The 123,943-nt window shown below is 45.0% G+C and overlaps 3 protein-coding genes across 10 annotated transcripts; 1 reads left to right on the plus strand and 2 right to left on the minus strand.

The window, feature by feature from the left end:
* Positions 1-938: 938 nt before the first annotated feature.
* Positions 939-63,202, minus strand: CORO2A (coronin 2A). 3 transcript variants are annotated; one of them, XM_086868387.1, is made up of 12 exons: positions 62,864-63,202; positions 22,688-22,888; positions 17,347-17,463; positions 12,551-12,700; positions 11,857-12,036; positions 10,907-11,023; positions 8,562-8,666; positions 8,109-8,205; positions 6,197-6,309; positions 5,005-5,095; positions 4,436-4,701; positions 939-2,933 (listed from the first exon to the last, which is right to left on the minus strand). In XM_086868387.1, exons 2-12 carry the CDS (start codon positions 22,886-22,888, stop codon positions 2,805-2,807), a joined length of 1,566 nt encoding a protein of 521 aa, XP_086724513.1. In that variant the 5' UTR covers positions 62,864-63,202; the 3' UTR covers positions 939-2,804. The 3 variants fall into 3 exon arrangements, with proteins under 3 accessions (XP_086724513.1, XP_086724514.1, XP_086724512.1); XM_086868388.1 differs by lacking the exon at positions 62,864-63,202 and adding an exon at positions 58,519-58,562; XM_086868386.1 differs by lacking the exon at positions 62,864-63,202 and adding an exon at positions 31,696-32,437.
* Positions 63,203-64,631: 1,429 nt separating this feature from the next.
* TBC1D2 (TBC1 domain family member 2) lies at positions 64,632-86,221 on the minus strand. Of its 4 annotated transcripts, XR_015280678.1 has the most exons (16): positions 86,132-86,203; positions 85,578-85,747; positions 83,426-83,835; positions 82,670-82,802; positions 81,655-81,796; positions 79,248-79,384; positions 78,462-78,646; positions 77,020-77,406; positions 76,194-76,304; positions 73,333-73,520; positions 71,910-72,380; positions 70,644-70,764; positions 68,491-68,676; positions 67,740-67,861; positions 66,747-67,063; positions 64,632-66,638 (listed from the first exon to the last, which is right to left on the minus strand). XR_015280678.1 is itself a non-coding variant. In XM_086868383.1 (15 exons), the coding sequence occupies exons 3-15, from the start codon at positions 83,831-83,833 to the stop codon at positions 66,862-66,864; spliced, it is 2,793 nt and encodes a 930-aa protein (XP_086724509.1). In that variant the 5' UTR covers positions 83,834-83,835; positions 85,578-85,747; positions 86,132-86,221; the 3' UTR covers positions 64,632-66,861. The 4 variants fall into 4 exon arrangements, 3 of the variants coding, with proteins under 3 accessions (XP_086724509.1, XP_086724508.1, XP_086724510.1); XM_086868383.1 differs by having other exon boundaries at positions 64,632-67,063; positions 86,132-86,221; XM_086868382.1 differs by having other exon boundaries at positions 64,632-67,063; positions 73,333-73,598.
* ELP1 (elongator acetyltransferase complex subunit 1) lies at positions 86,204-120,849 on the plus strand. 3 transcript variants are annotated; one of them, XM_023944435.2, is made up of 37 exons: positions 86,204-86,613; positions 88,403-88,799; positions 89,888-90,040; positions 91,646-91,727; positions 93,670-93,750; positions 94,106-94,191; positions 94,759-94,858; positions 95,762-95,852; positions 96,681-96,804; positions 97,417-97,507; positions 98,568-98,798; positions 99,060-99,230; positions 99,839-99,938; positions 100,544-100,726; positions 101,544-101,650; positions 102,128-102,231; positions 103,032-103,085; positions 103,184-103,289; positions 103,972-104,087; positions 104,816-104,889; positions 105,486-105,564; positions 105,827-105,906; positions 106,752-106,892; positions 107,933-108,018; positions 109,065-109,213; positions 110,058-110,181; positions 110,602-110,699; positions 111,862-112,063; positions 113,017-113,078; positions 113,603-113,665; positions 113,783-113,843; positions 114,442-114,555; positions 115,202-115,313; positions 116,450-116,577; positions 116,966-117,120; positions 118,134-118,212; positions 119,476-120,849. In XM_023944435.2, the coding sequence occupies exons 2-37, from the start codon at positions 88,650-88,652 to the stop codon at positions 119,541-119,543; spliced, it is 4,005 nt and encodes a 1,334-aa protein (XP_023800203.2). In that variant the 5' UTR covers positions 86,204-86,613; positions 88,403-88,649; the 3' UTR covers positions 119,544-120,849. The 3 variants fall into 3 exon arrangements, with proteins under 3 accessions (XP_023800203.2, XP_086724506.1, XP_086724507.1); XM_086868380.1 differs by lacking the exon at positions 86,204-86,613 and adding an exon at positions 87,658-87,786; XM_086868381.1 differs by lacking the exon at positions 86,204-86,613 and adding an exon at positions 87,929-88,064.
* Positions 120,850-123,943: the final 3,094 nt, after the last annotated feature.

Genomic DNA, 123,943 nt, shown 5'->3' on the forward strand with positions numbered 1-123,943 from the left:
TGCCCAGACACCCTGACCAGCAGCTCAAGGATCCTTACAAGACCAGGAGGTCATAGTGTCCTGATGACATGGCAGGTGCATGAAGTTTCCAGCACAGTCTTCCTCCAGCAATTTCCACCATTTTTTCTCCTTACAGAGGCCTAAAATATGCTACAAACAACATTTCAAATTACATCTTGAATGCAGCCATGAACATTTCCATGGCCAAAGCTGTAATGGATCAACAAACCAGTGTCAGTGAAAGACAGCTCCAAAGACATGAGCACAGGCAATGGTTCTTCAGATTTTCACCATGGCTACCATGCCTGTGGGAATCAGAGCAAAACAGAGTAAAACAAAAACAACAAAATAAGCCTTAAAGAGAGTTACAGACTTGAGCTGGCTTCAGCCCACACATTTTTTTCCAGTGATTGGAGATATCCAGCATCATGACAGTAAGTATAATGGGAATTTTGTCTGCATTGTGATCTAGCTGAAGGTTGAAGCTGTTATATTGTGCTTGTATTGTCCATGCTGCTTCAGTCTGCAAAATTAAAATCCAGTCTTCAAATAAGTAAATTTGGTAATAACACATTAAACCCTCCTCATGTGAAACATCTAAAACAGCCTGGTCAGAATGTACTGCATAAGAGAAGAGCCAGGACTGCAAGACAGCAGCAAACACCTCACCACACAGAATGCATCTCCAGCAGGACTGAGTTTACTCAAGGCAACACACACAGTACCTCAGAACAGTGTGGAACAGCCACCTCTTCGTGGCATCAAGGGCAACTGGGAAAGATGTAAAAAGACAGGGCCATCTGCATAACACTGTGTACAACCCACCTACTAATGTAAGGCCACAGCCTGACGCAAGCGACAGAGACAGTAGGTGACGCTCCTTTCTGACCTCGATTCAGCTTCAGTCAGTTGAACAACACAATAATAAAACAACAATCTTGCATGTATCAAAAAGTAAAACTCTAAATATATTTATTATTCAGTTATATTTGTTTTTCATTGCACAGATTTGGTTTTTATCCCCATGTTCAACAGTTTTTTACAAAGCTTTTTGGAGTTTTAGAAACTGTTAGAATGATCACTCAAGACTATTTAGGCACAGATCATGAAAACGTAACTCCATTTTCTCAAGGTTTTTTCCACGTGAAAGATTAGCGGTTGCAGCTAAGCTCCAAATTTAAATACATTTCACAGTCCTCGCTTTTACAGGCATACTGTCTAAAAAAGAAGTTTTCATTAAATAGTCTCACCAAAGCCAAAATGAAAGCACCTTCTTTTCCATAAATGCAGAAATCAACTCTAGGATAAGAATCATAGTGGCCAATCATTCTTTATGCTAGTCAGTCATAGAATAACAAAGAACCAGTCCTCAAGAGGATGTAAAAATCCCCTGGAAAAATTACTTTGCTTTAGAAATAATTTAAATAATTTATTTTGTATGAAAAAACATAAGCAAAAAGAAAGGCCAATAAAACACATCTGGTTACAAGGATTTGTCCTAGACATATCCCTGGACCTAGTTGATTCCGTGATTTCTATGTGCCACAACGGAGGTGCACAGTTACAGGCTAAACAGTGTTTGCTTGCTCTGCCTGGGTTTAAGACATCACTATAACATCCAGTATCAAATCAGAGAGCTGGTGCTGAAGGGCACAGATCAGTGTGGCCACAGGGTTGAGGAAGGCTGAGCAGTCTGGGAGGATGCAGGAGGCTGGACAACACAGAGGAAACCTGCAGCTGTAGATGGTTGTAGGAATGGGTCAAAGGTGCTGGCACCTGTGAGCTAAGGAAGCAGCAGTTGCAGGCATTAAGGACAAGTGATATTCCAGCAACCCTGGAGAGCTATTTATGAATGGCCACTGTCCTGTGAGCTTACTGTGGTTGACACACTTCTAGCACCATTGCTGAAATGTCTGCAGTGGGCTGGGGGGTCCAACTCCCCACTAATCCTCTTAAACCCTCTTGGCAAATTTCCCCATTGTTAACACTGCGCAGCTTTAAATGTTGCCCTCATATCTCTGATGACCCTCAGCTGACTGCAGCTGGTCTTTGGCAGAAGCAGGGAAAGAAGGCCACTGACTCACAGGACACAGAGACACTTCAGCTTCTCTGGTGAGAGCTAGCCCACACCATCACCTTTTTAAAGTAGGACCTCCAACACCAACTCTCCTTTTCCTATCACAGAAGTGCTGGCCCTTCGCACCCCCAGTGCAGCCTCCCACTCAAGAGCGGGACTATCCCCAGCACCAGGTCAGGGCAGCCACAGCTTTCCCGAACCACCTGGGGGCAGGGCCAAGCTGTCAGGTGAGAGAGGTGCATAAGGATCACTTTGGAGCTAGAGGTGCCTCTGAAGCTCAGCAGAGTGGAGTCCCTGGGCAAGGGGACAGCAGCCACAGGAGCTACACTGCTGGGTCCTAAGGTAAGAAAAGAAGCTGGTAGCTGCCTTCAGTCTCCCATTCTCCTGTCATGTGGAGGGGCAGAGCAAAACAGGTCATTCCTAGAGCTTAACATGTAGCTTCTCCAGGGCCAGAAGAGCAAGATTTTCCAAAGTCTCTCACTAGCATTAACACACAAGCTTCTGACATTGGTGAGCAGACAAGCAAGGGGAACCTGAAAAAGCGCAGAAATCCATCAAAAACTGTCTGGTGATGATTAGGGAAATGTGACCACCACAAGCCAGGGAAGTCCATGCTGCCTGAAATACCAATTTTACCCCCAGTAAAAAACCTAGGAGGAGTTATCTGCAGGAACTGGAGTCTCCCCCTGTGTCTAGGGGCACAAAGAGCTGCAGGCCAGCAACCTCATTAATTGTCTGTGTTCATTAAGACATTTCTGAGCTCCAGCTCCATCTGTTTCATTTGGACATCTTTCTGGATTAATAACTCACGTAGTCGACGGATTTCTTCCTGTTGCCGGTAATACATCTGTAAAAGCTGTAAGAAAACACATTTTATTTACTTTCACTGAGAAAACATAGGCTTAACATGACAATCCCACCAGAGCTGTCACATCACTTCTGAGAGACATCTAAGGAGGAGGCCTTCCACTGACTGACAGTATCAGCAGTGCTCCTGTTGTCCACTAGATTGGGCTGTGACTGCATGTGTTTCACATAAAGTGTTTGTGTAGGAGAACACAGGGAATGGGGCTGGGGCTGAGCCTCATCCCTAGTGGAGTGCAGCTGTGTAAGACAGGTGAACATCATTACAGGAAAAGGAGCACAGAATGCTGATTTGTATTGAACTATCACAGAAGTGTAAAAGGGCATGCAGGTGTTGTGCATGTGAGAAACAGGCTGTAAAAGGTTGTACTGGGGAATAATAAAGTGCTAATACTTGAAATCATTCTTGGTGTTAATCGTGTGTCAATTGGTACCCTGTGTGAGGAGCCACCAACAATGTATTTGGAGTCTAAATTCCTGGTTCTGCCATATATCCTTCTCTGACTTTGGAAAAGTCCTTTTTCCTCTTGCAGTTGGGACTAGTGTAGTCTGTCACTACATGCATGCAGTAAAGCACCCAACTCTGCAAGCACTGCCTCTGTAACCTTGGGGTGCCAGCTCAGAACCATATGGAAAAATATCCTTTTTCACACCACAGGGAAATTCAGATGTGGAAATGCCTGCCCTATCAAGGTGCACATGCTAAATTTTTGCAGAGATGAAAGAGGTCCCCTGTACTGGGAAGAAAATTATTCCAGGGTTTCTAAAAGCAAACACTACATGTAGCTGAAAATGTCCCTGAGCTGCCAGCAGTGGGAGGCTGACAAATCACCACAGAAATGTACCACTGTGCCAGCTTTGATTACTATACAGAAAGTATAGTATGTTTTCCATGACTAAAGACAGATCATGGAGCTGCCAGGACCTTTTTTAGAGCCTTTCCCAGGTGCATGCTGCAGCCAGCCTCATCAGCACTGCACCAACAAGTTGTCCCTCAGCAACGAGCTGCAGAGGCAGACTCTTTCTCATGTCAGGGTCCACAACAGAGTCAGGCAGTTAAGGCTACACGGAAGCACCAGGGGTACACCCACCCCTTTCACAGAAATCCCTGCTGTCTCACCAGGCTTGCTGACTGCAAGCCTTTGGCTCATCAAAGGGTTATCCTGCATAAACCCCTCTTCTCAAGAACCTGGAAGTCACAAGGACCTCCTTGTCCCCAGCCTGCCACCAGGCAGGTCTATCCCATAAGAATGCCTAGAAAGTTAAAATGCTGACTGCCCCATCCTTTCCAGATCCCCTCAGCTGGGTTGTTGTTGGGCCATATTTCTGCTTTCCACATGGGAAAGCTTTTGGCACCATGAAGAAGAAAGAGTTTGCACTGACAATAGGCCTGCAAAATAAACCCTCCCTGAACTGCCACCATGTGAATGGTATCCTTTTGTCATCTGCCTTTGGGCTTCCCCTCTGGCCACACTTCACCCCAGACACCCATACCTCATTTTCAGTTTTTGGTGGTGGACACTCAAATATGTCAAATCCATTGGATAAGCACATTTGCTCATTTTTTGGTAGTTTCTCCTCCACATCCATCTGACTTATGTCATCTTGAGCCTCTCTTCGATTTTGCTGGTCCTCCACCGACATACTTTCCTCTTCTTCCTGGTTCATGTAAGTAGCTTTTGTGGGTGGCTCTAGCTCAAGAAACTGTGGTGGGGAGTTCACAGCTTTAGAGCCCGGTCTTAAGGATACCAAGAGAGGCCCTAGGGAGGGAGGAGACAAGTGAGCACTCACAAACCACACCCAGAAATCAAGCTGTGAGCAATCAGAGATAAGCATGGAGACACCTGACCCGAGCAGCTTCCAAACTTTACAACAGGAAGTTATTAACCACCTGTAAGTGGTAAGTAAGTAACCGCCAAGTTATTTTAGCTTCTAGCCATTTTTACTATGTGTCTCCTTTTCCATCTTTCCTCTTTCTCTGGCAGGTAAGAGGCCAGAGAGCTGGCAGCATCTTACCCAAGCCCTGGGGAGCTGAAGGGCTGGGGAGCTCTCCATGTGCTGACCTTTGTTAGTCCCGTTGAGCCATTCTTGTGCTGTCAGTGCCGGCTGGGCTGCTGCAGTCAAGGGGTAGATATCTGCCTGGTATGATTCCGACTGGAAACAAACAGAAGTCCAGAGTAACTATGTCAGTGAGATTTTGGCTTAAAGAGGTCATACTGGATTGTGGTGGAGAAATTAATTTATTCCCCTTCAGCACAGAGAGTGTCATGAGCACTCACTGGCACAGCAATGAAGTGTTTTCACCTGCTCTGCACCTCTCTGCTCCTCACCTCAACTCGGAAGAATTGCATCTGAAGGCCTAATTTAATTCATGCCAGTAAGGTCTTCAGACTAGGGGAGGTTAACATAGGCCAGCTCAACTCCCATAAAATCATGTTCCTAAGGATGAATACATGGATACAAAAGACGGACAAGTCACAAAGCATCAGTTGATCATGAGCTGACAGAAGCTAGCCAGGGAGATAAAGCTGGAGGAACACGCCTGGTTGGAAGTTCCCTGTGTCTCTGAATTCAAGGAACTCATACCTTCTTTTCACATTCTACTTTCTGGAAGTAGAGAGCACAGTACTGACATTTCCCATGTACCACGTACCATGTACCTATGCTCTCAGTCACACGAGAGCTACTTTGGCTAGCTACAGATAGCCAAACTGTATAACTGATAATTGTATACAATTTCTATAATGATACCAGCTCGGAAACTTACACCTACATCACCCTCAGTGCAAAGGGTTGTACCTTACATGCTGCAGAGCAATTATCTGTAACATAATTCTACCCAAGGAGTGGAGACGCATGAATTCATAATTCATGTTTTACCAGGGTGATTCTTCCTCCTTCCACAGAGATTTTTATGTCACCCAACATCAGCTCCAACCCCTCTCCCTCTTTTGTCATTATGTCAAACAGATTCTATTGGAGAAGTTTACAGACAGCTAGCAGGCCTGGCAGCATGTCTTGGAAAGTTAGACATTAAATAGAGACATAACTCCTGAATAACTCTTGAGTTACCCAGATAGGGTTTGTTGGCATGGCTGCCCCAGAAACTGGCCAGCTATGTCCCTCATGCCAGGAGAGAGAAAATCTCTTGTTCTACCTATTCTCCTGCCCTCAAGAGTCACAGAGTGGAGGCAGTGCTCTTATTTTTCCACTGATATTTGCCTCAGATATGAACATGACCTAAGGCTGACTTACCCGTCGAGGCACAATCATGGAGATGGGCTCAATCAGGTTTTTAGTTGGAATCAGTTTGTAGAAACGGAAAATTTCACAAGCTGCCACATCAAGACCTCTCTTTGGCATCACTCCTGGGGGAAGAGCATGAAATGAATGGAGTATAAATCTCCTCAGGAAAGTAATGTCATCAGCCATGTGAAAAGGGTCATCAAACAATGAAAGGAGTCATAGCATCAGCACCACATCAGCATGGTTTGAGGTCCATATCCAAAACTGGCTCAATGGCACAAATGACAAGACTAAACAATTATTTGTTTTTTCTGTCAGATGATGTTGTTACATACAGGGTGTGTGGTTTTCATGCTAAGCCTCCTGTTCCTTATTCATTCTAATGGCTCCAAATAGAGTGACAAGAACAGAACAGAACTGGCAGGTGATGCCACAGGATGTGAGTAGCAGGATCACTAGGAAGGGATTTCAAGACACCTAAACAGCACCAGAATAGCTATATATGGCTGAAATACCTACCAGGCAAGTATCCTCCCCCAGCACTGTCCCAAAACAGAAATGAGAATGAGAAGGGAGTGAACATCTGTTCTGCCCATTTGTATTTTAGGGACTGACTAAGCCACACAGATCTCTAAGTTAGGGGTAAACTTTAGGCATAAACTGATAACCTCAGTGGGTTTCTCTCCCATTAGCTTGTACAGTCCAAAGTTATATCCATGTCAATTCTCTTAAAAAGAGAGATTCCCTATGGTAGTAGGCCTTGCTTCATGCCACCCAAGCTTAGTTTTCTACTAATACCCAGTGACTTCATGAAGCAGCAGATTCTACATGAAGAACTGTTGCTCCTTACATTATGCATTCTTCTAAAAGTGAATCTAAACTCCACTCCTCCACACAGTATTTTGTTTCAGTAACATGGAAAAGGAAGTTTTGTACAATAACCTTAGCAGTATGCTTGATCAGCTGAACAAAGCAGGATAGGGAAGCAGACATGATTCGCTTAGGCATTTTAGAAACACTTCTACACTTCCTTTCCATGAAATTATTTTTCAAGAGATTATGACAATGAGAAATAAGGATGTTGTACTGGAAGGATTATAAAAACTGGATAATGAGGAGATCCGTACAGTTAAATTTTAAATAATATATTCCTTTTAATTTTTTTAAGGCAACCTTCAGGCAAAAAATTCAGTGCTGCCAAATACCTGTACCAATGTCCTCTAAGAGCAGGACAGTCCACAGGTAGTGTGGAGGGGTGTTAATGATCCTAGAAACATGTAGAGGAATATGACTCATAAAGTAAATTAGAGAAGGTTCAATAAAGGGTTAACAATAAGGTCTGAGGGCTGAAAGCTAAATTCTGTGACTTGAATTAGTTAAACAGTGGGTAATACATAGACAGGTTAATAAGCAAGGGTCTCCAAAGGAGGAGAGGTGACCTATTATATTTTTCTAAATAGGAAATGTCAGTAAAAAAGAAGGTAGACAAGCAATAAAGACTGAAACCATTAAGCAGTGAAGCATCTGTTACCAGAGAAGTCACAGAGTGGGAATGATGGAAATAGAGTTCAACAACAAAAATCTTGAAGCAGATTGACAAATGGCAAGGAGCATTCTCCACCTTTAAATCCAGACTATCCTCCTTTCCACCGTGACCAGGTATGTGAGAGGAGATGGAGCAGTGACGGGTAAAACTTCCCAGCCCATGCTCTGCTGGTCAGAAGGGCCCTTTCCAGGCTCTGACACTGTCATATTTAGGTGGGCTGGGCCAAGATGACTGTAAGGGCCTGTAAACCTGGGTGGAGGAACCTGACCCATTCTCTTTTCTAAATGTATTTTGAATAGTCCTACTCTGGCAACCTTTAAAATAAAGTCACAATCCTCTTGTAACGTTACACTTATGTAATGTCATGCCACTCACCAATTCCTTTCTGTGGTACGTGAGAACGATATTCCATCAGGTAGGTCAGATATGGTTTCTCAGGGCTTATCTCATAGTACCGTATGTTTCCATCACCCTAAAGGCAAAGAAAATCAGCATCAGCCGGACTCTGCTGTTCAGCATGATAGTCTGAGAAGAATTTCTGGCCCCAAGAAGCCAGAAAGATGTAGGATAAACAATGAACCAAATGTTTACCCTTAAATTCCTATACAGGAAGGTTAGGACCCAGCTATGTACCTCTCCACAATAAACATGGCACATCTGTAAACATCGTAAACGTAGCCTGATGATGAAGCACCCTCTGGCCCCACCCCATCTGCTCATATCCTTAGGTTAACATGCTTCAGGAGCATCTTTGACCTCAGTCTGTCACAACACAGGCTGACATCAGAATCAAACAGGCCTGCACTTGCTGATGTGGAAAGCACTTACCTTTCCCACCACATAAAGCATGTGTGTGTCAGGGTCATAGATGGGAAACAGTAGTCCTGAGGAGCCATCCAGATCCTCCTCCAGTAAAGGCACAGAAAGGTCATCCTGGGCAGGACACAGCAAGAAGAGTCAGCTACAATCACCTGTCAGTCACCTCAAGTCCAGGGCACCTCACCTGAACCCCACCTGGCAGTGGCATGGGAGCACAGCTCTGTAATGATCCACAGCCCTGAGCAGGGGACTATGCACAGGCCTCTGCAAAGCTCTCTGGGTGAGAAATGGGTGCTCTGTCCCAGGCCTTGACTGAAGGGACAACATCAGTTCCCACCACTCCTCAGGCATCTGATGGCATTTCAGGGTAGATATGATAAGAAACATTGCCTGCCTCTACGTGGGCCAGACCCCAGGAAATGAAGCAGCCTTCAGGGTACACCTGCATTGCTGGTGTAAAATTCACACTGAATTTTACTCATGTTTTCTCAAAATCTCTAGTCAAGGTAATACTTTCACAATAATGCACCACCCACAAAAGCAGTCTGTATCAGCCAAGCAGCCTCAGCATTGCACTGTGTGGAGGTGCCTTCTGCAAGGACAGAACCTCCTGCTGGCCTTCTGCAGGTAAGCCATGTAGGAGGACACAGCACACCACTCTATATGCAAAGCTAGCATGTCTTGTACAAAGCTATCCTTGCACTGCTGAAGGGAGTGATTCTAGGAGGACCAACAGGGCACATTCTGGTGTCCTATGTTCATGTGGTGATTCTCACATAAACATGTATTTAGCACAGGGTTAACGCACATTTTCTCCTGCAGAACTGACCAGCTGCAGGCTGCAGTAAGCCAGAGCTTCCATTTAGATGCAAAGATGGGTGTGGACCTGAGGAAGAGGCCTGCCAGGCAGATCCTGTGCCAATCCCTGTTCCTAAGGAGGCTTTACATACCTTGCCTCACAGATCTTCCCACTGTGTTCTTAAACCAAGCATGTAAAACCCTGAAATGGCACCCATGAAGTGTCACAGCACTGCTAAGCACTGTGGAAAGCCTTCAGACAGCAGCATAGAGCTTTGCCTCTCACATGTGCAAAGCCATGTCCAAACACAGCCAAAACATATCAAATCATAGGCCTAGTCTACCAGCTTTGTCTGGTAACGAAGTGTGACAGCACTACAAAGAGACAAAAGATTGTGCTGCATGGTGGTTGATGCAATGAGGGACACATTTAGATGCTGACCAAGTAAAAGCATCTCACTGCATATGAAAGGGTAGATGAGAGCAGGGTTTAATAAGGCTATCAGCCATCCTGACAGGATGGACCATGTCTTGGAAAGGATCAGATAAGCACTACCTCAGTACTCTACCCTCAGGAATCAGAAATCAAAAGCACCCAGCACACTTTTCTTCACTGAGGGCTTCATCTGAATAGACTGTGTCTAGAGCTCATTTCTCTTTCCAGCACCAGGACCCGTTTGCCAGTGAGACCAGTAAGAGTCATGTTAAGTCAGAGGTACAGTAACTATACAGAGGTCCTTTGAACAATCTCTTCCTGTAGTGGGCTGTTGTGGTTTAACCTCAGTCAGCTACTAAATACCACACAGCCATTTGCTCACTTCCCCTTAGTGGGATGGGGAAGAGAATCAGAAAAAGGTAAATCCATGGTTGAGAAAAGAACAACTCAGTAACTGGGGAAAAAAAAAAAAACCCAAACAAAATATAGAACAATAACAATTATAATGAAAAGAAAAGGGAGGGAGAAGAATAAAACTCAAGAAAAGTAAGTGATGGACAACACACACTCACCACACACTGACCAAAGCCCAACCAGTCCCTGAGTAGCACTCCACGGCTCCTGGCCAACTCCCCCAAGTTGAGCATGACATTCTATGGGGTAGAATATCTCTTTGGCCAGTTCAGCTCAGCTGTCCTGGATATCCTCCCTCCCAGTTTCTCGTGCCCCTGCACACTGGCAGAGCATGAGACATTGAAAAGTCTTTGACTTGGGGTAAGCACTACTTAGCAGCACCCCAAAGGTCAGTGTGCTTTCAATACAAAATCCAAAACACAGCCGTGTGCCAGCTACTAAGAAGAAAATTAATTCTATCCCAGCCAAAACCAGAACACGGGCACAGCATTCACATTGTTCTCTTAGGCTTTTATGTTGAAAACTTCTCCAGAAACTCAGTTAGACCTCACAGCAGTAAGAATTATCACCCTTCAGGAATCTGACAGATCACTTCTGAATTGCTGTTATACATCAATTCTTGTGTATGTGGCAGGTGGAAAGTTAAAGTGACAGCAAAAGAGAGAAAACTGAAGCTGGTATGGTTAAGATTTTTGGTCCAACTCACTTGATTCCATAATGCAATTTGCCTATTATTCCACCAAGACGTTCCAGTAGAAAACAGCTTTTTCATGTTCCCAAGGAATAAGACTTTATTGGCTCTGTGAGACTTGTAGCTTCCTTCCTGTAGAAGAGAAAGGACATTGCATGAGTAAGACATCTGTTGCATAGCTACATTTCATGTTGCATGACAACTCACATTCACCTACATCTGGAAAATCTGTTCAGCCCAGAAAGTTCTGAAAGTTCAGCCCAGATGAACTACAGTGAGCAGGATTTCACAGGCATCTGAAAAAAATGGCCTAAACTCTTCAGAATCACTCCCAAAAGCTCAACCATCGATCATAGAATATTCCGAGTCGAAAGGGATACACAAAGACCATCAAGTCCAGCTCTTAAGCAAATGGCCCATACAGGGATTAAACCCACAGTCCTGGTGTTATCATCACCCTGCTCTGACCAGCTGAGCCAATCTCACCTCCCTAACTATTGATTCACATATTTGCAGTACAGTAGTTTCTGGTAGTTGCAGGCAGGACTACCTGTGTACACAAACCTGTCCAAATGGCTACAAAATGCAGACAGCTTCACCTAGCCAACAAAATCCAGGCAACAAGAACAACCTTGATTATTTGGACAAATGTACACTTGCATCCATCTGTCCACCTGATCTCTACCTTCCCTCCCATGATGTCCCTCAGAGGGCTGCACCTATGAAAACAATATAATCCAAATAAGGTTTCAAAGAGCAAAAAACATGGTATCAAGATACAAAATCCCTATTTTCAACAATGACAGCAAGCATTGTGTGGAAAGTAGAAGGGAACAGCACAATATAGTGCCTTGGGCAATGCAGGGCACAGATGCATCACCTTTTATGGCAATGAAGCTACCCAGGAGAAGAAACACTCCAAGAGGTGAGATCAGATGAACCATAAACCTCTGAACCCAACCTACCTGTAGGACTGTTCCAGCACGAGGGTCTATCACACGTATCTTTTTGTCCCTGCAAGCAGTGGCAAGGAGACTGCCATCTCTGTTGAATGACATGGAGAGGACCACATCTCTGTGAGCATCAAGAATCTTCACTGGCTTTCGAAGAATAGCATCCTTGACTTCAAGGTTCCAGATCATTATCTGGAGCAAAAATAATAAAAAAAAATCAGCTCTTTGCTGCCTCACACACCAGGGACTTTGTATACTCTATTCACTTCTTTGTCTTTTCTCTACATGTACAGGTTTTACCATCGTAAGTGATTGCTCTCCAGCGCTTAAAATAATTCCTGATACTAAGAGCAATGTATCAGTGTCAGCTAAGAACGTACAGTATTTTAATTTCCTTTGCAACCACATTTTATATATTAAAATAGACAACATCAGTGGAGATATATGCATTAGCACGAAGAAAAGTGGATGGCACTGCATGCTGTATCCAATTCAGTAAATGAGAAGTGCAGAGTAGACTGAAGTTCATCAGAAGACTGAAAAATAAGACTCCTTTTGAACTTGTAGCAATATCCTTTTGCCTTTCAGTCACCATGGAATTTTCCCCTGAAGAAAGCTTCCAAACTCTTTAGTACCACCTTACAGCTTATTAAAACAAATTTTAAAACACCCAGCCAAACAGGGTGTCCTAGGAGCACAGACCCACCTTGTAGTCATAGCCAGAGCTGAAGAGGATGTTATCAGCTGTGGGATGCCATTCAATCAGACCGACTCTTCGAGTATGCGCAAGAAGTTCTTTCTTCGGAGTGGTAATGTTTCTTTTTAGCAACTGATTTGGGATGTCCCAGATTTTAACCTGAATGGCATAGGATGGGTCTTTGTCAGATTCCTGAGGAGGAGGTAGTTTGGAATTTACCAATAGCTATCAACTGCCTTGGAATTACTATGCCCTTTGCAGTGAATAGGAATGCACCTGGTTTTTTGAATGCTCATCATTTGCGTCTTTACTTTTCTGTGGACCTGAAGATTCCTCTTTATGTTCTATCTTTAGACAGCAATCCTGCCAGGGTTTCTTTAAATTTGGCAAATCCAACCCTTAGACCTGTCAGCACAATTATGAAAAGATATTCCCAAGAGGAAGAAGTAAACCACTGATCTTGCAGACCTTGCCTCTTAACAAATTTTGAGCAGGAGCCAGCAAATCTGAATCCCAAAAGATATTATTTATTCTGTGATTCTATTATATTAGAACAGTGATTGATCCAAGCTCAATCGTCTCTGACTCTACTGGCCCTCTTCATCCTGGTCCTGAGGATCCATTCAATGTCACCTGGCAGAAGAACTGAGAACTCCTCTGGTCAGGTGACAGCTATACTAACGGGTCTCACAGAAAGCTGTGCCAGTGCTGAATGCTTTGCAAATGACACAGCCATTTGTCAAAGTTCACAGAACACCACGCAGGTGGCCTCAAAACAGACACCCTTAGCAGAGACACTAGGCTGCACCTCACTGAAGCCACTCAGCACTGGGAGCATGCCTTCTTGTAACAGGCCCACCTACAGCTCTGGATCCTTCTAGAAGGTTGCTACATGAAGACAAAAATGCTCTGTTCTCCCGGGGTGGAAGAAAACAATAGAGGAAACCAGCAAGAGCAGCTGAACCTCTGGGGGTATAAAAGGAGCCTTTCTCACACTAACCCTAGAAACACAAGTATTTAGAATGCTAGCAGATGATTAATCCTTTGGCTCAATGAAAATTACTATGCTTGTGTCATAATTTTTCTAGTTCTTAGCCTAAAGCAAAAGCAAAATGCTCTTTGGAACATAATTTGTGGAAATCAGCCACAGCTGCCTAAGTCTCCTACTGTTTGGTTAATTTGGATCACTCCTTTTCAAGACAAATAAGAAGGCAACCCAAATTCTGGGACCTCCTGGAAAATATCATAAGCACTCTCCTCAGCAGTGTTTATCCCAATAAGGAAACAAAGTCACCAGAAACATAATGACTGTAGAGTCCAGCTGTACCCACATGAACATCTACAGCAGTTAGAGAAAACATCACACTTTACAATCAGACTGACTGTTTCTTTACAGTTTCAACAGCTGTCACTAAAGGAATGGGGCTGAGAAACTAGAAAAGGGAAAAAGAGGTTGTGTTCATGCTGACAAGACCTGCCTAGAATGAACCATCCACTCATGCTGTGAAATGGTTTGTGATAAAAGCAGAGAAAGAGCACCTGGCTGGGGAATCTCAAGCTGCATTAAATGACAGAAATTGCCAGTTCTTTAGTGTGCAGAATAAGCAGATCTTGGATTCAGGCCTGCAGGGCAAGGGTGGACAATCCAAGCATGAACAATCTGTCTACCCTGCTACATCTTGAAGAAAGCCTGGTAAAATGAAGTAAAAGGCATAGAGTTGCCTGTCTAAGCAGAGGGGAGCAGATCTTCAACAAGTTGAACTCTTCATGCCTGATGGTTTGCCAAGAAGAACAGAAGGTGTAAGAGGACAAACTCTCAGCCCCTAGGCATTTGCATTGGCCTCTGTCCTAAGCCTGCCTGAAACAGCAGTGGGAACTGGAACTCGGTGTTCACAGAGAACATACAATCCTTCCCATGCCCAAAAGTGCCATTCTACATAGCTCCAGCTATGCGCCACAAAAGACAGCCATAGTGCTGCCAGATGAAAAATTGTCTGCACCTGGTGGGCTAACACAATGCCTATTCTTCAAAAACCAGTGGCCTGTGGAACTGCACAATGCCCATTCTGTAAGAAGAACTGCAACCAGCCCAGTTGTGCCAACTTTTACCACTTGATCAGGCAGTCAACTATGACTTTGGGAACCACCAACCGCCAGGGATGACCAAAGAGATCCCCAGGAGAGAAGAATGCATGTGTAAAAGGGAGAGAAAATATATTACTGATTTGAGGGAAATTATTATTATCAGGGAAAAATCACTGACTATGTACATAAAATATAGTACCTAAACAGGAGGTTTTTTTGTAGTCAGCATGCATGATATTTCAGAGGAGACATCCCCTCATGCATCTGGCTGAATAAAGAATGTCTGCTTCTTAATGCTACGTTAGCGTTAAGGAGTTTTTATTTTTACCAGTCTTTGGTAACAGCGCTACCACCAAGGCAAGCTCCAGCAAGACTGGTCAAGAAACCTCTGAGGAATGTGGGAGAAGTGAAACTTCCATTGTCTACTCAGAAGCTTGTAGCCTTCCTCAAAGGGAGGCCCAGCCCAGTAAGCAATTAGATGCATCTTTGCACACAAGTCTTACTTGCACAGTGGCTTACTAATGCTCAGAGATGGAAGAAAGCACCAGGCTTTTAAGAACAGACTGGAAGGAAGGTTTTTCCTCTCGTGTCCAGCCCAGTGGAAGTGGTGGACACTTCTGTGACCCTCAAAAAACCCTTCTCAAGCTTCTCTTAAAACAGAGAAGTATTGCTGTGAAGATGTCTCAAGAGTATGTCCAATCTGAGCTTTCCAGAACAGGCCAGGTTGAGTAAGATGCTGACCCCACACAATGAGTCCAACAGCAGACATGAGACAAGAAGGAGACAGCAGCACAGCAAATCAGGAGAGCTGTAAAGAAGACAATTTGTCCAGTCTCTGGCTGCCCTTCAACTACGTAGTATGAGAAGAGGCAGCTAAACTCTTTGAAGGTACACAAGGAGAGCATCAAATGCAATGGATGTATATGGCAATACGGCAATGCCTGGAGGTCAGAGGTATCCCATTTTCCCTTGAAGGATACTCAACACCTGGAAGAAGGACCTAGTGAGGCCACAGGATCTGTAGCTTTAGAGATCTTCCCACCTCATCGGAACAAGACTTGGAGCAACCCAATTCTTTGAGTAGGAGTAGAGTTGGAGTCGGGAAGTGACCTCCAAGGTCTAGCTACAAGGTATCAGGAAAGACACACCAAGAAACAGTCTGCTGTCCTTGCTACTTAACAGGCAGGGAGGTGATGTCTCTATGTCACAGTGCGGAGGACCCCTAAGATACCATTTCCTGGTGCTAGAATGAGGATGGGAGAGTAGTAAAAACAGAGTACAGTCACAAACAGACTTCTTGGAACAACTTTTGATACTGACACCAGTGACATGCTTTGTGTTTCTTTAGTCTGAAGAATGATCCAGTGTGAAGCTTCTGGAGAAAACTGGAAAGGAAAGCTGGGGATAGTGCGTCCAGTTTTGTACCCTCCAGTGTAAGAAAGGTGCTGATAAATCTGTGAGTCCAGACGAGGCCACCAGGGTGCTCAGGAGTCTACAGCACTTTACCCTGTGAGTAGAAGCTCGGGGAGATAGGCTTGGTCAGCCTGGAGAAGAGACAGCTTCCAGGTAAATTGATAAAAGCCCTCAATACTTACAAGACTACTGAGAAAATAGAGCCAGGCTCTATCTTGTAATGCAGGGTAGGAGAAAAGGATACAGCAGTTATTAACTACACTGGAAGGAAAAGAACATGGGAAGAGTGAAGAACAGGAACAGGTTGCCCAGAGAGGTGGTGAAAGAAATCCCTTCAACTCAAACACTTCTGTGATTCTGTAACTGCAGTGGGATGTTTTGAAGATTGTGTTCATTTCTCATATGAGGCTCAAAAGAGTGACCAAGGCAGTGCCCTCTGCCACAAGTAAGCCATGTCATGCCATACTTCCCAAGTCACTGAACAGGAAAGACAATCCAAAAAGCTTATAATCAAGAGTGACTTCTTGGCAGAACTAAAATGGCAGAGCATGTGAACCAAGCCAGGGCTGGAGAAAATGACAGAAGAAATCTCCCACATGCTGTACAACAGAGTGAGAATAAACCCAGTGGGATCTCATATGGGATCTCTGGAAAAAAGCATGTCCTCACTATCGAAGACATCAACATCACACTTTTTACAAGACCTTTTCAAAGTGACCTTCCAGTAGGTAGACATGAGCTAAATTGTCCCTTACAAACATTACTTGAATCTTTCAATTGCCATGATGTCTGCATCTTAACCATACTAACTCCAGCCAGAGCATCCACTGCATGATGCAGAACTGTATGATACAAATTCCTCACCACAACTGATCCAGCATGACTTTATAGAGCACCTGAGTGCTGGAACAAGCTCAGGGAATTCTCTTCTCTGCAGGGAATTAATCTGAAAGAGCTGGTCCAGATTATGCTGTGTTGAAGCTCTTATTCTAAAGTACAGACAGAGTTTCAAAGAGATTAAACTTGAATAGCCATTCAAGTTTGTTTACCAAACAAACACACCAAAAAAAGGCATAAGTGCCCACAAAACAGATCTTCCTCATTATAATGAATTGGTGTATCATCTGGAAAGCATCACACAGGTCTGAACTCAGGGGAAAGAAAGGAATCTTACTCTTACCTGACTTTTCAAATAAGTATATGCATGCTTTCACATCTCATCCATGTGCTTTTGGTTTCTTTTAACTTCATTCTCCAAAAAGCACATTAGCCAGGTACTAACACAGAATACAAGGTGGTAAACTTACTGTGGTATCTTCTGAACACGAAGCTATTACAAAGTCATTGAATGGGTTCCACTTGATGTCCAGAACATATCCTTTGTGCCCACACACTTTGGGATAATGTGGATCAAGCTTGCCTGTCTGGAAAAAAAAAATATAATCAAACCTAAGGTGAGCCATGGAATTACAGGAGATTTTCAAGGCAGCTTCAGAAAGAAACTTCTTTCTGCTTGTTGTCCTCGAAGCCCTGGGTGCTCTCTGTCTGTTAAGAATGGGGTTTTGCTAGTTATGTCTTGATGATATCACCATAAAGAAAGACTGCCCAGGCCTTCCTAAGTACATGCTGCTGTGAAAAAAATTCTGTCCATGCCTAAACATGTATTAGAAAACAGTATTAGGTAGGTTCAGACACCAAAATGTAACTTGGAGGAGAAACATATATGAATGACATGAATCTTCGACATTTTTTAAGGATCTTTTAATGGGGGGACAAACAACAGCAAACTTTCCTTCAGAAGACATTTCCAACAAGCAGCAAAAAAAAATGGTTTAGGTTTTGGATTTAGCAAAAAGATATTTGTGACACAAATTACAAATTATGAAGTTTTTCTTTCAGCAAGCTATCTATTTCTCTCTGATGGTGTTCAAATCCAGCCATTTACCGAATTCAATCAGCGCTCTGGACTCTCAAAGAAAAAAAAAAAAAATACCATGTTTAGGTTGCATCTGCATTGGTACAGCTCCCGCACAAAGTTCGGTGAGGTGTATGGAGAGCCTTGTGCCACATGGGGGCTGTATTACATTGAATAAACCCACACTGCCGGCATGGTCTCTGCTGTAAAGTCTGAATATTTCAATGGTAGAAATATTGGTGATTTTATTAACACTGAAGCAATGCTTGCTTCCCTCTGTAAGAAGCAGAAGTATAGGGAGCACCCACCCCAGGCATCAGCTCAAGAGCAGAAGTCAGTCACCTAAGAAGGGGGACATGATGGCAAGCTGGTGGTGCTTACCAGCCTACTGCTTCCTACCTGGAAGAACTGTAGACCAAAATGGTTGCAAAGGTGTGCTCTCCTAGAAAGCAGACACTTCCGTAGATGTACTACTCCTTACACCTCTCCAGAGGTGGGCCTTAGGACAGCAGAGCCCAGGGGAATCCCTGCTGCCCCTAATCAGCCTGTGGATAGGATATCATTTTCCCAACTTTTAAATTCTGGAGTTTTTTAGCTATTCTGAACACGAAAAAGGACATCAGTGTGTAACTATTCTGGCTTCACTGGAAAGTTTGTTGCATAAACTGGGACTAACCTGCTTTAAACTGAACATCCAAAGGGCTTTGAAATGTAAAAGACTGTTTTTTAAAACTACAGTCTAAAACAATTCCCTTTTATAACAGCGACAATGCAAAGAGATTTGGGAAGGCAGAAGAGAGATAAAAGGCCTTTAATAAGAAGCACTCCTCCACCCACAGTGTCCTTTTGTAGGCTTCAGAGCTTGGTTTCAAGATGACAACTAAAAGGACTGGACAGCTGGATCCACAGTGATCCCTTGATCCCTAAAGGAACTCTCTCCCCTCCTGAAGTTAGGTGCCTGACTGCACTCCCCACTCCATTTTGGGAGACTCCCAGGCTGTCCTAAGCCCATTTTGCCTGACCCATCCTTCAAAGCTCTCCCACCTCCCCAACAAGCTTTGGAAAAGGAGCCCTTTCTCCCAGCCACCAGTCTCACTTGCCCCGTTGCAATCCCTGGGACAGAGCAGGACTCACCACACATGAACCCCCCAAGAGCCAACAAACATACATGACACAAAGCTAGAGCTGCTGTTCTCAGGTGCACATCTGCATGTGGAAGTGAAGATGTTCATTGCTGGAGGAAATTTCATTCTACAGATTAAAAACTATTTCAGTAACTACATGTGTTGTCATTCCATGAAGTGGTACCTGACTTCCTCAGTTGCCTGCAGAGCTTGAAAATGAGTAGTTTTTCAACCACACCCCTTCTAAAATTCTAGTGTTTCTGAAAAGCTTGGAACTCTCTGACAAAAATCACTTATAGTAGAACATCTGTTAAAACTCTCCCAGCAGATTGGTAGAGGGTAGATTACTGGGAGGTAGAGGTCAGCCCCACCTCTGCCCCTAAAGGGCACCAGCACAGCGCTCACATATGTGTCAGTTACATAGGGCTGGAGGGGTCATCAACAGTTTCATTTTACAATCCATGTTCCCAGAGAGAAGGGAGGAGAGTTTGTGTCTAGGAGGTTTGCACAGCCACAGATGTCCTCCCTTTCACACCTGGTGCTGCCACATTGAAAGACTGGAGATTGCAGACCAGGGCACAAATAATCTCCAGTCTCTTGGGACTTTGTTCTCACTTTCCTTTTGCTGCAGAGGAAGAGACAGATGCAGTCTCAATCAAGTCTGGCCATCAGAGAAGGAAAAAGGCAGGACTTCATCTCTCAAAGGAAGGCTACAAAATTTCCTTCCCGTCAAGATCTTTCCTAGGCATGTTATGCATGTACTTCCTCAGCACATCTACACTCAGGCCACATTGTGGGAAAGCAGTTGATCCCTCAGTTACAGTCACTGAGCTCATCTTGAACTTGCAAGATCTACAGTCAGTCAGCCTCTTCTGGGCACCAGGCAGCCTCTGTGGCCACAGCCCCTTCCCTCTCTGTTGAGATGTGCTGCCCTTCCACCCAGCTGGTTTCAGTGGCACATACTCACCAGGACATCACTGACACACCCTGCAACAGCCCACTTCCAAAGTGATGGCAAATATTCAACTAATTTCTTATAAGGTTGAATGCAAAAGCCTACTGAAAGGATGGTATCTAGGGCAAAGAACTCATTCTCTACAGAACCTCCACTGTCCCCAGCCCTACCTCACCCCCAGGCTCTCGCAGAAGAAGACTAGTGCAGAAGGAAAGAAGTGGTATTTATTCAAGGACAGATGAGAGAGCTGGGTGTCTATGACTCAGCGGGGGAGGAGTACAACAAACAAGCAAGGAGGTGCAGTCAAACAGAGCAAAGCTGAGGCTTCATTCAAGGACATCCTTAGGCAGGCAGTCTCTCTAGCAGCAACACACGCAGAATGAACTAAAGAAAGCACTGGAGGGAGGGAGAAGAACAGCTCCCTCCCTGAAGAGGTTGTTTATCCTCTTCAGCAAGTGCAGCCCTCCCTGTCCTGGCTACTATCTCTTGCTTTGATCAAATGTGTGACATCCTGGCTCTTGGGCTATTGGGCTCTTCCTCCACACTTTGTCACACTTGGAATGTGTCTGCTTCCCGTGAATCCAGTCAAAAGTAACCACAGTCGGCTGTCTATTGTATGAGGGCAATACTGTCCCAGACACATCTCCAGAACAGGCTGTCTTTGTTGCCTTTCATCTGAGGACACAAGCCAAGTGTCCAGTAGACTGTCTGCCATGGCTCACCATCACAGGGGGAGATGGCAGTCATAAAAAAACACATCATCAGAAGTACAAGTCAAAAGTTTCTGCTTTGCACCTGATGGTACCACTTTGGAAGTGCATCAAACAAAAAAAAGTGGCCAGTATCGAAGGTCCCAGTTCGGGAAATCCCTTTCTTTGGATGTCTGAGGCTGCTTTAACCCCCAGCATGGGTCAGGAACTGGCATTCAGAGAACAGCTGTTTGAAGTACCTAATTTATTTGATTCACAACCAAAGGTTAACCCTCAAGGGACCAACTCCTCTCCATAGCCCCGTTTTGAATCAGTTAATTCATGCAGACTCATCAGCATCCAGAACAGTGAGCCCCACATATGAACTGCAGCAGCATTTACATTTGCTGCTAACACTCTGCTCCCTGGTCTCCAGAATCTCCTTCACCAAACAAATCAAGAAGAGTTGCTCCTTAAACTTCTTCTTCTCATAGCTTTATACATCTTGCTCATACGCCTTTTTTCCCAGACAGATTGAGGCCTGACCTCCAAAATCTTTCCTCACATGAAAGTACTTTCAAATTTTCATTGACATACTTTAATTATCCTTTTCTGTATCTTTTTAGTTCTACCATGCCTTTCATTTCTGCACGCAATATTTCAGAACTGGGTGGAGTATTTAAGCAGGTGTAAGAAGGAAAAATTACTACAAAGACAAGCCAAGCTAAGAAGAAGTGAAAAGACTGAAAAATTAATAGTAAGCAGTGCAAGCACTTTCAACTACTTTTGCCAGCACTTTGAGAGCTTGGTCCCACACCACATCCCACAGTCAACAGCTGCCTGCTTACAGATGCAGCTCTGTGATAAAGACAAGTTGTTGAGTCTCAATAGACCATCACTGCGGGGGCAGAAGAGACTCAGTCAAGAAAAACAAGGTAGTGGTTAATTTTAGAAGGACAGTCTCTAAACAGCACCAGCAGTGAAGGAATGAATTAACAAAGTCCAGAAGGGCCGGAAACTGTGCTAGGTTCTTCAAGCACAACCAGTTCACTTTCATCCTTAGCAAATATATATTGAAAAAGTGGCATTGCAATAACACCATCAATTAACTTTTAATTAAAGGCTGAACTTTTGCCTTTCATCTGTTCTGTCCTGATTCCAGAGAGATCATAATCTCATATTGAAGTTAATCCACATCAGTGCATGCCTAATTTTACTGAAGCAATAAACATCAGATGGCCAGCTTCTCCCTCTCATCATATCCTAAGTCATCAAAACTCATATACATGGGATTTGTTTCTGAAAGAGAAGTCTTCACAGCATCAATGCTTGAAGTTTAAGAGCTTCATTGCCTGTTAACTATGTCTCCATTCTTTCACAAAGGAGACAGTAGAACAAAACATATCATATTCTTCTTTGGTTACAGCTGAATCCATGTTGCTAAAGCATTTTTCTGGTTTTGCCCTCTGTATCCACTAAACAGTTTTTAATTTGCAGTTTCTCCCAGGAGACAAACATCTGAACAGAACATTATGCTGATTATATAAGAAAGGCAAATGAGTTGTAAAATGAAGCAAGGTGTTAAAAATCTGCAAGCAGCAATGCAAGACATATAAATATAAGATATATAGATAAATATAAGATATAAATATAAGATATATAAGATATATAAGATAATATTTTATATATATATATATATACACACATATATATATATACACACACACACACATATATATATATATATATATAAAAATAATATATCATATATAAGATATATAAATAAATATATACACATGCCAGGATCACCAGCTAAGGCAACTCAGGCCTCTTTCATCATTTTGCAATTTGGGCCACATTCACATATTAACTGAATATCCCCTGTGATCTAGCTCCCTAGAAAGCCTGTCCCTCCTCCAGCCTCTTGACGTTCTCTCGAAAGCCAGCTCGCCTTGGGGAGCTCACCTGCTTGATGGGAATGACGAGGAAGGCGCCGCCGCCCGCGCACTCGGTCACCACCGCAATGAAGTTGGGGTTTACAGCACAGAAGTTGTTGTCGTGGACGTTGAGGGTGATGGGCATGCAGTCGTAGCACTTATCCTTGCTGGCGGCTTTGCCATACACGTGGCGGAACTTGGAGCTGCGGTACCGTGGATGCCACGACATCTGCAAGGAGAGAAACACCATGCCCCAAGGCATAAGGACAGGCCATCCTGGCAAGGCTTGCAGAGCCCCACTCCCCTCTCCCCACCACAGGCTCACCCTCCCCACTTGGGTTGCTCACACCAAGCCTCAGCCATCAAGATGTAGAGAGTTTTCTCTGGTGTTCACCCCTTTGCCGTAACCTTGTTGCACATCTCTGATGGAGAGAGGAGAGTGCAGGGAAGAATGACAGCTCTCACCATCACCAGCTAGCTGGTGCATGTGCCAGCAGTCCCTATCGTTGGGGCAGGGCCACATGGCAGCAAGTTTAAGAGGAGATGAATTCTGGTGCGATAGAGCTCAGAAAAGCATGAAAAATACAACATCTTGGGTAAGGAAAGCAGGAAAGATGGTAAGTGAACAAGCCAGTCTGGATGCATGCTTTGTGTGGCCCTCAGGTGGTTTAGGACCAAAACTTATTCTAAATTTTGCTCACATGAATGGAAAAAAAAGAAGTTTGACAGATCACAAGGACAGTCACCTGTTGATGTTTCTTCCACAGACAATTATATTCTGTGTGTCTGCACTATAACTGCACTACAGCCATCTGTCAGACAGCATTTTAAATGGTGTTTAAATGACACATAAAACGTGCTAAACACAAAAATCCCTTCTCATAGAGAGCAGTGAAGCTTAATGGAACTGATGTAACTGATTTCATATAAATGTAGAGTCACAGAGTCATGGAATGGTTTTGTTCTGAAGAGATCTTGTTCCCTTCCAACACCCCTGACATGGGCAGGGACACTTCCCACTAGACCAGGTTTCTCAAGGCCTTATCCAAACCAGCCACAAACAGTGTCAGGGATGGGTCATTCACAGCTTTTCTGGGCAACTTGTTCCAGTATCTCACCACCCTCACAGTAAAGAAATTATTCCTAATACCTAATCTAAGTTTCCCCTCTTTCAGTTTGTATGCATTAGTCCTTGTCCTACTGCTACACTTCCTGATGAAAAGTCATTCTCCACCTTCCCTGTAAACCCTTCAGATCTTGGAAGGTTGCAATGAGGTTTCCCAGCAGCCTTCTCTTCTCATGAACAGCCCCAGTTTTCTCAGCCTGTCTTCATAGAGGAGGTGCTCCAGTCCTCTTATCAATTTTGAGGCCCTCCTCTGTACTTGCTCCAGCAGTTCCATGACATTATTATGTTGGGGGCACCAAAACTGTACACACTGTTCCAGGTGGGGTCTCACAAGAGTAGAGGGATAGAATCCTGTCCTTCAACTGGCCATTTTCAAACAAGAAACTATCAGTGTTGGTCAGAAAATGTTACTAAGACTATTAAATCCAGATCCCACAAGATTTAGAGAGCAAAAGGCATCTGGTGAGTGTAGTGAGAAGATTCTACTGGCCAAATGAAAAGAAATGCAAATCAGGCAGGAAGACTATGTGTGAAAGAGTACCTCACAACAGCTGAGAATATAGGCAGATACTGACAGAGGGCATGGTTTTGCCCCATACTGTGCACACACTTTAATGTTCATTTTGTGAACAGTATTATCAGTGATGCTGGATCAATAATACTCCAATTTAACAAGGCAACCCAACTAAGTAGCTTTTGAGCTACAGCAAGGCTGAGACAGCTCGCTCACATGGTTGAAGGGAAGCATGCAGGTACTCAGTGGCAGGAAGCCAACTGCACCATCACCTGACAAGCAGAGGTCTAAGCAATCCTAAACCAAAATGTCCATGTTGCTGGCATGGCATTGCATCCTTTTGGGATGACTGTCAAAGGCTAAGAAACCGTATGGCTTGGTACTGGGCAGCCAAACTGGAGCTTTACAAGCTCTCATCAATACGAAGATATACAAAGCTCATATCCTGTGTTACACTGTGTTGGCTGTCTGGGCTGTGAACAGTACTAGGACACAAGTTCTATCCTATTTTCTGCATCCTCACAATTCTACTGACACAGCTCAGAGCCAGCCCCACCTAAGACAAATACACATGCCTGTAAAAGTCCAGCAGATCACTCATTGCTCTAACAGTCATCTTTGTTGCTCTTTTACCGCAGCATGTCTTAGCTATGCTAACCCTGACTTGTCTTATTTTTAGCTGAATAAATCTCTTCCACAGAAAACATTAGGTGCAAAGGCCTAAATATTTTATACAGTGAGAGCCACCTGTGCCAAACAAAAACAAAATGCAAGTTATTTGAAAAAGAAAGCAGCAATCCTGAAAGCTGATCTTGGAAGAAGGGATATTCACAGGCAGAAAGTAAGCTGAGGTTATGTGCAACTGGCTAGCTCACCAGACAGCCCCAGAGGTGCAGAGCTCTCAAACAATTTCATGCTCATTACAGCTTTAGTGGTTAGGTTTACTCACACCAGGAGCAGGGGAGTGGGGGAATCACTGTGTTGTCTAGATGCAGCAGTATGCAGCTGTTGTTTCCTACAAGCAGGACTATTATCTTCCCGAAAGGAACTAAATTGCCTGGCTGCAAGGAAATTCTAGCTACACTGCTCTTGAGCTGGGCGAGTGTAGTCTGAAGATTCAAGCCTCTTCTGCAGAAAGGAGTCACCAGGCACAAAGAAGCAATTATAGAGAAAGCCATACTCTTCACCTAGAGAAGCTCAGAAGGATCTTATCAATGCATGCCAACACTTCAGAGAAGTGTTGGTAGTAGAGAAGACAGAGTCAGATTCTCCTCAGCAGCACCCAACAACAGTACAAGAAGTAGTATGCATGAAGCAAAACTCAGAAAACTACATTTATATGCAATGAAACACTTTCTCTGTGTCGGTTGTCCAACACTGGCACCGGTTACCCAAAACATTGTGGAATCTCCATTCTTGGAGCTTGGTCCTGGGCAACTTTTCTAGTTGACCTTGCTTTGAGAAGGATTGGACTAGATGATCTCAAGGGATCACTTCCAACCTTTAACTCTTCTGTGATCCTGTGATTTTAGGGCCTCTGGATCTCAGCCATCTTGTACAGCCCTAAAAATGCCACTGCCAACAGACCAAGATGTACACCCATACAGGCAGACTTTCAAGCCCATAAACATGAAGTGTGCCTTGCAGGTTCCTCTGACAGGAAGTGATGACAACACATTTCTCCCTCATTCATAAAAACTGCTATTTGGACAGATAACCATTTTCAAAACAGTGCAAAGAGCAACCAATACAAGGAATGGGGCAGGGGAGAGAAGGTGATGGAAAATATACCAATTTTTTGTCAGTCAGACAAAATTGGATTGCTTTTATATTGCAAGAACTGGCACTATCATCTCTAAATAATTAAAAAGCATATTTGTGCATTTTATAATGTCTGAAAACTAAATGTTTTGAATGGTCCCTTAGCAATATGTTTTCCCTAGTTTTTTGGACTAACAGCACTAGCTTTCTCCCTGAACTGGAGAGTTGCCCCCTGTTGTAGAGGGTCTCTCCTTGCACAGCCATGTTTGAGCTGTATGAGCCCATACGGGCAGAGTACAAGGACCTGAAAATCCTGTTTGTGCAGCACTGGGTGAGGCTTGAAGCCACAGCTGAGGCATCCCCAGCTCACCTCACTGCTTGTGGGACAGCAAAATGCCAGGGTGCCCACAGCAGGGCATGCAGATCACCCGTGCACACAGGGCAGCACACATGGAGAGCATATTTTGGGAGGCTGCTGGAACTCAGGTCTGGATCCTCCCTCTGGAAAAAGAGGCAGAAGACCTCCCTCATTTGCTGCTCAGGCCTCTGGTGCCAGCACACAGACTGATCCTGAACTGACAAAAGGATATAAGTGACTGATGAAGGGATCACTGATCCTCTGCCAGGGTAGCACAGAGCACTTTGCATCCGGGAAAAAGAAGGAAGGCAGCATAGCCTTACAATCCAAGAATCAGCCTCCTGCCTTTCCTCCTCATCATCATGACCTAATTCCCAGTATTGCCAGCCTCCTTGTGGGCAAGGGGAGAACTGGGATGGAGGAAGACAGTGCAGATTATACTACTGTTCATGTATTTTTAACCATACAGCTGATGTAAAGACTGACTAGCAAAGTCCTCTCACTCAGCTCTCAGGGACCAAATCCTGGGACCCTGTGGTTTTCATTACCACCTCTCCCAGCAAAAAGCACTATGTAGATCTTTTCCTTACACTGCCAAGAGTTCCTTGAGAAGGATACAAAGATCCCTACAAGCACTTGTCAGATCTCTGCTTACCAGGCTGGATACCAGCTTTTTCAGGCTGGACAGTGTTTCCAGACAGCTTCTGCCTATTAAGATGAGAAACCCTAGCACTGGAAACACTATCTCATGAAAGAATGTGTAGTGCTTCACACAAAATAGAGCAAAATACATCCATTTTTTGAATTCCTCACTGCTGGCATAAAGAGAGGAAGTCACTCCTCTGCCTCTGTAAGCAGGACAAAGCAACTCTAAGAGACATGGCAAGGACACACAGTTTAAAATTATTTCTGTAGCTTCTCACTGTAGGCACTCCTTGGTCTTGACTCCAAAAGAGTGATGTAACATGGACTACTCTGAGAGGCAGATCTGATTGTGAGGAGAGTCTCAACTACAGAGCAAGGAAAACTTCATGAAAGCTTGATGCAGCAAGTGCAATCAGCAAAAGGTCATTGAAGGAAGAGCAGAAGGGAAGGGAATCAACCAAGAATCTGTTACTTAGTTATCTTTTAAGTCAGAGCTCAGCAGTTGGGTCTGAAATTATGAGATAAAAAAGCAAAGCCATAGCAAATCTCAGCCCAGTGCTCAGAAGAGGTGAGAATTTTCTTTCTGGCATCTCAAAGGGTGACTAGAAAACACTGAGGTATTTTAATACCCTCAAGCACAGCCTCCTCAGCTTAGGACTCATATTTGGTCTTACCAAATATGACCATCAAAATGGTTGTGTGACCTCTAGAGAACAGGCAGTTAAAGACTGAGACTCCAGTTCTACCAGAGGTCTTCCAAAATACAGTGCAGTAGCACTGAAGGGACTTTGCTCTGCTTTAGCTCTCACTCTTTTACATGGCTGTTTATGAAAAGTTAGCTTTTCATGACTGGCCTGCAAAGCATGATTGCAGATGTCTTAGCTCTTGCCACAGGAGTGAGCTCCTAGAAGGGTTGTGAAGCCTAGGGATGTCTGCAGCACTTCAATGCATCCTTAGGAGAGCCATGCTATGGCACATTTACTACTCCTGAGGAATGTCAGACCAAACCAACAGGCATATGTCTGTACAACAGACAGAACACATTCTTCACCATAGGCCAGCATGTCTCCAGTTTTCCTATTGTATCCCACTTACCCTAAGATTACAGATTTTCCTGCACCATTGTATTGGTTTTGCATTGCCTGGTTTTGGTAGCAAGGGTCTAGGGGTGGCTTCTGTGAAAAGCTGCTGGAATCTTCTTCCATTCCCAGCAGAGCCAATCCCTGGTGACTCCAAAGATGGACATGCCACTGGCCAAGGCTGGGCCAGTTAGAACTGATGGTAATGCCTCTGTGATGACAGATTTAAGAAGATTTCAAAACAAAAAGGGGTTGTGCAGTTGTAATAGCAATGAGAGCAGAGTGAAAACATGTGAGAAGAATAGCTCTGCAGATACGAAGGTCAGTGGAGAAGGAGGGGCAGGAGGTGCTGGAGCTGAGGTTCCCCTGCAGCCCCTGGTGCGGCCCATGGTGAAGCAGCTGTGCCCTGCAGCCCCTGGGATCCACGGGGGATGCAGAGATCCACCCACAGCCCGTGGAGGAGCTCATGCTGGAGCAGGTGGATGCCTGGAAGAGACTGTGACCCCATGGGAGACCCATGGAGAGAGGGGCCCTGCTCCCAGGCTGGAGCAGCCTGTCCTTGGAGGATTGCACCTGTGGAAGAGTGACCTTCACCGCAGCAGTTTGAGGGGGCTGGTGCCCATGGGATGAAGCCAAGTCAGAGAAGCTCACGAAGAACTGTCTCCTGTGGGAGGGACGCCAGGGTGCAGCAGGAGAACAACTCCTCTCCCTGAGCAGTGGGAGCAGCCGTGGGTGATAAACTGACCACAGTCCCCACTCCCTGTCTCCTTGCACTGCTGGGGTAGGAGGCAGAGCTGGAAGGAGGGAGGGGTGGGGGAGGGTGTTTTTAAGGGTTTATTTTATTTCTCATTACCCTGCTCTGATTTTGTTAGGAATAAATTCACTTTGTATCTCTAAATTGAGCCTGTTTTTCCTGTGATGCTATTTGATGAATGACCACTCCCCATTCCTTAATCTCAGCCCAGGAACCCTTCATTAAATTATCTTTCCTCTGTCCAGCTGCAGAGAGGAGTGAGTGAGCAACTTTGGTGGGTGCCTGGCATCTGGCCTGGGTCAACCCGCTACAACCATGCATGACATTTGTGAATTCTGGATGAATTTATCCTGGTCCTGGACAAAATAATCACATGGAAAAAGTGAAATATGTTTGAGGAAATCCAGACATATGGTAGCTTAATCCAGATCAAACTGAGAGTACTCTCCACTCTGGCACCACAGCATTTGTGAAAGACTGACAGCAGTAGAGTCAGCCCCAATAGTGTAAAAACTCAAAATTCCGCCAACATGTTATTCTCTATATTCACTATATTTATTGTTTCTCATTTTTGATATCCTTAGTGGTTTTGATATCCCTGGCAGTGCCAGGAGCAGACCAGGAAATTATTTGCCTTACATCCTGGGAAAGGCCTGGAGAAGATTGATGGGCACCTTATCTTCTACAAATACCAGCTCCTGGGTGTGGCTTCACACACTGCTAGGAGGTAACCTCTCCAGCACACAATCCTGGACTGCTTGTGGTCTGGCACCTTCAGCCCCATCCACAAGCTGCTTTCTCTTACTCTGAGCAGAAAATTAATGTGGGGGGAGGATGGGAATTATGAAAACACAAGCAAACAAACAAGCAAAAGACCACAACAACAAGCAGTCACAAAACTCATCCAAAAACCAGAACAAGGCACGTGAGCAGAATCAGATCATTAAAAGTATCTGATGTGAGTTAATAAGAGCACAAATGATAGGGCTCCCATCACATCTGGAAGGAGGGGAATTTGGAGTGTTTTGGCAGCAATGAGATCTCTCACTTTTCCCACCCAGGAAACCACAGCCAGGCAGTTGTGACCATGTCACCCCAGGAAAGAAGTAGCTATGAAGCAGAGCGTGCCTCATTCCCCTGTGAACAGACATGCACATCTCCAGCTATGATGGCACCGGAAGACTTGGGAGCCAGGACTTCCATGCATCCCACTGCTGATTGCCAGGAAGGTGACTCATTTTCTACTTCCTAGTGCACAGCACAGGACTATCAGGTACTGGGCCCCCACCTGCCAAACAAACCCCAAGAGCTCAGCATCATGAGTCCTTCAGAGTCAAGAGTGTCTGCTGCCACCCATCCCTATTCCACAATGAGCTTAGTGTTGATGACAATTTTTCACTGACTTTATACAAGGGAAAAGGCTGAACGACCCCACCATTCAACAGCCTGGATGTTCTCCATGTATTTTCTTTCCTTCCAGGTATATTCCCTATTTTGAAAATACAAGCAAGAAATGAAGTAGACTGGCTTTGTGCTGAATTACCAAGCCATGGCATGAGTTGTCTGTATTTTCAGGAGTGAAACGACATGTAACAAGTGTGCAGACAAGAGGATGCTGAATACTGCACGCTTGTGCTCCACTCCACCGGCCTGCACTGGGATTTCTGTTCAGCGTGTGCTTCTATCACCAGCAACATGAACACTAGACAATAGACCTCAACTCAGGGCACTGCTCTTGAGGACATGCCAGAGAGTTAGAGGAGAATTCAGGGCAGAGCTGTACGGACCAGTGATCAGAGGTGTGATATCTGCTAAGAAATCCTAAAAAATTTGGGGTGCAGATGAAGGAGGGAAGCCATGACAGCAAGCTTCAAACACAGAACAAGCTGGTACAAGGAGGACATAAATCATCTGCTTTCTAAGTCTAAGGAAGACAACAAAGTCGAAAGGCATGTGTTTTAACTGCATCAAAGAAGTTTCCAATTAGGCAGCAGCAAAACTTTTATCAGTCATAGGAGTGGGAGAGAGAAGGGCATTAATCTCTCCTGGCATTTCCCAGGCAGATTCAATAAAAACCTAGCAATGACAACAGAGCTACAGCTGCTGCTGATTTGGACAGAAAACAGACTCACAGAGATGGAAGAGAAATCAGATAATAATTTTAATTTCATGTGCAATAAGTCTGCTATATCCGGATTGTGGCAGGGCTATACACCCACTCATCCTGGCTGCACTAACCCACTCAGAGGTGCACCCAGTGTCTCCATTTTAAGCATTATTCAGCTGCAGTACTTAATACCAAAATCTGAATTTTTAACATCCAGGGACAAAGCAGCTGAATCAGATAATAGCTACTTGAGAACAATCTGCTTCATTATGGTACCAAGAGCTGAGTTGCAATTGAAGCTGTTTAGCAATGGCCATTATTCCAACTATTAACTAGCCAGAGTAGTTTGTTCCAAATATATTGCTCTTTAGGATCATTTTTAAGAGTGGTATAATGGTATATGAAAGCCAGAAGTTTAATTTCAGTTTGTCTGTTTGATGTAGAGCTTGAGCTGAAAGCTTTTTCGCTGCTTTGTAAAAACAAGTAGGCCCTATTTCCTTGAGGTTAATCTCAGCAACTCTGTGAGACTGCAGAAAGGACTTGTAGAGGAACAAGACCACCCCATCCAGATACAGACCTGAAGATAAGGGTGAGCAAAAGGGGTGGCACTTTCAAAAGCAGAGGTCACACGACATCACAGTAAAGGAAGGAAATGGATACGTAAAAGCATTCAAAGTGGTACAAAACCGCACCTGGAGAACTCACAGGAACTGAGTAAGTCCAGGGGACACAAGAAATTTCTGCTCTTGGCAAGGCCACGTGGAGCTCCTTCAGGAAGACGTCTGAGGTCTCCGGCACCAGAAAGTTTTTCAAGCTAACCAGGCTGGAAATCACCTTCCTGTTTGCAGAGAGCTGCTCTTGGTGTCCAGAGCTGCCCATGCCAACACCCATCTCCTGTGGGACTCAGGCTCCAGACGTGAACTACACCCTCTCCACACCCCTCGCACAGCAGGCTCCTGGCAGCACCCAGCACGCATCCACCCAGCACGCACCCAGCAAAGCACAAGTCCTTGACCCCTTCTGCCCCCCACACCAACACTTGTCACTGGTTCAGTGATTCAAGGCTGTGAAAGGAGGAGGCTCACAGCTGACTCCAGTGACACCAATAGGCATTCTATTCCATCACCTGTAAAATATTCAAAGCCTTTTTTCCAAGTTTCATACCTACTAAGCCTGTGCAAGCACAAGATCCCTGCCTGTAGAGCATCACATTAGATGAGTCTTGTGAGTTGTTCACAAGGCTGTATTACGGTCTTGGCATGGAAGCAGGGCACCTAGAGGCTGTGTGGATTGCAGAAGCAGCACTCAGTTAAACCAATGCAGTATTTTTAATCCGAGTAACAGTTTGTAAATTCTAACAGAAAGCTCTCCAGCTCTGTCTGTCTTCAGGTAAGCAATAGACAGAAAGACTGGAGATCTCTGCTCTTGATCTCTGGGTCTCATGGGCCATTCACTGAAGAGTTGGATTTGATGACTTTGTAGGTGCCTTGCAACTCGGAACATTCTGTGAAATCTATGAAACACTATTGCAGCGATCAAAGAACAGACAGAGCTCTTCAAGAGACCAGAATCTGGCACAGGATTTCCTGAAGAGACAAACTTGTGCCCTTTCCCTGTCCAAACCCACAATGCTCACACTCCTCAGAACACCTGGGCTCAGAGGCTTCCAGTTCATAGTGCACAATGGTTCCATTGCACAGATCCATCATGTGCATGGTACATACCCCATGCTGAACAATTGTTTTCTGTTCTCTTGTGCTGCACACCTCTGAGCAGAGTAAAAACATGTGCCAATGAATTAATAATGGTTATGTTTGCTTCACGCTCCCCCAGCTTCCTGCAAGAAGTCTCCCTTCTCCTCAAGACCTGTTCTCCACATGGTCTCTGTTGTATTCCTGCATGAAAACTGTCCTGGCATCAGGAGAGGCAGGCTGAAATCCAGCCAAACCTCTGGAGACATAGTCCCAATGCACCCCTGGGGAAAGCAAATAACATGACAGTCTAAAAAACTGTTTAAGTACTGTTTTCTACTGTTCATAGGCAGGCTTCCAAACTCTGCTAATATCTCTTACTTGCCACTCTGATAAGCAGTTCAGGTGTTCAGGTGATCTAGCCTGACAAGCCTCTTTCTCCTGTGTCTTTACTTCCAGGGAACCAAGGGAACTTAAAGTTCTGAATGACTTTTCAGAGGTCTCAATCCCTTGAAAGTTAGAGGTAATTTGAAAAGCAGAGAGATGAACAGAGAAAAAATATACACTCCGTCCTCATTCCTTCTCTTGTATGCAGGGCCAAAAGAATTAAAAAGGCGATAAAAGAAGGAATGCAAATGCTAGTAAGGGGGATTTTGGAAGTTACAATGAACATTTCAATCTCAAATGCCATTAAAACTTCATCTCCCTTTTTACCTTCTCCTTTGGAATGCTAAACCTGCATTGCATTGGTAATGCCCTTCCTTTTCAGCTTAATAATTTTTAAGGAATGTTTCTACGGCCGAAAAACCCTTAGGGGCAGCCTTGCAAGTCTTTTGAGAGAACTGTTTGCAAGCATCCAAGGAGAAGCCACAAGAGATTCAAACTTCCAGCCTCATGCCAAAAAAAAGCAGATGGAAAGTGGCACAAGGATAAACAGCTAGAAAACATCCAAGAAGACACACATCCTCTTCTCAGTCCTGTATCACCAGTCCATGAAATAAAATCTTTACCTGCACTCAGCTCCAAGTAATAAAGTCAAACAGAAGTAAGAATCACTGTCATTCCTGGAATCTGCCTAGATCCATTATTTTCTCTGGTCCTTTCCCTCCTTTTTTGAAATCATCCATCTGTTTCATCCATCTTATCCTTCTCCTCCTCTGTTAAAATCTCTCTCATCCCCTACAATTTTCTTCCACACAACATATTCTCTCAAAATTCATTCCTCCCCATCCAAAAATGAATAAGGTAACTTGATGCCAAAAAGTAAGAAGGGTCACTCTGGGAGACTCAAAAAGCCCTTTCAGCTATCTTGTCTCTGCCAATGACAATTAGACAATGTTTACATCCAGATGACAAGAAAAATATGTACATGAAGTCAGTTTCAGTACTGCCTCACACTGAACACCAAGCTATGCATTGGAAATAGGGGATACATTCCCATTCCCAGTACCCCAAGGCTTGTAGAAAGGAAGCAGTTAAACGCCTCATTTTAAATAAGGCAATTAATATATCATGAAATACTGCTGGTTTTCTGCCTGAGAGCCAGCTACACGCACTGTAAATTTCATGACATGGCTCTAAATGGAGCAAACTGTACAAGAGAGCTTCATAAAAAGTACGTCCCCTCTCCTCACTCTGCTGTCCCCACGGTAGATTTATGTTGATGCAGGAAGACATGTGCTACTTGCTCCCAAAGCAGGCGTCTGCATTCTTTACACAGGCACAGGGTCCTGGTTTCAGCGTCTCTCTGCTTTAAGCAGACTACTTTCCCCTCTCCTGATCAGAGAGGTGTGATTCTTGCTGCATCATGCTTTTCCTGATGAATCTCAGCAGAGGAACATCTGCTAAGCAGGCTGCTCCAAACCTTTCTGCTCTCACCTACCAGCATCAGGGCACCGGGCACAGCTCTGATCAGGGAAGCAGTGCAGTGCTGTACATACCTCATGCCAGCAAGGTGAATGTGCCTTACATATCCTGCAGAAGACACCTGTCACCTGCATGGGCCACAGCAGCAAAACTGACATACAAGCACCCTTTCTGGGATAAGGCTGCTTTTAGCAGCTAACTAATCAACTAAGACAACTAAGTCCCAGGTCCACACAGCTGGACTGGGACAGTTTTGGCAAACACAAACACATCACATAATTATATTCACTCTGAAAAATGCTATTAATGCTTCTTTCACAGGGCAAAGTTCTCTCTCCACAGCACCTGGTACTGCAACCCTGCCTCGTGGTTAAGCAAGGGCATTCAAAGAGACAGGCATTGTAAAACAGTGTCCAGAGGTAATTCTCACTTCCAGATGCTTCAAAACCCTTCAACCTCACACTGCTCTAAATGCCTTCCTCACCCTGTCTTTTTGCCTTATACAGAGAAAGGGCTGCTGGCTGCAACCCTGTTAGGATCCCAGTGATCACAAAGCAAGGAAGCAATGAGAAAGGTGTCTGTTTGTTGTGCTAGTCTGCAGGTGTCACTTTTTAGAACAAGCAATCGGTGCAACTTCCCGTCCCGTGTATGCTCCTTTGCCACCAGCTATCATGGAAATGAAAAGGGCTCATTAGAAACAGCAAAGTGGGAAACACATCGCTCTTGCTAAATCAAGCATTGTAGTAAGGTGTAGTTTCCTCCAAGTAGTATGTACCCATCCCAGAAAGGTTTTGGTATACAGGACAAACTCCCGTGAACATGGACCAGGCTTAGGCACGAGCAGTCAGCCCACTGGAGAACAGTCAGTGTTCATCGTTTGTTCATCCCCACACCAATATTAGTCCCAGGTGATTTAACCAGACCTCATCCTGATCCCACTCTCCTCTTTTCCCTTCCATCTAAAGCAGCAGTAAGGGACAACTTTATCATACATGCAAGTTAATTTTCTGGCTAAGAGAAAGGCCATCCTCAGAGACATACCAGTACGGCTGCAGCTTTCTCCAGCTGCACCTTGCAAACTCCCAGGAGGGAGACTCCCTCACTCTCCTGGTGCCCTGCACCACCTTCCTTGAGTTAACCTACCCTCACAGACTTCTGCGCACGCTCTCCATGCATGACCTGGAGAACCAGCAGAGCAGGGAGTACTTTCAGGAGCACCTGCTTCTTGCTTCCAGAGAGGACTCGCCAGCAGCCAGAGGGAAGCCAGTGGGGTTGGGCTTGCAACTCTTTTAATCACAGTTACTAACTGCATGGCTGTATTCCAAAATACCAAGTCCTGTGCACCACCAGACAGGTGGGGAGGCAGTCCTTGGTTTGCAGCCTGCGAAGAAACTAGAAGAGACCCCTCAAAACACCAAGGGAATTACTGCACTGCCAGGCTGGCAGAAGAGTGGGTGGAAGCTTTGACAAGACATCCTTTTGCTTCACTGCTCTGAGACAACCCTCAGCTCAACTTACTAGCAGCTCTTGTTTCCCCATGAGGAAGGTCTTTATCATAAAGGCAAATGCTCCTCTCTCCTGTCCTCTTCTGCTCTGTGATGACTTTTAAGATCTTCCCGTGAGAATGTACATAACAGATCAAGGCCAAGCCCTCAATACAGCCGACCAAACCTTGTGTTGAAAGGGTCACCCTGTCCCTTCTCATTTTAAGCATTCCTTTTCTTGTGAAAGCTTTTGGATAAGGCTGTGTCCCTATGAAGAAAATACTGCTAAGAACTGATCTTGGAGACAAGCATTTAACAAACTATGTGTTCCAACAGCTGGCAATGGTTCTCCATGGACCACCCTCCAGTCTTCTGCTACTGAGGAAGCTGCTCACTGGTGCACGAGGAAGATGCAGGTGTCACAACAGATCTCCAGATTTTCAGTTCCTTTCTTAAAGGAAATGTGAAACTTTTATTTTGCCCTGAGAAGGCAGAAAGTATAAATGCTAACTGTAACTCTCTTGTGTCCCTGGAAGTAGTTCCAAATACAAATGAGGAAGTTTGTTGCAAAGGAGCACTAGAAAAAGCAGCAGGGACACTGAAAAGACTGAGGCATTGAATGACTTCTTCACCTCAGTCTTTACTGCAAAGATCAGCCTTCAGGCACCCTGGAGCCCTGAGAGATCCAGAAAATCCAAAGCAAGGAAAACTGACTCTTGTTGGAGGAAGATCAGATCAGGGAACATTTAAACAGACTGGATATGGACAAGGGCCGATGGAATGGACCCATAGGAGCTGAGGAAGCTGGCCCTTGTTGTTGCAAGGTCATTCCTGGTTTTGTTTGAAAGCTCATGGCAATGGGGTATCATCCCTGAGGACTGGAAGAATGTGTCACCCTTGCCTTCAAAAGGGCACGACAGAGGATCTGGGGAACCACAGGGTGTTCAGGCTGAGCCTGATCAGGGAGTTAAATATAAAAAGGAACTTTTAGACTCTGAGGGTGGTCACACACTCCGCCTGTCTCAGACACAGGTTGCTGAGAGAGGCTGTGGAGACACTCAAAACCCGACAAGACAACTCCCTGAACCTGCACTGAGATGGCAGCTGGCCTAGGTGAACTCCAGAGGTGCCTCCACTCTCAGCCAGGCTGTGACACTGTGAAATCCACACTGATCTCTTGGGTGAGGATCCTGAACGGGTACGGTCAAAGTAGACCAGAACTTACTGTGTGCATTCAGTGTGAAGAAGATGGGAGATATCCCTGCCACACAACACTGCCTGCAAGGGACTCATCATATGGGCAATGCTAAGGGGAAGGAAAACAAGCAGCGACTCAAACAAATGGCGTAAAGCAACAAAAACAGCTAAACCACAGTGTAAACTCTCTCATTCAAGACCAACTAGATGAGGAACAGGCAGGTTAGAAGGTTTTCTCGGGAGGCTGGGGAAAGGAGAATGATATCAAGGTAGTACAAAGTGGAACTTGGTAGATATGCAGATAAAACTGAGAAAGATGGAGCTCAGCTTTTGTAAACCCTGGCCAGGATTCACAAGCCAAAGTACATTAACAAAACCCAAAATCACTATGACATTCAGATTCCAGTACTATGATAGTTTCTCACCATAGCATGAGGTTAGCAAGAAGATCCTCAAATGAATAAGTGGTTTGTGAAAAATGGGAAACACCTACATTTGAGTGCTGCAGGCTTAAGTTCAAAATAGATTTTCACCATTCTGTTTATATACAACCATGTCCTCCAGGAAGCATAAATTTGTGAAACAAAAGCACCACAGGTCTTGTGAGCCCATCTTTTTTCCTGTCCTTCTCATTAATTTTTCTCCATTCTCCCCTAAGGACTTTTTTCCCAAAAATCTCAAGTAATGGAGAGACTATCATCATCCTGCTAAACTTAACCCAGCAGACAGCTGCCTTTACCATTACGCAGCTTTTCTCTGCTGTCAAAATTAAGTCTCCTTTTGTGCAGCGTCCCTTGCTTCTTATTCTATTTAGCCAGATCCCGGGCAAAAGACTCTACCCTCTTACTCCAGTAAGCTTTCCTCCACAGCTGACACACAGCTTCCCAGTCTTCCCTGGTTTTTACCCCATTCTCCTTCTGTCAGCCGTGTTTTCTGAACAGCTGACCAATTTGTCCTCCTTGCTTCCACTCTCTTTGGCTCATCTGCATTTTACCAGAGCAGCTGCACCTAAAACTCACAGAATACATCTATTCCACTAACATGGATGGACAGAAACATCCAAGGCTCCCTTTAAAATTTACCAGATATTCTCCAGTTCATATTTATCATTTTCTTTCTACAGCATGTCACCAGGTTGTGTGGAAACAAATGCAGCCTTTGGATGCTTTTCTGCAGAACTGCACTGGGTCTGATGGTACTGCATTATCTGAAGACCCAAACCTCTCTCTTCTGAACCGTACCCTAATTTTCCCATGCCATTACTTCAGCTCATCAAGGCAGTTTCAAACCAGAGCCCTGTCATTCTGCAAGCTTCCTGCTCCTCCTTGTTTCCTGTTTGTTGTTTATTCCTTTGTCCTAATTGCTAATAAAAATACAAAAAGCATCAGATGTCAAGAAGAATCCTGCAAAACTCTTCTCAATAAATCTTCACATTCTGATACCAAACTGTCATGTAATCTCTTCTCTATAATTCTCTCACCAGATTTACAGATACCTTACCACAGACAGATGTATATAGTGCATATTCCTTTACTTTAATTGTGTGGGATAACATTTTTCTAAAGTCAAGATAAACGACCCCACATCCATAGGGCTTATCACCCTATGGAAGATGAAATCTGAGTATTGACATGATTGGGTTTGCCATGCTCATGCTGCCTTTTTCATCTCATTATTTCTCCCATGTGTTCCGCCTTCCTTGTTCTTCTGACATCCTCCTTACAAAGAGGCTCAATCTTCCTTCCCTGTGTCTAGAATTCAGGTATCTCCTCCATCCTCTGAAGAGACCTCAAAGACAACCTGTTAATTGCTCTGAGTCAATGTCAGGCAGCTCTTCATGTGTTCTGCAGCTCACACCGACCGGGGTCCCCACACACGTGCCATGAGCACTGTCCAACATCACCTGCCCCACTGTAGCCTGAAGTAACACTCATCCCTTCTTGCTATTACTGGGGGATTTAGCCAGGCTTGGGGAGGGCTCTGCATTTGTCCCTAGAATAATCCAGTGTGGTTGGAAGTTGTGACCCCTTCCAGACCAGCCTGCAGTGCTGAGCTGATCACAGAGCATCCCCTAGGCAGCAGCTCACTGCCTAAGCAACCAGCATCCCAAGAACCCACTGGGATCCCCAGACAGGGCTGCATGCAGGACACTAAAATGCTTGCTGTTCACAGCCTGCCAGGGGTACAAGTTCCTCAGGATCTCCAAGCTTTTGTTCTCCTGGGGCTCTCTGGGAGCTGGTTTTTCCAACACACAAGACTAAGCTCCATGTCCAGCACAGCAAGTATCTGTATCATTAGCAGATCACTCACAGAAAGCCTTTTCTGCAGCAGGAGAAGACCTTCTGTCTCACCTGTGACTGGACATCTGGTGCAACACCCAGGAGCCCAGATTCAGAATCAGCCAGCCAGTGAACACCTCCTGTCACAGCCTGCCTTCCTGGGCTGCACAGTCTTGCTGCTCCTACTGTGGAAAGTCAGGCCTGCAGCACTGTGCAACCCTGCAGCTCTCTGCAGGACAGGCAGTCTCACATTTCTGCCTGCACTGGGTTTTGCACACCGACAAATGTCCCTGTGCAGACATGGTTCTCTGAAGGCAAAATGCGGGATGAAAGCATCTTCTCCTTTCCCCCTGTGAGAAGTACCTCTTTTGGATCAGTTTCTGCATACCAAGAAGGACCAGCAATACTGGTGTGATTGTATTAATATAATTACAGGCTTTAGCTTCTGCTGAAAATGTATTCCCACATAAACAGGCCTGGAAAGCCCAGTGGTAGCAACAGGATAAGCAAAAGTGTCTGTGCTTTGCAGTACATGAAAAGCAACAGCCCTAGAAATCCAGAGAGCAACTACAGCTCACACCTTACAGCTCAGCAGATAACACTATCATTGCCGTTTTGGTTTCTTCCTCCTTTTATTCCAGCCATAGCTCTTTAATTTCAAAACAGAAATTCTCTATTCCTTCCTGGGAAAGGGGTGGGGAATTGCTCCATGAGGAGGACACTCCTCAGAGCATTTATCCACGCAAGAAATCAGTCATACACCTCTTAGTCCGGCATGTCTGACTGCTGTCCTTTGCCAGCCCCGTCCCTGCACCAGCAGCACAGTCAGAGCACAGCCATAAGCACACAGAAGCTGTGCCATGAGCTGGGCCACCCTGGGCAATTCACTTGCCCTGGTGTGTCCATTTGCCACACCCATGTTACAGTCTACTCTGCTGGCTCCCACCCTCGTTCAGGCAACAAATTTAATTTAATTTAATGCTCTCAGGTTTACATTTTTGAGTTTGCATTTTTTTTTCAAAAATCCACCCACACATGCTTCCATCTTCAAAGACGGAATACAAGTACACCCTTAAAAAGGCAACCCTGAAGGCAAACAGAGGAATGTCGGTGTTATCTACAATTTGTAAGACACACACATGAGAAACCGTTTCCTGTTATATCACAGTATGTGTTGAGTTGCTGCTTCAAGACAAAATCAGAGCCCTCAGAATTTCACCACCAGACACCAGCCTTCTGGCTCAGATGCCAAATAAGAACAGACAATTTAATTTCTGGACTTGTTTTCCACAAACCTATCACACAATGGTTTGTAAGCCTCTCAGCTTAAGCTCGGTTCCCCTCAAAGCCACACACACTCTCCTGGGCATATCTGCAATACAGTAGGTGACACACCCCTAGACGCACCTTGCCATCCAAATTCCACTTCTATGCTATAACACTATCAAGGGGAAATTACCAGTAATAAATTCCTTTGGAACCAAAGTCAACCAGACCATATGATTACACAGCAACCCAGAGCTTTAAATACCATCTGCACGTGTCATCTCAAACAATACTACAAGCTCAGAGGCTACAAGACTATTGTTACGGGAGAAATGACATGGTGGCTTTCACCTCTTGGTTCATGACTTGGTTGCACCTAATGCAGGGGAAGGTGGAGTCTGCATTGAGGCCATCCCTCTTCCACAACTGTGGTCTGAGAAGCAAAATCCTTGAGAGGCAAATGTTGCCTTGCAGGTGAGGTTTATCAGTTCAGAGTCCCGGATGGAGAACCTAACCACCAGACCCTGGTCTTGACCAGCTTGTCACTTGACAGCCAGCTGCTAACAGCAAAGAGATCTACAGAAAAAGACATGTTCCCAGGCTGTGTATTCAGCCTCCAGAACAGGATCTCAGGCAGTCCACTCACAAGCACATACACTGCAGTTTTGTCCCCACATGCAGCAGTTTGCCTCTTCACAAACAGAGTCCGTGTATCACAGCACTGCACGCTGAACCTTGGGTGAGGTCTTCCCGCTGCAGCCGGTGTGCAGAAACACAGGACCTGTGTCCCATAGCCCTGCTGCTGCTGCTGCTGCTGCTGGGTTCCCCAGGGTCTGTTTACAGCAGGGGGAATCTCATGGCTAAGGCTGCTGAATATGCATTAACAGAGAATCCGAAGTGGGACACACTGCAGACACTTGAGCTGGGATAGGGAAGCAGTTTAAGCTGCTGCCGCAAGAAAACTGAGTTACTGATGAAGTCTTGCAAACAGGGCCAGCCTAGCAAGCAGTTTTGTATGAATAATGCATTAAAAAAAAAAAAAAAAAAAAAGCGCTCTGCGAATGGTTTTTGTAAACAAAAAAGGAGGTGGAGAGCCATTAACTAAGTGATCTCACATTCCTCGATTTGCTTTATCAATCTCAGTATTCAGAAAAAAAAAAAAAAGCTTAAGAGCAGTCCAGGCTCTCTAGTGAATCAACAAAACCACACAAAGGACCGTACCACTCCTCACAGCCTCCAGGCTGTACATTAGCTTTTAGCAACGGTATCTACCACATGAATAATGCAGCACGTCTTCCAGAGCATCTGTACTCCAATCAATCCACAGTAGCAAATAAAAACCTTTCAGCACGCCTTTCTATCAGGCAGCAGGACCTTTTTACAGCTGCTCAGAGGCATATCCTTGGAAAAACAACCCTATCTGCGACCAAAGCTGGAAGCTTTTAAATCGGCCAGCTGGGAACCAGCCTTTTAAATCAGCCATCCTGCGATGGGCCTCGATTTTATCAATTGCCTTTCTTTGTCTTTTGTTCCGTAAGGATCCACACCCACCGTTCCGGGGCTCAGATTAAGGGAGCTCAGACTAAGGTTTCATTCTGCTTTGAGAAACAGACACGTGTCTCTTCCCAAAAGCAGCTCAGAGCCTGCAGCCGGCCCTTCCCAAGAGGGACACGGTGGCCTCTCCCGACACACAGCATACACGCCACATCCTTCTCCTGCACTATAAAGCAGCCTCATAATGAAGTATGGACAAAGACCCTTCACCAAACCAAGCATCAGTCAGATGCTCCAGTTCGTATTTTCAGAAGCAGAACAGGTGATGGAACGAGGTGCTCTGTCCATGTCCATCACCAGTGCTGCTTTGAGCACTGCTCCTCTGCAGAAGCACCAAGGTCCCTTCTCCTGGGACCTTTGGGCAGCCCACCAGGAGTTGTGGGAACTGGTTCTGTCACCACAGGCAGCAGCACATCATGCAGGCTACTGTCTGCCTGAGCTAGGGACCTGTACAGATGGACTAGGAGCCGCAGAAGTGGTGGGGGACAAAATGACAGCAGCAAGCAAGATCTCAAAGAACAACATATTATAGAGATGTTGTCTTTCATCAGAAAACCCAGCTCTAAATAACACTCAAAAATATTTGCAGCTCTCCAGCACGGCACAGATACTTAAATACGGTGCCCTGGTAATCTGGTTGTGGAAAACAAACAGCTCTGCCTGTAGAATGAACATTGCACAAGTAGAGAGGACGTGAAGTAGGAACGTGAAGGAGTCACTCAAAACTAAAATAATTAGTTGATTTCTGTTGGAACCCTAGGCACAGAGAATTTCATGCTCTCTGTGCTGACAGGCACAGACCCACAAGAGAACACTGTGTTTGAGACCATGGAAAAGGCTTCTGAAATTGATAGAACTGAAACTTTGAGTGTGTAGTTTAAACAGAAGTGTGTTACATCACTTAGTGGAAAATTTTGACTTTAATATTTTAGAATATAGTGATATATATGCAACAAGATTAAGGGTTTAGGGCATTAACCAGCCTTGTTCTTTCACCTTTTTCTTCATGGATTTTAGTAATATTGTGTGATTGGATATGAAAGTCCACAGTGCGGAACACAAGTGTTTGGCTATTGGGTCATAAGTAAAAATAAATTGGCATTTTATAATTGGGTAGTTGACACTTAAAAGGCCTTGGGAAGAGATACCTGGGGCTCTATTTTCTAGACTGTTGGCTTAGTGTGCAGACAAACTCACTGTCTGTGAGAAAGTAGTAGATAAGAAAAGATAAACAACTGAGTCCAAACACAGAAACCATCTCACTCCCTCTCATTAATCCTGACCTTTAGGAAAAGAAGCACGGAGACTTTTTACAGATTTCCTCATCCACGAGATAGGAATGCCAATAGCTTTCTCTTGCCCTCAATTTTTGGTGAACACTAGCCAGGGCAGGACATGAGGTCTCATGTGAGTCCTTGCAAGGAGATGTGTCAGCCCTTGTCCCAAGCCGGCAGTGGGTCAAAGCTTACGCAGGAGGTACTACATGGACACATCTTCAGGAGAGGTGAGACACAGCTCCTCCACTGACACAGGCATCTTCTGCTCAGACCATAAGCAGAAGGATATTTTGCATCCCTCAGTTACTGGCTTAGGCCAGGGAAGGCAAACATTGCAAAGAGACCCTATACTCTGAACAGAAAACTTGTGTACTCTTATGCACTGAACAGAAAAACTCCCGAAACCCACTGCAGCCATACACCCCACCAACATCATCACCAGCTGATACCACATGTTTTGTCTGAGAGTCTCTTTCTAGTGATGGAACCCAAGGCTGTCCAACTAGGACCAAATTCATGCCAAGGTCCCAGGCTAGGCAAAATGCACATCGTGCAAATTTTTTTACCTTAGAAGATACATGTACTGTGAACCTCAAAATAATTTTAAGTACATAAATCCAGGGGCAGGCAAGGGCTGTTAAGAGTGAGTGAAACAAGACCACTCTTCTCAAGACAAGGTTGAAATAGCAAAAATCCCTTGGTCTTCCTTGATGAGTTTTCCAGCTGCACTTGTGTTTAAACCACAGTGGACTCAAGCAAGGCAGGCAGCAGTGCCAAATGGCATCCAGCATAATAACGCCCTCATGGTCACACCTGTCCACGTTATTGCCACATCCCCACTGCCCAGTACTTCTCTTCTGTGCTCTTCTGCCATGCTGGCAAAGCAGGGAGATGGACAAGGGAGCACATGTGCCTCATAAAAATAGCTCAGCCAGGTTATTTTTAACTCATCCCAGCACAGTCAGCAACAATGGTGAGGAGCAATGAAGAGAGCAAAGAGAAGAACTGGCAGAGACTATAGCCTCAGGCAGCTCTGAAGAGGCTCAGACTCTCCTTTCAACTGATCTGGTGAGGAACCCAAGACTATATTTTGGGTAGAATCCCCCAGAACACTTTGAAGTGCACATTTTGAAGTATTGGCTGAATTGTCACCTGTTCTTTATTACACTGCTGTGGTCGCTTCCAATCTTGACACCAAATGTATATTTGAGCCTCCCTGGGACAAGTGAAATAAGCAAAGAGAAATTACAACAGTAAATTACAACAGTAAAACACACAGAACTGCATGAAAACATCAGGCCAGAAGGCACTTCTGGAGGTCCTGAGTCCATCCTGTCTTCAGCCCCAGCAAAGTTCACTACAAAGGCAGGTCAGGTTACTTAGACTGTCCAGTGGGTTTGAAAGACTGACAAGGATGGACAAGGACTGACATCGGCCTCCTTGGGAAATATGCCTATCAGGAGTCCTGTGGAGAAGCTCAGGCTGTAGTTGCTCTGCAGAGTTACCCAGATGACTCTGGTCAAACTTGCTGCCCACCAGGACCCTCACAGCCTTCACAAGAGCTGCTCTTTTCACTGCAAGGAGAGGCTGCACATCAGGGGCAGAAGTTGACTTTTATCTTTATTACATTTCAGGGGGGGCTGGTTTTTACCCTCGTTATAGGTATAAAGCAGTCTGGAATCTCCAGCTTGCTTAGAAAGCCCAAGAGCTGGGAAGTGCCCATGGAGGGTCTGTTGCCAGACGCTGGACTTCCCTGCAGTGGCCTGACAAGCATCATTCTTCCCATAAGCAACCAAAGACTTCACCCTGGGGCAAGGGAGCCTGAGGCACCATCACTGTTACTCCACTGCCAACAGCACCTGGAGCTTCGCTTCTTGATGGTTCACACCGCTCACTTAGGCACAAGGAATAAAATGATCACAAATCAACCTGTCACAGGAAAAGTTTCTTCATTAATATTTTTAAGCCAACATCAGCTAGAAATCAAGCTGAAGCACACGGACCATCCCTCAGTACATGTGAAAACACTTGTGCTCAGTCAGTGCAAAGCCAGTCTGTGCATCCCAGGAGGCACTGAGGAATACTCCAGGGATGACTCCACACTCAGTGGTAATGCCTTTTTTGGCAGCTCAACCTATCCCTTCACCACTCCCTTTTCTGCCGTACTCTACAAGCTCTGACAGAGAGCTTGAGTACATAAATGAGTTGATGACATAAATGTCTTCAGTCAACATGGCCTTTACAAGGTACCATAGTGGATCAGGGGAGTGTGAAGACTAGCAAAATCCAAAACAACCCCACACCTCAGCTTATTTTCATTAGGCTTATCAGAGCTCTCAGGAAGGGCAGGAGGCAGTATTACTGAAGCAGAGGATGGGGCAACGCCAGCCTCTTTGGAGGGTAAGCCCCGCCTTCCTCTGATTCACCTCTAGCTTTCCAAGATAGCCTGTGTACAGAAAGATAAAGCTAACTTGCCTGCATTCTCCAGAGACAATACCCTCTTTCACTTTGCTGGTTACCTGGGCAGCAAAGAAAATATTATTGCTTATCAACTTCCTTGTGAGTACTAATGTGCTTCTGAATTCAACAAGAGGGCAAATTCCACCTTAGAGACCTTTTATATGCTGGCAAGATCCTGCTACATTACAAAAGAAACGCAAATAATCCTGGTTCAAAGAACAATAAAAACTGGAAGCCTCTTCTGCCTCTCTCCCCCCACCACCTGCAAAACTCAACTTAAAAAGGAAGTTATTAACTTTCAGGGACATTGCCACACTTCTTGTCAGAAAGGCAGCCTTGAAAAACTCATCATCAGACACTCTACAAGCTCAGCAGTTTCTCCTGAAACTAGGATGCCATTCCCATTTCACAGAAAGAAGTTTCCTGCTATTCAAGGCCAAGCTGGCTTCTGGGTTTCAGAAAACATTCAGCTCCCCATCAAAACGATGCAGTTGGGTCTTAGGAACCTGTCATGTTCTTTGGGAAGACAAGGAGACTTGGTCCCAGTTGTCTTTATTGTGAGGTCTAACTGTGCTTGCAGACATCTGGCAGAGTCAGAGTGCATCTCATCTAAAGGCTACTGTACAGAAGGCTTTTCTTGAGCTGGCTTTCCTTCAGCATCACTGGTTCAAGGGTTTAAGATTGCTCACCTTCAGGGAATACCAAGATCTTGGTTACTGGCCCACAGGAGTCCAAGGGGGATCCATTGGGTTAGCCACATTTCTTCTCAAACCTCTTCTGCCTACCTGTGCAGCTGTGGCTGGCACCAGAACACACACACATGAGAAAACGTGAAGTGCCTGGCAGGACGGTGAGGCAAAGGAAACACCCCAACTGCAGATGTTCCTCCTGAGTTCTGTCAAGGTTTGGAGGTTACACACTTCCCTTGACCGTCTCAATACACAGCCCTTACATCTCATGTGATGTCATGTCACTGCACACTCCACCATGACTGAAGCTCTGTACACAGCCTTGAACGTGGTGAGATCCTGGCCAGTGATACCAAGTCCGTACCTCATCTCTGAAACTGCCTGGGGAAATGAAAACTGCTGAAGAGCTGGGTGGGAGCACTAACCAGGCTCCTACTGGTCTGGGAAGGAAAGCACAACCACATATGAAAGGGCACAGTGTAGGAGACCCCACTTCTGTGGTCTCCAGTTAAGCCTCACTGTCAATCTACCCGTAACTCTAAATCAGGACAGATGTGGAGCCTTCAAAATCCCTAAGGATGATGGCCTCCACCTGCCTGGTCCCACTGCCCTCCCGGGGATGCAGTTTTCTCTAATGTCTGACCTACTTCCCTCCAGCTGCAGCTCGCATTCCTGGTCTCCTTATTACATTGTCAGTACCAAGGAGAGTCTGGCTCGGTAACTGCCCTCCCAGAAGTTGCATCCTTCTGTTAGCAAATGGGTTTAGCAGCAAAGGACACAGGTACTTCCTACCATAGACCAGAGAAGAACCAGCTGAGAGTTTCCCTGCTGTGAGCCAGAATTAGAGGGAAATGGTCCCTGTTCTTCTGGGGGCAATGACAGCAGGACTTTGTTCCTTGAAAGGCAGCAGGCAGCATCAGAGGTATTCTCTGAAACCCACAGCCTCAGAGTTCTTCTACCTCCCTTACAGCATCATTTGCATGCAAAAACTATTGAGGGGCCCACACAAAAGAGAAGTGTGGGAAACTCTCCCACACCAATGCAGCGCCTGTGGAATTATGATTCCAGTTGAGGCTTTTCTCTCTTAGTGGCTGACTAAATCAGAATTGTCATCTCTCTATTCTCCAGAAAACTCCTAACGCAGTTTTGAGCTTTTTAACAGCAGGTTCCACTTATCTGAAGCATGACATGCCAGCAAGAGAGTGTAGCAAAGGCAGGTATCACAGGCACAACAGCCAATGCTTTCTTCCACCACATTATAGAATCATAGAATGTTCTGAGTTGGAAAGGACCCATCATTGAAATACAGCTCCTATCTCTGCATAGGATATCCCCAAGATATCCCTATCCCAGTGTGAAAGCATTGTCCAAACACTTCTTGAACTCTGTCAGGTTTGGTGCTGTGACCACTTTCCTGGAGATCCTGTTACAGTGCCCAGCCATCCTCAGGGAGAAGAACCTTTTCCTTATATCCAACCTAAACCTTCCCTAAATCAGTTTCAGGCCTTTTCCTCAAGTCCTGTTGCTGGTCACAAGGGTCTAGATGTCAGTGTCTGCCCCTCCTCTCCCCCTCACAAAGAAGTTGAAGACAGCAGTGAGGTCTCCCCTCAGTCTCCTCCAGGCTGAACAGACCGAGTGACCTCAGCTGCCCCTCACATGGCTTCACCTCGAGGCCTTTCACCATCTTCACTGGCATCCTTTGGACAGTCTCTAATAGTTTAATGTCGTTTTTCCATTGTGGCACCCAGACCCGCCCCAGCACTGGAGGTGAGGCTGCCCCAGCTCAGAGCAGAGCAGGACAATGCCTCCCTTGCCCAGCTGTGATGCTGTGCCTGATGCACCCCAGGACACAGGTGGCCCTCCTGGCTGCCAGGGCACTCATGACTTGTGTTGTGTAATCAACCAGGACATCCAGGTCCCATTCCATGGAGCTGCTCTCAGCCTTTTGTTCCCCAGTCTATATGCATACCCAGGGTTGCCCCATCCCAGGTGCATAATCCAGCACTTCCCCTTGATAAACTTCATACTGTTGTGGTTGCCCAGCCCTCTGTTTTATCAGAGTTTCTCCACAGGGCCTCTCTGTCCTCAAGGGAGTCGACAGTTCCTGCCAATTTAGTGGCATTGGTGAACTTGCTTAGTATCCCTTTCAGTCCTGCACCCAAGTTGTTAACGAAGATGTTGAAGAGCACAGGGCCAAGGATGAAGCCCTGTGGAAGCATACTAGGGACAGGTCTCCAGTTTGATGTCTCCCCATTGTGACTATGGTACCCTATATATCATAGATTCTACAGTTCATCATTTAGAGCAGGTTGAGTTTTGCTTTTTGGTTTTTAGTCTGGCTTTGACTGATGCTGACTAAGTGGAAAGACTACCCATGCTTTCCCTGCCATGGAAATGAGATTCTGTGCCAATTCATTCACCTGCTGGGCTTGGCAAATATACAGTTTCTGGAAACCACCACCATCACTCTGAAACTATTCCATGAGTGCAAGTACAAAAGCATTGTTTGATTCAGACTTGGAGCATGGGTTTGCAGCCAATCTCTTTATTGCTGCCATTCACTGCACTCCAGTTTGCATTGCAAAGCCATCTTGGAGCATGCAGACAGGATTCCCTCCAGCTGAAATTGAAATCATTCCAGGATGAGGACCCTGTATGCTCCATCTGCTAATGGAACCAGCTGAGTCAAATTAAAACATCCAAAATGCCTGTGGATATAAAAAGTCCTGATATCACCTCTTTCACTCTACAGATCTACTTTTCTTGAACTATAGATGTTACAGTTAGCAGAGAGGTGAGTCACTGCACACAGAAATCCCTCTCTGTTTGACCTTCAGCCTTACCTGTATTCCTATAGACTATTTTATTTACCTCCTCTCCTCCAAGTAGTGCACTTTATACTGCTTTTAGGTGCTCCTCAATCTCTGATCATTTGATTCAGCACCACTGCTCTCCTCTGTGACCAGTCTCATTCTTCACACCTCTCTATCTTCACACCTCCCAGCAATGAAGATCAGCCTCTCCTCCCACACAGTAATAGTTTAATAACTGTATACTTCATTCCTGCCAGCCTCTTCATGTATTTCTGCCAGTAAGAGTTTTGATCATCTTCCAGCTTTGTCCCACCACAGCAGCATCATCTTCAACCCTTCCAGCCAGGGGGCACCCCTGGAAGTGCCTCCACATCCCAGCAGACCTCCCTGCTACAGGCCATTTCTACTTCTACCACTGCTGCTTTCCACTCCAGCCTATTTCTCCAGCACAGTTGATATCCATGCCACAAACTGATCTTTTCTATTCCTTTGAGTCAGTTCTGGGCATCTGTGCCCTGCTGACTTTTAGAGCCAAAGGCTTATCTGTCTGTTTAGCCAGTCGTAATGGATTTTCCGCCTGCAGATTCATCTAATGGCTTTTCTTGAACCACATCCCCAACATCCTGTGTCAATGCGTTCCACTGTTTATCTGCATCCTGTAGTTCCTGGGCAATGATAAACAGAGGAACAATCACTCCCTATCTGAACTCTCCATGCCATCATATGTGAAAAGCCGTAAGTCATATCCCTTTTCAGACATACCTTTCCCAAGCTAAACAGTTGTCCTTCTCTGCATTCCATTCTGCATTACCAGACCCTCAGTGAGCTGCAGAAAGCTAGCTTTGCATGAGGCACTGAAGACCCAGTTGCACTATAGATGCATCCAGACAGTTTTGGGTTTTTTTAAATCTGTGCCATAAGAAGGAGGAAAAAATAAAATTTAAAAAAAAAATTACAATTTTAAAAAAAAAAGGTAGCACAGCCCTTAAAATCTGGCTGTGAATTAAAGCAGAATTCTGAATCCCTGACATAATGCAGGCCAGGCAGCTTGGGATGCTATTTCCATGCCTTAGGCAGCAAAAACAAAGACTGTCTGTGTGAAGAAGAGTGAGAAGTAAAGCACTGGGTAGGACACACTGGGCCTCACTGCAGCTATCTGAATACGCAGTTTTCTGCGTGTATCTTATAGGCGTTCATGAAATTACATTTGTATCTAGGGCTTTCCAGTACCCGAGAGCCTTCAGGCTGCAGGAAACCTCTGAAGACTGGTCAGAGCCAGTGGAGAGTCAGCACTGTGCTCCTAGCTTAGCCCGGGATGACAGCAAATGCAAGAGTCCCACGGAGGGCTCCCTGAGCAGGCTCAAGGACTGCAGGTGAGCACTACCTACACTGCCATGCCAGGGAACTCTAGGCATAGGAAGGACAGCAGGTAATGACACCAGTAGATGTGAAAGTAAAGAAAGCGTTAGTTTAGAAACAGCTCAAAATCAGAATCTGGATTTCCTGGGGAAGTCTTGTTTTTCTGCAGGAGTTGAAGACACTTACAGATTTCCCAACTAATAGGCTAAAACCACTGTGTGGCAGTGGCCAGTGGCACCAGTGGAAGCAGAACCCCTCAACAACAGGTGTGTGAAACACTTCTAGCACCATGTATGGTGTCTGTGCCTTTAATCTTCCAAACTCACACAGCTGAGCTGGACTGCAAGACAGGTAGAAATTGAGAGTACAAATGCTGCTATGTTTTTTATATATATGTAAGGTAAGCTGTCATGAAGTCACAGAGAAGTTCATGTTGCAAGTCATGTCAGGGAAGGAAGTATAGGTAAGACATTGTAAAACTCTTCTGAAATGTACAAAACCATACATAAAATAATGAGTGGTTTCTCAAAATTGAAAGAAAGACAAGGTAGAGAAATTGTTACTTCAGTTCCCCTTTTACACCTTACATGACTTTTCTTAATCAGGCTTAAGAAGCCCTGTTCTAATACCAGCCCACAGACAACTGGACACCAAAACAAAGAGATTCCCCAAGCTCAGAGCAAGATGAGCTTTAGTGAAATAGGTTTTTTTGAAACCTCAAGGATGACCAAAATGCACTAAAGGATATTTTGATATTTTTTCTTAATTTAGTGGATCAACCTATAAAGCAGGTCTGTGTGCTGCAGAGAAAGTTAGGAATTCTAAACTACTCATCCAAGTTCAACATGCATCACGAATATTGGGAAAGAAACCCGGAACAAATACCAAGGCACACTTTCTAGGTGGATTTTAACTGTGGGTTTCCTTGCTTTAACTTATGGAAACTTCCACTCCTAATATCACTACCAGGTTTTTGCTTCTTATATCACAACCAAATCACAGGCAAATTTAGGCTGGGACGGACCTCTGATGGTCCACAGCACAAATTTCCAGTCAAAATAGTGTCAGCCTTTAAGTCAAGCCAGGTTTTTCACAGCCTTGTTCACGTGAATTCTGAAAATCTCCAAAGGCGGGGACTCTAAAGGCAAGAAAACAATCCTGATAAGCCCCTGTCTGAATAATCGTGAACTCAGTCATTACACACCAGTCACAAAACCAGGTACTGGTCCTACACAGTGCTCTGTCTCAGTGAGGTCACCTACCCCTCCCTCTCCAGATCTCAAGTCAACACAGCCAGTGAAGTCCTTCTCCACTTACAGTTCAAATGGCTCAACAGTTCAATGTTCAAACTGGCTCAGAGGACTCCTGCCTTCAAACTGTCATCCCTCCAGCGACCATAAAACATAACTCAGGAGAGAAAGTTAGCTGTTGTGTCAGGCAACAAGAGCACCAACATGGGACCCTAAGGGCAAAGCCCAGCAGAACATGCAGAGAGCTTGCAGAGAGACATGCATGGTCTCCTCTGTGAGATGAGATGCTCTAGGGGTAGTAAGCTGGAGAAAAGAAATTTCTGCAGGAGGCCAGGCAGCTGCTGTTTGGCTAATGGCAGACTGAGAGATGTCGCCTAATTCCAGAGAACACTGCTATCTCCACTGAGTGACATTATTTAGGTGATCATCCTGTTCAAGTTTCTAGCAATGCATCATCCTGGGAAGCTCTTCCCAGGATGATGATTCCTCCTCTTTACTGCTAAAAACACAACTGCTTTATTATTTTGCCAAGTAATAATTTCTCCTTCCAGCTACCGGCTCTCATTGTGGTTTGTCAGCCCAGCTGAAGAATCCATTATCTATAAAGATAGAAGTGATTTTTGATCTTTTAAATTCCACAGAAACCAAGAGTTCACCAAAATACAACCTGGAGACCATGAAAGACAAAAGTGTCAACTTTCCACTTGAGCTTTCACCTATAAAATCTCATAGAGGGGTTGAGTTTTTCTGCTCCAAGACTTGTGTTGCCTGGCAGGATGCATCACACCCAGAACTACTGCACAGGAGATTAGTGTATGGCAGGGCCATGAGCCTCAAACATGCAAATATGCAAAGATGCAAGGGGCTGTACAGTCAAGCCCTTCAATCCCTATTAATCCTTTAAATAAATGCCATGATTTTTAAAACTGTGAGACACTGAATCCTAATTGATTTCTGTGAAAGATGTCAGATGCCAGGCTATCATTAGCAAAATCAATCTTCTCAATTAAGACTCAAGCATCAGTTACTGACATAAAGACCTTTTGCAAATTCAAAGCAAAACAGCCATGACCACAGGCAGGAGGGTCAGAAGACAGGCTCTGATCCTCCCTAACTGCAAGGAAAAGAGCCTCTGTATGTAGAAGAGGCTGAGCATTACAAGAGCAGGAACTTGGAGCAATGCTATTCTGATTTTGTTTTTGTTCCTCTATGTGTGCATTTTGGTATTCAAATTAAATTAGCAAAAATGGCAGAGAAAAATAATGTGAACTAATTACATTTAAGTAGATGTTAGCAGGACAATCTTTGACTTCTTCTACTCGTCTCTTGCAATTAAAGAGCTGTCTGGATTCTCTGTGTCTATTACCCTGCAATTTTGTTGCCAGCACAGGCTCCTTTTACAGAGCAGATAGATAGAAGAAACCACGGATGACAAGGAAGATTGGTCCTTCCTGGCATCCTTCACGGTACAGGCGGTGTTCCTAAAAACGTCAATGTTAGGCTTCCTAGAAACGAGCCCTGCAACTGTGCCAGCAATTCAGGCAAAATGGTAGCTATGCTTTTCTAAGGCAACACGGTTTATATTTTTCAAGATGTGCATATTCTTGCTGAGGGAAAACGCTGTGAAACACTGGTTTAAATAACTGGTTTAAATAACCTTAATGTAACCACGTGAAAGGAGACTGAGAACTGAGTAGCACTGTCAGAGTCAAATTTGCTGCAGCCCAAACTGCTCAGATATCCGACAGGGTAGCTGTGGTGCTGCAGGATTCAGCACAGATCAGTGATGTGACAATTAACACTGGGGGGCATTCAGGGGCAGCCCTTCAGGGGCCCTTTTGGCAGACTGGCAAACGTCCTATGTGCTAACACTGCCTAGCTCAACAAGACCTGGGTGAGGCTGGAGAAGGACAGACAGTACCAGGAGAGATCTGCTGCTCCCAGACCTGTGCTTGCACATGCTCTAGTTCGCCTGCTGTATCACCCCATATCCCAGCCCACAGAGAGAGCCACATCTGAGGTGCCTGAGGAACAGGCACTCATCCATGAAGCACTTCTCATGCACCCTACCACTGATTTCCAGAAAACCTGGGATGGGATCCAGAGATTTCAGACTCTCCCAAGGAGGATTTCAGCCCTTTTCACATGCATTTTGCAAGTCAAGTTTAAATCATGGTATTTGTAGAGCAAGGACTGATTAATTTCAGCTCTTGGGAATAAGCCCAGTATTTGCCTTGGCCCCTCCCTATACCTTTTTTTCTGACTGTCGCTGCTCAACTTTAAGTACAAGCTCAAGCCACAAGGCTCATATTTCCTTTATTAATGCAACCCTGACACGGACAGCCTTGCCCAGTCACCTTTTTCTGGGAGGAGCTCTCCCCCAGCATTGCCTCCTCTCCTGTTTAAGCACAGCTCCCAGAACTGCAAGAGGAAGAACAAGGTGGAATTTGGCCTCTGCTTCTTTCCTGGAAGCTGACTTATCAGCTTTAATGAACTTTGTCTTACTCTCAGTGATAAAATACCACAACTGCTGGGATTTTCTTCTGCTTTGTCTTCCTTATCATTTTCCTAGGTGACTTTGTCCCACAGAGGGAGAGAGGCAATGCAGAGTTGCAGCCTCCTCTCTGCAGGTAGGTCCATGTTTCTTGGCACAGAGATAAAGAACAAGCAATTCACCAGACTAGAAGGGAACTCTTCAACAAACCAGAGCCCTGAAGGATGCTCAGAAGATAGAGGGAGAGAAGCACCAAACTTTGGGCACTGCTCTGAAAAATTTGAAACTGTGTGAAGCAAAGCAGAGAACAGGTCAACAAGGGAAGAAAGAACAGGGCTCAGAGCTGCACACTGTCATTGGTCCTACCCTTGGCAGCAGCATGTCTCCAAGCTTTAGGAAGGGTTTTGCTTGGCTGAGGGTCAAAAAGTCCTATTTGTGAATTTCAAAGTGCTTTAGAAATAGTAAGCATCAGCATTACACTAATAGAGCCCTGCAGGGTGTATTTTCAAAATGGGGAATTGCTGGCAAGCCTGTAATACCACAGAGGGGAAATCCCTGGAAATACTAGGCCAGTCTAGCTTCTACTTACAAGCCAGTGTAACCCTGTGAATATCAAAATCTCTCAACCAATACAGCCTCCTGGATGATGTAAAGGTCTTTCCTGTTTCTCCTGAGGAGAGGCAGGAGGCGCGTCTGCATAATTGCAGTGTGCTGCAGGCTGCTTGCCTCAGTCAGCTCCACAGCCAGGGCAGCTTAATGTGCACTTACTGAAAGCCTGGTAATGACTGCATGTGAAACACCTCACCACACCGTCGCTCTGGTGCCTTCTCGCCACGGGAGCAAGAGACCAGACCGTCTGTGCTCCTGCTGTGCATCAAGAGGTGGCCAGACACAGCTATTTCAAAGCACAGCTGCTGCCCAGCCTCACCAGGGATGCCCTTGGCTCTGAGCAGCAGTTTAGTAGCAAGGTCCAGCAGCCACCCAGACAGCGCACGGGCCAACTGTAAGACCGCTGGTGTTTATAACTGGAAGTCAGGAACATTCAGATAAGGTGCTGGAGTTTTGTGGGGCTTTTTTGTTGAAGCAAACGCTTCAAAGAAACTTTCCTATGAGAGTGGAGAACGGGGTGTGGCCGTTAAGGACCTGCTGAGTCCCCTTGAACCAGCCAGGAGTGGATGGTGGTGAAATGATCTGTAACAGTTTCCCTCCATACTATTTCTTAACAGAGCCTCTGTCATACCCTGCCACAGCCCACTCCCCAACAGTTTTCCTGTCAAAATCCCTGCCGGGGAAATCAGGACCTAACAAAGTGGCTTGAAGACTTCGTGCTATGCTGCCAACTGTGGATCAAGGAATGAAAAAAGTCAGAGGCAACAAACTGACCACAATTTATGAGGAACCAGCAAGGTCATGAATAAAATATAGCTTAGCCTGCTCCAGGGCAACCATCTCTCACTCAAACCATCACCTTTTTGTCAGGGATGTGCCAAAGCCTTCAGTTCTCTCCCTAAGCCTCCGTAACCTGGGCACCTGAAGGTTACAGCACAGGGATCTGCTCTGTACTCAACTATTCACCCCCAAAACACAGCTCACACCACATTTAGGCATCTGGCAGTCCACACAGCCCACAGGCAAGAGACAACTGCCCTTGCAGAGGCACTATAAACCTGTTCCAGAGACAGCAGTCTGCCCAGTGCCAAGCCACCTAGAAAGAGACTCACAGAAACCTGCCACAAACTCAGGCAACTGAAAATCCACTCATTATCCAGCTACTAACAAATATAGCACACACAGAAACGTGAAAATATTATCCATTACTGGCATTTGGAGAGCGAGAAATTTGCTCAGAGCGGGAAAACCTCCTCTGAGCATACTTGAAAGGCAGAAGTTACCAAGGTAGGAAAGAAGAATGATAAACATCTGGAGATAGCCTGACCTGCTACCAGGAGATCCACCTGCTGCACAGGCACAGCCAGCAGATCAATGGGATGGAGGTGATCAGTATTGCTGGTCAGGCAGCACAGCTGCCACACGGGACAGGGCTCTCCCTCACCCATGGACTTGCAAAACAGGCACACTCATGCTTAGGTGCTTTGCCTCAGAGGAAAGGGGGCCAGGAGATGGGCCTGAGCTGGGATGCAGGCAGTAGAATTGTCTGGCTCTTTGTCCAAACACCACCAGCACCTGGGTCTCACATTTCCTAGGTCTATGGCAGCTTTGCTGAGATAACGGGCTTTGATTTGTTGCTACAGAGCAACAGATTGAATGAATTTGAAATACTTCTCATCAAACCTATAATAATAGATGTCATAATACTAATTCACTAAACAACAGCAGCACAGATGAAAACACCTCCTTTTTCCTTGTCTCTGAGAAGCAACCAGCTCTCCGTCTCTGGAAGCTCTAGAGTTTCTTGAAATGCTCGCAACCAAAACATGAACTCCCTGATGTCTCCATCAGTCACTCCGTATCTCTAATCAAACCAGGAGAGATCAGAGCTCTCCAAAGAGGGCACAGCCAGAGGAAGAACAAAGGGAACAGCAGGGCTACACAGGCTGCTCCTTTGTTAACCCACTGGGGAGCCTGCACTGGGGAAGCTTAAAGGCAACTCTCAGTCAACCTTCTCCCAAACGGTCCCTGAATCCTCTGAAATCACTTCCCCTGAGCACCCAAGGGGCCAAAAGAGACTAAGCCTGTCCAGGCAAATACCCTTCACAAGGATTGCAGCACAGTGTCTCCTTAGAAAGTGTAAGTGAAAGGGGCTGGGGCAGGGTGGTGTGGGAATCAGGAACAGACAGGATGCTCCAGAGCACGACAAGGAGGGCACCACTCCCTGCAAAGTGAACAATGTGTTCAGACACTGCACATAGCTGGCCTCACCGGGCCATCAGTCTGAAAAGTGCTGTCTGTTACACATCCCTTTGCAACAACCTGTCTTGGCCCTTGACAGAGCTGCAGCATCAAAGCCAGACCCATGGAAGAAGCAGTCGTCAAAGCCGTGCTGCCTGAAAATAAGGACCCTTCAAGGCGCCAGTTCCCCCTTCAGGGGTAAGTGGCACCAGGAGATGCCGGTGCCAGAGAGTCATTTATGTGGCTGTCATCGCGCTCTGTGCAGGATGTGACCTACCCTGACAGCAAGCACCCAAATTCCCCACGACTCCAGCCAAAAAGGCCAAATTTAACCCATCACACACACAGCCATAGGTGAGGCTTCTCTATAAATAATAAGCGAAGTTATACAGATGCCAAACCGTGCCACCGGCGGCACCGTCCAGCAGGGCTGGCAGGAGGCGCAGCCCTCCCGAGCAGGCAGCAGGATGGCTCGGGTCGGCAGGAAGCCCTGTTGCTCGGCGCACCGCCGCCTGCAGACCCCCGGGCCGGAGGGCTCCCGCCGCGGGCCGGCTGCCGGTCCGCCACACCCCGCGCAGAAAATCCCGCCGGCAGCTCCCTGCAGGAATAGCCCTGGCGCTACTGGCGAGCAACAGAACCTCGCCCGCCGAGAGCGCGACCAGCACCGGCTGCCCCGAGCGCGGCCAGCGGGAACGCCCCGCTCCCGCCGCACGCACCGGGGGATGCCCGAGGCCCGCGGCACCGGCCGCCCAAGGCATCCCCCGGCCGTCGCTGTCCCCGCGGCTGCGGGCGGCGGACCCAGCTCCGCACAAAGCGGGGTGGGGCCGGAGGGAGCTGCGGCACCCCCGGCGCAAGGCGGGCGGAGCAGGCGTCTCCCCTCGCTCCCCGGCACCGCCGGGCTCCGCAGGCCCCGGGCTGCGGCAGGTGCCCGAGCCGGCCCTGCCCGCTCGCGTCCCGGCCCCGCACCGCCACCCGCCCTCTCGTACCTTGCCGCTGGCCGCGGGGATCTGGACGTGCGCACGGGATCCGCGCCGCGCCAGCCCGGCCCGGCCCGCCCGCCGTCCCCGCCCCGGCCCGCCCCCGCGCCGCGCCCCGCAGCCGGGAGTGCCGCCGGGCACCGGGACTGCCGCTGGCCACGGGGAGCTCCGCGGAGCCTGCCCGCGGCGATCAGGTCCGCGGCCGTGCCCGGCCCCGGAGCGCAGCCTCCCGTGGCCAGCGAGGGCTTATCCTGGTGCTTGTGGCGGGGAGAGCCCCTCCGCAGCCACAGCAAGGTGCTCAAGTGCCTCTCCGCTGCCCTGGGCTTGGGAGCCAGCCCAGCCGGCCGACGTGCGCCATTCACCGTCACCATCGCCGTTGCGGGTGGGTCCCCGACTCTGTGCCCGGAGGCGCACGGTGAAAGGTGGATGCGTGATTCTCCTACGAGATCGACCTCACAGCATCAAGACTTTGCCGTCACTTGTAGAGAGAGTGCCACAGGCCTTGCATTAGCTCAGACAGCTTCTGAGGTGACAGGCGCACTTGCCATATCCTCAGTTGTGACCACCAGGTACCGCTCACCCTGAACACTGCACGCACCCCGGCAACACGTCTTAATGTGCCAGCCTTAGATGGCAGCCTCTGGCTGTCTCAACAGTCCCTGGCAGATGGAGAGACACTGGCCCAAAGCTGCAGGCCCTTTACTGATGGCATATGGCTTTAGAAAGCTTTTCACAGAGCTCACACTCAGACTTTGGGGTCAGCCGGTACCTTGGCAGCACTACAAACCTCCTCAGTGCACTGAATGAGGAACTCGGTAAGTAGGCAGCAGCGCCCAAGATCAAATAGCAGAGGTGGTTTCTTTGGCCACCCCCTCAGTTAACGCCGCTCTGGTCCTGTCTGATTAATCAGAGGCTGAGACAGCTAGTTCATCTACCTTAGTCCCATCACTCACTGGGTAGCAGAGGCAGCTGTAGGCTGAGCTAGCAGCTGTGACAAGACTGTAAAACTCTGTGTCCTTCACAAGTGAGATGCTGCAGATCAGTTTGAAGGACCAAACAGAAAAGCAAACATGCCCAAACGGTAGCTTGGATATGTTAGCTACCAGTTATTATTAAGTCAGTCCTCAAAGCAAAGTACTATTCATCAAGAAGCTGTGTATCAACCTTAGCAGATGTAGGCAAAGACAGAAGGGGTAGAAGCCTTCCAAAAAAAGTCTCAAACACTTTCAACCAAAGTAATAACAGGCAACATAGAAAGGATTGAAATCACTGGAACAGGTAGAACTGCTGACAGTGCCAAGAGAGGCAGGAAGTGCGTCCTTAGCCGAACGGTAATTCCATCAAGGGGAGATCACAACCACCAGCCCAGTGACCACTTCCTCACTACAGACATCAACTCAGGTAAAGAGGAGACTGCACATGTGACGTCATTAGCAAGCCTGTCAGGGCATCTCAAGTCCTTTTGGAGAAGAAAAATTATGCCTGTGAAAAGACTAGATCCACTGAATTCTTCAAGAGTGTTGAGAAGAATTTCAGATCCAACCACCAACCAGAGTGATCTTCATCCTTTGCTACCAGATGCCAGCCCGGGAAATCCCAGGAAACTGAGGCATTTCAGCAGGTACACCACCAGACAACTGTAGAGAAGCAATGTCCATGGATGGAGCACAGGAAGGAATTCCTGTGGATATGAATTGTGAATGCTAGTGCAGCAGCTGCTCTGCCTACAGGAATTAAGATGACTTCTGGTACCCCTCAGGATCCTTGCAGTGTGTGCTCACATGTTCCCTATGGAGAAGTACAAGACAGATCAGGTATCGATACAAAGATGATTTCCACTGCTTCCCTTGACACATGCTATGCTCCAGCCCTGATTAAGCCATAGAAGATAGCATGCACGACTGACAGGGTAGACAAAGATGTGTTTGTTTAGGGTTATTGGGAGGGGAAAGATTTCTTCTACCTACAGCCCTGCACACTGTAGGCATCTATGTGCATGTGCCATTCCTGAGAGCTGTTTTAGGTGCTGACAAAGTGAATGGTTTTGCTCCCCATTCCCCTCTTTGCAGTCTTAAACTGGGTGGCTGGGACTGGGGTGTCCTTGGTGCTTGGGGTGAATGCTACTCTCTGTCTTCTCCCCTGAGATATCTCAACTGCTCATCCAGCAGCAAGAGACTGGCCGAGCAACCGCTGCTGACAGCCCATGTCCACAGAAATGGCCTGTGGGAAAGAGCAGTCCCACACAACACTTCTGCTATGAAAAGGGCCTCCAGCAGCAAACATATTAGTGCTTTCTGTTGAGATCCAGCAGCAGAAGTTGGAGAAGTGTGTTCTGTAACTCTCTGCCACCCCACACCATTAGGTGCCAGAAATCAGGCCAAGAGGCAGAGTGGTGTTCCACGAATCTCTTTCTGGCCCATGCAAAATAATGAGAAGTGGGAAGCTACCACTCTAGCAGAGTTGCTTATGAAGGGGAGCATGACAGCAGTGCAACAGAACACCACCACTGTTAGCTAGAAACCCTGTGCAGCATCTCAACCTGTAGCAAGCCACTGGAAGAAAAGAACTGGCACCTGTTGTGGCTGGTCTGCATTGCAGAAGCTACATGGCCACATTCATGGTGTCTGTGCAATAATGATGAAGCACTTCACCCAGCTGGGCACAGCTCCCTGGCAGCAGGGTCCTGACTGGCGTGGAGCATTTGGAGAAGTGGATGAAAGGAGACAGAAGGGAAACGGATTCCTGCATGGTGATATGCCTTGCAGCCCTAGGAAAGGGATGACCAGTTTGCAGAAATGACATCCTCAGGTATATTCAAGGCTAAGTTATACCAGCACACAGCCCAGTATATCTGCACTCAAGGGGAGATGCTGAAGAAAGCACTGAACTCTGCTTTATCCCTGCCTGCAGAGGACAAAGGGCCTGGCATGTCTCTGGTAGTTCTGGATGGAGACATGTGAAGGAAATTGCTGATTAGTTATGACAAATTAACTTCATCTTTACTAAAAACTTCATTGGTTCCCTGTAGCAATGTATCTGAACAGCTTGGGCCATGATGTGCTCCAGCCAAACCATATTTAGAGTTTATTATCAGACCCTCTGGAATTTCTCAAGGTTGCTGAGACATAAGCTATTCTAAAAATAAGAAAGAAGAGGCTGAAAAACAAGAAAACAGGACCACAAGAGCCAGATAACAGAGGGCAGTTTGACACCTGAACTGTAACCAGTCCTGTGCCCCGAGGGGTGCATGCAGAGCGCGTGGGCAGGACAGCGGCACCAGTGAAAAGATGCGTGATCGTGTGAACAGTAGTTTTAGAATGTATAAATAAGAATATATTATAAACAATAAAGGGCTTCTGTGAAATCGCATTGGTTCATTGGTCAGAGGTCCTGAGCTCCCACAGTTCCCATTTTTCCTACTGTAATTATTTCCAGCCCCATGCAGTTCACTGTCTCTAACTGTGCCACATGCATGGGGATGGGTGGCATGGAGGGCACAACATCCACCTGCTTTGGGAGCAATTTAAAGCACCATGGCAATGGTAGTGTTAAAACTGGAGCTTTAACTGAGTCTGAACTGGAGTTCAGAGTTTGTGGCATTGGCATTTCCCATCAATTTGCAAGATCTTTTATGATGTTCAAAAATGTTATTGAAGATGCAGCAAAAAATATCAATTTGTTTTAATTTTGTTTTGGAACTTTTCCTCCCTGCAAAATGCTGCCCATAGACAGTACTTCTCAACTAACAAAATGACTTTGTAAAAGGAAAAAAACATAGGCACTATTTTCAGCATGGAATTGTCATGTTGGGCTGAGTCCTACTTTTTCCCAAATTGTAAGGACAGCAGAATAGAACAACATTTTACTCTTATCAAATAAAGGGAACAATGTAGTCTTCCTGAAGTAGACAAAACAAGTCTTACAAAACACAACAGGATGCCAGCTTAGCTTTGCAAGGCTGACAAAGCCAAAGTTACGCAAAGCAACACTACTGCACTTACTCAAAATGGGGGTTGAGGAACAGCCACCTAAAAAGGACACTGGACATTGAAGACAAACCCCAAAGAACCATGTAGGGACTTCCAAAAAGAGGGTGTGACTATGTAAAATGAACTAATACACATACACCAGGAGAGCAGGGATAGCCAATGAGTATGTCATCAGTGTGTATGACAAAAACCTCACCGTTTTGAGCATTTACCCAACACTCAGGGCATTCAGTTAGAAGGATTCTCCAAGTGACCAGCACACTGCTATAAAGAATGCTGCTTTCTAATACTCAAAACTGTGTTAGAAAGTTTTGATCTGGCCTATTTTGGTATTACGAGGGGACTTGAAATTTAATTCCACTTACCCTGGATATTTCTCCAAGTCTCGAAGCTTCCAACAGCTTGACATCAGAAAGTGCCAGAGGTTCTGTGTCATAAAAGTTAAGCTGAGAACCAGAGCAGATATTGATCCAACAGCTGGAGTCTCAAAGACACACTTTGCACTTCACAGGAAGCTGTCATTTAATAATGGGGAGAAATAGGGACTTCGTCTCAAAGCTAGTGGACCATGTGACCAAAGCAAACATCTGGCTGCAGCAGAACAGGGGACCATTCACCCCAAATGTGTCATGGTTAGGGATCCTTTCTTTTCCACTGACTAACCTGGTGTGCTGTTTTCCCCTCTGGAGATCTGGAGAGCTCCTGAGGTTGAACAGAAAGCACACAGATAATCTCATGATTTAGCATCTCTGTGCAGGCCACAGCCTCTCACTCTAGGAAAGGGATTAAATTATCTTGGATGGCATGATATTATATCAGCTCCAGCACTGTGGCTCAGTCATGGGAAAGTGGTTTGTTTTCTTGCACTTGGCACGTCCCTAGACCAAACAGAGCTAATGTTTTGTAAAGGAGCTCTTATCACTGGGAGACAGTGAAGAAGTCTCAGCATTGTCTCAGGCCACAAGTGAGCTCTTAAATGGGAAGAGAGCAAGCCCCAAGCTTTGTGTCTGTGATGGTGGCAGGAGGTTGCCCAGCCTGCAGACTGGAAGAGAAATTCAGCACTGTGGTATAGCTCCTGCTACAGGGTGTTGTTGTTATCCACCCACAGAAAATGCCTTGCCCCTTAGCTCTCACCTTCACCCTGGATGAGAAGCTCAAGCTTAGACTAAATATTAACCCAGAAACAACCTCCCCAGTAGTGCCTCTTACCATGGCAGCATGCCAGAATACAGGGCTTAGCCACAGCATATGAAGGTACAGATCCTGACAGCCCAACACCACCCAGGCCAAAAAGGGGTAAAGAAGGGGAGCTTCACAGCCTCTCTTTTTTAGCCTCTCAGGGATTTACTGAGCCAGCAGTGATTTTATTTGTGTTTGGTACCACTCCACTAATTTATCCTCTCAAACCCTATGAACTATTAGCGGCCACAAGATCCTGCAACAAAGGGAACTACCAGTTAATGGCACATTATAGGCAGGAGGGTGGGTGTGAAAATCAAATTCCTCATCCTTTTTAGGGTTGGAGCTGATATCCCGAGGTTTAGGTCAATGCAGAGACAGAATTAATTTAGCTTTAACTAATGTTATGCATACAGCAAAACTCAGCAAAGACTGACTCTGGATAGAAAGACACCTGTTTTATCCACAGGGGCCAGCACAGGCAGAAGGAGCTCCTGGGCTGCATAACCAGGTCAAAGTGTTTCCCAGCCACAACTGGTAGTGACAGCACAAATCACTCTTGAGGACTCCCTGCAGAGATAACCAAGAGGCTCAAAACACCCATGGCACTGACTGATAGTCACTGCAGGTCTTGCAGGGGCCTGAGGGATTTGCGTCTGACCCAACTGCAATTTTGTGACCTGACTTCAGCTCTTTTCAGTACCATTGAAGTCTGTGAAGCAGAAGGAAAGTAGATGAGGGCCCATGAGGACATGTGAACTTGGCTCTAAGGTGCAGATCTGTATAGGTCTTGCAGATATTCCCACATCCTCCATAGTTTAAGAAAGGATGACCACAAGCGACTGGTTATCAATACGAACAGAGGAAATGGTCCTCAGCAAATACGTGTGGACCAAAACCAAGAGCTGAGGAAGACACAAAAGAAAAGAAACTTATAACAACCCTCACATCTCCTTCCTATTTAAATTAAAATTATTTTAATTGAATTAAATTTAATTGAATAATGAAAGAATTCCTCATCAGGGTCAATACCTTAATGAGTTCAGAAGAGTTCATGTATCACATAGACGCATATCTATTATATACTGTAGGCATATGTCAGGCTGTGGTTTAGTCTAATAATACATGTTTCAAAGGCCTTTATTAATAAACATAAGGGCAAGTCAGGAGGAAAGCTTTTTAAGCTATTTCAGAAAGCTCTATGAAATAAAATTGTAAGTAAACTTCTAATTTTCATGGTCTTGATTTAGAAGATAATGTCTGTAACAACAGCAAAACTTTGTGTCCACCTATCAACATAAGAGTATAAATAAATTAGATTAGCAATATCCCCTATGAAGAAAAACCTTCTGTGTTTTATACTTCCCTATCTAGGTGGCACAGTTTTAAAATTAGTTCATTTTTTTGAGATATTACAGTAGGATTCCAGTAACATTTTCTTCTCATCCCACACTTTCAATGTGTGCAGCTCTAATTGACATTCAGGCAATCAATCCACTCTTCCCGAAACACCACTTCCACTTTGATTACTTCTCTGCTGTGTGGTTTGCCTCCACAGGTCTCTCCCATCCCAGTCTTCTGTAATTCATTGAAATTGGCTGACTTGTCCAGTGAGCAGGCCACATGTCTCAGGTGAATAGGCACTGTTTCCCTTAGAGTCTGTCATCTTGGCTACAGCCCATGGGGCTAAGAACACTGTGAATTTTTCTCCAAAATTTTGAGGATTTTCCTTCCTCTGCAAGCACTGAAAACTTGAAGGGTTGGGTTATCAACCACAAAATGTTTAAAGGGTTAAAGGTCAGTCTAAAAACATAGAGCAGAGCCCCCCTTATAGCAGGATCTGCTGCATGCTGTCAGTGCAGGCACACCTGGAGTAATGCACTGCTCAGCAGGAAAGTGGGGCAGCAGGAGCTGGCAAAGATAGGGAAAGAAGTTGTATTTATCTAAATACTTGACTCATCCTGGATCTGTGGAGAGCTGAGCTGCACAGGCAGCATATCTAGCCCAGGGAAGGGACAAGCCAGGGAGGCAGGGCAGAAGGCTATCAGACCCCATTCCCAGAAGCAGATAGGGCATCTCTGTGTGCTAGACCCATGGAGCCCAGCTCCTTGGTTCAGGGGACATTAATTTTTTTTTCTAAAGAATATCAAGTCATCTTTTGTGACTTTGTTCCCAGCCATATGCCATGGATAAAACACTTTCAATATCATAAACTACAGAAAAGCCCTTGTCTCTTCCATAATGAATGCGAGTCAGAGAGAGGGATATCAGCGTAAAAACCCAGCACAGGAGGACTGTAACTGTGGGGCAGAGAGATGGCCAGAAATGAGGCTATCAGAAAACCCTATCATCCCCAGTAGAGGTCCACATAACACTAGGCCCTGCCTGCAGGCAGGCTTTGGTTGGTTTCATACAGAGATAAGAGCTTCTCTATGGAGCAAACTCACCAGCACAGAGTGATGCCAGGGCCTCAAAGCTAAACATTTCCCAGCCAAGCAGGAGACACACCTTGTGCTCCCATGAACTTCCTACAGGAACCAAACTGGAGAAGCAGCTTCACTCTCCCACAATCTGTTTCCTTGTCCCAGCCTGAGTCCCATGGGATGATGTCCTCCAGCTTTCAGAACCCAGCACTCACCTGGAGACAGTGTCTTCATCAGTAACAATGTTAAACACACACAGAGGTGGCAGGCTAGACCCTGAAGGCACCATGCCCTCTAAGAGAAGGCTTTTTCCTGACCAGTTCAGAAGCTTTAGGTAACAATGAGGGAGTGTGTTCAATTCATTATTTCTGGAGGTTTTACTCGTAGATAAAGATCTAATTCAAGCCACTATCAGAAAATGTATAAAAGCCGTGCTTGGTTGGGTCTTTTGTACCTTGTCAGTTCCTGTCATGACACCACAACTGATATTTCCTCTGCACCCTCAGCTGTAATCCTGAACTGCACAGGACAGGATGGGCTAAACGGGGAGAAGAACAAAAGAGTATAAAACTCCTCTGACACCTTCTCATCTGTTATAAAGTCTGACTTGGTCTCCTAAAGGTCCCATAACTACAGCCTTGCTTACTGGGGCAGATGAACTCCTGTGACCACACTTCCCCCTCTGGTCCATTTCTTATTGACAGTTGCTACTGATGACCTTCTGCAAGATGGGAGGGAAGTGATGACAAATTCTCTTTTTGTTAGCTCTCTTCTTCCTCTTCACTAACAACCTCCTTTGGGTCCTGAGGTCTCTGCTCTGCTCTCTCTTTCACATAGGCTGCCTTGATCTGTTCAAGTTCGCACAGCTCTGCCTCCAGCTCTTCCCTGTGCGTTGACCGGCGGTTCCTCAGCAGTTTCATGGGGAAGGGGTTTAAGTCATTGAAGGCAATGTTCATCAGCTTCCTATGATAGAAAGGACAGCTCCAATCAACTTATTTACTGGCTGGTAACACACGGTAACAGATACATCAAGAGCATTCTGGGGTATTAAAGAGTAGGTCAGCCTTCAGCTCTATGACCCTAGAAGTCACCAAACAGCAGTCTTAAAGAAACTATTTCCCACACTAACACCAACCCAAGCAGTACTTCACATACACTTATACCATCCCACCTTTTAAGGTACCAGTGTGCAGCATCATTTAGGAGACAATGGATCAGATGCCGATTCTGATAGCCTGTCAGGGAGGAATATTCCTGATGCTGGGTCTTCTGATCACAGAAATCTTCATCTCAGACACATTTGGTCATTCAAGGTCATGGGTTATGCTGTGTTCCCAAACCCCAAATACAGCTGAGAGAATTCCAGAAATCAGTAGCACAGCTACCGGCTGCTACAAGAAGAAGGCTGACCCAGACTTTGCTGCTTGCTCTGCTGTAGCATGCCTTTTCCAAGCCAAAAAGATTTTAAGTAACACCATGAAGGGAAAGTCAAAAAGAGACAAATGGATCCATGGCCCACAGACCTATCAATGCATATGCGTCTCTCTTAATAAACTAGTCACAACCCTTGTTAAGCTGACCTAGCAGGCAAGCAAGTACAAATACACAGTGGGAGCTTGTCTACAACTCAGAGTCCTACCTGCCATCCGTGATCATCCTTGTGAAAAACCGTAGGTACTGGTAGATCTCCACACTGTCATGAATTCTTAGGATCTCCTCCTCGTTGTATTTAAAAATTGCAAGAGCATAGCGGAAAATGACCTGGAGGGTTGAAAGGTATTTGAGTGGATAAAGTTTTAAGGAACTGAAGGTCCAGGCCATCCTGGTGTAAAAGATGGTGTTGGGCACACAGCACTACAATACAGACTAGATACAGAGTCTGTACTCCTGCTCTCAATAGTCTGTACCAGGGCAGCCTAAAGGAGTACAGAGCTAACCTCAAAGAGAATAACCATCTGTTAGCTAATTTGCAACCCCAGAGAATACCAGGCTCTACAGAAGGACCCCATAAGATTTCTCCAGCTCTCCCTATGCACAGGGACAATGCAGGACTCACTTTTTCAGGTAATGCCTGTCTAACGTCCCAGTATCTGCAACACTGTCAGTTGAGTCACAGAGCAGGAGACACCATGGCCTGTCAGAGAGATGTTTTGTAGCACAACTACCCACTAAAAAGTATCAAGTGCACAGAATCAGGGACTAGGTCAGCCTGCTAGCAGCAAGTACATAGAAAACAGGGGCTTGGAGACATCAAGGCATGCCACCAAAGTGGCAGGATAGGAGAAATTATTAAACCTTATATATCTTTGATAGATGTGTATGCCCATCACCCTGTCACTATGCCACAGAGGTGGTATAGATGGGAGGAAGGCCTAGATGGAGAATTGCACCTTGGTTCCCTCATATAAGAAGGCATCCCACACTCGCAGGAGGATGTCGCTGACCAGGCTGTCCACAAAGGCCACCAGAAACCAGTTGAAGGTGATGAGTGAGACATCAATCTGATACTGCTCAAAATGAGCCATAAGGCGAGGCAGCTTCTCAGACAGGAAGTCTTTGAAGACTCTCTGATCTACCTAAAATTGACAAAAAAGAAAACAATGAAGTCCTAGTCAAAGGTAGTCCTGCTGTTGGAGGAGAGGAGCGGTGCAACAGGACAATGGCCCTTGCATGTCAGGGTCATCACTGGTGCTGCCTTCTAGTGAATCACACCCTAGGAATTGCAGAGCATCCATTGTCGCCCAACCCTTCAAATTCACTGAGCAGTGCGCTTGTATGTGGCATCCAGTGCAAGGCATGGAGCTGAAGCAAGGTCAAGAGAAACATATATTCTTCTAACCAATATGATTCCTTCCCAGTCTCAGAGTCAAGAGGGAAAATCTGGCACATCTTCCTGCACTGGTCTTACCAGGATTTTCTGTGATACCACGAGCATCCAATTGAATGACAGGCATTAAAATCTGCCCAGGTCTGAATGACTCTACATGGCCTAACAGACTGAACACCTTGAACACCTCTGACTTTGCAAACACAACTTGATCTTCTCATGTAAGCTTCTCTTTGTTGTCTGAGTACTGTCTGTGCTTTGCTTCTGGTTGCATGAGCCAAAACACAGAAATTCAGTCAACAAGATCCTTGATCCAGGTTTATAAAGGTTTCATCTCAGCAGAGCTTTCGGGAGGTTAAGTGCTAAAGAACAGGATCATGTTTAGGGCTTCCCTCTGCCATATCATATTAATGCCTCAGCTGTGCCAGCCCACTTAGCTGTAGCACAGGGGTAAAAACCATACAGGTAATATGCTTTGTCTTTAACATTTGCAATTTTAAGTTTCCCAGCCAATTCACTTTACCAAGCCAACCCACAAAGCATCACCTTAGATGTTCCTCTTTACACGGATCTTGGTTAGACTTTCAGGTATCAGCCATGAGGTCAGAAATTCTTTCTAAAGAAGACTTCCAGCTGACAGCATTTTCTCACTAAATATAGACAAGCCTCTTCAGTCTGTCATATTTTCCCTGTCAGTCTCTACATGAGATTTGAGACTACTGAGCACTGTGTATTAAATCCCACGGCTAACACAACCGCCTCTGAACAGGCATTTTGCTGTCTTCAAAGTGATTAGACTGTTTCCCCAGTCTGTGTGTTGGCCTCTCCACCACCACACCACTGTCCCAGTAAATGTTAGTCAACAAATTCACTGGCATCATCAATGACCCTCAGCTACTGACCCTTGAAGCTTCCTCTATTGTGGGCCCAGAGATAAAACCATGAAAGGGCCACACAGAACAGAGACACCAAAGTCACAGCCAGGCTTACCAGACTGGCCACTGATGGGTGTGGGTGATATGGGCACACATTACAATTCCAATAAACTACATGGGAGTTACCTTATCTCTTTGTCTGCTGGGAGTACATAGTATATCTGACACAAGACACACTGAAAATCTTGAAATGCAGTGATTTTGAATCAGGTGGGTAAGTTATTCACAGCATAACATTTGGCATCAAAAGGTCAGAATCTTTTCTGATGTCCAGAGAGCCCCATAGTGCAAACTAACACCATGCTTGATCATGAACTAAGGCAAATACAGTGAATATAAAAATCTCACCATTTTCATCCACATGTACATGGCACTCCAAAGACAGAGTGAAGCTTCAAAAACATCATCTGAAGGGCTGTAAAATAACGCCTTCCTTATAATCAGTCTACACATACCAGAATTTGCTACTGTGCCTCTATTAAGACTTCATTAAAATAAGTAACTGTGCAATTAATGGGCACTTTCCTTTTGACTAACCTGACTTTCATGTTATGACTCAGGGGTAGTGGTGGCAAATTTTGCTACACTGTGTGTGCTGCTCCTGTGAGTGTAACAATTTTGTACACTCAAATCTCCAATACCTCTGCAATGGAAGGAATTGCAAGGTGGTATCACTGTCCTGTGAGAAACCAAATGCACAGCAGGTTGACTATTCACTTTTAAATCTTTACTGGAAATCACTTTGTGAGAGTCCAAGCAGATGTGAGGGTGCTCAGCTCACCTGTGACGTTATTAGTGTGTCACTGTAGTAGTCTGCCGGCATTAGGTTCTCCACAATATAGACTAGACACCAGAAAGCACTTTCCTCATCTTCTAGGACCAGAAGAGCAACAGCTGCCAATCTGTGATGGACAAGACATGGTGAGGGAATTCAATACTGCAGGAGGAGTCATCAACACAGGAATTGAGGAATACAAATGTGGTTTTGCATGTCTCCAGCTCCATCGGCATCCAAAATATCAAATGTGGCAGGACAGCCAGACAGAGGCAGGTGATCTGTTTCTGAAGGAACAACAGGGATCTGATTTTCTTTCCCACATGGCCCTGTTGGAACATATGGAACTGGTGTTCCATATGTTCCATGTGCCAAAGCCAGGTTTTGCAGCTAATGGAATGTTCTGTAGATCTGCTGAAGTTAGTAGTGTGCTGATTTGGGCTATTTCAGCAGAGGAAAGAGGTCACTCCATATTATGTGATATAGTTCCTCTCTCCATACATTCTTTTACAGCCCTGACCTCCTTCAGTTCTGACTTACTGCTTTTTAGACAGACTAGAAAAATAATACTTATATTAAAGGCTCTCTGGAGGAAAGCTTCTATCATTTCAGAAGACCATCCAAAAATCATCAGGAATAAATAGCTTACACAGACCTTCCTCACATGAAAAGGTCCAACTAGAAATTCATACAGCAAACGCCTAGTGCCTTTCTACTTTGCAGCACAATCCTAAGAAATTTAGGTTCGCCCTTCCTACAGCCTGCCTTGGGAAGTGAAAGAAGCTTCTATATTCTCTGAACCTTCTCTTTTCCAGACAGAGCAACTGTGGTTTCCTCAATCTTTCTTTGTGTAATTTGCTGCAACTCCCTCGCATGTTAACACTTCCCAACATTTCCTCCAACTGTTCTCAGCAAAAAAGGGAATCACCAGGGTGTTCTTCTGCTTTACTACTTTACATTACTACTTCAAAATTCAGCCCCAGCCTTGTGGTGTTATTCTGGGACTGCTTCACTCTTCCTCCTATAGCTGTTCTTTCCTATTCTGTAACTATAGAGATGCCACAAAAGTGCATCCTGCTGCTTGCTGGATCCCAGTAAAAACAATGATGAAAAATAAGTCACCAAATGCAGAATTCTGCAAGTAAATACCTAGAGCTAGGACAGAACTGTAGAGAGGCAAGAGCCTGAGGCTGCTTGAATCACAGCCTAGAGTTATGTGTCTACAACTTTTCAGTGCCATCTCATGAAGAAGCAGCGTACCTCGCTCCTCACCTGTTCAATCCCTGGCAGTATCCAATGGCAGGATTGTGCCAGGAGAATGCCAATAGCACCCTCCGGAGCTTGGGGATGAGCTGTGAGGTGGGAGAGGAAAAATGCTTGTTGTTGGTCAGTGTGCGGGGCAGGTCAAGCTCAATCTGCCGGCAGGCAGGGTGCTCAGTGCTCCTGCTCTGCTCCAGCAGCCGCTGGTAGTGGCCAGGCACACGGCTGCAGTGCCGGCTGACCATCCAGCTCCACACCCGCTGCCGATGCTCCACTGGAATGCCACTTCGGATCAGATTCTTCAGCTCTGCAGAGGGGTTCAGCTCTCCAATGCTGTTCCATCTGTCACGGAGGGGCTTCTCCACTATTTCCTGGCTCCGCAGTTTGTTGGACTTTATCTCAAGGGCTTGGATTTTGGCCAGGAGTTTCCAGTCCTCAATTTCATAGTCAGGTACAGTCATAAACCCATACTCATCATACTCGCTGGAGGGACACAAGGCAGTGTTTAGTTCAAATGACAGTGCTGCTACCTGTTCCAAGGACACTTACTGCTTGGGGTCATGCCAGCTACAGCCTGCTGCCAGGCTCACATCACCCATACCAGAGCACAAGTACTTGTGAGCGTACACCCCCCCCAACCCCCTCCCTTTCCAGGTTGCACTGAGATCTGAGAAATGCTCATTAGGCCTCAACTTCACTTTGTCGTGCTGTCGCTTAATATTAAATCTGTGTTTTGCTGATACCCTTGCTAATGATTTTTTAAAAATTATCTCAAACGCTTGTTTGCAACAGTTCTCCCTCCCTTCTCTGGCAGCCGCATGTGATACAGCCTACCTCAGAGCCATGAAGACAGATGAGAGCCTGCAGCACTGGCACACACACACCAACTCAAGTGTAACTTTGCTCTGAGCTGCAGACCAACCTCATCAGACCCCTCATCAGTCCCTAAAGAAATACTGAGCTCACCCTGTGTACCTTCTCCCTACCCTGTCCCAATGTAGAGACAGTCCTGTAGGAGTGAACTGGAAAGGCTTTGGGGCGTCAGATCTAAGAACAGAAATCCACAGTACCTTCTGATGTTTCCTTGTACACAATGAAAATATCTTACTGATCAGAACACAGCAAGACTACAAATAGTACAGCTTGCCAAAGATTTGTACACCATGTGGCCACAGGGTGGGAAACCTGTAAGACACCATTATATTCTTGACAGAGACCAAGCCTGGCCTAGGAGGTCTCATTTCCAGAGCTACCTGGAGAACCTGCGAGACTGACAAAACATAAAATGTGAACTGCTACAGAGCAGGGGCCCTGAACGTGCAGGAAGGCATAAATATAAATGTAGGCCCCTGCTATAAAATGTTCTTAAATGTATCTTCCCTTTGAGGACAAGCTTCTACAAAGCTGTGGATATCCCCATGCTCTCAGCTCTTACCTTACAGGATTCAAGTTAAAACTTTCTTCTGCTTCTTCCTTCACATCCCACTGTAGAGCTTCCTGGATGAGGTTCTTCACCAATTCAGCATGTGAGCTGGGCAGGCCAGGCACAGCCTCCTGTAGCTTTCTTAAGACTGTCAGGTATTTGCTCTCCATCTGGCAGTTTCTTGCTTGCAGGCAGGCACACTGATGGGTAAACAAGAAGGAAAGAGCTTGCTCAGTGGTAGTCCTTCCTGCGTTGCCACTGCTCTCTACTGGCCTGGTCTGCACATAAAGACAAGACTTCTGAAGAGCAAAGCCCCAGGAAACACATTTAGTAGTTTTCTACAACCAGTGGAACTGCAGCTATAAATGAATCACCATGGTCTATGAACAAGCACAAGCTTCAGTAGCTAGCATGCAACAGTGGTTGCTTATTGAATGGGAGACCTACTACATCATCACCTACTTTAACTACTGCATTGCATCAGTGGATGGCTGCACACCACCAGCTCAACTAAGGACACAAAGAGCCAGCACTGCATCTGAGTTCTCTGCAATCTTTTTCTGTCATCCTCAGACAAGTTCTCTACACCACATTGAGATGTATCCTGATAAAACATACCACTCCAGAGACTGAGCTATAAGTATACCATTTTCAGGATACATGATAGCACCACAGCCTAGGTGACCACATACCCCTCGGCATCCCCAGCCCCATGGCACTGGTACACGTAACTTCTCATGCACTGGAAGCCCAACTGAGATCAAAAAGCAGGACACTACCTGCCACCACCTTAGTCCTGGGCACAGAAAGCAGAAAAAATTAATAAGGATTATTAGTGTACTCCACAAGTGGGGAACTGAGGCCACACAGGTGACAAGACTCACCCAGTGTCTCACAGGAAGCTCAGTGAAGACTCCTATTCAGCGGGAAGCAGAAGTTGAAAGCAAGAACAAAACAGAAGCCACAGAGAGAATTAGGTTGCATATAGAGGGGACAGACAGGAGCATGGTTTCTTCCATACTACCACTTTAATCAGCATTTTGCCTCACACTCAGTATGTTGGGCTTGTATGATTATTTCCTTTTTGAAGGCTATGGCAGTCTCAGGATGAGAGGGCAGTAAATTAGGAGGAAGGCAGGGTTTCAAAGAACTAGAAAGCAAACATATGTAAAAATGACAATAACACTCCAGAAGCAGCTTTTTGCCCTGTCCCAGAATCCATGATTGTGAAGACATACCTGTGGTGGTGCACTCCCCCTCCTAAGGCCATACTATGATCTCAGAAATGCTTGTTAGGCCTCAGCTTGATGAACAGCACCTGGGTTAATCTCCTGTGCTTATCAGAAATATTGCCTGCTCCCAGGAATTGGTGCTAACTAATTTCTGTTTTTAACAAACACCATTAGAAGCTTACCTTTCTTGCAAACTCAAGTGGAAGAACATTTTTGTCATCAAATTTTCAAAAGTTACCAATTGCAGACAGGATGGCAAATTACTATGACTAAAGCCAATTCTCTTGTGAACCTATAAGCAGCACCCTAAGTGAAACCCTTTGAGCTCTCCTGGACCACACTGGGCTGTGACCAGCAACCTCCCTTTGACTGGGGCTTCTCAGAGCCAGAGAACTCTCAGATTTGCTGTACTTGAGGGACCACTGCCAAACAATGATGACAAAGCCTGGGCCAATACTCCCCCTCCTCGAGGCTCACACCTTTGCCTGTTGAGAAGATCTAGACATGAGCACTTCACCGAGCTCAAGGGAGAATTCTCACAGGTACCTTGTATGTACTCTAGGTCTGAGTGAATGTGCTACAGAGAATGTACCTGGAATCTTAGATTCTTAATTATTTTAGGTTGGTAAGTAACTTAGGCCTAAAAGTGAGTTATTGTTGTGATTGCAGTAAATTCCACAGAATCTTTTGTAAATTGTTTAAATTCAGCCATTGTTTAAGTGCTGTTGAAATATTTAGGCCCAAACTTGTTCAAGTCCAGACATAAGTTTTGCACAGAAGTCCACACTGTGGATGGGAGGGCCTCCCTTATTCCTTTTATGCTAAAGCTTTCCCATCCCTTTTCCATCCCCAGCTTCCATGTAGATTTCTAATTGATTTTAGTTTTAATGGACTGATTATAGGTTTTAGTAGTATTTTTAGTACTATTTTTGTGTGCTTTAACCATCTAGTAAGTAGTAGAGTAAACCTTGGCAATGAGCTTTGCCATGCTTCCACTTAGATATTGAACCTGCTTTGCCTAACCTTTGCCAGTGACTCTTTAAGCAACCTAAGACACTCATTCACAGCAATACCTTAAAATCTAGGGAAGTAAATCCTAGGCAAAATCCACAGAACAAATGCCAGGACACACCTCCAGCCTTGAAAGTGGTTCAGGATCAGAAAATAGGATTAGACAAGTCTGAGAGTAACCAGGTTTTTCACACTTACACAGCTAGGAATAAAAATACAACTTAGGAAAATAGAAGAATTCTGATCTAACTGCAGGACTTCAAGCGTGCTGCCACCTGGCAGTGCCAAGTCCAGCAGAGAAACCATGACTAGATGGAGCCAGGACTCAGTCTGTCAGCTCTCAGGAAACTTTTCTGATTGCCTACACAGTGTTGCTTTTTTTATTTGCATAGCTGAAACACAGAAATCTGGGTTAGCACTTTTAAGACTGCTCTTTGCGGGTATTTTACTTCTGTTGAAGAATTAAAATGATCGTGTCTAATTTGGGAACAACACAAAGCAGTAAAAAGGTCACACTAAGAAAAAACACAAGAAAGCTTATTCCTTGCAGATCAAAATATATTGCAGTGTCAACTTTGAAAATAAATTAGTAAGAGTTCACACCAAGCAAAAAAGGTCATTTGGCCTTACCTTCATCAGAAGGGCCTTTTCATTCTCAGCAACACTTGTCCAGAGTCGAGTAACTTGGTGGATCTCTGAATTGAGAAACTGGTTCTGGGTTTTGTATGCATCAATATCATCCTGCCATGAAGCAAAACAGTCACATAAGGAGAGTTCTTGAGAGGCTTGAAATCCCTCCCATTTCAGGGACACCACATTATGTTAAAATATCTCAAAAATTCTGTGTTCTGAGGAGCAGACAGGACTCCCCAACATAAATGTTGCCTACAAAGGAAATCAAGGCACAAACAATATTGCCATGCATCAACAAGATTGGGAAAATGCAAAATGTATACATATATATTAAAAACCACAGAGAGATACAGATCATATAATGCCAGGGATGCACATAAATAATATTAAGAATATATGTGTTTTGTTTGGTTGATTGGTTTAATTTTGGTTGGTTTCTTTTTTTTTCTTTTTCTTTTTTTTCTTTTATTTTAATGAAACAAATCTCATCCCCATGGCTGGCAGGAAAAATGAACACTCTCCACAGAAAGTGGCTCTTCCAGCAATTCTTCACCTCACACTAACCCGTAATTAGAGCTGTGCACATGAAACAACCTGCATCTGAAAGAACCAGGATGTATTGGGAAACTCTTTGCAAGACAGCAACACAGAGCAGCAAAGTGAAGGCAGCAAGTCAGGCTGCAGCTGTGAAACAAAAGAAAAAAAGAAAGAAAAGAAAGTAGCAACCAGCCAAACTATATTCTGTGTTTACCGCAAAGAACACCCTCCCACTGAACCTAAAGGCATAAAAATGGGCCCAAAAGACCTGTGCCATCCCACACACCTTCAGATGCTCAATCTCCTCCTGCTGCTTATACAATGTCTCTACAGTGATAGTGTTGGCTTCTTGCAGCGGGTCAGAGAGCTCTCGAGCCATCTGCTCTGTCAAGGTCATGATGACTTCCTGTTTGGCATGGTTCTTCTCCATCAGAAGCTGCACATGTTCCTTGAGCTCCTGGATATGGCTGTCTCTCAAAGTCAGTATCTGCTCCAGTTCCTTCTTTTCTTGTTCAAGAGCTTCCAGTCGACTTGTCAGATCTGCAATTTGTCTCACTTTGTGGCGCACCAACTCCAGCCTGTCCTTATCTTCTGCTGCAGTGAGATACATGTTAGATACTCGCTTCTCCTGCTGGGCTGCCTCCAGAGCTTTGTGGAGAAGTTTGACCAGTTCCTGGAAAGGGAATGCAAAACCATCACATCACTGTGCTGTCCAGGGCTATGGCAGTATGGACAGCAAAGACTCAACAGTGAAATATCTTGAAATTGACTCCTTTAAGAAGGAAAACAATGCAGAAATCTTGAAACCACCATGACACCACAGTGAGAAGTTCTGCTCTCAGAGCTGGGCCTGAAAGGTCTCTGCAGCAGTTCACAGATGACTTGACATGGATTGCTAGCAGAAAAGCTGCTGCCCACACTGAACCCTGGCTTTCCTACAATCATTCTTGGGATGCCCAGCAGAGAACATGGAGGTCTGGTCAGCAGTGTGGTAAAATGGGAGGGAAATAATGCAGTCTGCAACTACCTGTACTACCAGAAGGAAACTGCAGTATCCATTTTAACCTTCCTTCTGCCAGAGCCCTCCCTCACTCTATCCTGCATGAAGGCATGGAACCTTGCCCCACAGCACGTTGTTGATTCAGGCTCTGCCATCTCAGACACTTCAGAAAGCAAATCAAGGGTGCAACTGACTGCCCAACATGGAACTTGGCTCTGCTGCCTCTTGGAAGAGCTACCAGCATCATTAGCAGAGAACCTGGCATTGCTCCATGCTTTGAAGAACAGTGTCATTCATGAGAGACAGCCCTTGCAGTGACCCATGCCCTGACTTCTAGAGTCAAATCACACCTTAAATGTGGGTCACTGTTCAAAAAGAATGACCTGCTGTTAACACCAGGACCCCACTGGCAGTTCTCACCAGTGTCATAGTACCCATTCAGGACTGTACTTAGTGAGCAATAGAGATGCACAAGCAAGACAACAGTAGAGTACACTTGGATTTGTTTTACCTCTCTCTTACACCTGGCTGCACTTCCAAGAAATGGCTGAAGGTCTTCTTTTGTGCTGAGCACACTCTGGCACACACAAGGTGGTAACACCAGGAGCTTCAAGTGGTCTCCAGTTACTGCCTGCTGGGCACTGCTCACACACAATGTGTAAGGGAGTCCCTGTGACCAGCCTCAGGATCCTGACCCTTTGAAATAGCAGTCTCTTCACCACACTCACCTTCTGTGACTTGACTTCCTCTGTGAGCGTCAGAATCTGTTGCTGAAGGACACTCACTTTATCCACTGAGTTCTTCTCCCTTGACAATTCTTCAGAGCCTAGGAAGCCACTGTTCATCCACCTGGCTCTCCTGATCCAGTTCAGCCTGGGCCCCATCCTCCCATCTTCCAGGGTCCCCTCCTTAACTGAGGGGAGACAGATTTAATTTACACAGAATTGCTTTGCTACTATGGACTCCCAAGTTTTGCTATAGGGACTTAAAACAGTGCCGCAGAGAAGGCAGACAGGACATGGATACGGGATATGGAAAATTGACCCACAGGACTGTAGCCAAAACAGTAGGGATAAGATACTGATATGCCCACAATAAACAAAATTGTGATGGTTGATGGTACCTGTTAACCCATCTTGCACCCTGCTCATCAATCTGGCCCACAGAAAATGGAAGTTGCCACCATGGAGAGGTATGCATGCAGTGGAGCTGCCACACTCAGCCTGTGACTGTGCAGCAATTATACTTTTACCTCAAAGAAATAAATCTGGTGGATTTTACTTTTATTTATTTTTTTTTTTTTTTGCCTCTGCAGAAGGTTTCAGTGGTAGAAGATACAGACAGATGGATCCTGAAGCAGATCCAAAAGGGTCAGTCTTGTGGGAACAGAGGAAGAGACTTGAGACAATGTAACAGTTTTCATATCCCTTGAAAATTTGCCACTGTCTGCTTTACATTTCTGGCTAATCCCTGCTAGAAGGCATCCCATTCAACTCACACAGCTCAGTAATCACCTGGGCATCCTGTCTCCACTTCTGCCTCTTGCTCCTCATCCACATTCTCAGGATGCTCTTGGAATTCATCAAATCTAAAGACATTCCCGTTGTTCCCCCAGAGCTGCCTGGAACCACAAATATTGTAGACAGTGTTTCTGAAACAAGAAGAGATCAAGACAGCCTAGTGAACAGAAGTCATGATCACTGCAGCCAGCCAGTGCATGTTCAAAATATTCAATGCCTTACCTCCCCTTACTTCCTACCTCTCCTTCCAAAACTTAACTCCTTCATGTGCTGAGAAAATGAACTCTTTATAGAACTGGTGGATTTGAGGAGAGAAAGGTTGTACCTGGGGTAAACCAGGAAGATGCCACAAAATCAGTACAGCACACCAATGTAAAATGAGATAATCTTTCCCCATGTGCCTGAGCCCTACACATAAAAACATCAGATCAAAGAGAATGATCGAATGTAACAGTAGACCAACCACATTCTTCCCTGTCCTTTCTCCTTCCCCCTTCTCCTCATTCCCTCTCCCTCTCTCCTTTGCTTCCTTTAGTCATCCCTACCCTTAGTTCACTGCAGAAATCCCCAGGTGCCAAGAAAAGCTGACAAGAGAAGCTCATTTACCTACAACACAGCCAAAACTGGGACAAATGATCACATCTGAAGCAGCCACAGGTCCTGTGCTCTGAAACATTTAATAAATAACCTTGCCAAAAGTTATTTACAAAGTCATAAGCTAAAATGTAGTAAAGAGTAAAGTCTGCAGTCAGACACAGGAACTGTTTGTTACAACTGCTGCTATCAGATATTGCCAGAAGCACTAAAAGATATCTTTATAGAATCATAGGAAACTACAAACGTAGTTTGTGTAAAACCTGTACCAGAAAGTATGCATACAAGTAGTTTTCTTCTTCTCCTGTGCTGTCCTTCAGCTAAAACAAGTCCCTTGTTTTGAAATCTATAAAAGACTCAGTGTTCACTGCTTTCCTAAATGTAGATGAAGCTGCCATTTAGATACTATTATACTTTTTCCTTGCTACTATAAGATTCCAGAGCAGAAGAGCAGACACTGCTTACCTTGGAGAACATACTGCTGTGTAAGACTAGCAGTCCTTCAGTCCCTGTAGTCTGTAGTTAGTACTCATCCAGTGCAATTTTCCTAATTTTCTATACCTAATGCTGCACTGTTTTTCCCATGAGACTATAGCAGCCCAGAGATCTAGATGTGCTACAGCCTGACAGTGATAGAGCCTGGAGAAATGTTTACTGAACAAGGGGAGCAATACAACTTGACGCTGGAAAGAGACAATTGTTACTCAAGCTCACAAAAGCAAAGCATGGGAGCAGGGGCCAAAGACACGTTTGAGTTATTTTTCATCAGTGTGAGTAGGAGAGAATGCATAGCCTGAAAAATAGAACAGCTGACTTTGAGGAACTATAAACGTACAATGTATAAGTAGTTGGCGTAAAACCTGTTCCAAAAAGTATGCATACAGGTCTTTTCTTTCTCCTCCTTTGTTGTCCATCAGCCAAAACAAAACAAGTCTCTTGTTTTGTCTATAAAAAGCCTATAAAAGACTCAGTGTCTGCTGCTTTCCTAATTGTGAATGAAGCTGCTAACATGAAACCCCGGTCTCATGGGGGATCTTTCTTCATATAAGCATCAGATTGTAGCTGCAGCAGTGGTGGTAAAAAACCTACAGGCAACTTCCACACCAACAATATTTGGCAGGTGCCCGGCTGCCTACCATACCTATGGCCAGTTACCCATTTTCATTATGTGTAAACAAGTGACTAGGAAACACTTATGGAGATACTGATGAGGCTGTCTTTGTGAAACTGTAACTGCCCAAGACTTGTAGCTTTTAACCTGATGGGGCTACCCACTGCAACAGCAGATAGAAGCTGGCAGTAGGAATATTAACAAACTCAACGGGCAAGAGTGAGTTTGCGCAGTTAAGCCATGTTACTGGCTCAAGCTTCTTTTCCCTGTAGTTCTTGCTTTGAAGAATACACTACACTCAAGGGGTCCATTGGAACCAATGGAAAGAGCTAATGGGCTTCTATGACTACCTGCTGAATACAGCTGAACCTGACCACGTGCTCTTCCAAGACTGCTGTGCAGATGTGTCACACTCTAGGTATGCAAAGCACAATGAAGAGATCTTAACCAAGTCCTAGGTCTGCTACCAGGATCTTTGCTAAGATAGCTAGATTATGTGAAATGCATCAGAACAGGAGGATGTGAAAGACCGACCTGCAGGAAGTTTACTTTGGCTTGGACTAGCCTCCAAAAAGGTGCTTCACATTTCCTACACATAGGCAAGAGTCCCATTTCACACAATACATGGCAAGCAAAGAAGGCACACACTGTCAGGCCAGCATGTCAATTGCACTGCAGTCCTCTTCATCCACTTACTGTATCTCTGTCCATGGGTGCTTAAGGGAGATGTTCTGCAAGGCAGTAGATGTTTGGGGTGCAGGCAAAGATGCTGCCTTTAAACCCACTGCTTCTGTTGGTGTTTTCACAAGAGGCAGAAAGTCTTCATTGTCAACTACATCTATAAATGTAAAAACAAAATAGGACATAAGAGCAAATAAGCAAGGCAGAATTCCATTGGACTTTGAGTCCTTCATGTAACCAGACAGCCACAACAGTTTACTACAGGTATACGTTACATGTTCAAGTGGTCAGGTGGAACAAGGACAGTAGAATACAGTTCCTTAATTTTATGTCAAATTACGTAAGTTTCCATGTACAAACAGAATTATTTACTCAGCGACAAGTGATTTCAACCATATATGAGCATTACTAACCTTAAACAATCGAACTTTAACTGCCCAAAGATATAAGGAAGGAGAAGTTTGCTGTCATCTTCCCACATTCCAAACCACATTTGATAGTTTTAATGTGCGAATAACACTCTGCAAGCACAATTTAATACCAAATTTTTGCCTGCTGTAGCAAGATGCCAGAACCTTTTAGAGCAGACACTTACTAGGGAGGGGATTATTTGTTTCAAAAAAAATGTGCATCTAGTCATTACTAAACAGGTAACAGTGGATCCCCTGATCCACTGACCTGTCTACTACCACTTCTGGAATGGACATCTTCAGCCCACTGCTGGAAAAAAACTTTGCTCTAAATTTCAGAGGCCTTACAAGAGTGATATATCAAATGTGCACATTTCACATGTGTGTGGAAAATTAAGATGATCACAAGACACCTGAAAATCTCCAAACATATGCTGTGGATTAGGAGGCAGCTTACTCACTTCCATACATAATAAGGCAGAACTGTCAAACATTGGCAAAGCCCTGATAGCTGGCACCTGCATTTAAAAGCCTGGCCAAAACTTCTACCCACTTCCAGATGAGGAACGCCATTCATCACCAGGGGACTGAAAGCAAAAGAAAGACTGTGCAACACCTACTTGGTCTTCCAGCCAGAGGTTCATTCACGAGCTGTGAGCTGCCCACAGGAAATCTGCTCTGAGTGTTGCAAAATTCCCAACGTCTCATTTGCAGCTGCTGCAGCCAGTACATCATTGCCTGTTTGCTGATTGCCTAACATAACACAAAAGAGGAAAGGGAGTGGAATCATCTCATCAACATAAGACACATGCTGAGGAGATGATCACCGCTCTCCTGCACAAGTCAGCATTAAAAAAGGTCAGCTGCATCCAGCCTATGCTGTATCTGTGTCCTCTGGTCCTAACACTGATTTGGGAGGACAAAGTAAATCTTCAATATGGCCTTCTCAGTGGACCACTGACCTAATTTTAAATGTGTTTTGGTTTACTACGGTCCAAGACTAAGCAGAAATGTCACAACCATTTTAGACAGAAAGCATCCCCAGAACTTTTTAACAATGACTTACACAGAAGAAAAAGTCTAGCAAAGAATCCTCCTGGAGCAACCACTTTAGACAGGGGAGTTCGTTTCTGTTCAGTAAATTACATGTGGACTACGGGACTCCTCAGTTACTTTAATTTAGCACACAGTTAGGCTTTTATTCCTACTCTGTTAAACAACAGCCATCTCACAAGTAAGGACTCCCAGACTTGCCAAAGCAATGCAAGTAATTTAGATCCAATTTAGCAATCCAAGCTAGGAGGACTTAGATGAAACTCAAGCTAAGAGATACCTTAGTGCAGATTTGTCTCTTCTGACTGCAAATTTTTCATTACCTTCAGAATAAAAGCTCTGCTTGGTGTTCTGATCTCAAAAACTCCTTCCCCATTTTCCATTTTGCAGTCAAAGCTGGCGCTGGAGAGATCAATAGACCCCAAGGGATTAATGTCCTGGGCAGTTCTGTAGTACAGTAAACGACATTTGTTTTCATCATAAAAGAACCAGCGAGACTTCCAGGTCTTGATTGGCCCCTTGATGCCCAACTTATTTAAATAGCCACAAAGTTTTTTTCTGGATGCTTCTGTGCTGTTCTTCAGCGGTACATTTTCCTGTTCTCCAGGAGAAGGAAGGGTGTCTTTCTCTCTTGCTGAGGTTCCATTGCTGCTGTTAACGTCTGGATCTGACTCCACTAAATCACCTGGAGCAGCAAGGGTACATGCTCCACTTTCTGGTCCTTTCTTCATCTCTTTAAGGAAATAGATTGAAACAGGAAATTCTCTAGGTAAATAAGCCAATCCTAATTATATAACTACTTCTATAGAACCTGCAGACAATAAAAAAGGAAGAAACAAGCTCAGGTCTGCCACATGACAAAAAAAAATACTTCACAGTGTTCAAACTACCCAGCCAAGATCTCCAATTCTACTTTTGGTCATTGCTCCCTGCCATCCTCTGCTCAGATGACCTCTAATACCTGTTTTCTCCCTTTTTCATTCCTAAACTAGGGTGGACTAGCAGCCAAGAAACAGCCATAATCTCTTGTGTGAAAAATAACTACAGCCTGTGGGCATACCAAATCAATATCAATAACTGGGGAATTTGGTTAAGGAACAGCTTCAGAAAGCATGGCAAGATAACAAGGTCTGGGGGTAGGCACATAGTCAGGTCAAGGGATGGCACGTCCTGGTATTCACACTGAATGTCCAACTAATATTTTAAACCATGGCCTCTGGAGAAAAATCCAGCGTTATGCAGCATCCTTATGAATAATTTGTGTCAGCTGACTGTAGTTGTTACAATGCCTACATATTACGTGTTAGTTCTTCATCCAGTAGGATGGATTCATATGACAGATTATGCACCAGAGAAAGTAATTCTGTGATTGTTGCAAAAGAGACTTGATTGTTTTAGTGACCAAAGTAACCACCTGAGTCCCAGAAGTATAAAAGGAAAAGATAAAGCTCAGGCTGGAAGGGGTCTTTGTGTATCTCAAGTTCAACTTCTCTCTCAGATGTAAAAGCTGTAGCCAGCTGTATAGGCCCACATTCAGGTAATTTTTTCTTTATGTAAGGATGGTAATTTTGCCATGTTTCCAAGCATTTTTTTCAAGTGCTTAAGCATATGACAGGTGTGATTTTTTGCTCAGAGCTGCAGATACCCACAGCTCCTGTATAAAGAAAGCTAACAACACTCCAGAAAAGTATCTATAAATAACTTCTTGCATTTTTTGAAATTCCAGTTCCAAGAACTAACATAGCTGAAGCAAACGTGAGAAAAGAAACTGCTGCAGTGTTAAGTTACTCTGAATCCAACTACAGACACAAAACTATTCAACACAGCATCCAGCTGTATGACATGTCAATGAGATAATACAATGGAGCACAATGAGATGTTTCCCAAGCTGATCTCTTTCCTCTGCTCTTAGGAACAATTTGTTCTCATGACTGAAAGACGGTTTAGCGCTGACTACGGCACATCATGTTTATTGCTGCCCCCTCCTGTTCCCACATCAGCTTTACAGACAACTATCAATAATCACTTTTTGTGAAAAGCTACTTAAATTCTTTTGGTTCACTCCCATGACGCTGTGGATCATGGTACTGAACACATTCACAAATGCCAACAACAAGCATTCCTTGAGAAGGTGTCACAGGAACTAAGCTTCTGAAACACACAAAAAAAAACTTCATTTCCAAGTTAATTTTACTTGTCATGAAGGAAATATCAAAAGAAACAAACACTTTCAACTTTCTCAAATAGATGCAGGGCTTTTACGTCAGTACCAGTGTAAGTATCTTCTGTACCATCTGAAGATTCCATCACACTTCTGCTTCTTGCCAGCGTGATGGTCCACGTTTCCACACCATGAACAGGACCAAGTGAGCATTTTAGGTAATTTGATTTAGGTTATTTGGCAAGCATTAGGTTTAAGAACCAAGTAACAAGGAATCATGTCAGAGCTGCAAAGACCTCTAGATAGGATCTCACCTCCTTAATGGAAGTAGAGAGGAGCTCCTGGAAGTCACCGTCTCCTGGCATAGAGCTATTGCTGCAAGCACCACCAAGCAGGTACCCACAGCCTCCAACAAATCCAACAGCAACAGAAAAGTAGCGTCTGTCCCAGGTTTTCTTCGACCCAGTCGCTGCCGCGGAGCTGTCTGAAAGATATATTTACCCGAAAACTGCCTCGACACTGACTCACCAATAAAAACGGATCAGGGTGGACCCTGCATAAACCTTTCCGGAGCTGCTGGTGCGATCAGCACAAGGCAGCCCCCCCGCCCCTCCCCGAGCCTCCCGCAGCGCCGCAGAAGCGGCTCCCAGCCCAGCTGCACCGCACGGGGCACCAGCGACGGCGGCCGGAGCCTGGCACGGGGCTGGCCTGAGCCTGGCACGGGGCTGGCCTGAGCCTGGCACGGGGCTGGCCTGAGCCTGGCACCGCTTGTACCAGCGCCCGGCTGGGGCGGGGGGGCATCCGAGCCGCTCGCCGCTCGGGGATTTTGGGAGGGGGCCGGAGTGGCGGCGCGGAAAGCCGGGAATACCTGCGGTGGCCGCCGCCCCGCGCTTCCTGCCGGGCCGGTCTGCGGCGGTGCCGGCGGGGCGGGGCGGGGCCCGGCCGGCCCCGGGACGGCGGCGGGGACGGGGCGGCGGAGCGAGAGGGCAGCGCGGTGTGGGACGTCAGCTGCAGCCGCGGGAAAAATAACAACAATATAGGGCATTTCAGACGGGTTTCGGGAAGAAAATGATTTTTCAAGGTGATGTGACCCGCGGAAAACAAGCAGGCAGAGGGGCACCGCTCGTGAGCTAGACGGGACCAGCAAGTGCCATCTGCCATGAGGGGACTTCTCTCCAGAGCTGCAAAACCACCGGGTGGTGGATGCAGACGTGCTGCGAGAGCCGCGGCTGTGCAGTCAGCTGGGGCAACTCAGCTCAGTCAAGCAGATTTCACAGGGTAAAATGGTGACTTGGGACGCTGGAGGCTGACAGGATCAAGCTGCGCCAAAGGAAGAAGCCTCTGGAAAAGGTACTGCGAGGAATAGAGGTGTCAGACCACCCTAAGGAAGTAGGGCAGGTCTTGGGGGCACAGGGAACGAGGTGCACAGCACAGCCAGGTTCATGAGCTCTCTGACAGCTGCCTTTCATCCTACCAGTGCAGCCAGGCACTGCTGGCCTTGGCAGGTGCTGTACTGGCTTGGGAAGGCACTTCTTATGCCTTTATCCCAAGAATAAGGAATCTGGGTGGCTTTGATTTTCCTCATGTGCAATGATAGCTGTGGCTTTTCCACTGGTCTCTAAAAATACCCCTCTCTGAGTTTAGCAAGTTTTACTGAGTTTTATTACTGACTTTAGCCAAGTTTAATACCAGATCAGCAAAAAGCAAACCTGTCCAGGTGTCTAAATAGCCCATCTTTGTACTGGCTTAAAATGCCAAACTGTAGAGCACATTAAGCTGATTACAGCATACAAAATTTACAGTTTTCCATAGACAAAACCAATTTATCTCACATTGGTCTTTTCTTCGTATTTGGCCATTAGACTGGATCACAGAATCACAAAGAATCACAGAATTGTTAGGGTGGTAAGTGATCTCTGGAGACCATCTAGTCCAACCATCCCTGCCAAGGGAGGATCACCTAGAGCAGAATGCATTGAGGATTTTGATGTCTCTGGAGGCAGAAACTCCACAGCCTCCCTGGGCAGCCTGTTCCAACTTCCTCTGCCAACTTCAACATAAAGAAGTTCTTCCTCATGCTGAGGTGGAAGTTCCTGTGTTTTATTTATGGCCATTTCTCCTCATCCTGTCACTGGGCACCACTGAAAAGAGTCTGGCACCATCTTCTTGGCACCTGCCTTTTAAATATTTGTATGTTTGATGAGGTCTCCTCTCAGTCTTCTCTGGACTAAAAAGGCCAAGCTCCCACAGTTTCTCCTCATAAGAGAGAAGCTTCAATCCCCAAATCATCTTTGTCACCTCCACTGGACCTTCTCCAATATGTCATCAGTACTGACTGATGGGAGTAAAGCTCCACTAGGAAAAGGGGGAAGTGTGAAGGGTATAACTGTGGTTGCAAGAAGTCCTTCTTCCCCCTGAAGGCTGAACTACCTTCTTCCCCTCTGCCACAACTGGAGGGACATGGCAAGAGTGAGACAGAAGCCGTGGCATCATGGCAGCACTAACCTCTGTGAAGGCTTGCCTGTAAGTGCCTTAGAAGTCTCAGCTGGAGTTCTTCAGCTGGTTAGTGCACAAATGACTCCAAAAGAATCATTCTCCTCCCGCTGTCATCCCATTGCTCTGGCAAGGCTGCACATCGTGTGCTGTGTCCAGCTCTGGGCCACTCACTCTGAAAAGGACATTGATGTGCTGGAGCATGTTCAGAGAAGGGAACAAGGATCACGGAAGGGCCTGAAAACATGTCTTATGAGAACTGGCTGAGGGAGCTGGGGTTGTTTAGTCTCCAGAGAAGGAGGCTCAGGGTGACCCCATGGCTCTCTACAACTCCTGAAAGGAGGGGGTAGTGTTGTGGGGGTCCGTCTCTCCTGTCCTGCCTGCAGTGAGAGGACAAGAGGAAATGGCCTTAATCTGAGACACGGGACATTCAATTCAGACATTAGAAAAAAAATTATCACTGTCAGGGTGCTCAGGCACTGGAATAGGTTTCCCTGGGAGGCGGTGGAGTCCCCCATCCCTTGTGTTTAATCATCTGGATCTGGAGATGTGGTTTAAAGGTTACAGTGGCAGTGCTGGGGGAAATGGTTGGACTGGGTGATCTTAAAGCTCTCCTCCAGACTCGGTGATTCTGTTATTCGTGCAGGCTCACAGGGAGCTGAGCTGCTGAGGACACGCAGCGCTGGATTCCCCGCCTCAACCACGGCCACCCTCAGCGCGGCGCTCCCGCACGGCCCGGGGAGGGAAGGAGAGCCCGCGCTCCGCCCTGCGAGGGCGACACCGCGCACGGCGCCTGCGCCCGCCCGCCCGCGCTGCGCGACATGGCGGCGCTCTGAGGGCTGCAGCTCCCGGCCTCCATCGCTGCCCGGCCTCCATCGCTCGCTTCCTCCGCCATGAGGAACCTGCGGCTGCTGCGGGCCGGTGGGTGCCGCTCCACCGCCGCCACGGGCACCCCGCAGTGCTTCTGCCTCGGCGCCGAGCCCGGCGTGGTTCTCGTGGGCTCCCAGTACGGGCTCGTGGAGCTGCGCCCCGCCGGGGACTCGGTGAGAGCCGCGGCTGCGGGGCAGGGTTCTGGGGCTTGCCGGCGTGTTGGGGTCGGCTTCGGTTGCAAAGCTGGATTGAAGCGTTTGTGCCTCCGCCAGCGGGAGCTCGCCGGGAACTCGTCTCCTGATGCGGCTCCCCTTTCGCCGCGCTGTCTGCGGGTTCTTGGACCCTCCCGCTGCTCCCCGCCGCCGCTTGCTGCTTCCTCACGGCCCCGTGGAAGCCGCTGCTGGGTGGTCTTGGTGGCTGAAGATGCTTTTTGTGCTTTTAAAATACTAAATCTGCCTTTTTAAGAGCGTGGCTGTGTTAGACGCCTGTCGTTCGCATGGTTTAGTCTTAAGCACGACCGGGCGAACAGTTGCATCCGGACAAGTTCACAAAACAGAGCCAAGCAGGCAAAGAGATAGTGAAGAGTACAAGAGGAAGTTTTTGGAACTTTGCACTAGGGGGGGAAAAACTCCAACGTTCCGCTAAAGTTATAAAATGCTATTGACTTAAGAATTCCTGGGTTAGAGCGGGGTTGCTTTCTTCTCAGTGCAACTCTGAAGTATCTAATTTCTTCAGTACATTTAGTTCTGAAATTAACTGACAAAAAAACTTTGGGGCTTTCCAGGAATTTAATTTTCAGAGATTGCTGTGCCCTTAACCATCCAAATGATTTTCCTTAGAAATTGTTTTATGCTGTGTCTAAGAAGTCTGCATGCTTCATTAAGAGCAGTGGGACACTTTTAAGCACCTACCCATGCACCTCTTAATGTTGATACTGTGGTGAAGTATGAAAAGGGTGTTGAAAGACGATTAGCAGGGCGAATTGGAAGTTGTGTATTGTTTGCTTCCATAAATGAGTTTTCTCATTTTCTTCTATCATCCTTACCCTAAGAGGATCTTCACGGTTTCCTATGGATAAGTGAAGATAAGTACTTGCAAGCTGGCTTTTTTTATGGTGCCTTTCACACACTCTCTTCTACTGTCTAATGCTTTTTGTAACTGCAGTAGGATAAAATATACCTGTGGCTTTACTCTGTCATTTCTGCAAAAATCCCAGTGAGGTGGTGCGTAATTAGTAAATCATTGGCCTTTCTGTATCAAGGTGTCAAGAGAAGTCTCCCTGACTGCGGATGGGTTCTTGCCTGAAGATGGAAGTGGCTGCATTGTGGGTGTCGAAGATCTTCCAGAGCAGGAGAGTGTGTGTGTTGCTACAGCAGCTGGAGACATCCTACTCTGCAGTCTGAGCACAAAACAGGTAACATGGCAGGAAAGACTCAACAGTACTGAGGAAATTCAGAGAAAAGAGTAACACTTATAATTTCTTTAGGAGCCAGTTGTGCACTCATTGCATACTGAGCTGTGGCTAGTCTCCATTCTCTGGGCAGACAAGCTGATTTTTGTGGTAGCCTTGAGAATGACTAAAGACAGAACATATACTTTGTAAAAGAGCTAGAATTGAAATGACAGATTGCTTGTCCACAGCCTGGATCCTCTAAAGTTTGCTGAGTGAGCTCCCAGCAGAAAAGGATCTGCGGGAGAGTCTTACAGAAACAGGATATTGCTGAGACTAGGTAAAGAATGAAGTAACCAATTCATAATTCGCAGTGTAGCTACCGTTCTATCCATTGATACATGTTGACATGATGTAGGATATGGCAGAAACTGAGATACTTGCTTTCTGTTCCTTCCTCGGTCTCAGATTTTTATCATCTTCAGCAGGACACTTAAACACCACAACAGCACCCTCTGAATCAGCTCCCATAATACCAGTCCAACAGTGCAGGTTTAAATGGGCACGAGATGATAGTGCTCTGTCTGAGTTAGCTGTAAAATTGTGGTTATTTGTAGAATGTCTCTTTTGGTTCATGCTTGCACATGATTTGCAGATACCACTTAAATATGCAATTAGCTGTATCTGAAAAATGTGTCCTGTAGTGCAACTTACAACATGTCATAAGGAAATGGAAATTATCAGAGTTGTGATAAGGACACTTTTTTTTGCAGTGATAGATGCATCAGAGAAGAGATTTAACTTCAGATTCTTTATTTTATGGCATTTTGGCTTACTGTTCCAGTTTTTTGCTTTACTTTCTAGTCTTCTCTTGGCGCAGTCTGAGCACCAAGAAAGAGGTCTGGAAGATTCCTCTGCTTATTCTGAAACCCTCTCTATGTGAGTGATAGTTACTCTGTTGACCAGTGCCCAGCCTCACTTTTCTTACCAGAAAAGCCTAATTCCTTGAATGGCATCATCTTGCTGTTTATCACAATGAGTCATGTATTTGTTGTTCTGTTCCATGCCTTTTGCAAATTAGGTTAACCACGCATAACAAAAACTCTGCCTACTGCTATTCCTTGCTTATGATGGCCCAGTAAAACTAGCCCAATTTTCCGCAAACTTTGACATTGACATGCAGTTACACACAGTTGCCAAGGTCAGCATACACAAGCTGGTCAGAGTTTACCTTTTGGAATTCTCTAGGTAAGAATCATTATGTCTGTGTTCTGTTACTAAAGAGTATTTACCAGGGTAATCACGGTCCCTGTCAGGCCATATTAATATGTGCTACAGGCCATATTAGAATATGTGCTGACATAAGACTGAGAGTTGCAGAATAAAGCTCTTTGTAAAACTATGTATGCAGGGAATGTCCTAGACTCCACATTACCTGAGTTCGCATTCATAAACATCCTGGAACCATTTTTAGTCAGAAATGTTTCTTTTGTTTAGTTCAACACAAAGTGTAAAGTTAGACTTTTGACATTTCCAAGTCGGCAATTTTCTTTTGCCTTGGTGACTGCTTGCATTTGTGCTGGGATAGTGCTGCACTCATGTTTCTGTGTTCTTATTTTGGTCTTGCAGGTGGAATGTGTTGGAAGTGTGGACAGCGGTCTGAGTATCATGAGCTGGAGTCCTGACCAAGAGCTTGTTTTGCTTGCAACAGGTATCAACAACAGCCATAAGATTTCTGCCTATAGGAGTGAAACTCTATGGCCAAAGCACAAAAAGTTACTTAGATCAAGAGAGAGAAAGAAAAAATTACAAAATTGGGACTAGGACTTAAAGTGGAAGAAACTCTACCAGATCCTATACATTAGTTTTCATTTCATGATTCATAAGGTGGTTCAGAGATCCAAGAAAAAATTGGTTAGGCCCAAAAAGCTGCTTTGTGGAAGAGTTTTTAATCCCTAAAATCTTCCCAGGTTGTACATTTGATCTTGCCTCAAAAACATAAAGAATTCTTTATATCACCACTTGACTTCTTAGTAACAAAAACTGTTCCTTGGCCTTTGGTAGGAAAAATATGTGTCACAAGCCCTAATTAACTACAGGTGTGACTCACCTAGAAAATAAAATTAGCCTCAGGCAAAAGAGAATCATAGAGTGCTTGAGACTGAAAGGGAACTCTGGAGATTACCTCTTCCAACCACCATGCTCAATGTGTGTTACCTAGAGCCAGTTGTTGGGGGATTGTGCCCAGTTAGGTTTGAGACCCCACAACCCCTGTGGGCATCCTGTTTCTATTTGTAATTGCCCTCAGAGTTAAAAAAAAAAAACCAAAAAAAAAACCAAACTTTTCTTAGGTTTTAAGGGAATTTTCTGTATTTTAGTTTGTGCCCGTTGTCTCCTGTGCTGTCCCTCATAAACAAACTACAAACAATGTGGCTGTGTTTTCTTTACTGTACCCCATCTTCTACATAATATATTTACACACACTAATGACATTCCCCTGATGCCTGAGTAGTCTGGCTTGTCTCAGCCTCCACTCATGTGACAGATTTTTCAAGCCTTTAATCATCGTTTTGACTCTTTGCAAGACTCATTCCTGTATGTCCTTGTCTGTCTGGCACTAGGAAGCCCAGAAATGGAGTCACCATTCAGTGTGTCTCACCAGCACTGAGTAGAGGAGTAAGATCACCTCCCACAAACTGCTGGCAGCACTCCTAATGCTGCCAGGATGCTGTTGTCCACCTGTGCAGCAGGGCATGCTGCTAGCTAGTTCAACTTCTTGCCACAGGAAACATAGTTTATGTTTCTTTGCTAAGCTGCTCTTCAGCCCCTTGGTTCCCAGTCTGTCTTAGTGCCTGAGATTATTTTTTTCCATATGCAGGACATGGCATTTTTTCTTGTTGAGCTTTATGAAGTTCGTAAGTTTATGAAGTTCTTTGATGAAGCCCATCTTGCCTACATGAGAGTCCCTGTGGACAGCAGCACTACCTTCTGCTGTTCTTGCTGCTTCTTGCAGTTCTGTGTCAACTAAAAATTTGCTGAGGGTTCCATGCTTCAGGTTGTTAAAGAAAATATTAATCATTGCCCCTAGTACCCAGGGGCATGCCAGTGACTTGACTTCAGGCTGCATTCAATGACAGTGCTAGCAAGCTTTTGAGCTTGGTAGTTCAGCTGGTTTTCACTGCCCTTTTATCTAACCCATACTTTGTGGGTTTGTCTGTGGTGATGTTGTGGCACACAGCATCAAAAGCTTTATTAGAGCCAAGATAAATCACCATTCTCCCCATATTCACAAGCTGGTCATTTCATTGTAAGAGGTTATCAGGATGGTATGATTTCATTTTCCTAAACCCATGGTGACTGTTCCCTGTTTCCTTCTTGTCCTTAGTATCTCAAGAGAAAACGAACTGGGTACTTGTTTGGAAGGTGAAAAAAACTTATTAAGCTTAGGCCAGGAAGCATATTTTTGAGGAGAAAAACTTCCAAGTGTTCTGTTCAAGTTTGAGATTTCATGCTTTAAAGGATGTGTTCTCTCTAGTACCGTGTTTTCTATATCCAGATCCATGATAGAACAACAGGAGCACGCAGGAGAATACTTGAATTTTTATTTGCTGCAGATACCATTACCAATACTGTATTTAATATCTGTCCTGCAGGTCAGCAGACACTTATCATGATGACAAGGGATTTTGAGCCAATTACTGAGAAGCAAATCCACCAAGATGAGTTTGGAGAAGGTGAGAGGTACACAGAAATTAAGTTGCCCTTGCTGATGTAATTGGTATGTTGTAAGCATGTGGAAAGTCAGGAAATGGATCTGAGGACTTACGTCTCCAGAAGAAATTTTATTTAGATTGTAATGCTACTGGACAGCTGAAGGGTAAAGTCAGTATTGTTACTTGTCAGCATAAATTCAAGTAAGTTCCATGTACCAGAGTGCTTTATAGACTACTATAGACTTCCCAGCAGGTTTTTAGAATAAAATTTGGTGAGAAGGTGTGGGTTGCTTGAGGCTGTGGTTGTGTTATATAGTGCAGAGTAGTTAAGGTATTATCTGTAAATCTTCCACTACAAGGATTATTTCTTCTTCAGGAAAGTTTGTTGCTCTTGGCTGGGGTAAAAAGGAGACACAGTTCCATGGATCAGAAGGAAAACAGGCAGCACATCGCAAACAGACGGTATTATACTGCTTTTTTTGTATCAAGCTGATGCTCTGTCAGGGAAACCATGCATAAAGAGAGTTTCTGTTACTCCTGTGGAATCGATTTGCAGCCACCTTTCTGGTAGTTCTCTTCATAGGCTGCTTCTGTCTCTTTCTGCGTTGTCTGAAATCATGCATTTTTATCTTCCCTTGAATTCAAGAAGGCATCAGGGAGTACTTACTGCTTCTCAGAGAGAGCTCAAGATAAGATTTTCAGCCATCCCAGCATCAATCATCATCAAATCTCAATTCACCGTGCGTCCAGATTACGCACTGCTGTCTGTAAATAGAGAATCTGGTGCATGGGAAGGATAGCGTGTGATCATGTGAAGAGACAGTCATATGCACTTGAAGGAGGAGCATAAATAGTTTTAATTCTAGTATTTCCTAAAACAATATTTTGAATAATGAGTTTTTAAATTACTAGTCTTGACATTTTAATGGATGGATTTCATCCTGAGGCTCTTGAAAAAGCAGTCTGTTTAGACAAAGACATCAGTTGCCTTCCCAAGCTTTGTTGCAACTTTCTTTTGTGTGACTTTAGGAGGTGTTGCCGACATCAGCCTGGGATGATGGCAGGCCTCGGGTGACATGGAGAGGAGACGGGCAGTTTGTTGCAGTGAGTGCTGTCTGTCCAGAGACAGGTATGGCACCAAACTTGTTTGAAAAACCAGCACGTGTAAAGGGCTTCTTAAGCAGAATCTAGGTGAGGCAAGAACTATTTGTGATCTGTTGGCCAGTTAAAGCAAGGGTGAGCTGAGCTATTTACTTGCCCTTTTCTCTGCTCTGACGTTCTGAGAGCCATTTTATAGACATGATATTTGGAATACTTTCTTTGCAGTTTGGTGTCCAGTTCAGTGAGGCACCAGGAGAGAGTACTACTTTATAATTACTATCTGAACTGTTTCTTTCACCTGCTCAAGCTTTAAAAAATACCTGCTAGACTCTCAATGCCAAATGGATTAATCTGTTTGGTTCATATACCCACTGTCATTCATACTAGAGCTTAGCCTTGCACACTTCTTTTAAATACTGGTGGTACTTTTGCCTTGGTTTTGCCCTGAAGTCAGAGAGGTGATGAGCGTATGCATTACTTCTAAGACTGTAACTGATGTTTTCCATGATAAATACTACTTTTTGAGCAGTTTAAATGTGTTGGGTCAACATATCGGACGACATAAACCACACTGCTCTTCCACATGTTTGGGGTTTTACCTTCAGTACTTCAGATTAGGGAGGACTGTAAATTTATAGCAAGATTTTAACATTTCTATGGTGATAGCTGGAGGGGGAAATGATTATGACTGAACTACATCACACTGAAATTCCTAACACAGTTCCTTTAGTCACTTGGTTACTATAGGAGAACAGCCTGACACAGAGTAAGTTCTTAGCCCTTAAGGTGTACAAGAGAAATCTTCTTTTTACACATCTGCATTAAAATTTGCTCTTCTACCCTCATAAAATTAGGAAAAGTTTCTAAAAACTAGGAAAGTTTCTTCCTAGTGCTTTCTTAGACCTTTGTCTCATTTATTTCTCACCCTTAGGTGCTCGGAAGGTCCGGGTATGGAGCAGAGAGCTTGTGCTGCAGTCAACAAGTGAGCCTATCTCGGGATTAGAACAAGCACTGTCATGGAAGTGAGTAGTACCACAGTCTGCATGCCGACAGCAGTGTTGCTTGTATTCCCTGGTCACAGTCTTTGATCAGCATTATTTTAATTTCTTCAGCCTTTTTTGTATTTTTCCCAGAACTTGAAGAAATTTGCCCTCTCATTCAGCATGAGGAAGAGTAGCCCTCTAAACCCTGAAAATCCCAATAGTTGCATCACAAGTGGGAAGAAGGGGTAGATTCTTTGCATACAGTCAGTGTCAAGTGGATTTGGGCTCAGCTGTATAAAAAGAAATACTACAGGTTGTTGCTGTTGGACACAAAATAAGGAGCATGGATTCAGTTCCACAGCAGAAAGAGGATCATCAGAAGGTTTTTGTTTAGAACTTTCTGGCCCCTTTTATAACGTATTCCAATACAGGTTTAACATGATTGGTAAAGGGAACAACACCTCTCTAGTCCCATTGGTGGAATAAGAGAAAACACACTCAGCACAGCTGTACAGAATTGTTTTGAGAAAACCAAGTTATTTACAGAAATGGTCCTTGAGAGAGAAATGTTCTCAAGAGACTTTCCTTTGGAAACAGATCAGCCACTGACAGGCTGAAAACTCTCTCAGACTCAGAAAATCAGGTCCACAACAGGTTCCTTTCCTAGCGTTGACATTTATCTGGTCACCTGTGGATATCATAAGCTCTGATCTGTGATGGACCTATGACTGTCTGAGCAGTGCTGAGGAAAACATATCCTCTGCTGTCTTTTTCTTCGTGTCACTGGAAAAAATGTGAGATGACTGGGGTTTAAAATGACACTTAGTGATTGTGTAAGGAATTAATTTTCATTTGACTCTTTTTAAGGCCCTCAGGAAATCTGATAGCATCTACACAAGAAAAACCCAACAGACATGATGTGGTTTTTCTGGAAAAGAATGGACTTCTTCATGGAGAGTTCACCCTCCCTTTCCAAAAAGGGCAGGTCAAAGTAAGTTTTTTGTCTGGGCTTCTTTGATGAGAGTGTAATGGAGAAGAGGACTAGATCTCTTCCAGTTCTAGAAAGAGGTTTTTAACCTAATACTTTGTGCTTATCCTAATGGAAAAAGTGACCTGAAAAGCGAACAATGAGGAAGCCTGTGGAAAAGATGCAATGCACTCTGGAAGCCCATAGTACAAAGACATGTAGTAAAGGATGATTGTAGCCATGGGGTACTTCTGAGCTCTATATACTTTATACTAGGCAAATGATTCAAAAGTACTTTTCAGTATGTCAGCCATTGCAAGACTGAGGTTATATATCCACATTATCCCTAATAAGGGAAAAGCTATGCTAGGCCGTTATTTCAGCTTCTGTGCTTGGATGCTGAGAGGACTTTTGGCAGATGCTTCCTCAGTGTCAAGGAAAGCAAAGAGAACACTGCTGTCATTTTTGTGGCGTCTTCATCTGTGGTCTTCTCAGGATGCCTTGTCAGGACCTTTGCAATACATGAGGGCTCTGTTTGTTTATTAACCAGCACACCACTTGTTGTTGGAGCACCTCCTGGTCTTGTAAACTTTCTGGGAGCAAGAATATTAGTCAGAGCCATGTTTGTTTCTGCAGGTTAATGAAATGCTTTGGAATGCAGATTCTACAATCCTGGCTATATGGCTGGAAGACCTGAAGGTGGAAAACTCCAACCCAAACACTTATGGTGAGAGCACTCCATAAGGCTCTGCCTCTTAATGTTTGCTCGTAAATGTCCTTAGCAGTGGGTACTTACTTGGAGCACAGGAGATGCTATGGAGGCTTACCAGTGGCTTTGAGACTGCTGTGCTGGTGTCATGGTTTAACCACAGACAGCAGCCAAGCCCCACAGAGTTACTTGCCCACTTCTGCACCAGCAAGACTGGGGAGAGAATCAGGAGGGTAAAAGCTGAAAAACTCATTGGTTGAGATAATAACAGTTTACTATGAAAAAGCAAAAGCCACATGTGCCATAAAAAGCAAAGCAAGGAATTAATTCACCACATCCTATGGGCAGGCAGGTGTTCAACCATCTCCAGGACAGCCGGGCCCCATCATGTGTAATGGTTACTTGGGAAAAAAATGCCATCGCTCCAAATATCCCCCTCTTCCTCCTTATTCCTCTCACTTTATGTATGAACAACTCATACGTGTTCATGACCATGTTCAGATGTCACATGGTCTGAAATATCCCTTTAGTCAGCTGGTGTCATCTGTCCTGGTTCTGTCCCCACCTCACCTATGCATCCCCAACTTCCTTGCCAGCTTGGCATTAAAAAGACGTGAAAGACATTAGTTCTCTGTAAGCCCAGCTTAGCAATAACTAAAACATCACTTATCCACCCTGTGTTCAGCACAAATCCAAAACACAGTCCTGTACTTGACACTGTGAAGAAAATTAACTACTACACCAGCCATAATGAGCAGAACAGGTAGTTCAGTCTGAGTTCAAAGTATCTTCCAGGCTGCTGTAACTGGAAGTGGTACAAATGAAATACTAAAGGTCTGCGCCCTTCATTAAACAAGGGTACCGTCTCACAGAGGTAGCTCAGTGAATTTTAGGATTGACTTCTACACAGTGTGTTATTTTCTTATGCTGTGTGTTGTATGACACACTCATGGACTGAAGACTAGGAGTATTATTTTAATTGCACTTAACCCACCCCTAAGAAGGCCAGTGGTGGTTGGAAGCAGGGGTTTCAGCTAGGTCTGAAATACTAGTCCGTAGTAACTATGTTTTTCTATAGTTCAGCTGTGGACCACAGGGAACTATCACTGGTACCTGAAGCAAAGTCTACACTTTGGTAGCTTGAAGGAAAATCAGTTGGTTTCACTGCTGTGGGACCGAGAGAACTTGTACAGACTACATATACTCTGCCAGGATTGGCATTACCTCTTCTACGACTGGAGCTGGACTACAGACCATGGGCTCGGGGAGAATAGTCAACATACGGCAAATGTGGCTGTTATAGATGGAGGTAAGCAGTGGGACAGCTTTTCAGCTCTAGGGTCAGAAAAGGTGGGGAGACTTTTGTATTCAGTTCTTCTTTTAATTGTTTCTACAAACCTTTTAGGGAGGGGTCCGTGTAATTGATAGAAGCTTCAGGGGTAGCTTGTTGAAAATAACCAATAAGAGTACAGCAACCATTTTCCTGTAACATTATTTCTGCTTCTAATAAAGAATCCCCAGAAAGAGCTTCATTTAGGCATCTTGGATTTTCTTCTCTTTTCTTCCTCAGATAAAGTGCTTGTCACAGCCTTCCAGCATGCTGTGGTGCCTCCACCCATGTGTACCTATGAGCTCCACCTCCAACAGGCAGTTAATCAGGTTGCATTTCACACAGACCCCAAACATAGTGGGGACATGGCTGTCCTGGATGCTGATAACAGGATCTCTGTATACAGATATGGTGAGAGCATGTTGCAGCCTTGTTTAAAGAAACTTGTGTTCCTGAGAAAAGTACCTTGGGAGACTACTAAGGTGGTGGTCACTTAAATCTTTACACAAGACATACTTCATTTAAGTGTGAGTTCAAGCTCTGCTCTCATTTCCAGCAGTTTGAGTGACATAGAAGCGTTTTGGTGGTTCATTGGCTTTGTGAGAAGACAGTGCTTGGCACTTGACTATAGTCAAGTAATTCTTCTGGTAATATTCCCTTGCCTAGCTTCATCTTGATTGCAGCACGTGGTGTCTTGCGTAAGCTGCTCTCATGGCATGATGCTGACTGTTACTGGGAAGTGTCTGAGAATCTGTCTGGGGCACCCAACACTTCCCAAAGCAGTTCTATGTATTGTGTTGTGAGGAAACAGCTGTTTTATACTGCAGTGTTGGAACGTGACTCTCTTCCTCAAAGTGGGTGTTAATGACAATTACGTTTTGGCAGTACTAGTAGGAATGGCACTTCCTGACTTTTTTAATACTTCTATGTAGCATCTACTTTTTGATAAGTCTGAAGATGGAAGGGGCTCTCTTGGGAGGATCTCTAAATTCTGCTTTGTTCTTCTTTGTGTTTGCTAGGGCAGAGTACAGTGAATGACCCTTCTGTCAAGTTTGGAGCTGTGGGAGGAAATGGCTTTAAAGCAGCTGTGGAAACACCATACTTGGATAAAACCTACAGGTAATATAGAGCTACTACAGCTATAGTAGGGAGAAGAGAGTTGTAGCTGACTGGATATTTTAGAGGTCACAGCTCTGACCACTTTTCTCAAGGTTTTTAAGAGGCTGTCAGATAAAATGGTTTCATTTTGTTGACACTGTGTCTTCAACTAGTGCTGAGAAATGCCCTTTTACTGAGGTCTGAATCTAGCAGAACCAGTGACTGTTATTGACAGCACTGAGATATCCCTTCCTGTGCCTGGTGCACAAAGGAATGATGGTGTAGTGCTCAGGCCCATGATCACAAAACATGGAGCAACAGAGCTGCTTGCATGGCAGAGACAGTGATGAGATTAAAATTCCCACCATGCTCTCTGTTTATTCCTAGAGGTAGTTGGCATGGAAGCAGTACTACCTAGGGAAAACAGATGGACCTTCTAGGTCTCATCCTTTATCTCCAGCTCAGCCTGTAGCAGGATTCATGCTTTGGATATTTGTGTTTCTGCACTGGAGCCCTCCCAGCCATGATGTGTATTTGAACAGCCAGGCTATGCTCAGGAAGTCCTCTGCCTCTCTAGTGAGGTGCCCTACTGAAATCATGTCCCAACCTCTCTTATTTTGTGACAGAGTTGATGTGAGCAGCAGCAGCAATGAAGTGATGAATCCTCTGGGGCTCCGATTTCTCACCTGGCTGCCAGATGACACCTTCCTGGTTGTTGGTCAAGGTCAGCATGCTGCTCAGTCTGTCCTTCACCATCTGACTGCAGTGCCTCACGTAGCTGGAGCTGAAGAAGAATGCCTGAATTTACGGTACTGAGATCTGTCAGTTGTGGCTGAAGTCTGAGAACGGTTCTGGACAGTGCCTAGAAGGAATTAAGTCTCTTATTAGACCTGCAGCCTGGAGGCCATGGGTTATGGAATTTGGCTCTCTTCTGGGCAGGAGAATGAAACAGGTCATGAAGCTGTCTACTGGTCAACGTTTGCCTGTAGTCCTAGTGCCTACACCCAGCCTAGCAAGGGTGCATGCTAAACATGCCTGTATCAGTACAAGATAGCTCTGTTCCTTGGAATTAAAAGCACTTGTGGGAGAAGGCATGGCACATAACACTGTGAATGCCTCCATCCTACCCTTTGCCCACCATTATCAAGGTCCAGAAGGGGACCAGTAGCCATAGAAACTTCTGTCCTCCTTCTCCTCCTCCCCTGCTGGACTTTGTGGGGCCAGTTGATCTAAAACCAAACACAAAATAAAGCCAGCTGGGGTACAGAAATGTGGTTCCCAAACAGATTGAGAGAGCTGCTTTTTGCAGCACTCACCCAGCAAAGACAGAATGATTTGTATGTGAACTGTAGAAGAGAAAAAGGGTGTGTTTGCTGAGTGCTGCAGTGCAGAGTGACCAGCACAGTTAGGCAGATGCCTGTTGGCTGGAGTTGCTGGTGCTGTGCGGTGCCACTGTCACCTGACATAGGTGTGAGAAGACTGCAGAAGACCCTTAAGTGAACTAAGTATGTCCATGCTGGAGATGTGCATCTTTTCATCTGGCTACAAGAAAGGCAGGAACAAGGTATCTGCTCTTAAGTGTATCTGCTGTGACTGACGTTCTGTATTTTCCCTGTCTTGCATCAGGTTGTCAGTGCCTGTTGATGGAGAAGTGATCAGCCTGTACTGCAGCCCAGTGACCAGAACTGTAGCTCTGCAGCTGACTGATAGACGGATCCTAAAATACATGTGGGGTAAGCTGGGCACTGTTAAAATACCTGGCCTTAGGTGTAGTCACTAAGTATAGCTACAGATTTCTTAAAAGGCTTACGAAAAAATCTTGAATTTTAAAAAATGCTGCTTTTATGTTCCTCAGCTTCCAGAAATGGGGTGAAATTAGTGATTTGTGTCAGAATTCAATTAAAGATAACTTTATATAGATACACATGCATATGTTAATACAAATATGTACACACACAAAGTTAAGTGCTGACTGACTGCCACATCCACAGATCTCTCTCATTCCACAGTGGAATGAAGGCACTACTGAGCCCCTGGAAGTTACCACTGCCTTGTCCGCTGTGTCCTGGAGCTCTGTGCCAGCATTCCTACCCCCTGTCAGAGAGTGTAGCTTACTCCCAGTTCTGGTTTCCTTAAGATATATGTCATGTGGTTTTAATGTCTGAATGTTTGATTAGCTGGAAAACAATTGGATCTTCTTTGCTCTTTAGAGGCTTCTACTCCAGTCCTTGAGCCCTGGCGGAGTAGCAGTAGCTCTGCTGTGCAGTTCCCCTACCGTTGTGTGCAGATTTCCATCACGAGGATCAGTGGTGAAGTAAGTGAGACTGCGAGCAGATTAAATTCCCAGCTCAGTTGTTATCTGTGCCAAAAGTACCACCGTGGTCCTCTGCCCAGGGCCCAGTGATACTTTTTCATGATGTTCTTCATAAGGCCCGTTGCAGAGCTGAGAGCTTATCTTCCCTTACCTTCTAGAGCATTTCTGGTGGATTGCAGTTAACACCTGATCACCCCGTTCTATGAATACAGTGAATAATTTCATTTAAGAATGAGAAAATTCAGATTGGAAATGTCTAGCAGTTACTACTACACTCTTTTTTGAAAGGACTGTTTTGCTTTGTTTTATTTGAACTTAACCAATTAGTAAATATGGCTGCAGTTTTTTCCTGTTGGAGATGGTTTCTTGATAGTTCCTACAGCTTAAAGAATGACTAGCTGTTTTGCTGGTATTTTAGGGGTTTCCTTCCTTCAGTGTGCATCCTGTTGTAGGAGCTGCTTTGCTAGGCTCCTGAGTGGTAGTTTTCCTCGAGTATCCTAGACCAAGTGCTGCTGAATAGAAAAGCCTAGATTTCTAGGATGGCTTCTGCTTCTATTTTGTGACTGTGCAGTTACAGGGTAGGCAAAGCTGGATTTTCTGCCAGCAGTGTTTAAAGATGTTCAAGTTTAAGCCCTTCTGGAAGAGAGGTTGGATGACTTGCTGTCTTGGCTTCTCTAAGTAATTCACATGAGATACTTGTTACCGAATTGTAAGGTACTTCAATCCAGTGCTTGTCAGTGTTGTGAAAGACAGCAGATTTTGATGCTGATAGTTCATAGTTGTCATTATTTTAATTACAGGAGGTGATCTTGGGCCTCACGGATCGATGCCGGTTTTTTGTTAATGATGTTGAGGTACAAAACTTTTGTCCCTCATTTCATCCCCTTTTCCTCTGCCAAAGGCAGCTTCTGTATTCTGGTCTGAGGTGTGATAAACTTCTGGTTTTTTACAGGTTGCTTCTAACATCACATCATTTGCAACATACAATGAGTTTTTGTTGGTGACAACCAACTCACATACCTGTCAGTGCTTCTGCTTGAGGAACTTATCAGTGAAGGGTAAATATCAGCACCGGCTGCCTGCTGCTGCTAACTCGTAGCATTTGTCTTGGAAACACAAGATGTTCCCATTTTTCACATCCAAACCTGTTGTATTTGGGTTCCTCAAAGGAAGTGTTTAAGAGATGAGGGTAAGAGAGCTCTTTTCAGAAATCTACCAGAGAGCAAGGAGCTCAGGGAACTGAATATATATCACATGCTTTTCACAGGGAAGAGAATTTGTGCTGTAGTTGACCCTTAGACTGTTTCCAACAGCTTAACCCTGCATTCTCTCCTTTCCCTCCATGTCCAGAAGAAGAAGTGTGTGTGCTGTTTGAGGGTATATGGTAGAGTGGGGATCACTGTAGAAAGAGTTTCCGGTGGTGTCTGGCTATAAGAAGTGTGATGACCTTGGTAAAGACAGGACAACTTAGTGGTCCTTTACACCCTTCAGTGCTACTCTTATGTGGTCTATTGAGCTTTGTCATCCTGTTGTGCAGAGGATACACTTCTGCTTTGTGTACAGGTACAGTAGTGATTAGCACTCAGCAAGTTCTCACCCTGTCAGGAATTGTTGAAGATCACTGCTGTACTGGTGGCTTGGTTGGCCCAGTACAACCTTGCCTGGCTCCTACAACATAGGAGGTCCTTAATGCAGCGCTGTGCTGTCTGTGCCACATGTGCTGATAAATGTTGTCTTCAGCCCTCCAGGCTGGCCTGAGCAGTGCTGCTGCACCCAACAGTGAGACCCTGCGCAAGGTGGAGCGAGGCTCACGTATTGTCACTGTTGTTCCGCTGGACACAAAGGTTGTGCTGCAGGTCAGTGCTCTGCCTGTGTCTGCTGACATCAGGGTGTGCGGGGGCCTGTCACAGTGGGCATCTGGCCAACCTGCAGTGTGTGCAGTGCTGCAAAGCTGGTGCCTTACAGTGCTGCAGCACAGCACCTCACAAATCTCCAGCTGCCTGGCTGGATGCAGAGGGCTTTTGAGCATGCCTTTGGGAGTAGGTTTGGTACAGGCAGATAGGCATGTGCAGAACTGGGGGGGACTATTCAAGTTCCTAATGGCTGAGGTAGTGCAGTGATACATATTGTGGCCTCTCACCATGAATCCCAAGACTCACATTCTAGTACTTACTAGCAGGCCTCCATTAGCCTTGGTACTTATTTTTTTGCTGAGCTCACTCTTCAGAGATTCATAGAATGGAGAATGGTGTAATTTGAGAGGTACTTTTGGCGGTGTAGAGCCCAACATCTTCCTCAGAGCAGAGCTAACTTGAAAACTGGATCAAATTGCTCTGGATCATGCCTGGTTGGGTCCAGAGACCAGCCTTCTGAGGAAGGAATATTTCTGAACTGAGAGAATGTTCAGGTATTTTTCCACATGTTCCGCAATTTTCCACATGTTGAAATTGCATGTCCTCTGAAGTGAGCCAACAGGCCCATGCACTTGCAAGTAGCAGACAGGCCTAAGAAATTGGCCAGTTCTCACTTTTCCCACAATTTAGGCAGAGTAACTACAAGTAATTGTGTGGATCTTGTGTTGTAGATGCCAAGAGGAAATCTGGAGACCATTCACCACCGTGCTCTGGTTCTTGCTCAGATTCGCAAGTGGCTAGACAGGTAAATGGCACTGGTGTATTCTTGTCTTCCCTCCCCCAGTCTGTGCTGTTAGAGGCTGACTGACCTGGAAAAGAGAGAGCTAAACTCAGAGGAATTGACCTTGTTAGAGGGAACAAAACTGTTCTAGGGTGACCACTTAGAAGTCTAGCTTTCACCTGTGTCAGGTACTTCTCATTTCACCACTGAAGGGTTTATTACGTGTGCTGAAATTGTGTGGATTGGAGAAATCTTCATCTCCATTCTCCAGACATCTCAGCCACTTCAGGATTAAGCTGACTCTTTCCCATTTTTTACTGAATTCATTTACATTGAAATTTTCTGAAAGGGAAATTAATACAAAATGTAACACTCTCTTCTAATGGTGATAAAAATAATCTAAGTTCTGTATTGCTTCATCCACGTTGTGAACTGGTGTGTCTCATTGCAAGGGTCAGCAATGAACAGTATTGACTTTGCACATTTTACTGAAAGGCTGTCTACACAGCTCATTGTGTACGCTATTCTCATTCCACTGTTTCTGTGCTTGGCTCTAGTCAGTTGCCTTTATTTGCATCTTGTCCACTATGTAAACTGTCCTGTTTGACTCATTCTTTCAGGCTGATGTTCAGAGAAGCTTTTCAGTGTATGAGGAAGCTGCGAATCAACCTCAATCTTCTCTATGACCACAATCCCAAGGCAAGTCTGCCCAGTTCTCTTGTGTCGTTTGCCACACTAAACTACCCTGGAGTCAACTGAACAGTGCACTCAAAAGTGTAGCTGTCATTTCTGCTTTTGGCAGTGATGGCGTTTCTGCACTGCAACACCGTCATACGGACAGATCTGATTTAGCATTTCCTTCATCCTGTACTTTCAGAGAAGGTCTCTGATTTATTCTTGTACTTGATGTACGTGTTCTTAGTGTTCAGAATAACTGTGGTAATACTCTTGCTCATTTCAGGTATTTCTGGAAAACACAGAAACCTTTATCAGGCAAATAGATTCTGTGAACTATATCAACTTGTTTTTCACAGAACTGAAGTAAGTGTAAGTCTGCAAATGGAAGCATTTGTGTAATCAGTGGTGGTACATTATTTTGTCAAAATTCTGGCAACTCTTCAGTGTGGGTGCAAGGAATCAGAAATCTGGCATTAAGTTATAAAGGTTTGAGTCGGCTCCATAGTTTCAGGGATCGTGTATCTTGTTGGGAATTTCAGTTTTCAGGCAGCCGTTAGATTTTTGCAGCAAGTAATTAGTACATTATCTGAGTGCTTTGACTTCTCTGCTGGGTTGCTGTAGAGCAGTAAATAAGAACAGAGAAAGTTTTGTACCCTCATAAAGAGGAGCAAGGTGGCAGTGCATAACCTAGTCTGAGGCCAAGATACTTGCTTGGATCCTCAAACCAAGTCCCCTGACTCTTTTCTTAAAGGCTCAGTGATTAGACTTTATGGTGATGGTAGTTTCAGGACTTCTCAAGGTTGCTAAAGTCAAAAATTGTGTAGGAACTGGTGCTATCACTTAGGTGTTTGGTTTGATTTTCCATCTTGACCTAACCAGAAATAATAGCTAATGGCTCATTCTTCTGCATGGCTCAGTGGGTAAATCCATAGTGGATTTAGTAGAAGACAACTGTATTTTGTAAATCTTGCCTTCTGATATTTTTGTGCTACTGAAGTAGTTGTTTAGCCACTTTCATGTGTTTATTTTTAATGCCTCTCTTGGCTGACAGTCAGTTTAGACTGACAGATTTTTGGACAGCTTCCTATTAGTGTGGCAGTTAATGAGTAGTTGTTTTCTGCATACATTTGAGTTCCTTAACCTTACTGTCTTTGTTCTGGGCTATGTAATGGATGGTGCTCTTATTCACATTACCTGTTTTTATCTAGAGAAGAAGATTTCACAAAAAGTATGTACCCATCTCTGAATGGTAGCAGTAACAGCCAGCCACACCGGCATCCTGATCAGAAAAAAGTAAACCTCATATGTGACGTGATGAGAGATGCCATGGAACACATTGACCCTCAAAAGTGAGTACCTTCTTACTGTAGGTGAAGGAACCATTAGAGAGATTTCTAGTAAGTCACTGGCAGCAGGCAAAGCTGTACTTCACATCAGTTATTTGGCCCTAGGTTCTCTGAGGTAAGCTTGTGCTTCACAAAATTAATTATACCATGCCTTGCTCCTGCTGAGAATGCTGTCCTGGAAATACCTAATAATTCCACTGATAGCACACCAACATTTTACTACCAGAATTAAAATAATAGATGTAGGATGCTTACCTTATTTTTAGGAGATAGGAAGATTTTCATCTTGGTGAGTTGCTGACTGAAGCAGCTGGCCCTTTGTAAAGATATTAGCTATTCTGTTTGACACTGAATTACTTCTTAAATGATCAGCTCCATGTTCTTGATTGATTACATTTTTGGTAATCATTCTCCTTGGATGAATCAATACCAGACAAAGATAAAACCTGGGCAAATAGGATAAAAGCAGTGCCTGGTGAAATGGTGGTAACTATTGGCAGCTTAGTGTTAAACAGTGGAAAGAGGTGAGATGTGGTGAGTAGATGCTGAGCCCTAAGAGTTTAGACACTTTCCAGCAAACTGTTTCAGAAAAGAAAGCATCTGCTTGGCTGGGAAAGCTCTTTTGAAATAGTAAATGGGAAATGTATGGAAGTATAAATAACACCCTAGTAAGCTTTCCTTTTATAAGAAAGGCTATTTTTGTGCCAGATTTCATTTGGAAAACTATCCAGCTATCTGAATGTTTAGAGAGAGGTATGTCCTCTTTATCATGCTGGCTGGCATGGTAAGGAAGCTCATTCTACACAAAGCACACCTCCAGCTTTATGACATGTTTCAAAAGGCATGCTGAGTAGAAGAACCTTTCTGGTATATTCTGTTCTTTTCCCATGTTTGCTGCCTTCCTCTAGGAGGATCAAAATGCCTGAGCAGTTTTATTTTTATTTTTTTCCTAAGACATAAACTAGAACTTGCACAAACTGTGCTAAAAATAAGCTGTGTTTCTGCCTCCTCACTTTTTCATTCACTACTTCTCTTTCCTCCAGATACTGCCTATCGATACTGACAGCACATGTAAAGAAAAGTCCTCCAGAACTAGAAATTGCTCTCCAGAAGGTTCATGATCTTCGAGGTTTTGTATCAGAAATTCAAAAGTCTTGAAAATGGGTGGTTTGCAGGAGCTTTGTGTTAAGGAAACTTAGCTGTCCAGCCAAAATTGTTAGGGGGGAAACTTCCCCATCTGAGCATGCAAGAGCCACACTGGGAGTCACATTTGCGCCATCTAAGCTGAGACCATCCCCCACAGCTACATCCCCCACACCCACAGTCAGACCAGCTCAACCTCGTGTTTCTCACAGTAGGGTCTCAGACATCCTGATACTTAATATAATTTAGTCTCAGTGCAGTAACTAGCAGCTCCAGCTGATGCCTCTGAAAAAGGACCCTAAACAAAGGAATCCCTAGACCTGTGAGAACTTCTGTACCTTCACAATCGACCCCTGAAAAAATCTGGAGGTTCTCAGCTCCTGCTGAGGACATTGTCTCACTGTCTCACAGGTCTCTGTCCCCGTTGTTGTGCAAGGGGTTGGCAGTTCATACTGAAGCTTTCATCACCAAGAGCTCAACCTGCAGCTCTCTGTGCAGCTGCACCCTGAGATACTGCACTAAATGCCAAAAAACAGAAATGCGCTTGAAACCAGCTGTGTGTTTAAGTACAGCAGCATATCAACTACGATAGGCTGCTGTACATGCCCTCAGCTCACTTTTACCTAGATTTGCTGGCAGATAATCCCAGAGTTGGACCTATTTTCACTTTCCAGTTGGAACTCTTAATTCTCTCATCATGGAATAGGATGTTCCTATTCTGGATTCTGGTATTTCAAACTAGCAAACTTGGATGTTCCTATTCTGGATTCTGGTATTTCAAACTAGCAAACTTTGCCTTTATTCCATGCTGATGCTTCGAGTTCATCACAGTTGCATGCTCAGTGCTATGCTTGGGATGGTCCTTGAAGTTCCCCAGAAAAGGCAAAGTAACCCTTCTGCAAGACAGAGCAAGCTGTTAGTCTCATGGTCCCTCTCTGGTGTCAAGGGATGCTTGATGATGCATCCTTTCCTCACAGCCGGGTTCCGCTGCTGGGGGTGTAACAGGTCATATGCTGCTTTATCTTGTTGCAGAAAGCAGTACGCCAGATGTCCAAGCTGTGAGTGCAGAAGAAGCACTGAAGTACCTGCTTTTCCTTGTGGATGTCAATGAATTGTACGATTATTCCTTGGGGACATATGACTTTGATTTAGTCGTCATGGTGGCAGAAAAGTCTCAAAAGGTCTTGGCTTATAGTTCCAGCTAAGGAACTTATTTTTCTACTTTCTCAAAGGTTTTTTGTAGTCTGCAGATCAGCCTACATGTTTTCTTAGTAATGGCTCTCTACCTAGGCAGGATTCCAGTTGCTCAGAAGCTCTATGTGTGCTTGGGATGATGCTGGGAAAGTGTTGTGTCTCTGCATCCTTTGGTACTTCTTGAGCACAACTTTGAAAATTTGTGTTCCAAGTGAAACAGTGCTCTTCTAAAGCAGCAGGGCAAAGTAGCTCTGGGGAAGGGAGGGATTGATATCTGAAGTGTTTTGACTGTATGCCTTCCATTCTCAGTTCTGTATTCTTGATTCTTGCTTATTTAGTGGTTCCCATTATAATAGCATGTGTCTTCGTTTTAATGTGAAATCTCTGACCTGAAATGCCCATCTGCATCTTCAGAGTTTCCTAGTGTTTCAGCAAATTCTGCTGTCCATCAGTTAGAACACCCTATTTGTGTTAAGAAGTTTTATGACCTTTGGTGTGGGGAAGTTGATCAACTTTATGGCTGTAAATTTATAGATAATGATAGATAATAAAAAACAACATTTCATATGACACATAGGCTTGAATTTTAAATGTTATCATACTTTAGATACTGCTGAAGTCCATGTGGTAGCCTGGTAATTCAAGTTAGTAATTTCTGGCAAGAGTATATGCACAAATTGATTCTTTAAGATGGCTTATGTTTGGAAAAAAATGCATTTTTTTAGGATATTATCATACATTTTCAAATATGTGACTGTCTGTTGGTGAAGATGAGGGCAAATAAGGACTTTAGCAGATTAGCTCAACTGCAGTTTTTATTGCTCTTTGCAGGACCCAAAAGAATACTTACCCTTCTTAAATACCCTTCGGAAAATGGAAACCAATTATCAACGATATACAATAGACAGACACTTGAAGAGATACACGAAAGCTCTTGGCCACCTCTGCAAATGTGGTAGGTGTCCTAAGGAGGATTTCTGCAATGTAGCATTTCCATTTTGGAGAGCCTTTGGGGGGAAATAGCTAAAGAAAGAGAAGGATTGCACAAGATCATCTTCCCATCTGGTAATGCACGGTGAACTTTTGCTATTTGTTTTTTTGCTGTAGCTTGGTGCAGGAAGAGAGAAATGTTTACACCTCTGTGGTCATGAAGCACATGAAGTCTTATGTGGTTCCTGTACAAGTGAATTGTGCCTGGTTAATACCTCTGGCAAAACCTCAAGGAAGCAAATGCCTTGATTTTACAGCAGTAAAATGGGTGCTCTTCCACCCAGATGCCTCTAGTTGCTTCTTCATGTTGTGAACCCAGGCTGTCTGGGAGCCAGGAGGGCCATGTACTTTCTCTTTTATTTTTACAAGTAAATTATTTCTGCAGGCCCTGAGCACTTCTCTGAATTTCTGAACTTGGTGAAGGATCAGAACCTGTATTCTGAGGCCTTGAAGCTGTACCCCTCTAGCACTCAGGAGTACAAGGTGCGTAAGCTCGTGACAGTGCAGTGTCAAAGCTTTATATTCCCTTATGCATGTGTTTGTATCTTCTTAGCAGTTTGCATGAGGGCAGAAATGGAACTGCAGCTGCTTGTGTTCAAGTTCTGTAGGTCATTGCTATTCCAGTGTTGTCTGAGACCCTCTTCTGAGATAACAGCTGGAGTGACTCTCAGCACTAACCCTGTGGGACCTGGTCACCGATGGTTGTTACTCCTTTGATCCTGTGACTCACAGAGCACCTGGAAGTCCTGTTTCTTCTGCTGCACTATTTTGCTGTGTAACTCCTACAACCTCAAGAGGACTTCTCCCTGTTTTGACCTCTGTGTGGCTTGCAGATTTTGTGGGGACAATTCATTATCCTCAAGCTATTCTGAAAAGTGCTGGAGAACTTGGACACTTTCAGATGTGCTGTTTCCAAGTTTGTAGTGTCCCTAATTGGTTTCAGTGTTACTGAAGAACTTCAGCTTGTCCAAGGCTGAGATAAAAGTGCATTTAATATAATCTAATGTAGATACTGTAAATACACACAAGCCTTTGTACAAGGAGGAGTTGAATGAGAGGGGAAATAGTGAAAATCAGTCTACTTGCAACACAGTGAAAGCAGAAAGGAGTCTTTACTCATGAGGGAGGTCTGTTTCTGAATGACTCATTGGGAGTGTTTTATTATTTCCCCTGTATCCTTCCAGTCAAATCCACTTGTCTCTTCTTCATGGAGATAGTGAGCTCTGAGTAGCCTGTGCCTATAGAGTTACAGGGCTTTCGTGTTCCCTTGTGTGTAAGTGTTTGTTTCCTAAAGTAGGTTGGTTCTGAGAGACATTCTAACAAAAACTGCTCATGTGGGTGGGGAGGAAGGGTCTGGTTTCCTGCAGTGCATAGTTTACACAGTTTGGAGTTTACATTTGGTTTGGAGAGGCAGGTGCCTCCTATGTCACTTGCCGTAGCCCTGTGAAGTGACTCCACGTGCTGATCATCAGCCCTTGACTTGATATAGTTTGAAATGGGGTAGAAACTTCATGCCTAGAAACTCCTTGGAGAAGCTGGGTAAGAGGCTTTTGTTGATGGGCCCTTAATTTTTACTAATGGAGGACAGCTACTCACCTTACTAATCTTTCCTTTCCCTTCTTTTTTTTTTGTCCTTTTTTTTCAGGATATCAGTGATGCATATGGGGAGTACCTGATTCAGAAGCAGCTGTATGAGCAGGCTGCATTGATATTTGCTCGTGCTGGCATCTTTGCAAAAGCACTTGATGCTTTTCAGAGCAGTGGCAGCTGGCAGCAAGCCCTGTGCATGGCATCACAGCTTGGTTACACAAAGGATAAGCTGTCCAGCCTGGCACGGGACATGGCAGGTATGCCTTGAAGAGATGCAAATGTGCAGAGCAGAAGTGGCTGCTGTTATTTATGGTTCACTTCAATTTTTCCCATAATTCAATGAAAACCTCAGTATTTAGCAAATGAGAACAAAGATCCCATGTTTCCCCAAGGCTTTGTACATTTGCATATGACCTTTATTTCCCAAAGGAACCAAAAGATGTTGAAGCTGAATGGGTAGGCAACCCAGGAGATGCCAAGCAAACTGTGACCTCAGCTGCCCAGTGCTGGCTGCATTGTTCCCTTGCAGCTGGTTGCCAAACTGTTCTTCCGAATTGATTTGTTAGTTAACCTCAAGGAATGGACATGCACTGAAGTGTCTGACATTTCTGAGGCCTCTAGAGATTAACTGGTGCAAGTGCTGTGCCTATTCACCAACCTTAAAGGCTGTTGGATAATTTGGAGCTGCATCTTGTTTTCTCCTTGAAGCGAGCTAGGAACTAGGACCAGCTGGTACATTAAGCTGTGTGTTGTCCTAAGGAGAAGGTAGCTAGTCACAGAATTTGTGCTCACTGGCACATGTCATACATGAGGTGTGTTGTGGACGTGGTGTATATTTCAGCAAGAGAAATTTCACCTATTTCAGCAAGAGAATGGAGCGTTGTCCTGAATTCAGCCTTACTCGGACTTGGAGTTTAAGAAGGGCCACTTAACACGGGAAATACGGCTTCTGGGAGTCTAGTCTTCTGGAGTTGGATATTCCAGTATTTGCTTTCTCTGTCACTTAATGTGATTTAAATCCTTCATGCATTTAATGCTTTTCTGTGGTGCCCTTTTTAAATTGCAGCTCGATTTAGCAACTGAGTATATTTCTGAGCATATAGAAATGCACTGAGCATGTCTCAGTGAGTGGGATTTTCCTCTACTTTGTAGTTTTCTGGCACAAAATCCAGCTGTTTCTGAAAAGCTGAAACCCCACTTTTTCTTGTAGGAAAACTAGTTGAACAGAGAAAGTACGCAGAGGCAGCCACACTCCTGGAGCAGTACATTCAGGTAATGTAATCACCCTCCTGCCAGTGTCCCAGTAATGCCCAGTATCTGTCATTTAGATTCACCATCTGTGTTTTCTCTGTTATCCTGCACCACATGGACGCTGACAGCAGAACAGTCTGTGCCCTGGGCTCTCTTGAGGAGGGCAGAGCAAGCCTGGGTGATGCAGTGAGCAGGGTGGAGATAAATGCAGTGTCCCTGAGTTTTTCCCCTTGTGAAGCCACCCACACTTTGATATGAAAAGCTTTTGTCTAGGAGAGCTGAAACATGAGGGCTGGAATAAGGAAGAGGGAATTCCAGAGGCATTTCCCCTTAGTGTGGGAGAAGCAACGTAGTTTTGCTGAGTTGGCTTGTGGTTTTTGTTTTCTTGTTTGGGTTTTTATGTCAACACCTCAAAGCAGCTGGCATAGTAGTGTTTTCCTCTCTTGACTGGGGTACTGCTGCATAGAAATACCCACCTGAGTAGCTCATACCTGAACATGTATTACTAACATCAACAGCAAACCATGGTCGCTCTTTTCTTCTAGGACTATGAGGAGGCTGTTCTCCTGCTCTTAGAAGGGGCTCTTTGGGAAGAGGCTTTGAGGCTGGTAAGACATTTCAAAACACAAGAACAGAAGTGGAAATACATCTTAAGAGTGCAAAAACAGAGGGATGTGATCTGGGTAAGATCCTTAAATAAAAATTCTCTTCTTTCCCTGATCCAGATTCACAAGTATAGTAGACTGGATATCTTAGAGACCAACTTAAAACCTGCTATTTTGGAAGGTGAGTCTGTACAAGAATCTAAGATTTCTCTGTGCTATAGAGGCTAAAGAAGCTCTTTGATGGGTCTGTGGGAAATCACAGCACTATGTATGTATCACCATTCCGGTACTGGAAGGTGTATGGAAGGATACTTTGCTTCCACCTAATTGATGCTGCTCAGTTAGCTGCACTTGGCTGTCCTCAGTGCATCTTGAAGCCCTGCAGTGTCATGGGATCTTTTCAGCTTAGTCAGGCTCCTTTGGAGCTTTTCCAGACCTCACAGTCAAAAGCTGCAAAAGTGTCTGTGTCTGCATGTCCATGGTGAAGCAAGACAGTCCTTGTTCCAGAGCACATGTGGCAGCAGAGCTGTGGACCAGGAAAATGTCTACCTGTCCTGTAAGCTATGATGAGTAGCTTTTGGAAATAAAAAAATATTTGATAGCTTTATTCTCCCTGAAACAAATATTGTTTCATTACTATTCCTTGTTCTTTCTTTTCATGCTTTATGAGTTGAGGGATTTTTTTTTTTCTGGGCTTGTTGAAGGACTGTGCTTGTGTAAAAAATGCTTTTGTGTTTCTCTTGCACAAGTGTTTATGTTTTGACTTTCTTGATGATCAGCTCAGAAGAGTCAGCTGATCTTCCTAGATTCCCAGAAAACAGCATTTCTTCGCCATAAGAGTCGCCTGCAAGTGGTGCGAGAGCTGAAGGGGAAGGCCTGTGAGAGCCTGCAGGGTTAGTATTGAAGTGCATATGACTTTCTCCTGCATAAATAACTGTGATCATGTTTTTTGTGGTTTGTGTTTGCTCTGATGAAGCTGTGCTCTCCTTTAGCTTCAATGGGATCTACAGCAGTAAAACAGCACCTTTCTCAACCCCTCCTCACTCCATGAGTGTAGTTACTCTGTATTTTCAGCTCTTCCTTGGGTCACAGCTTTCATGCAATGAAAATGCACCTGTAAGCTCTTCAAAATGACAGAGCATTGTCTCCATAGTACCATCTTGGCTGTGTGAGACAGTGCTCAGAATGTCCTTCGTGCCAAGTACCTATAAACATATTCACCTGCCAGCTTACACAGGCTCAAGGAATTCCTCTGAAAACAGATTGCTTTGTCCTAGTCCAGACCTGCTGCACTGAGATTGTCATCCCTCTGATTGTGCTGTTCAATATCATGATCCCCACCAGGGCAGAGGAGTGGTGCTGTTCTCATAATTACTGTTTCTTCTTGTGTGTGGTGGCTCAGGGGAGTTGGGAGCTATAAGTTTCCAGTACACCAGCAGGTAGAATGAATCTGCCCAGCAAGCTACACAGATCAATCAGAAAGCGTGAAATAATTCTGACCTTTTTCCATACTGTGACAGTTGTTACCATGTTTTGCAGATTGTGAAGTGCCAAATTGCCCAGAATTGGAGCTTTTCTCTGAAACCAGCAGTGTTGTGACAGCCAGTGACATGAACAGCAAATACTCACACAGCAATTCAAGAATATCAGCGTAGGTATCTGCCTTCAGATCAGGGAGTGACATGTTTTGGCATCAGCATTCACGTGGTCAGCTTGCTCATACTTGACATGCTCCTCCTTGCAGCTGTGTGTGCCTTGGTGCTGTTTTAATTATAGGCATTTCATGGTTATTTTAACTCTCATTAGAAGGGAAAGAGCGGAAAAAGCCAGAAGCTACTAGTGCAACAGGAACTGGGTGCCTGGCAGAGGAGCTGAAACTCTGGGCGGGTTCTGGCTCCATGGGTGTTGGGCATATGGCCAGAATAGCTGGTTGTAGAAAGCTAGACACAGAGTACAGGCAGAGCCTCTCAAACATTAACAGCTTGTGCACATATCTTGTGTTCTTTGGCCCAGGTTTCACACTTGATGCGTGGGAGTTGCTACTAAATCTCATACCAATGTCTTCCCAAAGTGGTTGCTTGCATTGTTTTTGAGGGCTCTCAAGAACATGAGCTGCAGTGTGGGGTGGGGTGTGTAACAGGCTGGTGTAGTCTGTGGGACCACTTCTGAATTCCCTGGTTGAATTGTGGAAAAATACAGTTGTGGAAAAAATGTGGACTTTATAGACACTTTTTTTTTTGCGGACCAGATGTAAACAGAAGGAGAGTGCAGCCTTAGTATTCAGTGTCAGAGTGTGAAGATCACTTGGGAACATTATGCAAGTAGGCCTGGTCTGTTAATGAAGTTGCTTTCTTGTGATCATGGGTAGGAGCTGAGCAGGCTCTGGAAACGGCAGAAATTAAAATGTTCACAGCCAAGCACAGACCTTGGCCAGCAGTGTTTTAAGTGGATCTCAGCTTTGCCTGATAATGACTACTGCTTTGTGCTTGGATCAGCTCCTGCTTTATGTTGTAGACATGCTTTAACCCTGCTGGAACATGGAGCAGTCCTTTTTGGAGCAGAGAAACAGCCTGACTCCTGTCTTGTGTTCCAGGCCACTAAGGACATTGGTTGAGTAGCACTGAAAACATTGTCACAGCACCTAAGGTTACAGCTCCATCAGCTTGAGGAAGCAAGGACTTGAGTGACAAGTTTCATGTACACTGCTGATGTTCCTTCAGACTTAACCCTGCTAACAGGGGTTAGTTATCCTGTTGTGCACACTGTAACTGAACATGGTCTTTTCAGGCGATCCTCAAAGAACCGACGCAAGGCGGAGCGTAAGAGATACAGCCTGAAGGAGGGGAGTCCTTTTGAGGATATTGCCCTTCTGGAAGTCCTGGGAGAGAGTGTTCGTGCTGTTGAGAGTGTGAAAGGTAGGACAATTGGTGATCTTAATCCATGCTGCAGCTTGTCAAGATGAGGACAGCTAAGGTGGTGTGCCCACTCTTGTTCTTACTGTATATGCTGGGGAGAAAAGCTGCCTGTTCCACACAGTCATCTGTGTTGGACCTTGGTTTAGTCAACCTGCCTCTGTGCTCACAATAACATGACCTCTCTGCATCTGAAGCTGGGAACACAAAAAAAGAAGCCTTCTCAGTGCCACTACAGATTTATCTTTTTTTTGTTCTCAGACACTGTAAGGGCTCAGTAGGAACAGAACCAGTTCTGAGTTGCTGCTCTCCTTCCTTAGCAAAGAAATGCAGCTGTTGATTCATTATATCTGTCTTGATTGCTATTTATTGCTTCTGTTCCCACCTGCAGGAGAGATACACATCCTTCTGAAGCAGCTTGTGCTCTTTGGTTATGATGAGCAAGCTGGGGCACTGCAGAAAGTCCTGGAAGAGGTTTTGCAGTTGATGGAGACCTCAGTCTCAGAAATCTGGACTTCAGACCTGCAACAGAGCTCTGTCAGCCTGGTCTGTGCTCATCCACAATACCTGTCACACTCACTAGACAGTATCAAGTGTTTAGCTGTACTTTGCATTCTCCGGCAGACAGCCTAGAATCCTTCCATGGCTTTCAAAATCTGGGGGTTTTTTTCTGTTAGAGGTTTAGTAGATATTCTGGACAGGACCTGCCAAGTCAGTACACTCTAGATGGATACAATATGTAAAACCTACTGTGTTTCCTGCACTGAATGCCACATTGGTTGTGATGAGGTCTTCTGAGGCTTGTGTTGTCTTGTCCTAGTGGTGACTTGTTTTTGTAAGCTCCATCTTAAGCAATTTGTAGAATATGGAAACACTCCGTTCTTTTCTAGACCTAATGGTAGAAGTGTACTAGAGCAGTTGTTGTCCATCCTGGTCTTGTGAAGTGAAAAGCTACTGGATTAGTCAATTTAGTGTGAACCATGTATCATAAGGATAAATTACAAAAGGAAGGGTTATGTCAGACTTCTAAGCTTCAGCTTGATGCAAAATAAGGAAATCATAAGGGCTTTAGTTAGTTAGTTAGTTCCCTTCCAGAGTAAAAAAGTCTTTATTTCTAGTAAGTGGTTTCTGAGCATTTATGGTGAACACAAGGTGCTCCCCAGTATCTTCTCCCTAACTGCTGATTAGCAGGACTTTTAAAGACAGATTAAAATTGTTCTGTTTGACAGGGAACAGAGACTCCCAAATGAACTTTAAATATTGATGGTGCTGTAATGAAATCAGTCCTGCTGAATCATGACATTTATGGTGCTGTGAAGAAGCTGGATAAGAGTTCTGTGTCCCAAAAAGCTGTGTGAAAACAGTTCTGTCTTGCTGCCTCTGTGTTAACTTTTCTGAGACATTACTGGGCTTTGATCACACTGATCACTCTTTGATCCTGTTCACTTTGTACTGTGAGGTCTCCTGGTTTTGGACAATAATAGCAGAGTTTCCTTTGAGAGTATCTCTGCTTGTGCTTTGCTTTGTTCAGGTTGAAACATGGCTATTTCTTTTTACAGGTCTTGGGACCCAATTCAACTGCAAACAGCATTATGGCTGCCTATCAGCAAAAGAGGATGGTGCCTCCAGTTGTACAAGGTTAGTTGAGGCTCTGAGTTAAGTTTGGGTGTGAAATGTCAGGGAGGTGAGTGGGCTTGGAGTTTCTCCAAGTACTGCTACCTGCCATGAGTTGTATCAGTTTCTCAGCTGTGGTGGTTCCTTGCTTTTCCTTATGGTGTACCACCCTGGCTTGTGGCAAGTGAGCAGTTTTCTTAACAAAGTTGATTTTGCTCTGAATTTGTGCACTAAAACTGTCTCAGTTTAAAACTGTCTCCTGTGCTAAAATATCTCAACTGCTGCTGGGTTCCTGTGTGTGTAATGTCAGTCTGTTGTGAGGGAATTGAAAATATTATTTCCTAAGGAATGTATTAAATAATTATTCTTGTAACTTACCTGATGAATTTTTCTCTCTGGCTTTGGCAGTCAGGCCTGGCTCTTCACCAGACCAGGCTACAGTCTGTTGTGTCACTTTGCCATCTTAAAGTCCTTGCAGTGAATACAAAATTAGGGCTGAGAAACCTAGCAAAGGGTGGTCCCAACTCCCCAGTCTTCTGTTTTCCCGCTAGTCCTACATCCTCTTTCCCTGCTAGCCCTGAAATTGTGTGGGGAAATCCTCTGTTGAATCTATAGATGCGACCTGTCTAACCAAAAAGAGCCAGCTCACTGTGGTGCATGATGGGCCAGTGACACGTGAATGAATGGAGTTCTGCTTAGTGCCACTAATGGTTGTGGCTTTGTGCCTGTGCCTCCTTGTTCTGAACAGTAACACTTAATGATTGAACAGGGACTTGGTGTGCCCAGAGGTTTCCTGGTGAAAGCAGGTTTTCTGAGGACACTCTCCTGTGCAGCCTGGTGACCAGTCATCATAGGGAAATGGTAGATATCTGTAGGAGAACATTTTAACAGAGCAAGGGCATGATATTTTAGTCAAAGCCTGTCTGCACAACCCAGCTTTCAACCCAGACAACATTTACAAAGACAGTGTCCTTGGGACTTTCCTGCAGCAGCAAGAATGAGGAAAAACAATGATGATGTGTACAAGAAATGATAAACAAAATATATTAGCCAACAGTGGCTTGTTAAGCCGCACAAACCCTGTAGGACCCTATGAGAGTGTGCTAAAGTGAAGTTCACTTTTACCTCCATGAGGACTCCATGAATATTCTGAGCGGTTTTCCATTAGATATCGAGATTTCTCAGCATCCTTTGATTTAAGAAAAGTGAACAAAGTAGTTGACAGCTCTTGAAGAAACTATATTGCTGTTACCCCCTGTTCTGACGCTTGTTCCATCTGCCTTTCAGATCCAGAAGTACTGATTCCACCAAAATTCAATAAAAATCTACAGTGGAAACTGCATCTTCTCCAGTAACCAGAAGCCGAGGAATTCCTCTGGACTCTGAACTCTTAACTTTTCACATAATTTCATTATATCTTTGCAGAAGCCGTTGCTGTTCTGTTGTTTCTGATACACTGTTCTTAGGGCTGTGCGAGTGAAGGGTCCCTCTGCCTGGTGCAGGTGTGACTGAGACCCGTTTGGTGTCACACTTACGGGCACAGCCACTCACATCCACTGCAGAGGTGGCTTGTGAGGCTGGGGAGCAAAAGGATACGCAGCTCTGAAAGCTCCTACCGCTATTCCCCCTTCTGGATGAAGCAATCCCACCAGTGTTGGATGGGTTATCTTCTCTGCCATCCCTTCCTCACAGAGTTGATACCTGCCATGATGACAGGGCACATTTTAAGCACTTCTGCCTGCTTTAGAGAGCTCGCCTGTAAGACTGTACCAATAGCAAATGGCTGTAGTTGCTGAAAAAATTTTTTGTTTTCTCTGCTGAAGCTGGGTGTTGCAGATACCAGATTTTCATCATTGCTTTGTTACATCAGCGTGAATCCTGCAGTGCCAACAGCCATTACTGTATTGAAACTGGGCCCATTCACACCAGGGAGGGCTTGGACAGAGGAAAACATGAATAAAAGCAGGGCGGTGGCAGTGTCACGCTCTGCTGGGTAATACCACCCTAATTATCTGAGATCAAAGATAGTCTAACGCTGCTTTATGACACTGACAGATCAGCAGGTGTTCCCTGATAATGCTGTGCACTATTGCAGAACTATGTCATCTGGAAACTGGTCTTGTGCTGAGAATTAGGTTTTACCCCAGAATACTTCTGTGATCTGGTGCGAGAAATAACAGCAGCAGTTCTGGGAGCAGAGGAAGGAGACAAGGCTGGAAACCTTTCCATTGGTAGCATCCCCTTCCCGATTAATTTTGGCCTGGTAGCTGCAGTGTTCAGGCCATTTCTGCTGGGTGCTGCAGGAAAACACTGCACAAACAAGGTGCTTTACTGTATGTTGGGGGTGTTTAATGGCACGGCAGCAAGCTGTGTTCTGTGGTCCAGTGCTGCAGGTCACTGCTCTTGTGTGGCAAGAACTCCATTGAATTGGGGTGGCCATTTGGTCTTGCACCATGTTGTGCTGTCTTGGGCTTGCTGGAGGGGAGTGGTAAAAGCCTTTTGTCAGTCTGAAGCATTGGAGCATATCTTGTTTCCAGTTGTTCAGAGTTGCATGGCCTGTTCTGGGTTGTGTGGGGACGACTTAAACTTGTCAAATACTGTGACTACACTTGAAAGAGATTCTCCAAGAGTAAATAAAGCATTTTGAGATGGCAAAACACATGAAAGGCTTTCCAGGGCAAGACTGTTTCAAAAGATCTGGGTCTTCAAAATGGTAGCAGAGCAAAGTCTATGGTGCAATACAGAATCTGTCTACTAGATCTGGAGAAAGGGTTGATGAGGGAGTGCTCCTTTGCAGAGCACTCTGGCCCTGCAACTGAAATGTGACACACCAGTAATTCCTGACATTCCTAAATCTGATGCCAGGAAACGCTGAGGTCTTGCACAACCTAATCTGCTGTCTAGAAAGAGAACACAAGAAAAGGTAAAATTGCCACTGGCTTACTGAGCATTCATGCTTGTGCCAAAGTACGTGTATGATTTCTTTTGCTTTTCCATCATGGTGATGGTGAAAGCCAAAGATTCTTTTGTGTTAGGTGTGCTTTCTTGTTCTCCCATCACGGCAAAACCCTTTTAAATCTGCCATCCAAGTGAAAGACCAGTCTTCTAAATCATTCATCACTGAATTCTTACTGTCTTCCCCTACACCTTTCCTTCCCTAGTGTACTTGGAGTAAGGAGCAGTAGAGCTGGGAGCAGCACCGAGTGGCAGTGAGTCTTGAGGGTGGATGCCCTGCTTACTACTTCTGCAGTTGCTGAACCGTAGTTTCTTAGCAGCAGCTAGGAGTCAGCTTTCCCTTGATTTCTGCTGGCATGTTCTTTGCTTTCTTAGTGATGTATGTAATCTTGAAATATACTCAGCTTCAGTTACTGGCATTACAGACACATTGAATTTGCTCTTTTGAATTCTGTGGAGGCTCCTACAACAACCAGCAATGGAAGTAAGCCATTAATGCAGAAATACGGAGTTAACTTTAAAGATGTCTCAACCTCTGAGCAAATGTGGCTGTATGGAAGCCTGTTTCCCTTATTAGGTATTTCTCACCTCTCTGCTGATTAGGTTCATTAAACACAAAAGGAAAAGAAATCCCATCAAGTTCAGTAGGAACTTTCATGAACAGTAACACAAACAGTGTGGTTCATTGGGGCAATAGATTATAGGTTCTTAGATAGCCAGTGATAAACGCACCTGCAATATACAGTTGTATACAAGTGCTGTGTACAGGTGTTCCTGGGTATACTCCAATGGAGTCAGAGTCACAGACCTTTCCAAAGAGGCATCCCTGCTCTGGGAAAGAGATGAGCTAGACCCTGGACTTGTCTGCAAGGTGGTCATGTTCTCATCCTCTGCCTTGAAGGCTTTCCAAGAATAAATGTATTCTTTCTGGGAGAAGCAGAGATGAGATTACAGTCAAATATTCTGTAACTGCAGTTGTAAATGGAGAGGAGGGGGAGAGAACCACTTTCTGTGTCAATGAGTATTGAGAATTGCAAGGAGAGGACAAAGGATGGAACACAGCACTTGCACCACTCTCTTTTCCACCTGGATGGCTGCAGAGGCAAGGGCCATCTGGCCCTCCACCTGGTAACCTGTCATTCTATCACCTACCATCAGCCCACGTTAATCCTCTCACCACATTTCTCATGGCACATCTCATGGAAGGTCCTTTACCATGTTTTTCTTGGCTTTAGGCCTCGTTCCTATAACAATATTGCAGAATACAGCTCCAGAAGAGTTCTAATTACAGCCAGGGGTGGAAGGAAGATGCTTTATCATCACTGGCTGATGAGGATTAAGATTATGGTGCTGTTTTTAGGCTTTCTTCCAACAAAGATGTCGTATTGGTTGCTCACAGTCTCCTGTATGGATTTACCAGGTGTAGATGAAAGATTGGAGGAAGGCTGTGGGTCCCCTGCAGAGGCACACATGAAGTAACTTGTGACAATGTCTACATTTCCTGCCTTGGTTTCCTTCATGGCCTTGAGGCTACCCCTATAGGCAGCTACCCCTGGCTGCCCCTTGTTGGCTTCAGAGAGCTTGTACACTCTGCTGCCTTCCTGCAGACCTTTCCCATACAGTGGTGACCTCACAGCGAGTGCTGGACCTGCATCCATCCCTCCCCCTGGGGTTAGCCCTGGTGGCAGTGGTTCTCCCAGTGATGACACTGATTTACAACATCATACACAGGCTTGTCCTTCTCAATTGTGCTCCACATTTGAGTGTATGGAAACTGCCTCAGCTGCACCCTGTTCCCATACAGATGGATTGCAGGTGTTTATGCTTCACTCTGACCTGCCCTGAGAGGTACTAAAACCAAAACTCCACCCTGATGTGATGGGCCATGAGCACTGCATTTCACTGTAAAGAAGCATAGCTTCCCTCTCTGGCCTATGTCTGCCATTAGGAAGACCACAGCCCTCCAGCATTCACAACTGGCTTTGGTCCAAATTAGTTCCTGTTGCAAAGCATTAGCACTTTACCTCTGGAGCCAGCTGAAGCCCTAATTTGTGTCAAGAATTAATTCAGACTGGCTGTGCTTTTCTTACTGTTCCTTACTCCCTTAAGCTTTATTTTGTAATTTAAGGAATATTATTACTGATGTCAGCAAAAGTTGAATTGTGACTGGTGTTTTAAATTAGGTAATGGCCAACCCTTCACCTTACTGTACCCTGTTCTGGTGAAAGATGGAATGATTTAAGAAAAGATTTTGCACAGTGAGTCATAGGAGAATGAAAAAAAAGACCCAGAAAGGTGGGAGATGGCAAGGTCTTGCAGAACAGTTTTGAAACAAGTAGAGGAAACAAACAGAAATCTTGAATAAGATACTGACTGAACACTGCATTTGGCAATGTTCCAAATGTTTTACTGAAATTAATTAAATCACCTAAAAAAGCATCCTTTAGATGAACTTAGTTCATTATAATGTGAAAACCACATCTCTAAACAGGCACAATTAATTTGAAAAGCATTGTACCTTTAAATTGAACTAGGCAAAAGATTGTCCAATAGCTATTGAGTAGGCAGGTATTTAGACATCAGGTAAGTGCAGACTTAGGTATTTTGAAAATATCTCAGCTACACTGCTTGGCTAGAACTGCTGTCTCTGTGGATTCACCATCCAGCACCCATCTCCGCACAACCATGAAATAAACATGACCCTCTGTGAGGATTGGCCTCTTGCATACCAGGTTGAAAGAACACATTTTTGGGGACTACTTTACATCAGAAACATCTTTATTCTTTTCCAGCAACAGCA

This window comes from Cyanistes caeruleus, chromosome Z (genome assembly GCF_971803275.1).
Source record: "Cyanistes caeruleus chromosome Z, bCyaCae1.hap1.1, whole genome shotgun sequence".
NCBI classification, from domain to species: Eukaryota; Metazoa; Chordata; class Aves; order Passeriformes; family Paridae; genus Cyanistes; species Cyanistes caeruleus.

Coding starts and splice junctions, on each gene's coding strand:
- CORO2A (XM_086868387.1), bottom strand. CDS start 22,888: ATGTCGTGGCATCCACGGTACCGCAGCTCCAAGTTCCGCCACGTGTAT. Junction 5,096..6,196: donor CCATGATTGTGCCTCGACGG/GTAAGTCAGCCT, acceptor GTTTGTTTCCAG/TCGGAATCATACCAGGCAGA. Junction 4,702..5,004: donor GCTCAACGGGACTAACAAAG/GTCAGCACATGG, acceptor CTCCCTCCCTAG/GGCCTCTCTTGGTATCCTTA.
- TBC1D2 (XM_086868382.1), bottom strand. CDS start 83,833: ATGAAGAAAGGACCAGAAAGTGGAGCATGTACCCTTGCTGCTCCAGGT. Junction 82,803..83,425: donor GCAGAGCTTTTATTCTGAAG/GTAATGAAAAAT, acceptor GTGTTATGTTAG/GCAATCAGCAAACAGGCAAT. Junction 78,647..79,247: donor AGTGGAGACAGGATGCCCAG/GTGATTACTGAG, acceptor GTCTCCCCTCAG/TTAAGGAGGGGACCCTGGAA.
- ELP1 (XM_023944435.2), top strand. CDS start 88,650: ATGAGGAACCTGCGGCTGCTGCGGGCCGGTGGGTGCCGCTCCACCGCC. Junction 88,800..89,887: donor TGCGCCCCGCCGGGGACTCG/GTGAGAGCCGCG, acceptor TTCTGTATCAAG/GTGTCAAGAGAAGTCTCCCT. Junction 113,079..113,602: donor TCCTGGAGCAGTACATTCAG/GTAATGTAATCA, acceptor CTTTTCTTCTAG/GACTATGAGGAGGCTGTTCT.